A 144,179-nucleotide genomic window follows, 5' to 3' on the forward strand; every position below is an offset into this window, starting at 1 on the left:
CGTTCCCCTTACAATAGAAGCACTTAGTCTCGGGTTTGGGTTCAACCTTGGGTTCCTTCACTGGAGCGGCAACTGGTTTGCCATCCATGAAGTTTCCCTTCTAGCCCTTGCCCTTCTTGAAACCAGTGGTCTTGTTAAACCATCAACACTTGATGCTCCTTCTTGATTTCTACCTTTTGCGGTCTTAAGCACCGCGAACAGCTCCGGGATCAACTCCATCCCTTGCATGTCATAGTTCATCACGAAGATCTAGTAGCTTAGTGATAGTGGCTAGAGAACTCTATCAATCACTATCTTATCTGGAAGTTTAACTCCCACTTGATTTAAGTGATTGTAGCACCCAGACATTCTGAGCACATGCTCACTAGCTGAGCTATTCTCCTCCATCTTGTTGGCAAAAGAACTTGTCAGAGGTCTCACACCTCTCAACACGGGCATGAGCCTGAAATCCCAATTTCAGCTCTTGGAACATCTCATATGTTCTATGGCGTTCAAAACGTCATTGGAATCCCGATTCTAAGCCGTAAAGTATGGTGCACTAAACTATCAAGTAGTCATCAGGATGTGTCTGTCAGGTGTTCACAACATCCACAGACGACGTTGTAGGGGTTTGCACATCGAGCGGTGCATCAAAGACGTAAGCCTTCTATGTAGCAGTGAGGACACTCCTCGGACTACGGACCTAGTCCGCATTAGTGCTTACAATATCTTTCAACTTGGTCTTTCTCTAGGAACGCATTGAAACAGGGAGCTACAACATGAGATATTTATCTACAACATATTTGCAAAGACAATTTAGACTATGTTCATGATAATTGAGTTCATCTAATGAACTCCCACTCAGATAGACATCCCTCTAGTCATCTAAGTGAAACATGATCCGAATCTACTAGGCCGTGTCCGATCATCACGTGAGACGGACTAGTCAACATCGGTGAACATCTTCATGTTGATCGTATCTTCTATACGACTCATGCTCGACCTTTCGGTCTTCCGTGTTCCGAGGCCATGTCTGTACATGCTAGGATCGTCAAGTAAACCTAAGTGTTTTTGCTATGTAAATCTGGCTTACACCCGTTGTATTCGAATGTTAGAATCTATCACACCCGATCATCACGTGGTGCTTCGAAACAACGAACCTTCACAATGGTGCACAGTTAGGGGGAACACTTTTCTTGAAATTTTAGTGAGGGATCATCTTATTTAAGCTACCGTCGTTCTAAGCAAATAAGATGTAAAACATGATAAACATCACATGCAATCAAATAGTGACATGATATGGCCAATATCATTTTGCTCCTTATGATCTCCATCTTCGGGGCTCCATGATCATCGTTGTCACCGGCGTGACACCATGATCTCCATCATCGTGTCTTCTTGAAGTTGTCTCGTCATCTATTACTTCTACTACTATGGCTAACGCTTTAGCAATAAAGTAAAGTAATTACATGACGTTTATGTTGACACACAGGTCATAAATAAATAAAGACAACTCCTATGGCTCCTGCCGGTTGTCATACTCATCGACATGCAAGTCGTGATTCCTATTACAAGAACATGATCAATCTCATACATCACATATATCATTCATCACATCCTTTTGGCCATATCACATCACAAGGCATATGCTGCAAAAACAAGTTAGACGTCCTCTAATTGTTGTTGCAAGTTTTTACGTGGCTGCTATAGGTTTCTAGCAAGGACGTTTCTTACCTATGCGAAAACCACAACGTGATATGCCAATTTCTATTTACCCTTCATAAGGACCCTTTTCATCGAATCCGATCCGACTAAAGTGGGGGAGACAGACACCCGCTAGCCACCTTATGCAACTAGTGCATGTCAGTCGGTGGAACCAGTCTCACGTAAGAGTACGTGTAAGGTCGGTCCGGGCCGCTTCATCCCACGATGCCGCCGAATCAAGATAAGATTAGTAACGGCAAGTAAATTGACAAAATCAACGCCCACAACTGCTTTGTGTTCTACTCGTGCATAGAAACTACGTGTAGACCTAGCTCATGATGCCACTATTGGGGAACGTAGCAGAAATTCAAAATTTTCTACGCGTCACCAAGATCAATCTATGGAGTAATCTAGCAACGAGCGGAAGGAGAGTGCATCTACATACCCTTGTAGATTGCTAAGCGGAAGCGTTCAAGTGAACGGGGTTGATGGAGTCGTACTCGTCATCATCCAAATCACGGATGATCCTAGTGCCGAACGGACGGCACCTCCGTGTTCAACACACGTACAGCCCGGTGACGTCTCCTACACCTTGATCCAGCAAGGGGAGAAGGAGAGGTTGGGGAAGACTCCATCCAACAGCAGCACGACCGCGTGGTGGTGGTGGAGGAGCGCGGGACTCCAACAGGGCTTCGCCAAGCACTACGAGAGACGAGGAGGAAGAGGGGTAGGGCTGCGCCAACAGGAGATTGAATCGCGTGTCTTGGGCAGCCCCAAACCTCAAGTATATATAGTGGGAGGGGAGGGGCTGCGCCCCCACCTAGGGTTCCCTCCCTAGGGGTGGCGGCAGCCCCCAGATCCCATCTGGGTGGCGGCCACAAGGGGGAGAGGGGGAGGCGCACCTGGGGTGGGCCTTAGGGCCCATCTGCCCTAGGGTTTGCCCCCTTCCCCTCTTGGAGGCGCCTTGGGCCTTGGTGGGAGGTGCCCCAGCCCACCTAGGGGCTGGTCCCTTCCCACTATTGGCCCATGTAGGCCTTCGGGGCTGGTGGCCCCACCTGGTGGACCCCCGGACCCCTCCGGTGGTCCCGGTACACTACCGGTGATGCCCGGAACACTTCCGGTGGCCAAAACCATACTTCCTATATATCAATCTTTACCTCCGGACCATTCCGGAACTCCTCGTGACGTCCGGGATCTCATCCGGGACTCCGAACAACATTCGGTAACCGCGTACATACTTTCCCTATAACCCTAGCGTCATCGAACCTTAAGTGTGTAGACCCTACGGGTTCGGGAACCATGCAGACATGACCGAGATAACTCTCCGGTCAATAACCAACAGCGGGATCTGGATACCCATGTTGGCTCCCACATGCTCCACGATGATCTCATCGGATGAACCACGATGTCAAGGACTTAATCAATCCCGTATACAATTCCCTTTGTCTAGCGGTACGATACTTGCCCGAGATTCGATCGTCGGTATCCCGATACCTTGTTCAATCTCGTTACCGGCAAGTCTCTTTACTCGTTCCGTAACACATCATCCCATGATCAACTCCTTGGTCACATTGTGCACATTATGATGATGTCCTACCGAGTGGGCCCAGAGATACCTCTCCGTTTACACGGAGTGACAAATCCCAGTCTCGATTCGTGCCAACCCAACAGACACTTTCGGAGATACCTGTAGTGTACCTTTATAGCCACCCAGTTACGTTGTGACGTTTGGCACACCCAAAGCACTCCTACGGTATCCGGGAGTTGCACAATCTCATGGTCTAAGGAAATGATACTTGACATTAGAAAAGCTTTAGCATACGAACTACACGATCTTTGTGCTAGGCTTAGGATTGGGTCTTGTCCATCACATCATTCTCCTAATGATGTGATCCCATTATCAACGACATCCAATGTCCATGGTCAGGAAACCGTAACCATCTTATTGATCAACGAGCTAGTCAACTAGAGGCTTACTAGGGACATGGTGTTGTCTATGTATCCACACATGTATCTGAGTTTCCTATCAATACAATTCTAGCATGGATAATAAAGGATTATCGTGAACAAGGAAATATAATAATAACCAATTTATTATTGCATCTAGGGCATATTTCCAACAGTTGGATAGGTTCACAAGATAATAAAGATTACGTAAATAAAAAGTAGGGGTTGTTTAGATAAAGACACAACTAAGTTATGTTTAGTAGAGAGCTTGTCGTTACGAGAAAGTTATTTGTCCCTAGGCAATCGATAACTAGACTGGTAATCATTATTGCAATTTTATTTGAGGGAGAGGCATAAGCTAACATACTTTCTCTACTTGGATCATATGCACTTATGATTGGAACTCTAGCAAGCATCCGCAACTACTAAAGATCATTAAGGTAAAACCCAACCATAGCATTAAAGCATCAAGTCTTTTTTATCCCATACGCAACAACCCCCTTACTCGGGTTTGTGTTTCAGTCACTCACGCAACCCACTATAAGCGAATCATGAACGTATTGCAACACCCTACAGCAGGGATCCCTCACACTTGCCCGACACGGAGAGCACCATAGGACAGCAACAATAATAAAACATGCAACTCAAACCAATCTTGATCATCAAATAGCCCATAGGACAAAACGGGTCTACTCAAATATCATAAGATAGACATACATCATTGGGAAATAATATATAGCGTTGAGCACCATGTTTAAGTAGAGATTACAACGGGTAAAAGAGGGGTTACACCGCTGCATAGAGGGTAGAAGAGTTGGTGATGATGGCGGTGAAGTTGTTGGTGAAGATTGCGGTGATGATGATGGCCACAGCAGCGTTCCTGTGCCACCGGAAGAGAAGGGGAGAGGGGGGACCTTCGCCTTCTTCTTCCTTGACCTCCTCTGTAACGCCCTCGATGCGGCTATATCTCCCACGTGTCGAAGCATGACTTAGAGGCATAACCGCATTGAAAGCAATGTCGCAAGTGAGGTAATCTTCACACAACCCATGTAATACATAAGGGAAAGAGATACATAGTTGGCTTACAATCGCCACTTCACACAATTACATGAATAAAGCATTACATCAACCAGATACAATCAAGGTCCGACTACGGAACCAAAATAAAAGAAGAACCCCAAAAGCGACAAGGTCCCCGATCGACCCCAACTGGGCTCCACTACTGATCAACTAGAACGAAACGACATAAAGGACAAGATCTTCATCGAGTTCCTCCTGAGCTTGGTTGCGTCATCTGCACGGACTCATCGGCACCTGCAAGCTGGTTTGGAAGTATCTGTGAGTCACGGGGACTCAGCAATCTCGCACCCTCGCGATCAAGACTATTTAAGCTTATAGGTAAGGTAAAGGTATGAGGTGGAACTGCAGCAAGCGACTATCATATATGGTGGCTAACCTATTCGCAAAAGAGAGCGAGAAGAGAAAGCAAAAGCACGGCCGAACAACTATGATCAAGAAGTGATCCTAGAACAACCTACGTCAAGCATAACTCCAACAACCGTGTTCCCTTCTCGGACTCCCCCGGAAAGAGACCATCACGGTTACACACGCGGTTGATGCATTTTAATTAAGTTAAGGTTCAAGTTATCTACAACCGGACATTAACAAATTCCCATCTTCCCATAACCGCGGGCACGGCTTTCGAAAGTTCAAATCCCTGCAGGGGTGTCCCAACTTAGCCCATCACAAGCTCTCACGGTCAATGAAGGAATAGACCTTCTAGCGGGAAGACCCGATCAGACTCGGAATCCCGGTTACAAGACATTTCGACAAGTTAAAACAAATCCAGCAACACCGCCCGAATGTGCCGACAAATCCCAATAGGAGCTGCACATATCTCGTTCTCAGGGCACACTCAGATGAGACATCCTACGAGTAAAACCAACCCTCAAGTTGCCCCGAGGTGGCCCCGCAGTCTGCTCGGTCGGACCAACACTCAAAGGAGCACTGGCCCGGGGGGGTTAGAATAAAGATGACCCTTGAGTCTGTAGAACCCAAGGGAAGGTGGTAGGTTGTTAGTGCAAATGGTAAAACCAAGGTTGGGCATTGCTGGAGGAGTTTTATTCAAGGCGAATTGTCAAGGGGTTCCCATTATTACCCAACCGCGTAAGGAACGCAAAATCTGGGAACATAAAACCGATATGATGGAAACTAGGGTGGAAAGAGTGGAACAAAACACCAGGCATAAGGCCGAGCCTTCCACCCTTTACCAAGTATATAGATGCATTAATTAAATAAGATATATCGTGATATCCCAACAAGTAACCATGTTCCAACAAGGAACAACATCTCCATGTTCCAACAAGGAACGAACTTCAATCTTCACCTGCAACTAACAACGCTATAAGAGGGGCTAAGCAAAGCGGTAACATAGCCAAACAACGGTTTGCTAGGACAAGGTGGGTTAGAGGCTTGGTTCAACAATATAGGAGGCATGAAAGCAAGTGGTAGATATCGCAGCATAGGCATAGCAAAAGAGCGAGCATCTAGCAAGCAAAGATAGTAGTGATTTCAAGGGTATGATCATCTTGCCTGAAATCCCACAAGGAAGAAGAACGAGTCCATGAAGAAGACAAACGGACGTAGTCGAACGGATCCTCACAAACGCAACGTTATCGGAACCAACCCGAAGAAGCAACACCGAAAAGAAAGCAAACAAAATAGTAAAACAACCATCACGTAATCATGGCACAATGCACAATCAAGTATGATGCATGTCCGGTTTAAAGAGGCATGGCATGGCAAAATGCACAAACAACACTACAACTTAAGTGGAGCTCGTTGCATATTGACGAAACACCACGTGACTTATTTACTTCGATCTTGTTTATGTACCCAACAATATTAAATGTTGTTAAACATGGCAAGAGGGTGAAGCAAATGAAAACTACCGATCTAGTCAAGGTTAAATGATGCCGGAAACAACGAACAACAAATTCCGGTAACTCTATGCATATATTAGGTTTGGTACTGTTCTGCCCTAAACATAATTTTAGAGTTATTAAACATGAAAAACAAGTGCACCATGTTAAACTAGGCATTTTTCTACCCCATTTACATATAAAGTTTATTAAGTTCGGAGCTACGGTTAATTAGTTATGAATTAAAGCATTTTAACATGGCATAGGAGCAAATTTAATCAAACAACATTTTAAACATTTCAAACATAGATGAAAGTTGGATATTATGAATCTAGACAAAATTCTAAGCAAGTTTCATATATAAAACATTTTAATCCGATGCACAGTTGTGAAGTTATTAAATGCATGAAGCATGAGGGTTGTTCTGTAAAACTGTAAACCTCTGGATAAATGGCAAAATTCACAGGACCAGGAAAAAACAATATGGGCCGAAACTTGTTGGACCCAACAGGAGGATAAAAAAAGGAGGGGCGCTGCTCACTTCGCTCCAGGGAGCTGGGCCTTGGCGCCTGTGCTGGGCCGGCCTTGGTGGATCGAAAGAGGGGATGGAGGGGGCGTGGTCAACGCAGGCGCTGGGCTTGACTGCTGGTCGTCTCCTCGTATGGATGCAGATCAACGGCGACAGAGGGGGTTCAGGGAACGGCGGCATGAAGCAGAGGAGCGGCGGGGATGGCGGGGCTCGGCGCGGATCCATGGCGTCGAGGCGCGGGCAAACTCTTCGCTGCGGTCACCGTCCTCGCGTGCATGTTGTGGGACTTGGCGAACGGGGCGCGGCGACCTGAAGAGGCGGCGCCGATGGCAGGGAACTTTGGGGCGCCAGCGGCGTTGGTTGAAGGCTCCGGCGACAGGGACGAAGGGAGGCGTCAGATCCGGGGTTTGGGAATCCATTCCCGGTGACAAGATGACCTGGTGCAGCGCGGGCTTGGAGATCCGGGCGGCGACGATGAGGTCCAAGGCGGCAGGGGCCTCCTGCTGGTCTTCGAAAGGAGCTTGTCTCCCTGCATCGACGAAGAGAACGGGGAGGCTGCAGAAAACGAAGGACGATGGCGCGAGGTGGTGCGGCAGCGAGGCTGATCCGGCGCGGATCCGAAGGGTGGCGACGAGGACAATCGGCAGCCATGGCAGGCGGGTTCCCTGTGAAGAAGAAGAGAGCAAGGGGAGAGCTGCGTGAGAGAGAGAGAAAGAAGGAAGGGAAAAGAGCAGGGGGAGGAAGGGCGCAGGGCACGGCCTGGTTCGGTGGTGGTAGTCGCCGTTTGCCTCTGGTACTCGGGCAAGGCGGCGCTGGTGGATCGAGGTGCTCGGGGACGAGCGAGTAGAGGAGGGGATCGATGGATCTGATAGGCTTGGCACGGAATGCAAGGAGGAGGAGGGCATCAGGTGGCGGCGCGGATGGACTGATGGGATAAACGGGCTAAACTCTAGGGATTAGTCTAGGGTTGCCACTATATATAGCAAGCCAGATAGGTTTAGGGGGGTTACTCGTCCCCCCGATCGTAATCGGACGGTCAGGAAAAATAGGCTAGGGAGTCCAAATGAGAAAACGGAGACGTCTTGTAGACGTTTGGGGATGATCCGGATCCAACGGTGACGACAGTCCGGGTCGGGTCCGGGACAGATTTCGGACGCGCACGCGAGGGGTCGGTGCACTGTGACGAGAGAGGTTAGGTTGGACCTGGCGGTAGGTCGTGGGCTGTGTAGACGGTCTCGAGCTGAGAGGAGAGAAGAGAGGGAGGCCCGGCGACTGTTTCCAGAGACCGAAAACGTCCGACGTTAGACCGGCTACTATTGCCGCTATATTTATCCGTTGGGGCATCAAACGGACTCCGAATGCGATGAAACTTGGCAGGCGGTCTACTGACAACAAAACAACACCGCATGCCAACTTTCAACCCATTCTGAGAACATTTTCCGGCCACTTATAAAATAATATTTTGGACATGTCGCGGGCGCGTGCAAGTGTGTCTGGGCTTAGAACGGATAACGGAAGGAACTGGGAGAACCCGGACGGATGCAAGTTTTAAAACATGATGATGCAATGCACATGATGACATGACAAGATGCAACATGCAAGCGAATGACAAGGCAACAACAGCGAATAACTGGAAGACACCTGGCACCTCGGCCTCGGGGCGTTACATCCTCCCTAGATGGGAGAAGGGTTTCCCCTCTGGTCCTTGGCCTCCATGGCTTGGGAGGGGCGAGAGCCCCTCCGAGATTGGATCTGTCTCTCTGTCTCTCTCTGTTTCTGCGTTCTCAGATTCTACCCTTTCACCGTTTTATATATTCCCGGACATCCGTAACTCCGATTGGGCTGAATTTTTGACACGATCTCTACCCGGAAATTAGCTTTCTTGCGGAGAAAGAAGGGCTCCAACCACCTTACAGGGTGGCCACGGGGGTCAGGGGTGTGCCGCCCTGCCTCCTGGGCCCCTCGAGCATCGTCTTGCGTTTATTTCACTTCCCAAAAATCACATATATTCCAAAAAAATTCCCTGTCCGTTTTTATCCCGTTTGGACTCCGTTTGATATGGATTTTCTGCGAAACAAAAAACATGCAACAAACAGGAACTGACACTGGGCACTGGATCAATATGTTAGTCCCAAAAATAGTATAAAAAGTTGTCAAAAGTATATGAAAGTTGTAGAATATTGGCATGGAACAATCAAAAATTATAGATACGACGGAGACGTATCACCTGCCTGCTCCTTCCTTGTTTGATTTATCTGCAGGTAAGTACCTTGTTCCGTTAGAGGCTATTCACGCCTACCGGAACCCTACATCAGCCCCAGAGCCAGAGTCGGAACCACAAGTTGATCCTCCATGACAGTCTAATTATCTATGGGATCCGGAGATGATTGCCAACCAGTGGCAATCAGAGTCTTCTTCATCTCAGTACGACCCCAACTATTATTATGGATATCTGCCAGGCCAGCCGTGGCCACAGACCAACTTAGGCCAAAATCCTAAGCTTGGGGGAGTATGTATTTCTCGCCGACATTATATTCATGTTCACACACTCATTGCTAGATGTCGGTGCTCATACTTTTTCATTGTATCATCCATGCTAGTTTATTTTCCTTTTTATGCTTTCTTCTTGTGTGTTTAATAAACCTTAAGAAAAAACACAAAAAAATAGTTTTAGCTTTTAGCTGGTTTTAATTTCCATGCTTGTAGTAGTAATTAAAAAAGAAAACCCAAAAAGATCTCTTGTTCTTCTTTTGCTTGTTGGGAGCTTTCCCGTGTAAATAGTATTATTTGTTTTCTTTTCTTTGGGGGCTGATTGGAGAAGTCCATGATTAAATTGTTGAAGTGGCTCTTATATGCATTATTGTTGATCTGACAAAAGAGCCCATATTGCCTTGTCTTCTCCTGTTTATTGAATGCTTGCAGATTCCAGCTTAGTCCAATGCACGTGCACTATTATTATTATTCACACTATTCGGTCATGCAAGTGAAAGGCAATTATGACGATATATGATGGACTGACTGAGATGAGAAAAGCTGGTATGAACTCGACCTCACTTGTTTTTGTAAATATGATTAGTTCATCGTTCCTGATTCAGCCTATTATGAATAAACATGTTTGCAATGACAACTAGAGATCATTGTTTCTTGTGCCATGCTTGATTAGCTAGGAGCTTATAATGGTTTACCTTGCGTGCCAACATGATATTAAAATGGTTGTGATGTGGTATGATAGGGTGGTATCCTCCTCGGAATGATTTAAGTGACTTGACTTGGCACATGGTCCCGTATGTAGTTGAAACAAAATCAACATAGCCTTCACGATATTTATGTTCATGGTGGATTATATCCTACTCATGCTTACATTCGGTGTTGATTAATTTTAATGCATGTTCATGACTGTTGTCGCTCTCTAGCTGGTCGCTTCCCAGTCTCTTGCTAACCTTCACCTATACTAAGCGGGAATGCTGCTTGTGCATCCAACTCCATAACCCCCAAAGTTATTCCATATGAGTCCACCATACCTACCTATATATGGTATCTACCTACCGTTCCAAGTAAATTTGTATGTGCCAAACTCTAAACCTTCAAATAAATATCTTGTTTTGTATGCTCGAATAGCTCATGTATCAACTAGGGCTTTCCGTACCTTCCATGTTAGGCGGGTTATTCTCAAGAGGAGTGGACTCCGCTCCTCACTCACGAGAAAAATGGCTGGTCACCGGGATGCCCAGTCCCATGTTTTATGCAAACTAAATCAAAATAATTGCAAACAAAAATCCCCCTGGGACTCTTGTTAGTTGGAGGCACTCGTTGTTTCGAGCAAGCCATGATTGATGCTTGTTGGTGGAGAGGGAGTATAAACTTTACCATTCTATTTGGGAACCGCCTATAATGTGTTTAGCATGGAAGATATACCCATCTCTTGGTTGTTATGTTGATAATGAAAGTATACCGCTCAAAATATTATTCACCTCTATTTCAAAACCGAGCTCTGGCACCTCTACAAATCCCTGCTTCCCTCTGCGAAGGGCCTATCTATTTACTTTCATGTTGAGTCATCACCCTCTTATTAAAAAGCACCAGTTGGAGAGCACCGCTGTCATTTGCATTCATTACTGTTAGTTTACACTGAGTATGACTTGACTGGATCTCTTTTACCATGAATTACAATGTCTAGTCAGTCCTTGATCTTTAAAGGTGCTCTGCATTTATGTTTTGCGGTCTCAGAAAGGGCTAGCGAGATACCATCTTGTTATATCATATTATGATTTTTTCAGAAAGTGTTGTCATCCGAGATTTATTATTATTGCTCGCTAGTTGATTATGTCATTGATATGAGTAAACTTGAGACCTAAGCGTTATTGTGAATGTGGTTAGTCATAATCTTTGCTGAAAACTTGAATGCTGGCTTTACATATTTACAACAACAAGAGCAAACAGACTTTGTAAAAGTTTTTCTTTATCACTTTTGGTTTGTCAACTGAATTGCTTGAGGACAAGCAAAGGTTTAAGCTTGGGGGAGTTGATACGTCTCTGTCGTATCTACTTTTCCAAACACTTTTGCCCATGTTTTGGACTCTAACTTGCATGATTTGAATGGAACTTATCCGGACTGACACTGTTTTCACCAGAATTGCTAAGGTGTTATTTATGTGCAGAAACAAAAGTTTTCGGAATGACTTGAAACTTCATGGAACATCTATTCAGAAATAATAATAAAATCCTTGCAAAAGATGAAGACCAGGGGGGCCACCACCTGTCCACGAGGGTGGGGGGCGCGCATGCCCCCCTAGGGCGCGCCCCCTACCTCGTGGGCACCCTGGAGCTCCTCCGACCTCAACTCCAACTCTATATATTTGGTTTCGAGGAGAAAAAAATCAGAGAGAAGGATTCATCGCGTTTTACGATACGGAGCCGCCGCCAAGCCCTAAAACCTCTCGGGAGGACTGATCTGGAGTCCGTTCGGGGCTCCGGAGAGGGGAATCCGTCGCCATCGTCATCATCAACCATCCTCCATCACCAATTTCATGATGCTCACCGCCGTGCGTGATAATTCCATCGTAGGCTTGCTGGACGGTGATGGGTTGGATGAGATTTATCATGTAATCGAGTTAGTTTTGTTAGGGTTTGATCCCTAGTATTCACTATGTTCTGAGATTGATGTTGCTATGACTTTGCTATGCTTAATGCTTGTCACTAGGGCCCGAGTGCCATGATCTCAGATCTAAACCTATTATGTTTTCATCAATATATGAGAGTTCTTGATCCTATCTTGCAATTCTATAGTCACCTATTATGTGTTATGATCCGTTAACCCCGAAGTGACAATAATCGGGATACTTACCAGTGATGACCATAGTTTGAGGAGTTCATGTATTCACTATGTGCTAATGCTTTGTTTCGGTACTCTATTAAAAGGAGGCCTTAATATCCCTTAGTTTCCATTAGGACCCCGCTGCCACGGGAGGGTAGGACAAAAGATGCCATGCAAGTTCTTTTCCATAAGCACGTCTGACTATATTCAGAATACATGCCTATATTACATTGATGAATTGGAGCTAGTTCTGTGTCACCCTAGGTTATGACTGTTACATGATGAACCGCATTCGGCATAATTCTCCATCACCGATCCATTGCTTACGAGCTTTCCATATATTGTTCTTCGCTTATTTACTTTTCCGTTGCTATTTCTATCATCATTACAAAATACCAAAAACACTACTTTTACTACTGTTACCTTTTGCTACCGTTACCACTACTATCATATTACTTTGCTACTAAATACTTTGTTGCAGATATTAAGTTTCCAGGTGTGGTTGAATTGACAACTCAGCTGCTAATACTTGAGAATATTCTTTGGCTCCCCTTGTGTCGAATCAATAAATTTTGGTTGAATACTCTACCCTCAAAAACTGTTGCGATCCCCTATACTCGTGGGTTATCAGGGCTAAGGGTACGTACCAGTAGCTATGTGTTTGATCTCTCTCTCGTGTTCTTGATTTGGCACGATCTTGATGTACCGCAAGCTTTGCTATTATAGTTGGATCTTATGATGTTTCTCTCCCTATACCTTCTTGTAATGGATTGCGTTTTCCCTTTGAAGTTATCTTATCAGATTGAGTCTTTAAGGATTTGAGAACACTTGATGTATGTCTTGCATGTGCTTATCTATGGTGACAATGGGATATTCACGTGATCTACATGATGTATGTTTTGATGATCAACTTGCGGGTTCTGTGACCTTGTGAACTTATGCATAGGGGTTGGCACATGTTTTCTTCTAGACTCTCCGATAGAAACTTTGGGGCACTCTTTGAAGTTCTTTGTGTTGGTTTGAATAGATGAATCTGAGATTGTGTGATGCATATCATATAATCAAACCCGTGGATACTTGTGGTGACATTGGAGTATCTAGGTGACATTACGTTTTTGGTTGATGTGTGTCTTAAGGTGTTATTTTAGTACAACTCTAGGGCTGTTTGTGACACTTATAGGAATAGCCCAATAGATCGATCAGAAATAATAACTTTGAGGTGGTTTCGTACCCTACAATAATCTCTTCGTTTGTTCTCCGCCATTAATGACTTTGAAGTGAATCTTTGTTGCATGTTGAGGGATTGTTATATGATCTAATTATGTTATCATTGATGAGAGAACTTGCACTAGTGAAAGTATGAACCCTAGGCCTTGTTTCGAAGCATTGCACACTAGTAGAAAGGGTCAAATGTGAAGCACATTAGTGCCGGTTTGAATTTGAGCCATCACTAATGTGACCATTAGTGCCTGTTCGAACGGCTAGGCGGGCGGGCATCACTAGTACCGGTTCGTGGGAAACCTTTAGTACCAGTTCATGCCACGAACCGGTACTAATGAGGCCAGTGCGGCTGTGGTCAGGCTGGGGCCCCCACGAAGACCTTTAGTAACGGTTCATGGCATGAACCGGTACTAGAGTTTCTTAGTAAGCTGATTTTTAGTCCCACCTTGCCAAGAGAGAGGCAGTATGAGCGGTTTATAAGCCCTGAGTGCAGAGACAATGACAAAGAGGCGCAATGCTCACATGCACGTTGATTAGCTTCAAGCCTTTCGGAATAGCATAGATTGCACTGAGCTATGTGCAGTGCAGTCTACACTATTCCAAAAGTCTTGAAGCAAATTAACCAGCATTGCACCTCTTTTTTATTTTTAATAACTTATTTGAACTCCGGACTTCTTTTGTGTTCAGTATGCAGCATTCAAAGCGACGTCATCAATTTCCAACATGTTCTGACAACATTTGTTGTTTTTCGGTCATTTACCTAATTGTTTAGAGAGCTAAATGACCGTGAAATTGAAAATCACTACAAAATGGATTCTGAAAATGTTGAAAATTAGCATGGTATCGTCATTTCACCCGCATAGCATGTGTGAAAGAGTAGAGAGGGTCACGGAAAAAACTGGACGCACTTCGTGTACAAACTGGACAAACTCTTTCGGAGTATCAGGGTTTCGGACGAGAACTCATCTGTTACACGGGCACTTCAATGTTTTTTAAACTTATTTGAACTCCGGACTTCTTTTGTGTTCGGTATGCAGCATTCAAAGCGACGTCATCAATTTCCAACATGTTCTGACATCATTTGTTGTTTTTCGGTCATTTACCTAATTGTTTAGAGAGCTAAATGACCGTGAAATTGAAAATCACTACAAAATGAACTCTGAAAATATTGAAACTTGGCATGGTATCATCATTTCACCCGCATAGCATGTGCAAAAGAGTAGAGAGGGTCACGGCAAAAACTGGACGCACTTCGTGTACAAACTGGACAAACTCTTTCGGAGTATCAGGGTTTCGGACGAGAACTCATCTGTTACACGGGCACTTCAATGTTTTTCAAACTTATTTGAACTCCGGACTTCTTTTGTGTTCAGTATGCAGCATTCAAAGCAACGTCATCAATTTCCAACATGTTCTGACATCATTTGTTGTTTTTCGGTCATTTACCTAATTGTTTAGAGAGCTAAATGACCATGAAATTGAAAATCACTACAAAATGAATTCTGAAAATGTTGAAACTTGCAATGGTATTATCATTTCGGAGTATCAGAGTAGAGAGGGTCACAAAAAAACTACTCAGAAATAAATAGAAAAAAATAAATAAAGCAGAAAAGAATAAAACTATATAAAAAATTACTCAAAAATAAATAGAAGAAAATAAATAATGCAGAAAAGAAAAAAACTATATAAAAATTACTCAAATATAAATAGAAGAAAATAAATAATGCAGAAAAGAAAAAACTATATAAAAAATTTGTTGGGGCGCTGCCCAGTGGGCCTGCTAGACCTAGGGTGTGCAAATGCAGGCCCAGAAGGGCCAGCAGACTCACATGGCAGCGCGCCCTAGTTAGGCACAGAAGACAGATATATAGAGAAACTCGGAGGAGCAGCCGCGGCTGGGTTTATAAACAAGTGCGGCTGCCCTTCGCTCGGCGAGGTGGGACTAAACATTGTGCACCGCCGGTGGCAGCGCACAACCATTAGTATCGGTTGGTAGCTCCAACCGGTACTAATGATTGGTCCTTTAGTACCGGTTCATGGCACGAACCAGTACTAAATGGGCCGTTTCCCGCTGTCGTGGTTCTAAGTCTGACAGTAATGTAGGGGGGTAGGTATGGAGAGGCAAGATCTTAGCTATGGAATAGTTGTAAGCACACGAGGTTTACGAGTTCAGGCCCTTCTCGGAGGAAGTAATATCCCTACGTCTCGGAGCCCGGAGGCGGTTGACAGGATTATGTGTGTGTGAATTACAGGGGTGTGAACCCTTTACACCGAGGGGGAGGGTGGCTTATATAGAGTTCGCCAGACCCCTCCGGCCCTCAGTTATGCAGCGTTTCAAATACATTAAGGTCGGGCGTTACTGGTAACTCCCTTAATAAAGTGCTATGATGACCATAAAAGCTACTTAATGACCGACCGTTAGAGTGCGGATGACTTTAGGTCTCCTGGCCGTCGAGTGGTTGGATCTTGGTCGAGTGATTGCTTCTTGATCGAGTGTCTTTGAGTCTGTCGAGTGGAACACCTCCAAGTCGATTGAAAGGTGATTTCTTCTAGAGATGTCCTTGGGTAGGGCAGTTAGGACAGGTCCATGACCCTACCCTAGGTACATAGCTTCATCATTAGCCCCCGAATGGACCGAGGTTTGAGTGGGGAAGGAGTTGAGAACTTCTCCGACTCGTTTTTCATGCCATGAGCATATCTTGTTTCGGATCAATGAACCTGAGTGATGACAGCAACTTCCTTTTCAGTCGCCTTGATCCATTCTTAGTTTTTTGTCGAGTGAGTTTCTTTACTTGAAAAGCTCCGAGTGACGGTGTGGAGGAGATCTTTCGTCTGACAAGTTGTTCTGCTGCCCGCAAATTTCGTGGGATTTGAATTTTGGGAAGCGCGCGGGACGGGGGAGGCTGCAGTAATCGAATGGCATAAGGCGGAGCCGCCTCGATCTCCGCGCCACCTTTTTCGCCACGTATCGCGCACGCGATTGTTACGGGATTTGACAGGATCGTCCGGGCCTACCAGTCAGCCACTCGGAAGCGACCTCATATAAGGCGTTGGACCGGGGTTTCTTGAACAGTGCGTTCTCATTTCCTCTTCTCTTCTTTAGGCTTCTTCGTCGCGCTCGCTCTCGCCACAGTGTCGCCGCTCCATACACGTCTCACCGGCGACGATGGGGAAGGAGAAGACGGCGGCTCTGGAGCGGGCGAAGAAGGCGACGGCAAAGGCGAAGGGGAAGGCGACCAGTCGGGGTGGATCTTCCTCACGAGCCGGCCTACCAAAGGGCTGGATCCAGGGCGACTGGATCTGCTCGGTGATCCGCCAAGAAGACCTCGATGACCTAGCCGATGGAGGACTGATCCCCCATGGATCGGTGCGGCTTCCGGGGAAGGAATCCGAGCCGCAACCTCGGGAGGGTGAGCGCGTTCTCCTTGCCACCCACGTCGACCGTGGATTTTCCTTGCCTCCTCACCCTTTCTTTCGGGGATTTCTGAATTTCTTTGGGGCACAACTCCACCACTTCACTCCCAACACAATCGTGTATCTCGCTGCTTTCGTGTCTTTGTGCGAGAATTTCTTGGGTTGTCGGCCTCACTGGGGTCTTTTTAAGCACATTTTCACCTGTCGTTCTCAGACGGTGAAAAAGGCCAATCCGAGTGACGAGAGAACACAAGTGATTCAGATGTGTGGGGGTCTTGGTGTTCAGATGAGAGGGAAAAGTTCCTTTCCGGCCATGATTCTTCCCGACTCGGTCCACGGATGGCAGTCGACCTGGTTTTACTGCAAAGACCAGTCGACGCCAGGGCAGTCGACTGGCCTCCCTCCTTTTACCATGGACCGAGTGAGGAAACCCTCCTCTTTGAAGGTGCTCCCGGAGGAGAAGGCGCAAGTTAGGGTGCTGGTCGAATGAGTGGTCCAGCTTATTCGTGACGGGGTCACTGGAATGGATCTCTTGGAGGTTTTCCTTCGGCGGCGCATCCAGCCTCTTCAAGCTCGAGACCATCCGATGTGGATGTATTCGGGTCTTGACGACACCACTCGGATTCACCCGGAGGAGGTCGATGACAACACACTGGAGGGGTGGCTGTCGGGCATCACTGGAAACAAGGACAACCCCAGGGGAGCCAGGAGAGTTCCTCCATTCGACCAGTCCCACGAACCAGAAAAGGTCTGATTCTGAGCTTTTGATTACAATCTGAATTCACTCGCGCAGCTGTCTATACTGCGTCAACTGACTTTATTCTTCCTGCTTTCTTTCAGGCCCTTATCGAAATGTACTCAGTGCCCAACGGAGAGCAAGAGCAAGATCTGGAAGGAGAGGCGAGCGGCGGTGACAGTGGAAAATGGCATTCTGACGAAGAAGAGGACGAAGAAAGCGACGACTCAAGTGACGAAGAAGAAGTCGAGTTGCCTCCTCGCAGGGAGAGGCGATCCAAGCTTGACCAAGAATGACCGAGCGCCCGTGAAAAGGCGATTGCTCAGACCGGTCAGTCTTCAAAGCATCCTCGGACATATTCGCCAACCCCGACTGAAAAAGTGTCAAATTATCTCAAAATTGTAGAGCAGAAGCCTCGGAAGGCGTTGCCGAAGATTAAGATTGAAATCCCCGTCACTTCTGCGTGAGTGTCTCCCTTTGTATTCACTCGACGCTCCATGCTGTTTACTTTTCTTGATTTAACCAGACGAACTTTGGAACTGGCATTGCTGCTACTTTCGGGACCTCAGCTTATAGAGATGAGGATGAGGTAATGGAGGATGCAGTCACTTCCAATCTGGGTATGATTTCTGTCATTCTGTCTTTATTTGGTCGACTCAATTGCAATGTGTACCATTGGGTGATGAGATTTTGGCGATTGATCTTTGAACAGCTCCTAACATTATTGACCTCCTCGATGATGATGATGAAGAGCCTGAGAGGCCTTTGACGAGGAAAAATAGGAAAGCTCCTGCAAGCAAGGTGCCACAGTCGACGCTGATGGCGGAACCAGTCGTTCAGGACGCTGGTGATGCCAATCGGGGTTCTGTTACCTTCGCCGTACCATTGTCGAGTGCCCTGCCTTCTTCGTCAACTGCTCAGGCTCCTGCCGACCCACCTTCCGTTTTTGCGATCCATCATGTCCCAGAGGACGAAGTGAATGCTGCCAAGGAAGCCATACGCCAGGCGGGCATTATGATGGAGAAGGTGAAGATGGTGCGGGACGCCAGTCAGGCCGCCTATGACGCTAGCTCGGCTCTCCAAAGCAATGTTTAGGTTAGTTGGTCACCGCTTGTTCTGTTAGGATATGCTATCTGGAGACTCTCTTTCCGAAAATCTTTGCATCTGTACACCCAGTGGGTGTGTTGATTGAATTTTTGGACTAGTGGGGGCACGCTGAGTGCACCCACTGGGTGTAGTCCCCGAGACTATGGTGGACTGCTGGCAGTCGACTGTAGTCTTTGTATTTTGATTCTTTCGCTCGATCTGGTCTGGCCATATCGAGTGTAAACTGGTAGCTTCGCTCTTCCACTCGGTCTGGGCGAGTGGGATCAGAACCGGTGGGGGCACGCCAAGTGCACCCACTGGGTGTAGTCCCCGAGACCGCGGTCGACTGTTGGCAGTCGACTGGGGTCTGAACGGCTTGTTGTCCACTTCTTTCTCTCTTTTTTTTACTCCCTGCACTCGACTCTGGCGGGCCGGTCAAGTGGGATCAGAACCGGTGGGGGCACGCAAAGTGCACCCACTGGGTGTAGTCCCCGAGACTATGGTGGACTGCGGGCAGTCGACCGTAGTCTTAGTATTGATTGTCTTTGTCGTTTTTCGCTGTAAAATAACTTCCCCTCCCTGTTTGCAGAAATCATGTGATCTTGGAGCTCGCTTTGCTGACTTGGAGAAACAGCAGATCCAGCTAAACCTTGACTTGGAATTGGCCAAGACAGAGCTGCAAAAGGCCAAGGACGACGCCAATGGTAAGACGAGCTTGTTGACTGGTTTGTCTTAGGCTTGAGTACCCCTCTGCTCTTTCTGAATCAAGCACCATTTCTTTGCAGAAAAACTGAATGAAGCTCTGGCGAAGAAGGATCAGGATTTGGCTGCTGCTCAAAAGAAAGCTGACGACAGAACCGCTATGGCTGAACAGAAACTGGCTTCAGTCGGCCAATTGGAAGAAGAGAACGCCAAGATGAAATCTACCCTGAACGAAGCCAACAAGGAGTGCACGCGCTTGAAGAAGGACAATCTCAACCTGTACGAGAAGATGGAAGGCATCGCTCGCAGGAGGGATGATCTGGAGAGCTATCTGAGGAGCCTTGCTAAGAAGTTGTTCATCAAGCTTGAAGGTATACATTTTGTTCCGACTGATGTTTTTTTTTGTCGACTCAGCATATGAAAATTGACTTATCCTTGGATCGTGAATGCAGAGTTTTGCCAGAACTTCGAGGACGAGACTGGGCGGATCGAGCCAGGTTTGGACCCCATCAACTCTCCCATGAAAGATGAAACTGCCATGAATCTGCTCCGACTGGAATCCCGCATCGACGGTGTTGTGGACTACTTGGCTCGACTGAAGGTCGCCACGTCACGGATCGACACAGCACTTTGGCCAGGGGCCACGCTCCAGAATGATCTCGAGTCCCTGATGACTCGACTTAACGAGATCCCTGATCGAGTGTAGGAGTGGAAGAAATCTTCCGCCCGGTGTGGTGCTGATGTGGCTCTGTCTTTGGTTTGTTTCCACTACAAGGAGGTGCGACAAGATAAGCTGGCAACAATCTAGGTCGCCAACACCCAGAGGCATGACTTCCAATCTTTTATGGAGACTTTTATTGCTGCAGCCACTCAGATCGGTGGCGGCGTCGACCTGGACGAGTTCGTCGAGCCTGCCAGTCCTCCTCCCGCGGAGTGAACAAACTTTTATGTCCCACCTTAAATTTGCCTCGGAATGCCGAGTGGCTTTTGTAACCGTTAAACTCTTTCGGGCTGAATGCCCGAGCACTTCGATCTGCGGTCTGGAACCTTTAGGATTTATCTGAACTTGGTTTATCATTGAATATCTTCATGAATTCTCCGTCGAGTGGAACTCATTATTCACTCGAGACAACTTTTGTATTTGTGGCGCAGCTCCGAAGGAGAAGGTAGCAGTCGACCTGCACCTCGTCGTCCTTGCGGGTCGGGATGGAGCGCACGTTGTATTTGTGGCGAAGCTTCGAAGGAGAAGGTGGCAGTCGACCTGCACCTCATCGTCCTTGCGGAGTGGGATGGAGTGCATGTTGTATTTGTGGCGAGGCTCCCAAGGAGAAGGTGGCAGTCGACCTGCACCTTGTCGTCCTTGCGGATTGAGACGGAGCGCATGTTTTATTTGTGGCAAAGCTCCGAAGGAGAAGGTGGCAGTCGACTTGCACCTCGTCATCCTTGCGGATTGGGATGTGTTTCATACTTAGGCGAGTACTGGACTGCAGCTAAGCCCCCGAGTGGGAGGGTGGCTCTCCACTCGGTAAGATTTTTCAAACTTAGGCGAGTACTGGACTGCAGCTAAGCCCCCCAGTGGGAGGCTGGCTCACCACTCGGTAGGATTTTCAAATACTTAGACGAGTACTGGACTGCAGCTAAGCCTCCGAGTGGGAGGGTCGCTCTCCACTCGGTAGGATTTTTCAAATACTTAGGCGAGTACTAGACTGCAGCTAAGCCCCCGAGTGGGAGGGTCGCTCTCCACTCAGTAGGATTTTTCAAACTTAGGCGAGTACTGGACTGCAGCTAAGCCCCCGAGTGGGAGGGTCGCTCTCCACTCGGTAGGATTTTTCAAACTTAGGCGAGTAATGGACTGCAGCTAAGCCCCCGAGTGGAGGCTGGCTCTCAACTCGGTAGGATTTTCAAATACTTAGGCGAAATGGGTTCGCAGCTAAGCCCCCCGAGTGGGAGGCTGGCTCACCACTCGGTAGGAAATTATTTTTACAAATTTGGCGAAATGGATTCACAGCTAAGCCACCCACTGGGGGATTTCTCACGCAACCAAAAACAATAACAATCACTGGGAAAATTATAACGCTCTTGTCTTTGATAAATAAACTACAGAAGTTTTTCTTATTACATCTCATCCGAGTGAGAATTCAAGTATAAAAGGGGCGGAGCAACTCCGCATTCCAGGCTCGTGGCTCATCAATCTGGCGATCGACATTATAATGGTGGTACGCTCCATTGTGGAGGACTCTGGTGACTATGAAGGGACCTTCCCAAGTAGGGGCGAGTTTGTGTGGTTTCTGTTGATCCACTTGGAGGAGCAAGTCCCCTTCTTGGAAGGCTCGACTCTTCACATTCCTGGCATGGAATCGACGCAAGTCTTGCTGATAGATGGTCGATCGGATCATGGCCATTTCTCTTTCTTCTTCCAGGAGGTCGACTGCGTCCTGCCGGGCTTGTTCTGCTTCATCTTCAGAGTAGAGCTCGACTCGGGGTGCATTGTGAAGCAGGTCACTCGGCAAAACTGCTTTGGCTCCGTAGACCAGAAAGAATGGGGTTCTTCAAGTCGATCGGTTCGGGGTTGTCCTTAATCCCCAAAGAACTGATGGAAGCTCATCGACCCATGCGCCTGCTGCGTGCTTGAGATCGCACATCAGTCGGGGTTTCAGTCCTTTGAGAATTAAGCCATTTGCTCTTTCCGCTTGTCCATTAGACTGGGGGTGAGCGACCGAAGCGTAGTCAACTCGTGTGCCCTGAGAGGCGCAAAAGGCTCTGAATTTATCGGAATCGAAGTTTGACCCATTATCAGTGATGATGTTGTGTGGAACTCCATATCTGAATATCAACTCTCTGATGAAATTGATAGCAGTGCAAGCATCAAGATTCTTGATAAGCTTAGCTTCAATCCATTTTGTGAACTAGTCGACTGCTACTAGCACATGAGTGAAGCCGCTCCTGCCCGTTCTCAGTGGTCCAACCATGTCCAGTCCCCAAACAGCGAAGGGCTAGACAAGTGGAATGGTTTTTAGGGCTAACGTGGGCTTGTGCGACATATTGGAGTAAAACTGGCATCCTTCACATTTGTCGACTATCTCTTTCGCCATTTCATTCGCTCTTGGCCAGTAGAATCCCGCTCGGTATGCTTTAGCCACAATGGTCCGAGAGGACGCATGATGACCATAGGTCCCCAAGTGGATATCATCAAGGATTATCTGACCTTCTTCTGGTGTTATACACTTCTGACTGACTCCAATCGCACTTTCTCTATACAACTGTCCCTTTATGACTATAAAGGCCTTGGATCGACGGATGATCTATCGAGATTCTTCTTCGTCCTCTGGGAGTTCTTTCCTTAGGATGTACGCGATGTACGGTACCGTCCAGTCGGGAGTGATGACCAAAACTTCCATGATCAGGTCGACCACAGCTGGGATTTTAACTTCAGTCAGATCCGTGGCACTTTTTGGCTGCGGGGCTTCTTCGGTGAAGGGATCCTCCTAAACTGATGATGTGTGGATGTGTTCCAAAAACACGTTGCTGGGAATGGCTTCTCTTTTGGAGCCTATTTTCGCCAAATCATCAGCTGCTTGATTTTTTAGTCGGGGTATGTGATGAAGTTCTAACCCCTCGAATTTCTTCTCCAGCTTTCTCACTGCATTGCAATAACCAGTCATGGCCGGACTTCTGACGTCCCACTCCTTCATCACTTGATTAACCACCAAATCTGAGTCGCCATAGACCATGAGGTGACGGACGCCGAGTGAAATGGCCATGCCCAACCCATATAAAAGTGCTTCATATTCTGCTTCGTTATTGGAGGAATCAAAGTGGATTTGAAGAACATATCTGAGCTTATCTCCTCGGGGGGAGACCGATACTACCCCGGCACCGGAACCATTCAGCATTTTGGAACCGTCGAAGAACATGGTCCAATGCTCCGAGTGAACCTGAGTCGGCAGTTGTTGCTCAATCCACTCGGCGACGAAATCTGCTATTGCTTGGGACTTGATAGCTTTCTTTGCCTCAAACTTGATATCTAGAGGGAGTTCAATCGCCCATTTTGCCAGTTGACCAGTTGCATCTCTATTGTGCAGGATCTCTGACAATGGAGCATCGCTGACGACTGTAATGGAATGATCAGAGAAGTAGTGAGCAACCTTCTTTGTGGTCATATAAATCCCATATACAAGCTTCTGATAATGAGGATAGCTTTGCTTCGACGGGGTCAAAACTTCAGAAATATAATATACTGGGCACTAAACTTTGAAGGCTTTTCCTTCTTCTTCCCGCTCGACCGTAAGTACCATACTGACAACTTGTCCTGTGGCTGGGATGTAAAGCAGCAAAGGCTCTTTGCTGATTGGGGAAGCAAGCACCGGCTGGGTGGAGAGCAGAGCTTTGAGATCTGCAAATGCTACCTCAGCTTCAGGAGTCCACTCGAACTTGTCCGACTTCTTCATCAATTGGTAAAGAGGCAATGCCTTCTCACCGAGATGAGAGATGAATCGACTTAAAGTGGCCAAGCAAACAGTAAGCTTCTGGACGTCGTGCACTCACACATGACTTCTCATTTGGAGTATAGTACCGACTTTTTCTGGATTGGCGTCGATTCCCCATTCGGAAACGAGAAAACCGAGTAACTTTTCGCCAGGAACTCCGAATGTGCACTTTGATGGGTTAAGCTTGATATCATACCTCCTGAGGTTGGCAAAGGTTTCAGCAAGGTCAGTCAGTAGGTCGGAACCCTTCCGTGACTTGACCACAATATCATCCATGTATGCTTCCACATTCCGACTGATTTGAGTGAGCAAACACTTCTGAATCATCCTCATGAATGTGGCTCCGGCATTCTTGAGGCCGAATGGCATGGTAACATAACAGAAGCACCCGAATGGAGTGATGGAAGCTGTTTTGATCTCGTCAGGCCCATACAGACGGATCTGATGGTACCCGAAATAGGCGTCTAGAAAAGACAGTCGCTCACATCCCGCAGTCAAGTCGACTATCTGGTCGATGCGGGGGAGAGGAAAATGATCTTTCGGGCAGGCCCGATTGATATGTTTAAAGTCAATGCACATGCGAAGTGACTTGTCCTTCTTGGGACCATGACAACATTGGCGAGCCACTCGGAGTGGTAAATCTCTCGGATGAACTCCGCTGCTAAGAGCCGAGCCACCTCCTCACGAATAGCCTTTCTCTTCTGGACAGCGGACCGTCGGAGATGTTCTTTGACAGGTTTCACTTTCGAGTCGACTCGTAGGCGGTGCTCAGCCAACCCCCTGGGAACACCCGGCATGTCAGAAGGCTTCCATGCGAAAATGTCCCAGTTCTCACGGAGGAACTGGATGAGCGCTTCTTCCTATTTGGATTCGAGTGTCATTGAGATATGAGTCGGAGTGGCACTGGGATCGGTCGGGTGAATGTGAACCGGCTTCGTTTCACCAGACGACTGAAAAGCTGATTCTGTAGCGGGCTTCTTGGCTCGCAACAAATCACTCGGGTCTACAGTCTTCTGGTATTCCTGCAGCTCCACCACTGCCATCTGAGCATCAGCGATCTTTGAGCCTTTCTGAAAACACTCTTCTGCTTTCTTCCGATTGCCCATAACAGTGATCACACCTTTGGGACCAGGCATCTTCAATTTGAGATACACATAACATGGTCGAGCCATGAAGCGTGCATAAGCTAGCCTGCCCAAAATAGCGTGATAAGCACTCTGGAAATCCACAACTTCGAACGTCAACTTTTCTTTGCGGTAATTCTTGGAATCACCGAAAACCACATCAAGAGCAATCTGGCCGAGTGACTCAGCCTTCTTCCCAGGAATGACTCCATGGAAACTCATGTTGCTGGTATTGAGTCTGGACATCGAAATGCCCATCCCTTTCAACGTCTCAGCATACAGTATGTTCAAACCACTGCCACCATCCATCAAGACTTTGGTCAGTTGAGTGCCTTCAACAACTGGGTCGACCACCAAAGCTTGCCTCCCAGGGGTGGCAATGTGCGTTGGGTGATCGGACTGGTCGAATGTGATGGCAGTCTGAGACCACTTCAGATAACTGGGTGTCACTGGAGCAACCATATTCACCTCATGGTTGATAACTTTTAGTCGACTTTTGCTTTCAACATCAGCAAAAATCATCAGGGTGGAATTGACCTGGGGGTATCCATCATCACTTTCTTCCTTGTCCTCAACTTTGTCCGACTCCTTTTCCTTATCTTTGGGCTGTTTGCCCTGGAACTGCTGGATCAAGAGCCGACACTGTCGAGTGGTATGTTTCGGGTAAATGAACTTACCCTCTTCATCTTTCTTGGTGTGGATGTGACATGGCAAATCCAACACATCATTTCCGTCTTGGTCTTTAACTTTCTTGGGGTTCCAAGGCCCTTTGGGTTTCCCCTTAAACTTTCCTTGAGTTACAGCCAAGGCTTCCCCAGGAGCAGCTGGCTCGGCTTTCCGCTTCTGTTTCCGATTGGAATTTCCTCCTCTGGTTTCTTGGGCGACTGACTTGTGCTTGCCACTCCGGAGTCGATCCTCATCTTCACCATTAGCGTACTTGGTGGCAATCTCCATCATCCGATTCAGAGACATATCTCCGGTTCGACCGAATTTCAGATTCAGTTCTCTGTACTTGACGCCTTCTTTGAAGGCACAAACTGCTTGGTGGTCAGGCACATTCTCTACCGTGTGATGTAACGTGATCCATCTCTGGATGTAATCCCTCAAAGTTTCATTCGGCTTCTGCACGCAAGACCGCAGTTCCATCAGCCCTGCCGGTCGCTTGCATGTTCCTTCAAATGTGGTGACAAACACTCGGGCGAGATCTTCTCAAGTGTAAATGCTGCTGGGTGCTAGCTGATTCAGCCACGCTCTGGCCGAGCCCTCCAACATGAGAGGTAGGTGCTTCATGGCCACTTCATCATTGCCACCGCCAATCTGGACGGCCACTCGGTAGTCTTAAAGCCAAGTATCAGGCTTGGACTCACTAGTGAACTTACTGACTCCAATTGCCAACCTGAAGTTGGGAGGAATCACAGCGACCCTGATGGCTCTACTGAAGCACTCTGGCCCCGAAACATGTACTCTGCTGCTGGTAGGTGCATCTCTGTCGTGACCTTCTCGGTGAGCTCTGTTCCTGTCGACCAAACCTTGAACGAGAATGGATCTCGCATCAAAGCCTGGTTCCCTGGGGTTGACTGGAATCCTTCTCCAACACTATGAGGGCGCCTGTCATCCTGCTGTCGAGGCACATACGATCCACTCCTCGGGGGAGGGGTGGGCACTCGACGTCGATCATCACGATTGAATCGGTGATCATACTGCTCACGGTTCCCGTACTGATTACGCCAGTCCCCACGTCCCTCATGCCTCGGGGCGATCTTGGGCTATGAGCCGACTGGACTGTGTCTGCAGCAACGGATCTACTATGAATCATGTTCCGCGACTGAGAAACAGCAGAATTCTGGTCTCCTGCTGCCCGGAGTAACGCTCTGATCTGTAGCAAGCCTCTGCCAGCCTCTGACTGGGAAGGCTGAATCGACTCTGCTATACGGGCTGCAGCTGCTAAATTCTGAATCGGAGTTTGATATACCTGCGGGGGCGGAAAGAGCTGAGGTCGACTGGATTCTGGAACCCGTTGTCGCGCACGCTCGTCGAGTGCTCGCTGGAGGTTCTCCAGTCGAGTGCGCTCAGCCAAGTTTGCCAGGCGCGCGTCCTCCAAGGCACGAGCCTCGGGAGTATCTCCAATGATAGGAGCGTGCAGTGCATCCATGTTCCGGCGACGAAGTTCTTCTCTCTGCAGCGACGTGAGAGGCTCGGGGAGATATTCCTCATGGGGACGCGACAGGTCGCCTCCACCTGCGCCTCCGTCGGTGCGGGGAAACCCGGAAGGACTGGGCGGTCCATCGACCATCAGAACCTCCGCCGCCGGATCACTGCTGTCGCACTCGGATGCGGTCTTTGGAGAGCCAGTCGATAGGTCGAACAGGCCGTAGAGGGATTCGTCGAGCTCGATCGCCGCGACTTGAGGGGTGGCCGACTAGCGTGCCACCACATGTCTCACCCACCGCTGAAGTCTCGACCGACCGGAGCGCTTGCGCCAGCGGGAAACAGGAAGGGAGGACAACACAGGGGCCGACCGATAATGGGTCGACGGTTGCCGCAAGAGGACGCCGCGGACGCACGTGCGAAAGTGCGTTGCTCCGCGGACAGGGAGTGCGTCCACGTCGAGCGGAGCCTCCTGGAGCCAAGCGGAGTCATCGGCGATGAATGTGTGCGCGCCGAGACGGATCTCGCGGCCCTCCACCAAAACTCTGCCAGAAACCATGATGATTTGGATCGGAAAAGATCGCAACTCCTCCAACAAATCGCTAAAACACCTGCCCCACGGTGGGCGCCAACTTTCGTGGTTCTAAGTCTGACAGTAATGTAGGGGGGTAGGTATGGAGAGGCAAGATCTTAGCTATGGAGTAGTTGTAAGCACACGAGGTTTACGAGTTCAGGCCCTTCTCAGAGGAAGTAATAGCCCTACGTCTCGGAGCCCGGAGGCGGTTGACTGGATTATGTGTGTGTGAATTACAGGGGTGCGAACCCTTTACACCGAGGGGGAGGGTGGCTTATATAGAGTTCGCCAGACCCCTCCGGCCCTCAGTTATGCAGGGTTTCAAATACATTAAGGTCGGGCGTTACTGGTAATGCCCTTAATAAAGTGTTATGATGACCATAAAAGCTACTTAATGACCGACCGTTAGCGTGCGGAGTGACTTTAGGTCTCCTGGCCGTCGAGTGGTTGGATCTTGGTCGAGTGATTGCTTCTTGGTCGAGTGTCTTCGAGTCTGTCGAGTGGAACACCTCCAAGTCGATTGAAAGGTGATTTCTTCTAGAGATGTCCTTGGGTAGGGCAGTTAGGACAGGTCCATGACCCTACCCTAGGTACATAGCTTCATCACCCGCCCCTTGGCCTGACAAAAATTGGCCTTTAGTACCGGTTGGTGGCTCCAACCGGTACTAAAGACCCCTCCTATATATATGGCACTTACAAAAAAATCAATTTCATCGACCACCACTTCTTCTTGATCCAACTTCTTCGCCGCGCCCGTCGCCCATCGTCGCCATCACCGCCATCGCCCCCGCCACCCGTCGTCGCCGTCACTGTCGTCGCCCGTATGCCGCCGCCCCCCGCTCATACACACACACACACATTGTTTTTACTTATTTTCTATTTTCCGTTGTTTAAATTAATGTTAGATATATTACATAGATAATAATATTAGAATGTTAATGTTAGATGAATTATATGGAAAAGATGTTAAATATTAATGTCAATTTTACATGAATTAGAACAAGTTGAACTAGTTGAATTAGTATAGCTAGATATTAATTAGGTATATATATGAGATTTGAACTAGTTGAATTAATATAACTAGTTTATTTTTAGTATGAAAATTAATAGAACAAGTTTATTTTTAGTAAGAAAATTTAGGTATATGAGATTTGATGATCTAATCAAAATATTACTATATAGAACTACCTACTTTATTTTAGTAAGAAATTAATAGAACTAGTTTATTTTTAGTAAATGCTTAGTTAAATTGATAGAACTAGTTTATTTAGTTGAATTAATAGAACTAGTAAGTGTTTATTGTTTCACCTATATATGAACATATGTTAGATATTAATGTCAAATGTTAGATGAATTAGATATAAATTATATGTTAGATATATATTTAATTTAGTTATATGAGATTTCATTATCTAATTGACATTTTATTATATAGAACTAGCTACCTTATTTTTAGTAAGAAAATTAATAGAACTAGTTTAGTTGAATTAGTTGAATTAATTAGTTGAACTAGTTAGTTGAATTAGTTCAATTAATTAGGTATATTTTTCGTAAGTGCTTAGTTGAATTAGTTCAATTAATTAGTTGAACTAGTTGAATTAATAGAATTAGTTGAATTAATAGAACTAATATGTATTTAACGTTTCACCTATGAACATAGGAATGTCGTCTGACGACGAACACGATTTCATTATGTGTGAATACTGCGAAGACCAGCACGGCCTGTGCGGCAGAAATTTTCTAGTTGATGATAGACGCTTCAGCATCAAGCTGGATGAGAACTTCGAAGTGGATACAGTAAGTCACAACAACAAGTCTTTTTTCGTAATTAAGCATGACTTATGCTTCATTTGCTTCAACTTTTAATTTTAATTTTTCACTATTCTACTAGCGTATCCCCTGCCATGCAAGAATTTTTGTCTTGGATAAGATAGGTTTCAGTCCTAACGAAACTATGGAGGTAAAAAGAGTTTACTTGAAGACCGAGCATGGTTATACCTTCAATGTCAAATTATACAATGCAGACACATACACCTATTTTGAATGCAAAACTTGGCAAGCACTATGCAAAGCTTATGCATTTGAGCCTGATATGGTTATCACCTTTGATATTTGTCCGGAAGATGATATTGAAGGTAATAGAGACATCTGGGTCGATGTGCAGACGCCTCTAGTTCTACCATTATGTGAGTTTCTCAACCATATTTATGTCTTCGATATGAGATTATTTGAACCAGTTGAATAATTAATATATCTCAATTTATATTGACAGCTTACTTCCAATCAAGCAAACATGTCCGGCACTTGGTAGACAGGACCGTCCACTGTCCCGGGGCTGAGCTAAACTGCGAGGAGACAAGTCATTATGTTTCATGGCTTGAGGATCTTGATGCTGTCAAGACAAATTTCTTTCCTGCACTTAGAAATGTTAGTACTCAAAACATGCGACCAATAACGTTCGTACTGAACTACGGTCACATATATTTAGGAAAGATGGTAAGATTTCTACTATTTCTCCTCAGTGCATCTTTTGCATACATTATTTTTTTAAGCTAAACTTCATTGCTAAGTATGTTACTATACGATGTTCTTCAACAGGGACTCCCGATGAATGTTGTGCCTGATTGGATCGAGACTAAAGGTACCATAAATATTGTTAGCTTATGGCCAAGATATCCTACAATGCACTTTAGTGCACTCAGGATTTCTAATAGCGAGGAATGCTTAATAGTAAAAGACTGGAGCAAAATTGTGAATGATCACAGAGAAGTACTAGGGAGCAGCAATCAGAAGCGCAACCCACGATTAGGAGATAGGTTCATCTGCATGCTCCAATATGATGAATCAGCAAAGCTATACATGTTCTATGCTATTTTACCTGAGAGAGAGCAGCAGGAGTGATTAATTAGCTAGTTCATGCTCTTAGTACTTGTCCTCTCATGTCCGTGTTCTTCATCCTGAACTTAATCTCAAAGAGTGATTTGCTTTTGTGGTGTTATGAACGCTATAATATCATTACCATGTTGAACTCGACGATATCTTTGCTATGAAAACCGTTGGTGATGATATATATGATGCAAGAGTTTTTAATGATGATGATGATGATGATGATGATGAGTTATTATATCATTTATGAAAGAAACTGCATATTAGTTTCAACTGGATGGATTCTAGCTAAGTGATCAAGTATATTCCATATCCATATTACCTCGATCATTTAAGTAGGTGATCAAGTATATATAATATGGATATGATATATACTTGATGACTTAGCTAGGATCCACACATCCAGTCAAACTAATCTGTGGTACATTCACCTAATGATTTAACAACTCATTATAATGTAAAACAATCACTAAATTAAATTGAAAACACAAAATTAAAGTAAAAATAAAAAATAAAACCAAAACACACCCAAACATTTAGTACCGGTTGGTGTTACCAACCGATACTAATGTCCTACGCGCCCACGGAGCTGGCTCGTGCCACGTGGTTGCCCTTTAGCATCGGTTCGTGCTGAACCGGTACTAAAGGGGGGGCCTTTAGTGCCCACAATTTAGTGCCGGTTACCGAACCGCCACTAAAGGGCCTTACGAACCGGTGCTATTGCCCGGTTCTGCACTAGTGGCAATACCGTTTTTGCTCACTTTTACCATTTGCTACCTTACTGTTTTTATATTTTCAGATTATAAAAACCTATATCTACTATCCATATTACACTTGTATCACCATCCCTTCGCAGAACTAGTGCACCTATACAACTTACCATTGTATTGGGTGTGTTGGGGACACAAGAGACTCTTTGTTATTTGGTTGCAGAGTTGTTTGAGAGAGACTATCTTCATCCTACGCCTCCCACGGATTGATAAATCTTAGGTCATCCATTTGAGGAAAATTTGATGTTGTCCTACAAAACTCTGCACTTTGAGGTTCAACAACGTCTACAAGGATAAAGTTGCGTAGTAGACATCAGAAAGCGAGAGTAACCGGTGGCGGTGGTGGTTGCATATATATGTGTGTACCTATTCATTAATAAAGGGAGAAGTGTTTCTGCCGGTCCCTTGCGTTTTTATAGAAAAGCCTCTCTTGTTTTATGAAATCAATTCGTGGTCCTACTTTGAGTGAGAAAAAATGGTTAGCTCTTTTTTGTAGAGAAATCCCTGATTTTTGGTTAATCAACCCGTGATCATGTTTGAAATGAGTCCATAAAATGTTTTTCCTTTTCCAGAAACCCCCCTAATATATATTTAATCAAATGGCGGTCCTATTTTAAGTGAGTTGAAATGATTTTTAAAAATATCCATATCTTTTAAGTTCTAACTCCAATTTTTACATTTTATATATGAAAATTGATTAGAAAAATATATAGAATATGAATATGATGTTGTTTTACCTGTTAAACATTTTTTAAATGCTATTTAGGGTGCAACCTTAATCAACAGAGCATGATTCGTCTTTCTCTCGTACCGGTGTAGATCCAGATTAGAAATCAACACCTTAGTAAAAATCGGTTTGAAGATGAAAGAAACCATCTATAGCCACACATCATGTTGCCAAAAACCTCTAGCCTCCAGGTGAGAAAAGAAAGAAGATTTCTCATCTTATGTGGAGAGAGAGACACATTGACGTTGACCACATTCAAACGGATTGTGATTATGTGAGCACTAAGGCCACCATCGACGAGGGTGGGAAAGAGGATAAGAGGCAACACAGATGAGATGCACGTGGACCCGTTGGATCTTCAATCATTGTTATTGTATTAGGGCCATGTAGTATTTTTTTCTTCCATTGCAACACACGAACTCTTTTGCTACTTAAAGGGTAATTAGGGAATTAGTGATGACAAGGACCTAAGTCCAATGTAATCTCTTCTCTCCTACTTAAAAAAGTGTAATACTACAAGACATACAAAGAGTCTACGGGAGTTGTACAGGCTGATTAGGAATTAATGGCAAGAATTTAACTAAAGGAAACTAGCCCAGCTCTGGAATTCAGAGGACAAAGGGGTGGCAACTAAAACAGGGCAGGGTTATCTCCAAGTTGAGTTAGAGGCTGCCCATAAATTTGGAATTATTATCGCTTAAAAATCATAACATACGTTGTCCCTCCTCATTCTCCTTCCCCTTTTGAATTTTTCCATCCATCTCTGATTTTTTAACAGTTTACTCTGAAAAAGCCCACCTCTTATTTATTTTTATGAAATAAAGTTATGTCCTCTTTGGTAATTGGTAAGTACCCTCTCTGGTCCTTTTTACTCTGCATATACGAATTGTCTGAAGTCAAACTTCATAAAGTTTGACCATATTTATATGAAAAAATATCAACATCTACCATGGTAAAGTTATACAATATGAAATTTTAAGTCATGACACATCTACTAATATTGATTTCATATTGTGAATGTTGGTATTTTTTTCTACAAAGTTGGCCAAACTTTACAAGACTTGACTTTAGACAAATCTCATATGCGAACTAAAAAGGACCGAATGGAGTAAAAAAGTACGTAGTACCAACCAGGTGTTTATTAAGCAGGTAAATTAATCTATTAGAATATTTTGTGTCCCCGTTGTGTGTGTGTAGAGAGAGACAATACATTAACAAGCTGCGGTAGCAGTCTAGCAGTTAGTACATGATTTAGGTTGTAGTGGTCGCCATGGTCGGTAGGTTTGATTTGCCCGGCTTTAGGCATGAACGCATCAATCTGCTCCCAACAACGGCGCAACTAGAGATTGAAGCGGGCATGATCTGTGGCCAGAGGACGAGTGGACTACCGCCCCATCAGTCTCACCATACTGCTGCCAGGTTAGGGCATGTACAATGATTTTATCTTAGCAATGCTACGTAGAATAAATGATGAGATGGATGAGAGAGAAATCATAAAAAAAGGCTTGTCTTCTCTTATTTAAGAGAAGACAAAAGATGATCTCTTAGCACAATTTGTCTCACCATATTTTTAGGAATAGCTAGTTATTTAAGATAAGGCTAAGATATGATCCATTGTAAACATATTTTTTTGTCTTCTCTAAATTACATGCAAGACTTAAGATAAGCCTATCTTATCAATCATTGTACATGCTCTTATACATTGGTATTACACTTTACATATCGGTTATTTTGGAAACTGATTGTACGTTTGTTGCTAATAGGGTGATGCATGAGATTGCTAAATTTTGTTTTAATAGCAGGTCTGATGGTGTTTTATATAATAGTGTTTCGCCCTGTGTGGCTATTTTTATAATGAATGAATGTAATAATTAAAAAGCGCTTTTCTGTAAAGGAGATGTATTGAGGACAACTTTTTTATACGTGCAAAACACCATGCAGAGCATGCACCATGATAGAAAGCAAGTCATATTTCCGAAGCTTGATGTTGCCAAAGTTTTTAATTTTCTCAACCGGGATTACCTATTGGATGTTCTCAAGCATTTGGGTTTTAGTCGGCGTTACGAGACCTAATTGCCCTTGCCCTTACAACTACTTCCTCTAGAATCCTGCTCAATGGCTCTCCGGGAGAGCCATTCAACCACCATCACGGCCTAGGGCAGGGTGACCCCTGTTTCCTGTTCTGTTCCAGTCTACGGTAACTTTTTGGCAGATAACACTAATTTATGGATTAGACTCGTTTGAGCGTGTTTACGACAGATGGGCCTCGCTCGTCAGGAGCTTATTTAGCAAGAAGTGCCACATGTACGCATTGACAAGTGGGTCTTGCCCGCCATGAGCTTATTCGGTAAAAAACATGCCACATAGACGCGTCGACTATTTCTACTTTCTTCCCCTCTCAGGTGCACTACGTCGAACTCATTGTGTGCGCTGGTAGCGACAGTTGGGGACGACGACGTCAGCCTGCATGTGTCCTTGCAAGTAGCTGGTTGTAGTCGGCTTGATGAAGCTGCCGTCGGACGAACGTGCGACTACAGAGCTGGTGAAGGTTGTTGGTCATGATGCTCGGGCAAGGGAGGCATCGGGGTCGGGGTTGGCCGCAGGTGATGGAGGAAAGGTGCGGCGGTAGTCCAAGGAGGAGTAGGGAAGCACAAAAGGTCGCGGAAGAGAGGCCAAGAAGCGAGGGCTCATGACCGGTCATGCCGAGCGGCGCCATGGCCTTGCACGTGGGTGCAAGGAGGAGGCTGCGCGAGGAAGAGAAAAGAAGGGAGGGACAAGAACGAGGGAGCAGAGCTGGCCACGCTGACAACCATCTCAGATCTCGGTGCCCCCCCCCCCTTTGCCAGTGATGAGACCCATGTCGAGATGCAGACAATCTCCTCGAGCTCATAAGGTGCCAGTCTCGCTCCCATGCAGTGGCACTCCTCTCCCTCATTGTGCTCTCCGGCGACCTCCTTCGGCACCACGACACCCGCATGCTACATCGGGCTCTCCTCCCCGCCGGTCTGCTGTCCAGGAGCCCGTCAACCGTCGGCCTAAGCCTTTTGTTTTTTAGAAAAGAGGGGGAGAATGAGAGAGATAGGAGAAGAAAGAGTAGAACGGTCAAACACATCCATGTGGCATTTGATTTGCCAAATCAACTCCTGACGGGCGGGACCCACCTGCCATAAACGTGCTCAAACGAGTCTAATCCGTCATGCGGTGCTATCTGCCAAAACATTACCAGTCAAAAATTTGTACTCCCTCCTTTCATCTATATAGGGCCTAATATGTTTTTCGAGATTAACTTTGACCAAATATTAGATCAATAATATACGACATGCAACTTATCCTATATACATAAGAAGTTCATCCCCACTACCATATTTATCTCAACATGCAAGCTGTCCACATCAGCAGCCATCCCATCTAAGCAAAAACTGATTTTAATTTGCAGCCACATAATCAATAATCCCTACAGCTAGCGCCCACACAATTCCATCACCAAATCACTGAAGCGACCGGACGTCACTGAACCAATCCACCGTTTCCTTGGGATTTACTACTTGATGCGTTGCAGTACTGGTCACCGAATAAATCCATCGTTTCCTATTCCTAACAAATGGCACATCCCTTTTATAACTGGCGGCACTTTCCGACGCATCGTCTCTCACTTCCCGGCGCATCACATCTTCCCAGTTGCCGTTGTGGGCACCGATCTCCGGCGCGAGCAACCTCGATGCCAAGATGGGGTTGGATGTTGTGCCCTCGCACCGTGTCTGGACGAACCGTTGCATGCCCATAGTGCATCGCTGGCTCCCGCATGGGCTTCGCTTGGCACGGCAGACCACCAACGATCGTCCACACACCCTCGTCGCGGTGCCACCAAGAATCTTGGCCCCTGCCCGCCGTACAGCCCTCAGTACCTCTTCCTTTTCCTCCACCCTGGAGCACGGCAAGCCGTTCAGCATGGTGTGCGGTGGCAGAGGAAGAAGAGGGCCTATTTGCAACTGGGATCTGCTCGCATGTACACATCAAACTACTTTCCTTACTCATGGCTTTTATCTTTTCACAACATCGCTAGCACCACCTTAAGTCCGTGAGATTTTGTTGCACTGTGCAAATTGAACTCCTCCCTATCCACATCAATGTGTTCTGTGTGCATGTTAGATGGGTAAGGCATGACTCTTTTCCTAATTATTTTTTCATTATCGAATCTAAAGGTCAATAATGCTATTGTTGCACTTGATCTTGAATTAGTAACCAATTAACCATGACATATTAGGATTGAATGATCTGTTTTGCTCCATTTTATACATATATGTGAATTGGGTTTTGTTTAGAAAAGTTTGGATCTGTACTTCTAGCAACAGTAAGCACTCCACTGGCCGATCTCTTCATATCTATTATTTGTCGATCTCCCAACAGTTTGTTAATTAAACAGGGGAGAATGGATGATGAAGAAGATTAATTAAGTTCAGCAAAGGCATCCAAGACTACTCTCTTGACGGTCAGAATCATTGCCACATGAAAATACTTCTATTGGTTTGCATGATTTAGTCTGTTCTTCTCATGAATATTCTGTAGAGACAATTCTACTATGCTATCTGCCCTTGCTTCAAAATAAAATCAGCCGCTTAAGTGTGTACAAATAATACATCTTCTATGATTATTGGTTAGGTGCTTGCATGTGATTGTCATTTTTAACTACATGGATAATTTGGATATCAACATTTATCTATGTATAACTTCTCATTGCTCTGTTTCATAGCTCTCATCGTTGTTAGTTGTAAAAAGATGAAACTCAAACGGGCTTTACCAGCAACTATGAACTGGTCGATGCTACATGTCGGAGCTTATTTTCAAACATATGGATAGTGAAATTTTCATACCCAGGCTTTGCAATGTCATACTGATTTGTCTGATTTTGACCAAGGTTGTGAGTTAAGGTGTCTAAGGGCATCTCCAGCCGTTGCCCCCCCCCCCCCCCCAGGACGCATAAAAATCGCCCCCTGGGGGCGAGCCGGCGATACACTCGACGCTGGGGGCGGTTTTGCGCCCAGTCATCGCCCCCAGGCGCCGAAATTGGCCCACTTTGCATCCCAATTTCGGCGAATAAAGGGCCCATATGGGCGAGAATAGGCCCATATTCGGCGTGGTTTCGCCGTGTCTCGGCATTTAATTATCAACACAATTATTTCTTATTACATATTTCATCACAGAAAAATCAAATACTTCAACAAAATAGTACAACAACAAATAGTTCAATACAAATTATATAGTTCAACAAATAAAAACTCGTATTTCATCACACGGCGTCCCCCTTGAGCCTCCATAGGTGCTCAATCAGATCTTTCTGCAGTTGATGATGCACCTGTGGGTCTCGGATCTCCTGACGCATACTGAAATAGGCAGTCCAAGTTGCCGGTAGCTGGTGATCAACTTCGGCTAGAGGACCCTGCCTGTAGTATGGTTCAGTGTCAAACACTGGGTCTTCTTGCTCGCTCTCGATGATCATGTTGTGCAAGATGACACAGCAAGTCATAATCTCCCACATTTGATCTTTGGACCAGGTCTGAGCGGGGTACCGAACAACAGCAAATCGAGATTGGAGCACACCAAATGCCCGCTCGACATCCTTCCTGCAAGCCTCCTGAAGCTTCGCAAACCAGGCGTTCTTGCCTCCTGCCACAGGGTTTGAGATCGTCTTCACAAATGTCGACCATCTCGGATAAATGCCGTCAGCTAGATAGTACCCCTTGTTGTATTGGTGCCCATTGATCTCGAAGTTCACCGGAGGAGAATGGCCCTCAACGAGCTTGGCAAAAGCAGGAGAGCACTGCAGCACGTTGATGTCATTGTGAGTTCCTAGCATACCAAAGGAGTGCCAAATCCAGAGGTCCTGTGTGGCTACCGCCTCAAGCACCACACTGCAACCGCCTTTGGCACCTTTGTACATCCCCTGCCAACCAAATGGGCAGTTCTTCCATTTCCAATGCATGCAGTCAATGCTTCCAAGCATCCCAGAAAATCCTCTTGCTGCATTCTGGGCTAGGATCCGAGCAGTGTCTTCCGTATTGGGTGTTCTCAAGTATTGTGGCCCAAACACTGCCACCACTGCCCGACAGAACTTGTAGAAACACCCTATGCTGGTGGACTCGGCCATGCGCCCATAGTCGTCGAGTGAATCACTGGGAGCTCCATATGCAAGCATCCTCATCGCTGTCGTGCACTTCTGGATGGAGGTGAATCCAAGAGCGCCAGTGCAATCCATCTTGCACTTGAAGTAGTTGTCGAACTCCCGGATGGAATTCACAATCCTGAGGAAGAGCTTTCGGCTCATCCGATAACGGCGCCGAAATGTTCTCTCGCCATGAAGTGGAGCATCGGCGAAGTAGTCGGAGTAGAGCATGCAGTAGCCTTGGAGACGATGCCGGTTCTTTGCTTTCACCCGCACCGGCGCCGAGCCACCTCGCCGCGGCTTTTCATTGCTCGCCAGCAGCTGGGCAAGGGCGGCGAGCACCATGAGATGCTCTTCTTCCTAGATGTCGGCCGCGGCTTCCTCCTCCAGCAGCGCGGCGAGCTCTTCCTCCTCATCCGAGTCCATCGCCAAGAAAGTCAAAACGCCGAACACCTTGCGCTCGGTGGGCGTGTACCCGCCGTTAAACCGCGCCTCCGCGGCCGGAAACGCCCAGCTGCTGTGGGAGGGGCTGACGCGGCAAAGCGCTGCTATTTTCCAGCGGGGAATGGCTATCTACCGGAGTAGGGCGGCGGCCGTCGCTGGGATATAGCTAGTGGTGGCCGAGGGCGCGGGGGGTGCGAGGCGAGTCGGGGGAAGAAAACCTTGACTTTTCCCCTATCGGTGTGGGCCAGGTGTGCTTTTCCCTAGCGCCGGAATCCCCAACTGCTCCCCAGCGCGCCGGGTTCGGCCTGTGACCGCCGGGCGGAAAAAAGGTCCGAACCGGCGATTTTCGGCGTCCTGGGGACGCGACTGGGCCATTTTTTCAGCGCCGGCGCCAAAAAAATGGCCTGGGGGGGGCCTGTTGGGGGCGCGGCTGGAGATGCCCTAAGCTACATTTTGTCAGGGCCATGCGGTGACATTAAGCAATGCAATGGGAAAAATGCTTGACCATGTATTTTTTTAGTTTTGAGCTTTATAAATGTCCTATGCTAATATCTACTTGCGAGTTGCAAATATGATGAGACACTATCCTCAACATCCTCCTTTTCTCCTCAAACCTACTCAGTGCATTTTCTCACGGTTGACACTCTTAGATAACCAAGATAACCTGTGGGCAATCAAGCATTGATAATCCAATAAAATTGAAGGTTGATATATACTCTGTCCATGCATGTCACACCGTTGTTCTTGGAATTGTTAGTGCCAGATTGGTCTTATATTCCTTTTTCAAAATATGACCCTTAATGTCAGCTAAGAATACCACAACAACACACGGTGCACCATCATATCCTATATAACCAAATGGATTATTTCACTAATATATTTGTCTCAACATGTCCACATATAATCTCAATAATTAAATAAAATAAGTCATATGTATCTTTAGTTTTTACTTCTCATATTACCAATCAAATTTCCATAGTCCAAAAAAAAATCAAATCTCACCAAATATATTATAACCAGTTCCCGCAGCAATGCGCGGGGTATTATCTAGTACAAACTAGTAAAACGCCCGTGTGTTGCTATGGGCTATACTGTATATAAATGAATCAGACAAATTATTGATATTGAAGCTTATTTCTCTCTCATACACCAACCTCAAGGTCGACGGTAGGTTCCCGCGATCTAGTGTAACATAAACATGGCCATATTGGAGGGCTATACTGTATATAATAAAGGGGATTTGTTTTCACTATATGTATGATACACTTTATGATACACTGTATGAAAAATGTAACAATGCGACAATCCAGGCTCCCACAAATCCAGACCATATTGGAGAGAAAAATGTCTAAACTATGAACCCTGTTATCTCCAACATGCATACCCAACATAAAAACTCCACCCCATGACACACCCTTATATTTTCCTGTCGGACCCTCCCCTTCCGCTTGGTTTTCGCCGTAGTGAGACATTTCTCGCTGGAGCCCTCTCCTTTAAAACGGGATGACGCCCACCTCACCTTCGTCATCGCGGCCTCTCTCCTTCACACCATACTTCCCCACGGAGGGATTGCATTTAGACGTCGAAAAAAATCGATGGCGAGGGAGTCATGGAGGAGGGGTAGAGAACGAACCGATGAAAGCCAAAAAAACCTGCGTACAATGTTCGCTCCGCCTGGGTCATAGAGGAGTCCCCCTGGTAGAGGAGTTTGGGGAGAAGAGAACGGCGACGCAAGGACACGTCGGGAGGATCGCAAGGAAGGCACGCTGGTAGAGGAGATCAGGGAGAAGAGGACGGCATCGCGAGGATGTCGGGATTATCGCGAGGAGGGCAGGCGATGGATTGCGTTCACATACACGTTAATGGGCTAGCCCAATACTGTGATGTGATGATGTCAAAGGTGGGCGAAAGATAGGAGTGGTGGGATGAGGTGGAGTGAGGCGAGACTACCAACTAAGACATTAGTAGTAGAGATTACTGAGAGTTGGTATAACATACATAATCCTTATGGAAAATGTTAGGCTGAATCTTTGAGTAAGTGAATCTATCTTGTAAACTCCATTGTAGACCATGCATACACATTATTCTCCAGAAGAACTGGTGCAGATTATTTGAAGGAGCTTGATATCCCATAGACCACAGTCCTCGTGTAGTCTTGCATTGAAAGATATAGGTATGTAGACAGTTAGCTTGGAATGAAATAGATAATTAAATGGAAAAGAGAAGAACTGAAATGAGGTAGAACTTCCAGTAGGGTCACATTTCATTACTCAGACTAACCAAAAGTTTCAGAACCGAGTTCTTGGAGCTCTTTGTCTTTGAGGTCATCATTCTTTATAATCTAAAACGTGAACATTTGGTTGGTAAAGAACATTACGTGTTAAATATGACATGTTATAGCAAGCCTAATATCAGGACCACCTCTCATGGGCACAATCAACTCCCTAAAGCCTCTTTTTTTATCAGATGCATAATGCACATCACTTACCGAGGAAGATTTTAGCCTCTTCAACATAACAATCGGCATCCCTTGTCAAAGCTCACACCAAAATAACTGCACGTGTAATCATTCTACCCTTTGATTGATAGACTGAAAATAAGTACACAAAAGATAGGAGCTACTCACATTCAAACTTCTGCCACAAGCTCGTTGATGGTCATGCCCCTTCAACATGTTCACACATAGTGCGTCAAAAAATAATATTCCTCCAACCAGCCCATACAGAATGCCTCAAATCGGCATGATAAAACAAATCCAGATTGCATTATTCATTGAAATGATAAAAAATGAAAACATCTCAAACCAATATGTATGTAGAACCTGAAATTATATCTTATGTATCAAAACACTATACAACCTTCCAAAAAGCGAAGGAGGACCATACATAATACAATACTCTTTTCCAGCGCTTTACGTCGCCCGCCTCCCAATGCATCCCTGGTCATCTCCATGGCCTACAGGAGGCGCTTCACCTACAGCAGAATTTCGAGATAGGAATCCCTTCTTCACCTACAACAAAATTTCGAGATCCCAACACTATCAGGCTAATACAAAGATCCATGAGAAGTGTGAACGCACCAACGTCTCCGGGTATGCATGGACCATACGGGTAACTGATTTGGGAAACGTAGGCGGCGATGCTGGCATGGCTGACGGCACATGATGCATCTATAGTGAGACCGGCGGCGGCCAGTAGCACCGTGGCGGCCCAATTCGATAAGCCCGACGGTCGAGTACCTGGAAGGCCAGTAGCCCATGCCCATGACGTTGGCAAAGTAGCTCGGGATGGCAGCGGCGGATCGCTGGTTCACCCGTGTCAGTGACCTCGAGGCGCCGTTGGCGCAAAGGGGAACATGTTTCCACTGTCGCAGATCTCCCATGCGACATCAATGGTCGATAGCACCGGTCTCTCTCGATGGACCAGATCTTCCCTGTCGCGGTATTCGGGGGAGACGGCGTAGGCAGTGCCCAACAGTGGAGGGAGAGGCTTGACCTGGCAGGTTCTTGAGCAGTTTGATAGTTCTTTTTTTTCAAGGATAGCTGAATGCCCTTGCGTTGCTATGGGACATCCAAGATATATATATTGATCAATAACCAGAAGGTTATTAATTCTACTTCACAAACTTCGACAATGCATGCACATTTTAATTTTCGATCAAAAAACAAAGGTAACAAACTCCTATAACAGTGGATAAAATACAAGAAATCAGTCTAACTGAAAATACCATGTCTACCTTAGAACGTCTATAATATCAATTAAGAAGTCTGCTACAAAACTTACTAACAAGTGGAAAAGGGGCAGCTAGTATCTCTCCAACAAACAAAATCATACCATACAAAATAGATTGCCTGCAGTCAATAAAACAGTAGTAGGGCATCTGAACAAAAAAATACATAGGGAAAATGGAACATGTTGTTTTGAAGATTACATTAATCATGTCAATGTTAACCACAATACTGAAGGTAGGCCATAATGGCCACATGACCATCTGCACTATACTGATAACGGAACTACGTGTCTTCATTGCTATCATTATAGATTAACATATTTAATTGTTTCAGCACAAAGGTTCCATAATGTCAGGGTAAATTCAAGAATCTTCACATGCACTTAATAGACCGTGTAATAGCATGTTGAAAACTACACAGGAAAAACATGGTTTCGAGATACTTAAGTCTTGAGGTCAGTCCAGTCTTACCACGAAAATGAAAAGACCATATGATGTCTGGTGCAGCTCCCTATTCATCAGTAGAGAATCCTTAGATTTATTTACATGAAGATTCTTATTGGGCATGGCTGCATCAATCCGAGTATATATATATCTGGATGATTGATTCCACACATGTGGAGCAGATATTGGAGATTATTAAGATTCTAGCTTATTCCAAACTTTATTTATTTTTATCCCAGTTCTAGACTTCTAATGTCTGTGAAATAAGAAAATCTTGACTGGAACACAAAATGGCAACAATAAGAAAAAGTTATCACCGGAGCAATGCAGTTAAGAGTTCCAGATACCTTTCAGAAAGAAGTGACATATATTAGCATATTTTATCAGAACAATTCAATCTGCAAATTAGCAAACATGGACATTCCAGTGCATAGTAGTACGAAAAAGGTGAAAAACAAGTGAACTGTGACACAATATAACAGTTGAATCAACAAGGACATGTTAGAATGCGAACATATTGGAGATGAGAATTCCATTGACCTCTTGTTGGACTCTTCAAATCAGATCACTGATGGCGCTTCCAGCAGCGAGGCTTCCCCATGGCAAGGCATCTTTCTGGCTATTGTAGCTCTAGAGGATTATGCCATCAATAGATAATCTACCATGACCTAAGGCTTCTCCATCCGGCCACGGCTGCAGCCGCGTCCACATCGCCGTGGATGCTCCGCCATATCCGCCTGGACGAGCGCAGGCTCTTCATCACCAACCTCTTGTTAGCCACGATGCCACGGTGGCCACCAGGCGGCTTGAAGCCACAAACGACATGCTTGAGCACACATCGCGATGTTGGGGGGCACAGCCGACAGCGACACCATGCAACGCGTCATGGCGGCGTTCATGGAGGCGTTGGCGCGGTGCTAGCTCCCGGCATGGGCTGGCCTGTGCAGGGCACTGCTCCTACCCCGTGCGGCGCCCACGCCACCATCGCACCCTATACCATGCAATCAAATTGGCAGACAGAGTGCAAAAATAATGGAACAAAATTTACAGAAAGATGAACAATATGCAAGTGGCGACCTCAAAATACGAGGACTACTCGTTTTGAAGTTTCAAAAGAGTTGATCTCAGAAAACTTCAATTGAACACAAGGCCGAGTAGCAATGTACCCGGATCAGCAGCCAGATTTTTAGATGGTGTAGCTCGCTAATCTTCAAATCTAGTACCCAAGAAGGAAATCAAGAGCAGATCATAAAGTTAATATACAGAGCTTTTAGAAATCACACATTCACCTACATCCAAAATGAATCCTCCACCTGCCAAAATCACATGCCTAGTTCTTATAGTGTCCCAAAGGCAGTATGTAAGGAAGTGGAATGGATGATCAAATCATAAAACACAATCTAGTATTTACCAGCGATTCAGTATCCTGCACGTCGGACTGGATCTCAGAGAGCCTCTGCTTCATCTTGTCTGCTTAGATCTCACCATGTAAGACGAAACCAACAACAACGAATAGAAATAGGCACGGGAAGAGAGGATGGCGATCTTGGCGAAGACCTCAGAGACGCAGAGTCGCAGTACTGGCGCTCGTAGCCCTGGAACACCTCGCTGCTTATGATTGCTCCTCTTGATCACCTTTCATGGCATGTATCAAAGATAAATGGTAGCTAACCAGACCTGGCCGCTGCCACCGCCGAGAGGAGGTTGAGTAGTCAGCCGTTTGCGTAGGTGAAAGCTGCTATGTACGTCCTTGATCCATCGCCCGCTGTCCAAGATCGACCCATGCACTTGAGACAATACTGGGCGCGCATCGAAGCAAACTTCATGGCTATGTCCCGGATCCACCGCCCCCTGTCCTGCTTGACCCATCCACATGAATAAACACCGGACGCACCGGCTCGTCGTCGATGCCGACGAGCTGTTTCATTGCGAGGTCAAGCGGGACCGCGGAAGGGCCGCACTGGTGCATGTGCTATGCGCTACTCGCTAGCGGCGTCAACTGGGAAGGGGCGGCTAGGGTTTGAACAGGGAGGAGAAGACACGGCTTGCGTGGATTTTTCGTTGCTTGCGTGCATGGGTATGACGGTTTTGCTGGTTCTTTTGCCGGATCACATGGGGGTGGGACCACGTAATTAAGAAGGACGAATCACGTTTGGGGTGGAACGTACGCAGGGAAAACCAACAGCGCACGGGAGGGAGGCTCGACGAAGTAAGACGGGAAACGGAACACTGCGTTTCTTTTAGGTATTATTATTATTATTATTATTATTATTATTATTATTATTATTATTATTATTATTATTATTATTATTATTATTATTATTATTAGAGAATTAGAGATTAGAGATAGAGATTAGAGATTATTTGTTTTCTGAAAATCTATTATTTGTTTCCTAAAGCAAATTGCATTAATGAGAGAGATCCGTTGATTTGGCTAAGGTAGGAAAGAATCTATTATTTGTTTGCTAAAGCAAATTGCATTAATGAGAGAGATCCGTTGATTTGGCTAAGGTAGGAAAGAATCTATTATTTGTTTCCTAAAGAAAATTGCATTAATGAGAGAGATCCGTTGATTTGGCTAAGGTAGGAAAGAATCTATTATTTGTTTCCTAAAGAAAATTGCATTAATGAGAGAGATCCGTTGATTTGGCTAAGGTAGGAAAGAATCTATTATTTGTTTCCTAAAACAAATTGCATTAATGATCCGTTGATTTGGCTAAGGTAGGAAAGAATCTATTACTTGTTTCCTAAAGCAAATTGCATTAATGAGAGAGATTCGTTGATTTGGCTAAGGTAGGAAAGTTAGATCCGTGATCCTTTGTCATTAGGAAAGTGCTGAAAATAAACCGTACCAGACTACCAACTCCTCCATTAGGGTTTTTTTCGCTGGTTAATTTTCGTAGGTTTTTCTTTGTTGTATTGTCTTGGGTGCGATCGGAGGTTAGGCCCTGGAGTGCGTGTGGCGGGTGGGGGCTTCGGTATACGGTTTTTTCGGTTCGTGACGGCTCGGTGTGAGGTGGGACGAGGTACAAAAAAAAAACCATGGGAGGTGGGACGAAAAAAAACCTGGAAGCGAGACTACCAACTGCTCCATTAGGAGTAGAGATCATACCGTTAAATTCGTATATAAAAGGAGGTTTCAATGATATAATTTTCACACTATACATCTCATGTAGTATTAATTTTGTGAATAGTCAAAGATGGTCTTGAAAAATGGATTGGACCTTATATAGATGGAAGGAGGGAGTAGTAGATCCGTGTTTTTAGATAACCTTGCCTTTTAGTATGGTGGGTTGTTCCCCTCGAAAAAAAGTATGGTGGGTTGTTGCACTTAACTCAGTGTGGTTGGACGAGCGAAACGCATGGCAACGGAAGAGCAAACCTCACCAAACCTGCGGCCCGGAAAGCCCCCTAGACCGATCTTTCTTCCTCGCGTAGGCACGCGCGCGGACTTGTCGTTCCTTCTCCCTGAAGGACTCGAGGCGTCGGAGATCCATCACATCACACCTGTCTGTCTCTTGCCCGCTCACCTCTCGATCGGGACGGAGAAAGATCGACGCCGCGCGCGATGGATGAGGAGTACGACGTGATCGTGCTGGGGACGGGGCTCAAGGAGTGCATCCTCAGCGGCCTCCTCTCCGTCGACCGCCTCAAGGTGAGGCAGTATCATCCTCTTCCCCTGATCTCTTCTCATCTCTGTTGATCGGAGATCTCGCGTCCAGATTCTCAGTTCTTGCATGCCGTTCCGATCCAACTTCGTTTATTCGAACTGGATCCACCCATGCCGCCGATCCGAGAATGACTGGCGCCGTACCTTCCCCTCACAGCAGACATGCGGCGGCAGCACCTCAAGCCATGGGGTGCGCGGGGCCTTGGGTTGTTCTTGCACATTTTCTTTTGAGAATTGGCAATCGTGTAGCCATCCGATAGAATGATCATGTAGCTGTAGTAGCAGGCAAAACTGTATCAGAAAAGGGCTTTACATTGGCTGAGAGAGATCTCGAATTTGCGTTAATTTTAACGAATAATAGACGGTTTTCTGGAAAAATGCTAAAAGAATGCCTTAATTTTGTGTGTCATCAGGTGCTTCACATGGACAGGAATGACTATTATGGTGGAGACTCCACATCGCTCAATCTCAACCAGGTGACAGGTCTTCACTCTCTTTGTTCAGTATAGTTTGTCACGCTTTGTGACCACAGAAATTTTGCTAGAGTTGGCGGTATATTTTAGCAGAGACGGTAAACCAGGAATTACCTACCTGTGTCTTGTGATCCAATGGGATTCTCTGAAACAATTTTCCATTATGCTCTCGTTCACAGCTATGGAAGAGGTTCAAGGGCGACGAGACACCCCCTGCAAGTATAGGAGCCAGCAGAGACTACAATGTAGACATGGTTCCAAAGGTCTGTTCCTATTCCACTCTACGTAGCTCCTTTCGGAAACTCCAGGAACAGTAGGGATGCAACGCGAAGGCCCGCAAAATTGATAAGCCAACACTCTCCCTCCGCTCCAAAATTATTGTCGCGGTTTTAGTTCAATGAAATTTGAACTAAAACCAAGAAAATAATTATGGAACGGCGAACAGTGTGTTTCGGCATGTCTGGTAGAGATATCCAGTATGTACTGGACATCATTTGGCTGGCAATTGCTTGTTGAAACGAAAGATAATACAGTACAGTTCACTTATATCAGTATCAGTAGACAACTTGAATAACAAATATTAATATTGCTCTTTTGAACCAATAAACGATGACTGTGACCTCACCTCCTTACTAACATAACAGTGTCATTTTGGCTAGTTTATGATGGCAAATGGTGCTTTGGTCCGTGTACTCATTCATACTGGTGTTACCAAGTATTTATCCTTTAAAGCTGTGGATGGAAGCTACGTTTTCAACAAGGGAAAGGTTCAGTGCTCTTTCTTATGCACGCACACTCCATCATATATATAATCAAGACATTGCCATCTAAAACATTTCTTCTATACCCACTATCTTGTTCCCAGATCCACAAAGTTCCCTCAACTGATATGGAAGCTCTCAAGTCTCCATTGATGGGATTGTTTGAGAAGCGAAGAGCAGGGAAATTCTTCCTTTATGTTCAAGATTACAAGGAAAATGACCCAAGTACTCACAAGGGGCTGGACCTTACAAAGATGACCAGTAAACAACTTATCTCGTGTGTACCTATCTTTACTGCTGCCATTTATATTTTCTTTTTAATCGAATAAAAGTATAGTAGATGGTATGACTCGATTGTTGCCTTGGTTATCAATGCCATAGGAAAAAACATCCCTGAAAACATCATGTTTTGAAAATAAATTTTGTTTCAAGTTCTGATATCTTCTATATTTTATATTAGGTCATTTTTTTTTCTGCAGATCTCTATGTAGAGAGGGATAAAATTAGGACAACTTTGTTTAGAACTTATAAATTGACACATTATTGTTCGCATATCATAATCTAATTTCCGTTGCCCATGTTTAAAGGTACTGTTCTGATATTCTATTCATAACCATTTTATATGTTTTTGGAATCTCAAGTGCTAGCCGTTGATTATGATTCAATTTAACGTGATTCATCTGTTGCAATTTCGTGTTTCAGAAAATACGGTTTGGATGATAATACAATAGACTTCATTGGTCACGCGGTCGCTCTTCATAAGGACGATATTTATCTTTCAGAACCTGCAATTGAAATTGTGAAGCGGATGAAGGCAAGTTTTTCTGACAGCAAAAGCATTCATTGATATCTTAGATACCTTCTAAAATTAATATCAATATCAGATACAAAGCTCATAATTTTCGTGTATTTTAACTGCTGATGAGAACTTTTAAACCAGCTTAGCTGGAAATTGGCCCTGATAGTATAACGAGCTTCCAAATTCCTGCCCAGATAAGTGAACACTTTAGTGTGTACTCCCTCCGCTCCATAATTCTTGTCGTGGTTTTAGTTGAACTAAAACCACAACAAGAATTATGGGACATATAGATAGTACAAACTTGAAAGAATGCCAAACTGGGATGCCTACATGCAAGGAATCACCATGCTAGTCACGTAGTCGTAGGGAATCACCACTATGGAACATATGTCAGTCACCTAAGTCACTTCTAGCCTAACAATAATTTTGAGAACTCTAGACTTGATGTTAGTTCAAAATACTCCATGTTAATGCTTCATTGTATATATTAGTTCATGGTGTTAGGTCATCTCTTTGTTTCTCACAGTATATTAATTGTTACCTAAACTTACTTTATCTTTGCAGCTTTATGCAGAATCAGTGGCTCGTTTTCAAGGAGGCTCGCCATATATTTATCCTCTTTATGGTTTAGGGGAGCTGCCACAGGTCAATGCTTTTATTTACTCTCTTTTCTTGTCTGATTCCAGCAATTATATATGTCCGATGTATTTGATTTTGTAATTTCTTTTGTTTGCTACAGGGGTTCGCACGGCTTAGTGCTGTATATGGTGGGACATACATGTTGAATAAGCCAGAGTGCAAGGTACAAAAATATGTTAGAAAAGTAGCATTTCACATATTATTTCTCTGGTGATTTGGGCATGGTGATGGTTACACCAAATGTTGCATGAATATGGTACAACATAAAACTAAATTTTAGGGTTTTAAGGTGCACAACACAGGAATAATGATGTTTATTATAGCTTCAGAATGGAAATGTTGTAACCGACCACATGGCACTGTCAAGGGTGTAAGATACCATCTTGTTGGTAGAACCAAACAAAGTTCTAGTCCGTTCAAGCACTTATACAGTACTCCCTCTGCCTCAAATTAATTGAAGTTCTAGCTTTGTCCTAAGTCAAACCTATGTAGTGCCAAAGTAGAACATACAAAACGAGGCCGTCGAGCTTGGAGGGGTCCGGGCATAGCCCCCGAATACGCACTGGACCCTCCCTCGGCATACACCACTCACTGATAGCCACCATCTTACCCACTGATTCCGAGATTGGCAGCCAGCAAGGTCTCCTGCCTACACCCTGCCATCGTTGAGCTCCCTTGTAGTGGGTGACACTAAGTAGGCAGCTCCGTCCGCCCCTCTTGGACTGGGGGAAGAGGGCAATATACACCTTGATGAGGGGAGAATTTTGAACTTTGGGAGAGGGCGGTGTGGAGGTGATAGGGGCTCCGGCTCCATGGCCACCTCAGGCGTCACCTCGATAGTCGGGCTATTTTCCCCATTCGCCCATGTGTCCACGCCGCCGTCCTGGCACCCAGGACACACCCCTTTTCTGGTGGGATGACGTTGCTAAGGACGAGGACACAGTTGGGTCAGACATGTAGATCCATGCATCCCTCACTCCGATGACGCTCGACAACTTCCTTGCAATGGTCAAGAAGGTTCCTAGGCACAAGTCATGCCGACACTACAACCAATCGCCGTACCCCAGTCCTAACCTCGACTCGTCACGCTTGGGATCCTCTCTAGCCAAAATGTCACATCTTCGCTTCCACCCCTCCTGTGGGGTGCGAGAGGGTCGCCGATGTCTGCGGTGGTGCCGACGGGCCTTGTCTACTTCCTGTGTCGCTCAGGGCTCCTCTGCCCACCGGACAGTGCACGCCCCACCAGGCTGGTACACCCGTGTGTGGCGCTGCCGCCGCCATTGCAGATGTCTGTGAGGGACGCGGTGCACATCGGGGCTACCCTTGGCCATCTTGGGTCAACTGTGGCATGCGTAGCAGGTCAGCCCATATCGGACTAGCGCACCTAGGACGTCTCGTCCTTCCGGCTGTTGGCACGTGTAGTTCGTTGATCCAGCCCTCCCTAGGCCCTTCTCCATTTGTACGTCGCCGCCATGATGGTTCGGGAGGCCGACGACATAGGATTTCGGCCAAAGCGCTCGCTTGATGGCGCAGACCCTTCTCGCTCGCTCGCCCGCCCCTTCAAGTGGACCTCCCCTTGGCTTGGATGGTGGCCATATGGGTGAATATGACAGGCACCTTGCCCCGCTGGGTGGAGACGACCGCTGGCCGCCTACCACTTGCCATTGCGCCATGCTCCTTCGACCTCGCTCTTCCCCGTCCTACCTATAACCAGCCTGCATGGCCGGACCTTGCCCCCTCTCCCCGGAGCTTGCCATTGTGCAATGCTCCATCGACCTCACTCCTCCCCGTCCTACCTATAACTAGCCTGTGTGGCCGGACCTTACTCCCCTCTCCCCGGATCCCCAGGCATGCTTCATTGGGAAGGCGAGCTCACCCAACATGAGGGTGTGTCTCCGGTCATGAGCAGGGCTCCCTTGCTCGGGAGGGAAGCAATTTCGAGCGCTCAAACAAAGCGGTGGCTCCCTTTTGGTCCCGAAGACTGGACCGGTCGGGATGAGTTCCACTCGTGCCATGTGGCGCGTTCGCCTCAGGAGGTTCATTGGGGTTCCATTGACCAACATGCTTCCTGTAGCGATGCCCTTGACTGGCAACGGGGGTAACCCGCGGTCTCCTGGTACTCAGCCGCATGCCGGCCCGTATGCGCCATCCAAGAAGTCGGGCGGTGGTTTGGGGGAAGCCCACAAGTTGTCCTGCCTACACCCCCGCCACCGGTGAGCTCCCTTGTGGCAAGTGGCACAGAGCAGGTGACTCCAGTCCGCTCCTCTTGCTTGGGAGGCGCAGTTGTGCTTGAATCGCGACATTGCGGGCCGCAGTGCTCCACGGTCTAGGAGTTTCTAGGCTATGGGGTGGATGGCGGGTTTTATTACTTCGACATTGTGTCGGAGGTGATACCCCTCGTATGCACCTGGCTGCTATCTCGGTGGTGCCGGACTAGTAGGACCCACCCCCGTCGGTGGAGGTCACTGCCGACGTCATCAGGGCCGAGCTCTGCGACTACATTACAGACACCTTTGCAAGACCTCCCCGTCGGTGTTCACCATGGCCTTCCCCTTAACAAGACCAAGGTCACTGTTAGCTCCTCCACTGTTGATCTCGAGGCGACCTCCTCCCTCTTCCAAGTGTGGATCTTCACCCGTGAGATTCCAGAGGAGGCCAAGCAGGACCAAGTCATGTCCCCCATTGTTCACTAGAGCGGTACTTTTCTTCTCTGCTTCTTGGTGCAATCACATGTTGTGTTTCTTTCCTGGACACCTTTCCTCTGCTTCCATGCACAACAAGCAGCAAGCACCCTTTTTCTTCTAGTATACAGCAAGCAGCTCCACACCTATCCACCCAAACAGGCAGCACATCAACAAACAGCCGGACATCCTCCTTCTATTGATGCCACTAGCGCCATTGGTGGAGGCAGAAATTTTGTTTTGGGTGTACATTTTTTAAAGCTAGTGTTTTAACTAATTAAGTATAGGATTAATTTAGATCATGAGCTCTTCTTCACCAAATAATGGGTGTACATCTGTATACCCATGTCCTTAACCCGCTCCGCACATGACTAGGGCACTCACAGCTCGCAGCACCTGCCTGAGCTTCCGTTCCTTTGCTACAGCAGCGGCCAACTGCTCTGCTGTCATCGCCTCCGGGCGTCGGCTCCAAACCACCACCAGCTAGGGTCCGTCCATCATTATTACCAGTGCTCTGGTGCCATGAAGAGCGCATGGAATTCTCTTGATTCTATTTTCTTCAATTGCTAGTTACAGATATGAATACATATGTACACTAGAATGGGCTTTTGGGCCACACACTCATACAGCCCAACACCGATTAAGATGAATTTCTGTAACAATCAACCATTGCACGGAAAAGTAGATTTTTTTTCTACGTGAATTTGTGTAAACTTCAAGCAAAGCATTGAAGCACCACAATGAATATTTATGTCGTATGTTCACTCATGTCATTTCAATCGTAAATATGTAACTGGTCAAACAATATGTATTTTCAGGTCGAATTTGATGATGAAGGGAAAGTTCGTGGAGTTACATCTGAAGGGGAGACAGCAAAAGGCAAGAAAGTTGTTTGTGATCCGTCTTACGTACCTGAGAAGGTAAAAGCCACTCGTCTTCATTATTTGAACAAACAGATATGGAGTATTGTCCCGAAGATAATCTCCAATGTCACTAACATTATGCTATACTTTCCGTCGTACTGTTTCAACAACGGTACAAATTATTTATGACAGAAATTTTATACCAATCAAAGTCACTGTGCATAAACATGTACAGTAAAGTTAAACAAAGGAAACATGGGGCATATGAAGAAATTTTGCAACTGATGAGAATTATCTGCTCTAATAACAGGTTAAAAAGGTTGGAAAGGTTTTTCGTGCAATTGCTATCATGAGCCACCCGATCCCAAATACTGCTGAATCTCACTCAGTACAGATCATAATACCACAAAAGCAACTTGGCCGCAGATCAGACATGCAAGTATTCCATGCATTATTGCCCTTTTTATCTATTATTACTTCGTCATGTCACCTAACTTTTAATTTTTGAATCATCACTAGGTATGTTTTCTGCTGTTCCTACTCTCACAATGTTGCGTCGAAGGGAAAATTCATAGCGTTTGTGTCAGCACAAGCAGAGAGTGACAATCCAGAGGCAGAACTGAAGCCAGGAATCGATCTTCTTGGGCCAGTTGACGAGTTGTTTTTCGACACATACGACAGATATGAACCTACTAATGACCCTTCTTCGGACAATTGTTTTATATCAACGGTAAGTTATAGATGAAGTAACAATGTTCTGGTTTTCAATATTTAGCAAATGAAAAGGCATCTTCAAGAATATTTCAATCTATCTCAATTTAATTTTGTTCAGAGTTATGATGCCACAACACACTTTGAGTCTACCGTGATGGATGTTCTTTCGCTGTATACAAAGATCACCGGAAAGGTACGTTTTTAAATGGAAACCTTGACGCAATTTCTGCATTAGAGCAGCGTATGAAATTGTATTACTCCAATCCAAATTAATTGGCGCGCACCTAGTACAACTTTACTAAAAAGTTGTACTAAGTGTGCGTCAATTAATTTGGATTGAAGGGAGTACTAAATTTTTTTTATCGCATTACATAAAAATAATATCACTGTATTATATTAAAAAATGTGTTTTGTCTAAACTTCTATCATGATTCCTTGCTGTGCTATACAAATCTAAGGTTTCTTTTGCACTACATTTCTTAGGAGCGAGTTCTTTGTTTTAGCGGTCGTGGGAACTAGTTTTTTTTTAGGGCAGGTCATAGGAACTAGTAATTGCTACTTTTGGGGAGAGGGCTCAAGTAGGCCTAAACAGCCCTAAATGATTTCCACTACTACTACTAAGGGCTCATTTGATTTGGAAGACCCAATCCGCAACATTTGGTCCAATTGGAGGCAGACTATAAGGGGTTTTGATTGGTCCAATCCACATCATTTACCGGGGAAGATTTTTATGTGTCGGTAACTCGGTGGAAAATTCCTCATCTTTGGCTCTCGAGCCGTGACCCATCAATTTTACATTCCAGTCGAATCTGCTTTGCCTCCCTCTTTTTTGCTGGCACCGTTGATGTCTACACGTGCAATGTCTTCCTGGAGCGGATGAATTGCAGAAAACGTCGACATTAAAGAACCACAGTTCTACAGTTTTATGCCAAAAGACACTAATTCCGAGCCTTTTTTTTTGCAAAAAACACTAGTTCTCGGTTTTGGCCCATTTGATGATGATTATGACAGATGGAGCCCACAAAAGCTGACGTGGCATAACTATTCACGGGCTAGACGTCGTTACATGTCCTTTTTGCCAAAATCTCCTACCTAAAACAAACTCTACAAAACAGCACCCCTCACCCCCTGCACGCTTGCAGGCCCGCTCCAACACTGACCCCGCCGCCGGCAGGCGCCCATGCACTCACGTCGCTGGCCCTTCCTCCCCGAGCCATTGTTGTCGTGTCCAGAGCCGGATCCAGCCACATCAGGCCTCCAACACTCCCACCGGCACTGGATCCGCTGAACGCACCGGCCAGCTCCCGTGGCAGTTGTTGCTTCAACTCCGGCGAACAAGCTGCTGTTCCGGGCGGCGGGGCGACATGGCAACCCGCGCCAATGTGCCACCAGACTCCTCCTCCACTCCTTCCTCTCCCATCTCTCTTCTTCCCTCCCTGAGCTCCCTCTCTTCTTCCACGTGTGCCGCCGCCATGGACACCCCCGAGATCCAGGAGCAGGCGCCGCCAACCCAGCCCCCTTCACACCTACAGCACCCGCCGAGGAGGCAACGGAGTGATGCATGCAGGGCCTCGGCGGCCATGGCGACCTGCAACACTGCCTTGACATGCGGCCGGCCTCGCAGAGGGCGCCACCTCCAGGCCGAGCGCCGAGGTCGGGGTGTGCGCCTCGCTGTGAGGGGTCGTCCCTCAGAGCCTCTGCCGCCCTTGCTCGGCGTCCGTGACAGCGCCTTGAGGATGCCCTTGGGCTGCGGCGACCGGCGACGAGACCCATTGTCGGCGTGCTGCTGCTCTTGGCTGCTGGAGTGGATTGCTTTTTTGCTCTTTGATTGAAGGGTGTCCCTATAAAACCACAGGGCCCCTTTTGTAAATCTAGAAAATCCATATGCTTAACGCTGTCCTCATGAACAGTTATGCCACATCACCTTTTGTGGGCTTCATCTGTCGTAATTGTCATCAAATAGCCCAAAACCGATAACTAATGTTTTTTGCAAAAAAAAAACTCATAATTTGTGTTTTTTGGCACAAAATGTAGAATTGTGGTTCCTGCAACCCTAGCCTTCAATGTCGATGTTTTCTGCAATTCACTCTCCTGAAGCATATTATCTGTCGGCGGCTACCAGCGGCATCAGCCTATGTTCCAGGGGAAGGCTCCTCCTCTGGTGTCTTCCCCGACTGTTTTTCCATGATGTCATGTCCAGATCGGGGTGGTTAGTAAGATTCCGGAGGATGTGAGGAAAGTTTCTTTGGATCAGCTCCAACGCAGGAGACTCCGGCGAGCTTGGTCATGGCGACGGTGAACTGCACCATCAGGTTGGAGATGCCCACGCTTCGCCAATTGTTGAGGACAAGCTGTCCCAGCTGGTGGTCGTCTTCTCTCTTTTGTGCGAAATGATGACATGGAATGGGTCTTTGACGTGGTTTTCTCCCCCCGGGTTCTTGAGTGACCATCCGAAAAAAGAAAAGGAAAATGGTTCTTGAGTGACCAAAACAATTTTCACCCTTGGTTTGTTTGTCCTGCGTGTTATTTCCCTCGCAACCAAATGAGCCTAAGTGGTGCAAAAATCAGACATACCAGAATCACAACAATGAGGAATCTTATCTTATATATACCTTAGTAGTTGATCCCCACTACTTCTATTTATCTTAACATGCATGTATGCCACCTTGCCGAACATGCCACATCATCAAAGACTCACCTCAACATGCATGGAATTTTTGTCCAGTATTAGTTGATCTAGACTGCTTATATTTATCTATACATGCAAGCATCCCACATCACCTCACATGCTACATCATCACTGGGACACCATAACATGCATGGAACAAGTTCTTCATTATATTATGCTTCTTATATTTAATAAGTATTTTTCAGTTATACAATAATCAGATACAATTAGTCCATATGTTATTAATCAAAATTCATTTATTTAATAAAACAAAATCTCATCAAAATATATTGCAACCGATCCCACAGCAGTGGGCGGGTATAATCTAGTTTAGGAAACAATTTAGTGCTAGGTAGGGTAACCTTACATTTGTTTATCTCGTTCTTGATATTATATCTATACTTGCTTATTCTAATTAATATGCCATTTTTATCAGACGGTTGATCTCAGTGTGGATCTAAGCGCTGCAAGTGCCCCCGAAGATGATTGACAATTCTAGGGCAGCTATACCTTGCAATTTGGAAACGATTTATGCTTTGTTTTGCAGTTCATTGTAGGTCCGCCTTTGCCCTCGTTATTTTGAAATGTGATAGCTGAGCTATAGTCAGATAAAGTTGTATGATGTATATTCTAATTTCCTAAATTTTCTATTGGGAGGTCGATAGTATGTTTAGGCTTCGAAGACAGCTTCGCCTCGGCCGCTACTTTTACCTTAAATTCTGATAAGACACAACAAGACAATAGATGATATTTTTTTGTTTGTTGATTTCAATTTGTCATCTCCTTTGTCTTTTTTTCTAGGAAACCAAAGCTTGCTCCTTGCTGCACTGCTAGATAAAGATTTACCTGTACAACCGTAAGAAGCAATCAAGCACTCAACACAAGACGACTACAAACATCCTCTAGATAAACGTTATAATTGGTGTCACTAAAAAATTCGACTATATGCAATCCACACAAACAAACACTATGCAACCACCACCGAAGAGATAATCCAATTTTTTAACTTCTAAAATAAGGTGAAGTTTTTTTTTTGAGGAATATCGCGCTTTATTGATCAAGTATAATCAAGAGAGAGTGTCTCCCGGATACAATCCAGGGTTACATGAAAAATAGAGTCACTAGAGGACTCACAAGATTTAGCTAGAATATGTGCCGCACTTTGTGATGAGCTAATGTTCAGGTCAGTGTTCACCGCGTCCTCCCATACCACGCCCACCCAAGCGCAGCCACTGACATGGGCCCCGAGAAGAGAGCACACAAGCCGTCAGGCTAGTCATAGTGGGAGTAACTTAACTATTGGAGCTCGATAACGTCCGAACGTCAGATTCTGGGGCATATGGAACGACCACTTCTTTTGCTAGGAGGGATCCCTCCCCACAAATGAAAACATTTGATGGGAAACATTCCCAGCCCGAACTGGGCTACCTGGCCCGAGCAACAACATTAGTTGCATGTTGATCTGATTAAATTAGTGGGGCATGCATCGTGGCATGGTGAGTTGGCATAGTTACATGTTAAGATAAATGAGTTAGTGTGAATCAATTATTTGTGGACCTACTTGATGATGTGGATATGTTGCATGTAAAGATAAATAAGATGGTGGAGATAAATCTTTCAGTTATATAGGATTTGTTTTTTGATGCAACTTCATTTGGATTTATGTGAATATAAGTCTAGTAGAAATGCTACAAAATCATTCTAGACGTGAGTATCCAGATCACACTATTGTCGACCATCTCTTGCGATTACTTACAACGGACTTCTGATAGACCCAAACCATGGACTCGTGAGGCCCTTTCTTAAGACAAACTGAAGCACCTCACGTTAGCTTGTATTCACTATTCACTTTTAGATCAACTATAATGCATAATACATCGTAATGTTATAGCATAAGCACATATTATTGTATAAAAATCCCATGGATAATTTTAATTTGCACCTGCCATGGCAACTTTGGCCATTTTTTTGTGTTATTTCACATTCATGGAAAATTTCTTACACAAAAGATGGCAATTCAAATTAAAATACCATGCCAAATTTTAATGTGCATCTGACATGGCAATTTTTTTCATAACTTGTGTCATTTTTCATAGATGGCAAATTTTATAACAAACATGGCAATTTTAATATGCATATATCATGGCAATTTTGTTCATAATTTTTTATTAATTTTCATCTTATTTTTTACATGGAAATTTCCGAATATGAGTTTTTGCCAAGACAATTCTTGAAAATCACCATGTGAGCATTATCAGAAATGTTGTTAGAATATTTTTTGACATGTTTTTTTAGAAATTAAAAATTAAAAAGAATCTGAAGTTTTCCATGAGGGAAACAAAAATTCTAGACTTGTCATGACATAATTTTTTCTACATTTTCCCTTGAACTAGAGATTTTTTTCTTTTCATATACCGTGCCAATTTCTCATTGCTAGAGCATGACAATTTTACTTTCAAATACATGCCACCCATGGCATCTTAGTTTCTTACTGGACCATGTTAAAGTTATTTCCTAGACTATGGTAATTTTATTTTTCAAATACATGGCAACTTTATTTTCATAGCATGGCATCTTAATTTCTTACCAGACCATGTTAAATTTATTTCCTAGACCATGAATTTTTTTATTTTCAAAGACATGCCAACTTTATTTTCATAGCATGGAAACTTTAGTTTTTACCTGGACCCACAGGAAATTCTCGTAGACCATGGCAAATCTATTAATTAGACCATGGACTTTTATTATTTAGACCATGTAGTTTATAAATCTGCCATGTGCACATGGAAAAAATATTAATTTATTTAAATGGTACCATATTTTTTGAGAAAACAACTTTCCCATTTTTGTCATGTTCCTGTCGAAAAATACAAAATTTCCATCTAGTTATCAAAGAACAATGACCTTTTTTGTAATTTTGCAATCCTTTTTTTGAATGAGCATAATCCTTTTTAAAAAAGTAAATTTGCCAATGCATAAAAAGCATAACAGAAAAAATATGGATTTGCCTTGGTCCACTACCTGGTTTTGCCAGCAAAATCATGCACACAGAAAAATACATTGTCACAAATATTAGGCCCGTTTTCAAAGATATTCCATGCGTGTTAGAAGAAAGAAACACGACTTTTCTTTGCTTTTTAGCCATGATGAAGTTTTTCATGTAGCCATGTGGCATTTTCTTGTATGTAGCATGTCAATTTTGTGCTCGATTTGTCCCCTCACGTTTTCTACTTTCTGAAATTAATAGTCTTTTTTCACTGCAAAAAAACATATGAATAGACTTTTTTTGAGTAATTCTAAAAGGGAAACGTTTGTGGCCGGTGCGCCGGCTGAAACATTCCGCCGGTCGCACGCATGCCCGCCACGCACCCGGGCCCCACTTCTTTCTCCACCGTCTGCATCCCATCTCTGTTCTCTTTTCTACGCTCGCGCCATGCTTCTTCCTCCTCCCCGCAGCAAACCACGGCGAGGACCGCCCAAAATAGAGCACCATGCGGCGCTGCCTTGCTGCTGCAAGCTCCATGGCCGGATTCATCTGATGGGCGCAGGCCATGGCCGGATTCGAGCCATCTAGGAAGGGGATTTTTTTGTGCCATGGACGAGCTGCGACGGCGTCAATGGGGAGGTTTTGCTGGGAGCGCCTCCTGCAGAAGCTACATCCGGCCATGGAGGTGCTGGAACGCCCACCGTTAGTGCTACCTTCCCGCCCCGTCGATGCTGGAACTGTCAAACACCGGTGCTGGAGCCGGCCCCTATGGCTGCTACAACCCGCCGTCACAAAATGTTGGAACCGGCCACCGTGGGTGCTACAAGCTGCCGGCGTCGTTGCTGGAACCTGTAGCAGGTGGAGCTACAACCGGCAATCTCCTTTGCTGCAACCAGCAAACTAGAAGATGGAACTATGAATTTTTTTGCTACATCAGTGGAGTGGTGTTGGGGCGACGACATGGGATGGCGCCGCGATTGCTACAGCCAGCATAGAAAAAGGTTCAACCGGCATAGAAAAAAGCTTTAACCATGGAAAAAAAGCTACAACCAGCGTAGAGGAAAAGCTTCAAATGTGGAGAAAAGCTTCAACCTGTGTGAAGAAAAGCTTCATTCCTTGTGAAGAAAAGCTTTGCTCGGAATCGGTAAAAGCTTCAACCATACAACAAAAAGCTTCAACCGGTGTAGAAAAAGCTTCCACCGTGAATCTTCAAAAACTGGTGCCGTCTGCTAACGATATATGAGCGGCAATGCCGGGAGCTATGGCCGATGGCATGGTGGTGCTGCGACGGACGACGGTGACTAGTTGCTGCAAGGGTGGAAGCATCAGGCGTTCTACAAATGGCAGACTTTGCTACGAGGACGACGATCGACTGGATGCTGCGACGGTCCCCTGCCGGAACCGATGAGAAAGGCGAGTGGCAGCGAGGAGGACGGCCGGCGAGGGTGCGGACCAGCAAAGAGGACGGCCGGCGAGGATGGGGACAGGCAACGCGGACGGCCACCAGAGAGCGTGTGCGGCCGTGAGAGAAGAAGATGACTTGAGTGGATAAGGATCCAACGACTCAGGACGAGCCGATCCGATGGCTAGCGTGCGATCGGCTGAAATGGTTCAGCCGGCACGCTGGCGCCTAGTGGTCATCATGTAAAAAAAACACCCTCTACATGATATTTGCAGCAACAACAAGAAAAGCCTGCTACGTGTGTGCTCCAATCTGGGCTTTTTTTGGCCCAATGACTTTTTCTTATATAGGCTAGCGACCGAATTCTTGGAGACACTCATTGTTATAGTGTACCTCAGCGAGATGTGTCTGGGCCTTATCAGAGGAAGAGATAGTTGAAAACCTAAGTGCTTCGACTGAGCCTAACGGCAAACTTTAGCTTTTTACCATGATGGAGCTATTATCGCATGTATCCTTTGTCAAGCTGTCAGTAACACTATGGGCAATTTGGTGGGCTAGACGTCAAGCTATCCATGAGGGAATTTTCCAAAGCCCTTACTCCACACATGACTTCGTTCTGAGATTTATAAGCGAGCTTCAGTGCCTGGAAGTCCGCAAGCCGATAGACAACACAGGGGTTACAAGTCAACCAAACGCTGCGCCTAGAGCACGGCCGAAGGCGCCGCCGGCAGGCTTTGCCAAGATTCATGTTGACGCTGGTGTGGCGCGGTTCAACAGGGGTGGGTCAGCAGCAGCTATATGTAGAGATGGTGAAGGAAACTACTTGGGCAGCTCTGCCTTGGTGATTCCAGGGGTCGCGGATGCGGCAATATTGGAAGCTATTGTTGGAAATATGCCCTAGAGGCAATAATAAAAGTATTATTATTATATTTCCTTGTTCATGATAATTGTCTTTTATTCATGCTATAACTGTATTATCCGGAAATCGTAATACACGTGTGAATACATAGACCACAATATGTCCCTAGTGAGCCTCTAGTTGACTAGCTCGTTGTGATCAACAGATAGTCATGGTTTCCTGGCTATGGACATTGGATGTCGTTGATAACGGGATCACATCATTAGGAGAATGATGTGATGGACAAGACCCAATCCTAAGCATAGCACAAAGATCGTGTAGTTCGTATGCTAAAGCTTTTCTAATGTCAAGTATCTTTTCCTTAGACCATGAGATTGTGCAACTCCCGGATACCGTAGGAATGCTTTGGGTGTACCAAACGTCACAACGTAACTGGGTGGCTATAAAGGTGCATTACAGGTATCTCCGAAAGTGTCTGTTGGGTTGGCACGAATCGAGACTGGGATTTGTCACTCCGTGTAAACGGAGAGGTATCTCTGGGCCCACTCGGTAGGACATCATCATTATGTGCACAATGTGACCAAGGGGTTGATCACGGGATGATGTGTTACGGAACGAGTAAAGAGACTTGCCGGTAACGAGATTGAACAAGGTATCGGTATACCGACGATCGAATCTCGGGCAAGTAAAATACCGCTAGACAAAGGGAATTGAATACGGGATTGATTGAGTCCTTGACATCGTGGTTCATCCGATGAGATCATCGTGGAACATGTGGGAGCCAACATGGGTATCCAGATCCCGCTGTTGGTTATTGACCGGAGAACGTCTCGGTCATGTCTGCATGTCTCCCGAACCCGTAGGGTCTACACACTTAAGGTTCGATGACGCTAGGGTTATAAAGGAAGCTTGTATGTGGTTACCGAATGTTGTTCGGAGTTCCGGATGAGATCCCGGACGTCACGAGGAGTTCCGGAATGGTCCGGAGGTAAAGATTTATATATAGGAAGTCCTGTTTCGGCCATCGGGACAAGTTTCGGGGTTATCGGTATTGTACCGGGACCACCGGAAGGGTCCCGGGGGCCCACCGGGTGGGGCCACCTGCCCCGGGGGGCCACATGGGCTGTAGGGGGTGCGCCTTGGCCTACATGGGCCAAGGGCACCAGCCCCTAGAGTCCCATGCGCCAAGATAAAGGAAAAAGGGAAGAGTCCTAAAGGGGGAAGGCACCTCCGAGGTGCCTTGGGGAGGATGGACTCCTCCCCATCCTTAGCCGCACCCCTTCCTTGGAGGAGGGGGCAAGGCTGCGCCTCCCCCCTCTCCCTTGGCCCTATATATAGTGGGGAAAAGGAGGAGCAATGAACCCCAAGGCCTTTGGTTGCCTCCCTCTCCCTCCCGTGACACATCTCCTCTCCCGTAGGTGCTTGGCGAAGCCCTGCAGGATTGCCACGCTCCTCCACCACCACCACGCCGTTGTGTTGCTGTTGGATGGAGTCTTCCTCAACCTCTCCCTCTCTCCTTGCTGGATCAAGGCGTGGGAGACGTCACCGGGCTGTACGTGTGTTGAACGCGGAGGTGCCGTCCGTTCGGCACTTGATCATCGGTGATTTGAATCACGACGAGTACGACTCCATCAACCCCGTTCACTTGAACGCTTCCGCTTAGCGATCTACAAGGGTATGTAGATGCACTCTCCTCTCTCTTTCTACTCGTTGCTGGTCTCTCCATAGATAGATCTTGGTGTTACGTAGGAAATTTTTTGAATTTCTGCTACGTTCCCCAACAGTGGCATCATGAGCTAGGTCTATTGCGTAGATTCTTTGCACGAGTAGAACACAAAGTAGTTGTGGGCGTTGATGTTGTTCAATATGCTTACCGTTACTAGTCCAATCTTGTTTCGACGGTATTGTGGGATGAAGCGGCCCGGACCGACCTTACACGTACTCTTACGTGAGACAGGTTCCACCGATTGACATGCACTTGGTGCATAAGGTGGCTAGCGGGTGCCAGTCTCTCCCACTTTAGTCGGAACGGATTCGATGAAAAGGGTCCTTATGAAGGGTAAATAGCAATTGGTATATCACGTTGTGGTCTTGCGTAGGTAAGAAACGTTCTTGCTAGAAACCCATAACAGCCACGTAAAACATGCAACAACAATTAGAGGACGTCTAACTTGTTTTTGCAGGGTATGCTATGTGATGTGATATGGCCAAAAGGATGTGATGAATGATATGTGATGTATGAGATTGATCATGTTCTTGTAATAGGATTCACGACTTGCATGTCGATGAGTATGACAACCGGCAGGAGCCATAGGAGTTGTCTTTATTTATTGTATGACCTGCGTGTCATTGAAGAACGCCATGTAAACTACTTTACTTTATTGCTAAACGCGTTAGTCATAGAAGTAGAAGTAGTCATTGGCGTGACAACTTCATGAAGACACAATGATGGAGATCATGATGATGGAGATCATGGTGTCGTGCCGGTGACGATGATGATCATGGAGCCCCGAAGATGAAGATCAAAAGGAGCAAAATGATATTGGCCATATCATGTCACTATTTGATTGCATGTGATGTTTATCATGTTTATGCATCTTGTTTACTTAGGACGACGGTAGTAAATAAGATGATCCCTTACAAAATTTCAAGAAGTGTTCTCCCCTAACTGTGCACCGTTGCTACAGTTCGTCGCTTCTAAGCACCACGTGATGATCGGGTGTGATGGATTCTTACGTTCACATACAACGGGTGTAAGACAGTTTTACACAGCGAAAACACTTAGGGTTAACTTGACGAGCCTAGCATGTGCAGACATGGCCTCGGAACATGGAGACCGAAAGGTCGAGCATGAGTCGTATAGTAGATACGATCAACATGAAGATGTTCACCGATGATAACTAGTCCGTCTCACGTGATGATCGGACACGGCCTAGTTGACTCGGATCATGTAATCACTTAGATGACCAGAGGGATGTCTATCTGAGTGGGAGTTCATAAGATGAACTTAATTATCCTGAACATAGTCAAAAGACCTTTTACAAATTATGTCGTAGCTCGCGCTATAGTTCTACTGTCTAGATATGTTCCTAGAGAAAATTATAGTTGAAAGTTGACAGTAGCGATTATGCGGACACTAGAACGCTTATGTCCTTAATGCACTGCTTAGTGTGCTGAACCCCAACGTCGTTTGTTGATGTTGCAAACATCGGACATACACGTTTTGATAACTACATGATAGTTCAATTAAATGGTTTAAGTAGAGGCACCAAAGACGTTTTCGAAACGTCGCGGAACATATGAGATGTTTCGAGGGCTGAAATTGGGATTTCAGGCTCGTGCCCACGTCAAGAGGTATAAGACCTCCGACGATTTTCTTAGCCTGCAAACTAAGGGAGAAAAGCTCAATCGTTGAGCTTGTGCTCAGATTGTCTGAGCACAACAATCACTTGAATCGAGTGGGAGTTGATCTTCCAGATGAGATAGTGATGTTTCCCCAAAGTCATTGCCACCGAGCTGCTAGAGCTTCGTGATGAACTATACCATATCAGGGATAAATAAGATGATCCTTGAGGTATTCACGATGTTTGACACCGCGAAAGTAGAAATCAAGAAGGAGCATCAATTGTTGATGGTTGGTGAAACCACTAGTTTCAGGAAGGGCAAGGGCAAGAAGGGATACTTCATGAAACGGCAAATCAGTTGCTGCTCCAGTGAAGAAACCCAAGGTTGAACCCAAACCCGAGACTAAGTGCTTCTATGATAAGGGGAATAGTCACTAGAGCGGAATTACCCTAGATACTTGGTAGATGAGAAGGCTGGCAAGGTCGATAGAAGTATATTGGATATACATTATGTTAATGTGTACTTTACTAGTACTCCTAGTAGCACCAGGGTATTAGATACCGGTTCGGTTGCTAAGTGTTAGTAACTCGAAATAAAAGGCTACAGAATAAACGGAGACTAGCTAAAGGAGAGCTGACGATATGTGTTGGAAGTGTTTCCAAGTTTGATATAATCAAACATCGCACGCTCCCTCTACCATCAAGATTAGTATTAAACCTGAATGATTTATTGAATCTCGATCGTAGTGATACACATTTTCATGCCAAAAGATATAAGATAGTAATGATAGTACCACTTACTTGTGGCACTGCCATGTAAGTCATAATGGTATAAAACGCATGAAGAAGCTCCATGTTGATGGATCTTTGGACTCAGTCGTTTTTGAAAAGTTTGAGACATGCGAACCATGTCTATTGGTGTATATGCATGAAGAAACTCCATGCAAATGGATCGTTCGGACTCACTTGATTTTGAATCACTTGAGATATGCAAATCATACCACATGGGCAAGATGACTGAAAAGCCTCATTTTCAGTAAGATGGAACAAGATAGCAACTTGTTGGAAGTAACACATTTTGATGTGTGCAGTCGAATGAGTGCTGAGGCATGCAGTGAATATCATTATGTTCTTACTTCACAGATGATTCGAGTAAATGTTGAGTATATTTACTTGATGAAACACAAGTCTGAATTATTGAATGGTTCAAGTAATTTCAGAGTGAAGTAGCAGATCATTGTGACAAGAGGATAACATGTCTATGATATGATCATAGAGATGAATATCTGAGTTACGAGTTTTGGCACACAATTAAGACATTGTGGAAATTGTTTCGCAATTAATACCGCCTGGAACACCATAGTGTGATGGTGTGTCCGAACATCATAGTTGCACCCTATTGGATATGGTGCGTACCATGATGTCTCTTATCGAATTACCACTATCGTTCATGGGTTAGGCATTAGAGACAACCAAATTCACTTTAAATAGGGCACCACGTAATTCCGTTGAGATGACACCGTATGAATTATGGTTTAGAGAAACCTAAGTTGTCGTTTCTTAAAGGTTTGGGGCTGCGACGCTTATGTGAAAAAGTTTCAGGAATGATAAGCTCGAACCCAAAGCGGATAAAATGCATCTTCATAGGAAACCCAAAACAGTTGGGTATATCTCCTAATTCAGATCCGAAAGCAATAAAGGATTGTTTCTTGAATCGGGTCCTTTCTCGAGGAAAGGTTTCTGTCGAAAGAGTTGAGTGGGAGGATGGTGGAGACTTGATGAGGTTATTGAACCGTCTCTTCAACTAGTGTGTGGCAGGGCACAGGAAGTTGTTCCTGTGGCACCTACACCAATTGAGTGGAAGCTTATGATATTGATCATGAAACTTCGGATCAAGTCACTACCAAACCTCGTAGGACGACAAGGACACGTACTACTTCGGAGTGGTAAGGTGATCCTGTCTTGAAGATCATGTTGCTAGACAACAATGAACCTACGAGCTATGGAGAAGCGATGGTGGGCCCAAATTCCGACAAATGGTTAGATCCGAGAACGGATCCATGGACTTTGATGGACTTGCCCGATGATCGGCAAGCCATTAAGATAAATGGATCTTTAAGAAGAAGACGAACGTGGATGGTAATGTCACCATCTATGAAGCTCGACTTGTGGCGAAGTGTTTTCCGACAAGTTCAAGGAGTTGACTACGATGAGATTTTCTCACTCATAGCGATGCTTAAAGTCCGTCGGAATCATGTTAGCATTGGCTGCATTTATGAAATCTGGCAGATGGATGTCAAGACAAGTTTCCTTACTAGTTTTCGTAAGGAAAGGTTGTATGCAATACAATCAGAAAAGTTTTGTCGATCCTAAGGATGCTAAAAGGTATGCTAGCTCCAGCGATCCTTCTAAGGACTGGAGTGAGCATCTCGGAGTTGGAATGTATGCTTTGATGATGATCAAAGATTTTGGGTTTGTACAAAGTTTATGAGAAACTTGTATTTCCAAAGAAGTGAGTGGGAGCACTATAGAATTTCTGATGAGTATATGTTGTTGACATATTGATGATCAGAAATGACGTAGAATTTCTGGAAAGCATATAGGGTTATTTTGAAAGTGTTTTTCAATGGAAAGCCTGGATTAAGCTACTTGAACATTGAGCATCAAGATCTATAAGGATAGAACAAAATGCTTAATAATACTTTCAAATGAGCACATACCTTGACATGATCTTGAAGGTGTTCAAGATGGACCAGTCAAAGAAGGAGTTCTTGCCTGAGTTGTAAGGTACGAAGTTAAGACTTAAAGCTCGACCACGGCAGAATAGAGAGAAAGGACGAAGGTCGTCCCCTATGCTTAAGACGTAGGCTCTTCAGTATGCTATGCTATGTATCGCACCTGAAGTGTGCCTTGCCATGAGTCAGTCAAGGGGTACAAGAGTTATCCAAGAATGGATCACAGGACAGCGGTCAAAGTTATCCTTAGAAATTAGTGGACTAAGAAATTTTTCTCGATTATGGAGGTGGTAAAAGAGTTCGTCGTAAAGGGTTACGTCGATGCAAGCTTGACACCTATCCGGATAGCTCTGAGTAGAGATACCGGATACATATAATGGAGCAACAATTTAGAATAGCTCCAAGTAGAACAGTTATTTGGATTAGCTCCAAATAGAGCGTGGTAGCTGCATCTAGGAGATGACATAGAGATTTGTAAAACACACACGGATCTGAAAGGTTCAGACCCGTTGACTAAAACCTCTCTCACAAGCAACATGATCAAACATAAAACTCATTGAGTGTTAATCACATAGTGATGTGAACTAGACTACTGACTCTAGTAAACTCTTGGGTATTAGTCACATGGCGATGTGACCTGTGAGTGTTAATCACATGGCGATGTGAACTAGATTATTGACTCTAGTGCAAGTGGGAGACTGTTGGAAATATGCCCTAGAGGCAATAATAAAAGTATTATTATTATATTTCCTTGTTCATGATAATTGTCTTTTATTCATGCTATAACTATATTATCCGGAAATCGTAATACACGTGTGAATACATAGACCACAATATGTCCCTAGTGAGCCTCTAGTTGACTAGCTCGTTGTGATCAACAGATAGTCATGGTTTCCTGGCTATGGACATTGGATGTCGTTGATAACGGGATCACATCATTAGGAGAATGATGTGATGGACAAGACCCAATCCTAAGCATAGCACAAAGATCGTGTAGTTCGTATGCTAAAGCTTTTCTAATGTCAAGTATCTTTTCCTTAGACCATGAGATTGTGCAACTCCCGGATACCGTAGGAATGCTTTGGGTGTACCAAACGTCACAACGTAACTGGGTGGCTATAAAGGTGCATTACAGGTATCTCCGAAAGTGTCTGTTGGGTTGGCACGAATCGAGACTGGGATTTGTCACTCCGTGTAAACGGAGAGGTATCTCTGGGCCCACTCGGTAGGACATCATCATTATGTGCACAATGTGACCAAGGGGTTGATCACGGGATGATGTGTTACGGAACGAGTAAAGAGACTTGCCGGTAACGAGATTGAACAAGGTATCGGTATACCGACGATCGAATCTCGGGCAAGTAAAATACCGCTAGACAAAGGGAATTGAATACGGGATTGATTGAGTCCTTGACATCGTGGTTCATCCGATGAGATCATCGTGGAACATGTGGGAGCCAACATGGGTATCCAGATCCCGCTGTTGGTTATTGACCGGAGAACGTCTCGGTCATGTCTGCATGTCTCCCGAACCCGTAGGGTCTACACACTTAAGGTTCGATGACGCTAGGGTTATAAAGGAAGCTTGTATGTGGTTACCGAATGTTGTTCGGAGTTCCGGATGAGATCCCGGACGTCACGAGGAGTTCCGGAATGGTCCGGAGGTAAAGATTTATATATAGGAAGTCCTGTTTCGGCCATCGGGACAAGTTTCGGGGTTATCGGTATTGTACCGGGACCACCGGAAGGGTCCCGAGGGCCCACCGGGTGGGGCCACCTGCCCCGGGGGGCCACATGGGCTGTAGGGGGTGCGCCTTGGCCTACATGGGCCAAGGGCACCAGCCCCTAGAGGCCCATGCGCCAAGATAAAGGAAAAAGGGAAGAGTCCTAAAGGGGGAAGGCACCTCCGAGGTGCCTTGGGGAGGATGGACTCCTCCCCATCCTTAGCCGCACCCCTTCCTTGGAGGAGGGGGCAAGGCTGCGCCTCCCCCCTCTCCCTTGGCCCTATATATAGTGGGGAAAAGGAGGAGCAATGAACCCCAAGGCCTTTGGTTGCCTCCCTCTCCCTCCCGTGACACATCTCCTCTCCCGTAGGTGCTTGGCGAAGCCCTGCAGGATTGCCACGCTCCTCCACCACCACCACGCCGTTGTGTTGCTGTTGGATGGAGTCTTCCTCAACCTCTCCCTCTCTCCTTGCTGGATCAAGGCGTGGGAGACGTCACCGGGCTGTACGTGTGTTGAACGCGGAGGTGCCGTCCGTTCGGCACTTGATCATCGGTGATTTGAATCACGACGAGTACGACTCCATCAACCCCGTTCACTTGAACGCTTCCGCTTAGCGATCTACAAGGGTATGTAGATGCACTCTCCTCTCTCTTTCTACTCGTTGCTGGTCTCTCCATAGATAGATCTTGGTGTTACGTAGGAAAATTTTTGAATTTCTGCTACGTTCCCCAACAGCTATTGCCTGTCGGGAGGCGCTGTCTTTGGCCGAAGACCTGCAGATTCGAGATTTTGTCATAGCGTCAGACTCCAAGCAGGTGATTAACGATATCAACAAGGGTTATAAGGGCAAGTATGGAGCAATCATATCAGAAATAAGCTCACGAGCTTCTGTTTTTAATTGTATCTTTGTTTTCGAAGGCCGAGCGTCGAATAGCGATGCTCATAATATAGCTAGATCTTCTCTTACTCTTCAGCAGGGGCGCCATATTTGGCTTGTTCACCCCCATGCAAATTGTATCCCACAAACTGTGGTTTATGATCAATAAAGTGTGCTTTACCCCTCAAAAAAAAAAGCTAGCGACCGAAAATCGTTCTTCGTCCCCGCTGCCCATGGGAACGATTCGTCCGATCCCGGGTCTCCACAGGGCGAAGGTCAGCGCGATATCCGCGTCAGCAGAGGTAGATAGAGAGATCGACGGGGAGAAAGAGGAAGAATAATAAGAGGAAAAACAGCGGAGCTCGACTCCTTTTGGTGCCCTTGATTGCTCATAGCAGTGGTGCCATGGGGCAGCTGGATCTCATGCAGCCGGAACGCCAAATCCAGATCCGTGGTAAACCGACTCTTATCCTATATATAGTTGTTGAGCCGGTAAATTGGTGCCCTTTTAGATCGATGTATGTATGTATAAGCTGGAATAAAAGGCTCACTTCAATGGCCATAAGAACCGGGCCACCTTGCCAAGAAGATGATGATCATTATCACGATGGCAAGTAAGGGCGTATTCAGGGACCGTACTTCCAGAGGTACATCATGGATTCCGTTGGATAATAAACATATGCTGCACAAATTGGGTTACAACCTATTGGTAGCTAACTGAAATTAAACTTCTTTTTCTGCTGCAATCTCCTGCAGCCCTGCTGCATTACTAGTTCTGTTCTATCCCAACTAAAACTGTTCCAGTATTATCTCTGCAGACTAAAACTGTCTGTCAGTACTCACTAGCCTACCCCCTTGTTATTCTATCTTGTTAACTTACCAGCAGTCGCAAGTCGCATCTGTATTTTCTTAAGGTTCTTCCTCGATACTTTTCAAATCAACAAGCATTCCAATTTTCTAAATATCTCCATAGCAAGAAGGGAACCTATGCATAATTTGTATGTTTTGATGCGTTTGTTTGTTACATTGACGCATGATGGCATGCTGTTCTGCAATAAAATATCTCCCCTGCATCTTCATTTACATAAATGCATATCGACCGATATTATCGACTTATAACACTCCTGGGGAGAAAGTTTTGTAGAACGCTACAGTACTACACACTGCCCTTCGCACCGATGAGGGTAAGCGTTTGATTTTACGATTCTAATGTGTTAACTCTTCTCCCATTCTTGTGCGTGCAGGACATTTGGTGTCATATACATTCACTAATGACGCTGCGAGATGCTGCCCGTGCTGCCTGTGTGTCTCTTGCCTTTCGACCTTCGTGGAGATGCTACTATCCCAACCTCACATTTAATAGTCAAACAATAGGCTTATCACGGGATGACATGCATTTCACCCACAAAGTTGATCAGGTTTTGGAACAACACTCAGGCATTGGCGTGAAGACATTTGAGATTGATTGCTCCTGCGGCAAGCTCAAGGCTTATGAAGCCTATGAATATCTCCATAGGTGGCTTCAGAAAGTGGTTACACCGGGCATTGAAAAACTCACCCTTGTGATGCGTGAGAATGAGCCAGTCTACTTCCCATGCCCCGTTCTATCCAATGGGAATGGAAGCTCGATCTGGTATCTTCAGCTTGTTAACTGTGTCTTCCGTCCTACAGTTATTGGTTGCTTGGGAAACCTGACAGTGTTGCATCTTGACTGTGTGCGAATTACGGGGCTCCATTTAGGGTGCCTTCTTCCCAGCTGTGTTGCTTTGGAGCAGTTGAAACTCAGGAGATGCTACCAGATAACTTACCTAAAGATACCTTCCCGGCTGCAGCGACTCAGCTACCTGCAGGTGTTAGAATGCCACAGATTGCAGACGATAGAGAACAAAGCTCCAAATATTAATAGTTTTCACTTTATAGGTGACCGAGTTGAGTTCTTACTTGGGGAGTCACTGCGATTGAAGAAATTAGACGTGCTATGTTACCTCTTCCTCAGATATGCACTTGATGAGCTTCCGTCCATTGCACCGAATCTTGAAACTCTTAGCATATATTCATGGTGTGAGGTATATTCCAAAACCTCTTGTGACTGATTACTATGCATAGAGCAGTAGTGATACTTCGGAATGTTATTAACATGTGTTATCTTTATGCAGGTGGTCAATACAACGCTGATGCTCTCGCCTTCCAAGTTCCTCTATCTGAAATACTTGAGCATTTATGTTAATGGGTTTTGCGATTGTCTTTCTCTGGTTTATTTTCTTGGTGCTGCTCCGTCCTTGGAGACATTCAAACTGCGTGTAAGTCACTGTTCACCATGCAAATATATTTTTGGATGCACTCATTCTACAAATATAACAAGTTTCGGTGGCCAAATCATTAATTCAAGTATTTAAACCAATATTTCTATCTCCAGGTACCAATACAGCTACTACAATCCATAGATGAATTGCTTTCTGAAGACCCCTCGCATCTAAGGCAGATTCCAGGATACCGCCATGACAAGCTCCGGAGAGTGAGCATCTGTAGGTTCCCCTGTTCAAAGAGCGTGGTTGAGTTGACGTCCCATATTCTGGAAAATTCAGCATCGCTCGAGTGCCTTACATTGAGCACCACCAACGATAGTTTCAGGTGTTCAGATGATCAATCTGCTAAATGCTCCTGCTCGATCGGACCCATGGAAGCCCATAAAGCAGCCTTGGTAATCGAAAGATACATTAAGGGGAAAGTTCCCTCTACAGTTCAGCTAGATGTGGTGGAGCCTTGCATGCAGCCTTTGCCATGATGTCCAACTCTGCAATGTTTATCATTGATTTATCATGTGTTTGAACAGTCTAAGTTCTGTAATCTGTATATACTGCTGGGATGTGCCTTGTTTCTTGGTGCATCATTATGTGCAGAGTTTAGCTAGCTCTGCAATATTTCAATGCTATCGCTTAAAGATTGATGACCTCTCATATAACTCTACACATCTTCGTAATTGTTTGCTTGGTCCAAGGTGTCTGAATCGAACTGGTTCAGCTAGCGACCGCAGGTTGGCAGCCGCCATGTCCATTTTCACTGGACCGTCCAAGTTGTTCAGGTTGGCGAACGCCACAGGATTATCAGCCAGGAGCTCCTTTCTTAGAACCTCGTTTTTCCTTTGCTTGTTAAGTTCGGAAAAAGTGATCTCTGACTGAAATCTTTGAGTGCTCCGTGCCCGTGGACCGTGGGTAAGTGAAACTAATTAAATCAATTGCTTCAGCTGTCTAATTAAAGTGATCTCTGACTGAAATCTTTGAGTGCGCCGTGTCCATGGACTGTGGCTAAGTGAATTTCCTTGATTCTATAAATGTACTGTTAGATTGAAATGCTGTTCATGTCTTATTTTTGTTTTTATTCTCTGGGGTTTCTAGATGGAATGGAAGAATGTGGTTTTGGGAGGGTTTTGCAGAGAGATTCAGTGCTGGTGAAACTTGAGAGTTATACGTTGGGTATGCAATTATAGACATTTTCTGTTGCTTCACAGCGGACTAAGACGATTAGTTCGCCAATTTCTTTGATAAATCAGGATGATATTGATCCTGTTGTTTAGGCATCATGCTTTTGGAAAAGGTTGCATCATGCTTGCTACTGCATTTTGTTAGCCCCATGGTTATCGATCTGTTTGTTAGTATTTTGTACCAAGTGAATATATATCGTTTGACTGTAGCAAGTATATTTATATGGTTAAGTGAATCTTTAGTTTATCAACAAGTGTGCCTGAATCCATACTTGGGCATGTTTTTTCTCTTCATGGAGCACTGTTGTGGGTTTTTTGAGCACTTTGAAGCTCTTGTCAAAGACCGTGGAAACGAATCGGCCGTGCACTATTTTCTTCAGCAGAAGAAAATAAATAAATGCAAATGTCCTTTTGGGTTCAATCAAACTTTGTACTACTGATAACATCTTTCAAAAGCATTGCAGCCATATATTCCTATCAGAAAGTAATCGCCCCCTTCTTCTCCTTCAAATTTTTGATGAGTAAGGAGCAACTTTCAACTTTCCAAAACTTGAATGGCAACTTTCAACAACAACAAAAACAAAAAAAACCGAGATGGAGTAGATCTTTGGCCCGACAGACTGCATAGCATTGGCTCTCCGTGGTTGCAGCACTCACGAAGGAAATATACTTAAACAAACAATCATTGTTCAAAACTATACTATAATCAGGTACCAAAATTTCCATGTTCATTACCAGGGAAAGAATTAAATGTCTACATAGGGTAGCTAGATGATTCGCTATCTGTAGGATGCATAGAAAGACTCGTATATTTCTCAAGAGGCACAGTAAAAACAAGTTCCTCTACGTGGTCACAGTCAACAAATGAAACCACTACCAAAATGTAAGCAAACAGCAGTAAAAAGCTGTCTGGAACACATACACAAACAACTATACAGAAAAACAGTGCAAGACTTGTCTATTCATGTGGCCGGAGACGGCTTCCACTGGATTACTACTGGTTCTGTAACTGCGTCACTGGAGCTGGAAACATCTCTGACAGAATCTTGGTTATTTCTTCCACATGAAACATAGTCTGCATCGGTATTCTCTTCGACGAAAGCTCCCACAGCCGCTCCTTGAAATCCTCCACATTCTTCACCTTCAGCTTACCCACATCCTTCTCAGTAATGATGAAGATCAAGGAGATGGCAAAGTGGATGCCCTGAGAGGTCACCATTCCACCCTCATCTTCCTCCGTGACGATATTAACTAATTCCACAGCCTTGTCACAGATCATGTCCAGCGCCTCTGGAGATTTTGGTAGATGGTCGAGCAGGAGCCATGAAGCATTCCAGCAGCTTATCAGGCACGTCATTAACAGCGGCTGATAATTTGGCTTCCTCATGAGCACATTGTGCAAGGATTGACCAGTAACAGGGCAGGTATTTTTCTGTGCAGCGGACCACTGTTGGCATGATTGGTCAACAGTCTCCAATCAAGCAAAGCAAAACGTGGTTACTGGGTCAATCTAAACCATGCCACAGTTTCAGAAGATAATCACCAAAGCGAAAAACACTTTGAATAACAATTCAATCAGTTCTTTCAACCGAAAAAAGCTTTCACCCCGCTTTATAAATAAAGCAAACCGCCAAGAGCACGCATACAAGGACTAGTTCAGTACACACACATCCAGGTCACACAACAAGGAGTACAAAGGTTCTGCTGAGGGCACAACTCAACAAGCACAAAAAAACCGACAAAACAAAGGCGGCCGCAGCCGGCGACGACGACGAACACGCCAGGCGTCTAATTAGGCTTTGGGGGTGGCGGAGGGAGCGGCGGCGATAGACGGACGGCCATCGAGCGGAGGGCGGCGATGAAGGTGGAGATGGCGTCCCGATCCTGAGGGCGGCTATGTGGCCGCCAGAGCTACAAGAAACCAGACAATTTGAATAGAGCGTCATTAGCCCGTCGGAGAGGGACGTGCTGAATCACAAGCTTATTGTGGATCGTCCAGAGGGTCCACGCGAGTGCCCCAATCTCGAGCCACCTAATGTGGCGAGAGGGCAGGGGGAGTTCTGGAGTTCGGCGAAGAGGTCGGGGAAGTTGGTGTGGCACCAATCACCACCCACCACCTCTCTAAAGCAGCTCCAAATGAATTGAGCGGACACACAAGAGAAGAAGATGTGATTGGAATCTTCGGGGGTACCACACAGCGGGCAGAGGCCAGATCCAGGGCCGTTGCGCTTGCGTACCTCTACCCCAGACGGGAGCCGTCCGTGGATCCATTGCCACATGATATCCGTATTTTCATTGGCAAGCGGATGGACCACACCGCCGAAAGGGGGCGGGGTGGACGAGGGGGCGATGGCTAGATAGAGGGACTTGGTGGAGAATTGGCCCGAAGGCTCAAGACGCCACCGGACCTCATCCGGGCCAGCATCCACAACCGGCTCGTGGAGGGCGATGCAGTCAAGCAGCTCCTGCCAAGCGGCGGCCTCCGAAAGGCGAGGCGCCCTAAGTCAATAAGGGCCCTCTCAATAGAGATCGTGGGGGCGATAGCGATGAAGAAGAAGTCGGGGAAGAGAGCCACGAAGGGGGAGTCACCCGCCCAACGGTCGAACCAGAACATAGTCGCCGTCTCCGATCCAACCGAGATGGACATTCCGATGCGGAGGACGGGTAGCAGTTGGATGACCGACTGCCAAAAATGGGAGCCGCCGGACCTTTGACAGAAGTCCAGTGGTTGCCCAAGTAGGTACTTGTTCCGGATGATGTCCAACCATAGGCCACCATGCCCTTGCGAAATGCGCCAAAGCCAGCGGGAAAAGAGGGAAATATTCATGCGCTTAGAGCACATGATACCGAGGCCTCTGTCGGTGTCAAAACCGGCGGATCTCGGGTAGGGGGTCCCGAACTATGCGTCTAAGGCTGATGGTAACAGGAGGCAGGGGACACAATCTTTACCTAGGTTCGGGCCCTCTCGATGGAGGTAATACCCTACTTCCTGCTTGATTGATCTTGATGATATGAGTATTACAAGAGTTGATCTACCACGAGATCGTAGAGGCTAAACCCTAGAAGCTAGCCTATGATTATGATTGCTGTTGTCCTACGGACTAAACCCTCTGGTTTATATAGACACCGGAGGGGGCTAGGGTTACATAGAGTCGGTTACAAGGGAGGAGATCTACATATCCGAATTGCCAAGCTTGCTTTCCACGCAAAGGAGAGTCCCACCCGGACACGGGACGAAGTCTTCAATCTTGTATCTTCATAGTCCAACAGTCCGACCAAAGTATATAGTCCAGTTGTCCGAGGACCCCGTAATCCAGGACTCCCTCAGTAGCACCTGAACCAGGCTTCAATGTCGATGAGTCCGGCGCGCAGATTGTCTTCGACATTGCAAGGCGGGTTCCTTCTCCGAATACTCCATAGAAGATTTTGAACACAAGGATTGTGTCCGGCTCTGCAAAATAAATTCCACATACCACCGTAGAGAGTATATTATTCCACCAATCCAATCTGCTGACAACTTTTTATAACGTGACGTCCTGCCGTGGCCAAGTCATTACGAACCGTTTTTCCCTGCCTGCCACTGCACGTGTTGCGAGGCGGTTTTATTTGCACATCTTGTTGAAGCAGAGATCGTGTTCCCCTTATCACGAGATTCTCATCAATACGGATATGGGTAACCCAACCGCGCCATCAATCGTGGCGCTTGGGGAATAAGCAATTTTATGGGGCAAGTAGGGAGGCGCACAGTTTCTATTGCCTTTATAAAGGGACAAGGACTCCTCTTTTTCACCCACGCCTTCTTCTTCCCCTGCCCATCCATTATGGGGAGGCCGAAGGGTCCAAGAAGGGAAGGACCCTCCTTCCGGACTGCTCCACAACAGCCGCTTACAACGACGAGGAGTGGTTTCCCAGGGACAAGCCCCTAGCGAAGTCGTAAGTATCCGGATACTATAATAGTTCTAGTATGTTTTGTTTTATTACTTCTTATCATGTCAAACATGATCATGCAGCCCATCCAAAGCCCATATCGATGTATCCTCTTCGGATGAGTCTTTGGGCCAGTCGGCGATGAACAGTGATTCACTCCCAACAGCCACCTCCCCCGGCCTACGGACGACATCGAGGTGTTGTCTCAAAGGGCTCCGACTGGGCGCATGGGGGGCAAGACTCCCGTGGGCTCTAATGTCGGGGGCCGCAGCAAGTTTGGCCCCCAGCCGGATACTGCGCCGGAACCTCTAGTGGTTCCGGATTTTGTTAGGCGACCCCTCGCTACGGGGGGCGAGCCATCTGTGCCGATGGCCTTTGTCCATCCAGAGGCATCAGACAACTTGTTGGAAGCGCTTCGCAGCGCTTCCATTGACGAAGAGCACCACACTATCATGAGTGCGGTGGTTGAGAAGGTTCGGTCCGTCAAAAGCGGACTGACCGAAGCCTGTGCCAGCCTCCTAACAGGTTTTGAGGTAAGTAATCAAATTATGAGAAAATATCACAGTATAGAAAGTAGCCCCTGATACTCTGTTTGGTGTTCGCAAAGTAAGGCCGAACAGAGGATCAAATAATAATCATAGGAGTCTAATCAGAATATGTCTATGTGAATAAGCAGGCTTCGCTGCTGGCCGCTGCCGCTCGTAGTGTGGAGGTCTCCGGACTGAAGCGGGACCTTGAGCGGTCTGAGGAAGAGCTCGGCCTTACCAAGAGGCAGCTCGAAGAGAACAAAGGTAAGTGATACCCCGTCTGTATATTGATAAAGAAAAAAAGGGTGGTTACTAGATCATGGGATCATCATGAATTTTTCTAGGGGCCATGACCGAAGTGGCGGCCCTGAAGAAGGCGTTGTCCGAGGCCGAAGATAGAGTGGCCCAGGAGCGCATCGAGTGCGAGAAGCAAGAGGCCCGAGTCGGCGAGGCTCAGCAAGAGCTCCAGGATTTCGTCAAAAAATACGAGTCCTTGGAGCGTGACTCTAAGACGCAGGGGTCCGAGCTTGCGAAGGCCCTCGAGAACGCACAAAATGCCAAGGTCGAAGCTCAAAAGGCCCTCCAGGAGATTTCGGCGGTCAAGAAGATAGCGGCGGGTAAGCCATTCATTATGCAAAGCAAGCATGTGAAGGAAACTTTCCTTTTACTTACCCGAATTCGGAGCTCTCCGGGAGCGTTCGCAGATCTACCCAGCAGCGTATCGGATGCGGCGGAGTTCTACCGGGCCGAGGAAGGGAGCTCGACGGAAAAGGTGTTCTGGTCTCAATATACTGGGACCAAACATCCGATGCCCTTGAGCGACCAGCTGAAGCAACTGGTCGAGCTTCACAAGGCGGCCGAACTGGCCATGAAGGATCTCATAGTCCGGATGTGGCCTGGCGAGCCCCTGCCTGGCAGCTACTTTGGCCTGGTAAAGCGGCTTGTGAATGCCTGCCCACGGCTTGAAGTCATAAAGCAGTCCGTCTGCATTGAAGGTGCCCGTAGGGACTTTGCCCGTGCGAAAGTGCATTGGGCAAAGATGGACGCCGAAAAGCTGGTGAAGGAGGGGCCACCGGAGGGCAAGGAGCATCGCCACCCCAAAAAGTATTATGATAGTGTCCTGAAGGGTGACCGCCTTGTGGCGGAGGAATCTGCTAAGGATGTAATATTTGAATGAATGTACTCATGTGATCCTGTAATATGAAAACGAGTTCATGTGCGCTATATAACGCTTGTCGATTTAAAATATTACCTTATGTGCGGCTGTTTATAAAATCTGAGAGTTGGCCAGTCATCGGCTTCTGCCCCCATGTAACTAGTACTGAGGTGTTCGGGATAAATCTTAAACACTCTTTATCCAAAAAAATTGGTCCTTTTAAGAAGGTGTTTAGCGCAGCGAACAAGGCAATCGGACTATATAGTTTTATCACTCTCACTTAGCCATAGAAGTCTACAATTTTAAATTTTGGCAAAGCCCCTAGTATTCAGAAGGCCGAACTTGTGGCGCTATATACGCCTAAATCGGACAAGGCCGATTCCTCGCCCGAAGCGGAAAAAATCTTTAAGGATTTGAGACCTTTCGAACAGCGACCAGCTCTCGCCGCATCATGACAGTCAATTTTCGGCTTTCTCTACTGAGGTGTTCGTCCGAAAGAAGCGGGACACAATCACAGTAGTTCTCCCAGTGCTACCTTAGCCGATATAGCGGAACGTAAGGTACCAAAACATGGGAGCCGGGCAAACCCAACTATTGATCCAAGACATGATTCGGAGCTGATGCATATAATGCCATAAGTTCGGGATGCCGCACTGTCGAAAGTGTTCGGACTTTTTCTTGCCGTGTTATGGGGTACACTGAAGCCCTGGACGTACCAGAATGTACGGTTGCAATTTGTCGTAAATGAGCCGACGGGAAAGAAGAAAAAAAGCAATAATAAGCTAATGCTATTTATTTAAATGATACGTCGAAGCGTATGTATACAAGTAGTGCAATAAGCAAAAATAGGACTATTTGACATGTCCGATACAAGGGCAGTCTGCGTGTGGGTATGCAGGTATAGCGATCGTTATCAGAGACCACCTGGGGATTCCCTTGTATGTCAGAGCTTCTTGCTTCCTTGGCGTTTCCTTCCCGTGATGGGTCCGATAATCAGGGTATCGGAGAGGGCCTTCAGAGAATAGGGTCCTGAAAGGAAGAAAATGGTAAAGGTATACTTGTCCTGAGGCGGTTGAGACGCATTGTGGACCGTGCCATAGCCATGCCTCCGCCTATGCCCATGGTATTTTGAGTGTGTAATTATGGACGCACGGCGCAAATTCGCCGCTTGACTGGGACTGGGACGAAGGCCGGATTGCTAGGCGAGCTCAGAACGTGCCGGGCGATCCTGTTGCAGGGTACTCTGGACTCGCTTGAAGGTGTCCGGGGGCTTTATCGCCCAATTGGCGGTTTGCCTCAGAAGGCTGCTTTGTACTTCTGCTGCGAGGGCCGCAGTGTGCTCCTCCGTACGGAGCGAGCATTCTGTGTTTCCATTAACTTTTATAACCCCGCGAGGTCCTGACATTTTGAGCTTGAGGTATGCATAATGCGGTACCGCATTGAATCTAGCGAATGCGGTTCGTCCGAGCAGTGCGTGATAGCCACTGCAGAAGGGGACGATATCGAAGATCAACTCCTCGCTTCGGAAGTTGTCCGGGGACCGAAGACCACTTCCAATGTGATTGAGCCCGTGCAACAGGCCTCTACACCTGGTATGACACCTTTAAAGGTGGTTTTTGTGGGTTTGATCCTTGAGGGGTCGATACCCATTTTGCGCACTGTATCCTGATAGAGCAGGTTCAGGCTACTGCCACCGTCCATAAGGACTCGAGTGAGGTGAAATCCGTCGATAATGGGGTCAAGGACCAATGCGGCAGAACCGCCATGACGGATATTGGTAGGGTGGTCCCTGCGATCAAAAGTGATCGGACAAGAAGACCATGGGTTGAACTTTGGGGGACTGGCTCCATCGCATAGACGTCCCTTAGTGCACGCTTCCGTTCCCGCTTGGGAATATGGGTTGCGTATATCATGTTCACTGTTTTCACTTGCGGAGGAAATTTCTTCTGTCCTCCTGTGTTTGGTGGCCGGGGCTCCTCCTCCACATCGCAACCCCTTTTTCCTTGTTTTTGGCATTCAAGTTGCCGGCCTGTTTGAACACCCAACATTCTCTGTTGGTGTGGTTGGCTAGTTTATCGGGGGTACCGTGAATTTGGCACGAACGATCGAGTATGCGGTCCAAACTGGACGGGCCCGGACTGCATCTTTTGAACGACTTTTTCCGCTGATCGGATTTAGAGCCACTGAATCTGGCATTGACTGCCGTGCCTTCGGCGTTGTCACCGTTGTTGCGGCTCTTGTGTCTGTTACGACGTGGCTTGCCGTTGCTATCTCTGGCATCTGAATTGCCAAGATTTTTAGATGTGTTATTGCTGCAAGCCAGCTAGCTATCCTCGCCCGCACAAAAGTGGGTCATGAGTGTCGTGAGGACCGCCATGGACTTCGGCTTTTCTTGGCCGAGGTGTCGGGCGAGCCACTCGTCACGGATGTTATGTTTAAATGCCGCTAAGGCCTCGGCATCCGGACAGTCGATGATTTGGTTCTTTTTAGTTAGAAACCGAGTCCAGAATTTCCTGGCTGACTCCCCAGGCTGTTGGGTTATGTGACTGAAGTCATAAGCATCCGGTGGTCGCACATAAGTGCCCTGGAAGTTGTCAAGGAATGCGTCTTCCAAGTTCTCCCAACTGCCAATGGAGTTTGCCGGCAGGCTATTCAGCTAATGCCGAGCCGGTCCTTTGAGTTTAAGTGGGAGGTACTTGATGGCATGTAGATCGTCACCGTAGGCCATGTGGATGTGGAGGAGGAAATCTTCAATCCATACCGCGGGGTCTGTTGTACCATCATATGATTCAATGTTTACGGGTTTAAACCCTTATGGGAATTCCTGATCCATTACTTCGTCGGTGAAGCATAAGGGGTGTGTGGCGCCTCTATGCCGGGCTATATCACGACGCAGTTCGTACGAGTCTTGTCTGCCGTATTCGGCCCGGCCGGATTTTCTTTTAGTATACCCGGCGTGATGGTCATCGTCACGCGTTGGGGCACGCCCCCGTGAACTGTAGATCGATCTTGTATGTCCTGCTTTGTTTTCCAATACGTCTCGCAGGTCCTGCATGTAGCCCCGTGCCTTGGTGTTTTTGTTTGATTGGCGACAGGGTGCGGGCTGGACTTTGGGCTGATATGCCGCTTTGTCTCGGCCACGAGGTGGCCGGTCAGCCGCATCATACGCTGGTAGTGTAGACTTTAATGCTTCCTCCTCAAGTTGGGGTAGCAACCTGCGCTTTGGGTAACTTTTATTTGGGCGCTCGGGTTCGTGTTCCTCGGCTGCCAGGACCTCGGTCCATCTATCCGCTAGCAGATCTTGATCAGCTTGAAGCTGCTGCTGCTTTTTCTTTAGGCTTTTTGCTATGGCTATAAGCCGGCGCTTGAAGCGCTCCTGCTCAACGGGATCCTCGGGCATGATGAATTCTTCGTCGCCGAGGCTCGCTTCTCTTCGGCGAGGGGCATGTAGTTGTCATCCCCTGATTCTCTGTCTGTCACATGTTCCTTAGGGCTCGTATGCCCATCCTCCCGCTCGAAGCCTGGCTGGAGGGGATTGTCTTTGTCTTCGGCACTGTCCGCGGTGTTATTGTCTCTTGTGCTGGTATCGCTGCTTTTGCTATGGCGGGGCTTAGAGCGGCGTCGATGACGCCGGTGCTTAGATTGCTTCTCGAGGGGATTATCCTTGTTGCCTTATTGCCATTGCTTTCTGTGGGGGTGTCCACCATGTATATATATCATATGATGAGGTGGCTGTCCAGCGCCCTATGGGCGGTGGTTCCTGTTCTTCTCCTGCATCATCGTCCATACCGTCGATGTCCTCGGAGTCGAAATCAAGCATGCCGGTTAAGTCATTGACAGTGGCTATTAAGTGGGTGGTGGGTGGGGAATGAATTTCGTCGTCTGCTTCCCACTCAAGCCGGACATAGTTCCGCCAAGGGTCTCCTGACAAGGAGAGAGACCTCAATGAATTTAGCACGTCGCCCAAGGGCGAGTGCTGAAAGATATCCGCGGAGGTAAACTCCATAATCGGTGCCCAGTCAGATTCGATAGGCACGGAGGCAAGCAGTTCTGAGCCTGTGGCCGGGGATGAATCCAAGGGTCCGGTAACACAGGTCTCATAGGAGGTGAAGTCAGTATTGAAGGAAATATGCCCTAGAGGCAATAATAAAGTTATTATTTATTTCCTTATTTCATTATAAATGTTTATTATTCATGCTAGAATTGTATTAACCGGAAACATAATACATGTGTGAATACGTAGACAAACATAGTGTCACTAGTATGCCTCTACTTGACTAGCTCATTGATCAAAGATGGTTAAGTTTCCTAACCATAGACATGAGTTGTTACTTGGTCAATGGGATCACATCATTAGGAGAATGATGTGATTGACTTGACCCATTCCATTAGCTTAGCACTTGATTGTTTGTTTACTGCTATTGCTTTCTTCATGACTTATACATGTTCTTATGACTATGAGATTATGCAACTCCCGAATACCGGAGGAACACTTTGTGTGCTACCAAACGTCACAACGTAACTGGGTGATTATAAAGGTGATCTACAAGTGTCTACGATGGTACTTGTTGAGTTGGCATAGATCAAGATTAGGATTTGTCACTCCGATTGTCGGAGAGGTATCTCTGGGCCCTCTCGGTAATACACATCACTATAAGCCATGCAAGCATGATAACTAATGAGTTAGTTACGGGATGATGTATTACGGAATGGGTAAAGAGACCTGCTGGTAACGAGATTTAACTAGGTATTGGATACCGATGATCGAATCTCAGGCAAGTAACATACCGATGACAAAGAGAACAATGTATAGTGTTGTGCGGTTTGACCGATAAAAATCTTGGTAGAATATGTAGGAACCAATATGAGCATCCATGTTCCGCTATTGCTTATTGACTGGAGACGTGTCTCGGTCATGTCTACATAGTTCTGGAACCCGTAGGATCCGAACGCTTAATGTTCTGTGACGATCGGTTTTATGAGTTTATATGTTTTGATGTACCGAGGGTAGTTCGGAGTCCCGGATGAGATCACGGAAATGACGAGGAGTCTTGAAATGGTCGAGACATAAAGATTGATATATTGGAAGCCTACATTTGTGAAGGAAATATGCCCTAGAGGCAATAATAAAGTTATTATTTATTTCCTTATATCATGATAAATGTTTATTATTCATGCTAGAATTGTATTAACCGGAAACATAATACATGTGTGAATACATAGACAAACATAGTGTCACTAGTATGCCTCTACTTGACTAGCTCGTTGATCGAAGATGGTTATGTTTCCTAACCATAGACATGAGTTGTCATTTGATTAATGGGATCACATCATTAGGAGAATGATGTGATTGACTTGACCTATTTTGTTAGCTTAGCACTTGATCGTTTAGTATGTTGCTATTGCTTTCTTCATGACTTAAACATGTTCCTATGACTATGAGATTATGCAACTCCCGTTTACCGGAGGAACACTTTGTGTCCTACCAAACGTCACAACGTAACTGGGTGATTATAAAGGTGCTCTACAGGTGTCTCCGAAGGTACTTGTTGGGTTGGCGTATTTCGAGATTAGGATTTGTCACTCCGATTGTCGGAGAGGTATCTCTGGGCCCTCTCGGTAATGCACATCACATAAGCCTTGCAAGCATTGCAACTAATAAGTTAGTTGCGGGATGCTGTATTACGAAACGAGTAAAGAGACTTGCCGGTAATGAGATTGAACTAGGTATTGAGATACCGACGATCAAATCTCGGGCAAGTAACATACCGATGAAAAGGGAACAACGTATGTTCTTATGCGGTCTGACCGATAAAAGTTCTTCGTAGAATATGTAGGAGCCAATATGAGCATCCAGGTTCTGCTATTGGTTATTGACAGGAGACGTGTCTCGGTCATGTCTACATTGTTCTCGAACCCGTAGGGTCCGCACGCTTAATGTTACGATGACAGTTTCATTATGGGTTTATATATTTTGATGTACCGAAGGTTGTTCAGAGTCCCGGATATGACCGCAGACATAAGAAGGAGTCTCGAAATAGTCGAGACATAAAGATTGATATATTGGACGACTATATTCGGACACAGGATGGTTCCGGGAGTTATCCGATATAAAACGGAGTACCGGGGGTTACCGGAACCCCCCCGGGGGTTAATGGGCCTCATGCGCCCAAAGTGGAGCAGAGGAGGGGCGGCCAGGGCAGGCTGCGTGCCCCCTCCCCCTCTAGTCCGAATTGGACAAGGAGGGAGGGGCGGTGCCCCCCCTTTTCCTTTCTCTCCTCTCTCCCTTCCTTCCCCCTCCCCTAGTTGGACAAGGAAAGGAGGGAGTCCTACTCCCGGTAGGAGTAGGACTCCTCCCTGGCACGCCTCCTCCTGGCCAGCCGCCCCTCCCCCTTGCTCCTTTATATACGGGGCAGGGGGGCACCTCTAGACACAACAATTGATCCTTGAGATCTATTAGCCATGTGCGGTGCCCTCCTCCACCATGATCCTCGATAATATTGTAGCGGTGCTTAGGTGAAGCCCTGCGACGGTAGAATATCAAGATCGTCACCATGCCGTTGTGCTGATGGAACTCTTCCCCGACATTCTGCTGGATCAGAGTCCGGGGATCGTCATTGAGCTGAACGTGTGCTAGAACTCGGAGGTGTCGTAGTTTCGGTGCTTGATCGGTCGGGCCGTGAAGACGTACGACTACATCAACCGCATTGTGACAACGCTTCCGCTTCCGGTCTATGAGGGTACGAAGAGAACACTCTTCCCTCTCGTTGCTATGCATCACCATGATCTTGCGTGTGCGTAGGATTTTTTTTTGAAATTACCACGTTCCCCAACAGTGGTATCAGAGCCTAGGTTTTATGCGTTGATGTTGTGCACGAGTAGAACACAAGTGAGTTGTGGGTGATATAAGTCATACTGTTTACCAGCATGTCATACTTTGGTTCGGTGGTATTGTTGGATGAAGTGGCCCGGACCGACATTACGCGTATGCTTATGCGAGACTGGTTCTACCGACGTGCTTTGCACACAGGTGGCTGGCGGGTGTCAGTTTCTCCAACTTTAGTTGAACCAAGTGTGGCTACGCCCGGTCCTTGCGAAGGTTAAAATAGCACCAACTTGACAAACTATCATTGTGGTTTTGACGCGTAGGTAAGAACGGTTCTTGCTAAGCCCGTAGCAGCCACGTAAAACTTGCAACAACAAAGTAGAGGACGTCTAACTTGTTTTTGCAGGGCATGTTGTGATGTGATGTGGTCAACACATGATGCTAAATTTTATTGTATGAGATGATCATATTTTGTAACCGAGTTATCGGCAACTGGCGGGAGCCATATGGTTGTCGATTTATTGTATGCAATGCAATTGCGCTGTAATGCTTTACTTCATCACTAAGCGATAGCGATAGTCGTGGAGGCATAAGATTGGCGAGATGACAACGATGCTACGATGGTGATCAAGGTGTCGCGCCGGTGACGATGGTGATCATGACGGTGCTTCGAAGATGGAGATCACAAGCACAAGATGATGATGGCCATATCATATCACTTATATTGATTGCATGTGATGTTTATCTTTTATGCATCTTATCTTGCTTTGATTGACGGTAGCATTATAAGATGATCCCTCACTAAATTATCAAAGTATAAGTGTTCTCCCTGAGTATGCACCGTTGCGAAAGTTCTTCGTGCCGAGACACCACGTGATGATCGGGTGTGATAGGCTCTACCTTCAAATACAACGGGTGCAAAACAGTTGCACACGCGGAATACTTAGGTTTAACTTGACGAGCCTAGCAGATAACAGATATGGCCTCGGAACACGAAGACCGAAAGGTCGAGCGTGAATCATATAGTAGATATGATCAACATATTGATGTTCACCATTGATACTACTCCATCTCACGTGATGATCAGACATGGTTTAGTTGATTTGGATCACGTGATCACTTAGAGGATTAGAGGGATATCTTTCTAACTAGGAGTTCTTAAGTAATATGATTAATTGAATTTAAATTTATCATGAACTTAGTACCTGATAGTATCTTGCTTGTCTATGTTTGATTGTAGATAGATGGCTCGTGCTGTTGTTCCGTTGAATTTTAATGCGTTCCTTGAGAAAGCAAAGTTGAAAGATGATGGTAGCAATTACACGGACTGGGTCCGTAACTTGAGGATTATCCTCATTGCTGCACAGAACAATTATGTCCTGGAAGCACCGCTAAGTGCCAAGCCTCCTGCAGGAGCAACACCAGATGTTATGAACGTCTGGCAGAGCAAAGCTGATGACTACTCGATAGTTCAGTGTGCCATGCTTTACGGCTTAGAACCGGGTCTTCAACGACGTTTTGAACGTCATGGAGCATATGAGATGTTCCAGGAGTTGAAGTTAATATTTCAAGCAAATGCCCGGATTGAGAGATATGAAGTCTCCAATAAGTTCTATAGCTGCAAGATGGAGGAGAATAGTTCTGTCAGTGAACATATACTCAAAATGTCTGGGTATCATAATCACTTGACTCAACTGGGGGTTAATCTTCCTGTTGATAGTGTCATTGACAGAGTTCTTCAATCACTGCCACCAAGCTACAAAAGCTTCGTGATGAACTATAATATGCAAGGGATGAATAAGACTATTCCTGAGCTCTTCGCAATGCTAAAAGCCGCGGAGGTAGAAATCAAGAAGGAGCATCAAGTGTTGATGGTCAATAAGACCACCAGTTTCAAGAAAAAGGGCAAAGGGAAGAAGAAAGGGAACTTCAAGAAGAACAGCAAACAAGTTGCTGCTCAGGAGAAGAAACCCAAGTCTGGACCTAAGCCTGAGACTGAGTGCTTCTACTGCAAGCAGACTGGTCACTGGAAGCAGAACTGCCCCAAGTATTTGGCGGATAAGAAGGATGGCAAAGTGAACAAAGGTATATGTGATATACATGTTATTGATGTGTACCTTACTAATGCTCGCAGTAGCACCTGGGTATTTGATACTGGTTCTGTTGCTAACATTTGCAACTCGAAACAGGGGCTACAGATTAAGCGAAGATTGGCTAAGGACGAGGTGACGATGCACGTGGGAAATGGTTCCAAAGTCGATGTGATCGCAGTCGGCACGCTACCTCTACATCTACCTTCGGGATTAGTATTAGACCTAAATAATTGTTATTTGGTGCCAGCGTTGAGCATGAACATTATATATGGATCTTGTTTGATGCGATACGGTTATTCATTTAAATCACAGAATAATGGTTGTTATATTTATATGAGTAATATCTTTTATGGTCATGCACCCTTGAAGAGTGGTCTATTTTTGATGAATCTCGACAGTAGTGATACACATATTCATAATGTTGAAATCAAAAGATGCAGAGTTGATAATGGTAGTGCAACTTATTTGTGGCATTGCCGTTTAGGTCATATCGGTGTAAAGCGCATGAAGAAACTCCATACTGATGGACTTTTGGAACCACTTGATTATGAATCACTTGGTACTTGCGAACCGTGCCTCATGGGTAAGATGACTAAAACGCCGTTCTCCGGTACTATGGAGAGAGCAACGGATTTGTTGGAAATCATACATACAGATGTATGTGGTCCAATGAATGTTGAGGCTCGTGGCGGATATCGTTATTTTCTCACCTTCACAGATGATTTAAGCAGATATGGGTATATCTACTTAATGAAACATAAGTCTGAAACATTTGAAAAGTTCAAAGAATTTCAGAGTGAAGTTGAAAATCATCGTAACAAGAAAATAAAGTTTCTACGATCTGATCGTGGAGGAGAATATTTGAGTTACGAGTTTGGTCTACATTTGAAACAATGCGGAATAGTTTCGCAACTCACGCCACCCGGAACACCACAGCGTAATGGTGTGTCCGAACGTCGTAATCGTACTTTATTAGATATGGTGCGATCTATGATGTCTCTTACTGATTTACCATTATCGTTTTGGGGTTATGCTTTAGAGACGGCTGCATTCACGTTAAATAGGACACCATCGAAATCCGTTGAGACGACGCCTTATGAACTATGGTTTGGCAAGAAACCAAAGTTGTCGTTTCTGAAAGTTTGGGGCTGCGATGCTTATGTGAAAAAGCTTCAACCTGATAAGCTCGAACCCAAATCGGAGAAATGTGTCTTCATAGGATACCCAAAGGAGACTGTTGGGTACACCTTCTATCACAGATCCGAAGGCAAGACTTTTGTTGCTAAATTCGGAGTTTTTCTAGAGAAGGAGTTTCTCTTGAAAGAAGTGAGTGGGATAAAAGTAGAACTTGATGAGGTAACTGTACCTGCTCCCTTATTGGAAAGTAGTACATCACAGAAACCGGTTTCTGTGACACCTACACCAATTAGTGAGGAAGCTAATGATAATGATCATGAAACTTCAGATCAAGTTACTACCGAACCTCGTAGATCAACCAGAGTAAGATCCGCACCAGAGTGGTACGGTAATCCTGTTCTGGAAGTCATGCTACTAGATCATGATGAACCTACGAACTATGAAGAAGCGATGGTGAGCCCAGATTCCGCAAAATGGCTAGAAGCCATGAAATCTGAGATGGGATCCATGTATGAGAACAAAGTGTGGACTTTGGTTGACTTGCCCGTTGATCGGCAAGCAATTGAGAATAAATGGATCTTCAAGAAGAAGACTGACGCTGACGGTAATGTTACTGTCTATAAAGCTCGACTTGTTGCAAAAGGTTTTCGACAAGTTCAAGGGATTGACTACGATGAGACCTTCTCACCCGTAGCGATGCTTAAGTCTGTCCGAATCATGTTAGCAATTGCCGCATTTTATGATTATGAAATTTGGCAAATGGATGTCAAAACTGCATTCCTGAATGGATTTCTGGAAGAAGAGTTGTATATGATGCAACCAGAAGGTTTTGTCGATCCAAAGGGAGCTAACAAAGTGTGCAAGCTCCAGCGATCCATTTATGGACTGGTGCAAGCCTCTCGGAGTTGGAATAAACGCTTTGATAGTGTGATCAAAGCATTTGGTTTTGTACAGACTTTTGGAGAAGCCTGTATTTACAAGAAAGTGAGTGGGAGCTCTGTAGCATTTCTGATATTATATGTGGATGACATATTATTGATTGGAAATGATATAGAATTTCTGGATAGCATAAAGGGATACTTGAATAAGAGTTTTTCAATGAAAGACCTCGGTGAAGCTGCTTACATATTGGGCATTAAGATCTATAGAGATAGATCAAGACGCTTAATTGGACTTTCACAAAGCACATACCTTGACAAGGTTTTGAAGAAGTTCAAAATGGATCAAGCAAAGAAAGGGTTCTTGCCTGTGTTACAAGGTGTGAAGTTGAGTAAGACTCAATGTCCGACCACCGCAGAAGATAGAGAGAAAATGAAAGATGTTCCCTATGCTTCAGCCATAGGCTCTATCATGTATGCAATGTTGTGTACCAGACCTGATGTGTGCCTTGCTATAAGTCTAGCAGGGAGGTACCAAAGTAATCCAGGAGTGGATCACTGGACAGCGGTCAAGAACATCCTGAAATACCTGAAAAGGACTAAGGATATGTTTCTCGTATATGGAGGTGACAAAGAGCTCATCGTAAATGGTTACGTTGATGCAAGCTTTGACACTGATCCGGACGATTCTAAATCGCAAACCGGATACGTGTTTTTACTGAACGGTGGAGCTGTCAGTTGGTGCAGTTCTAAACAAAGCGTCGTGGCGGGATCTACATGTGAAGCAGAGTACATAGCTGCTTCGGAAGCAGCAAATGAAGGAGTCTGGATGAAGGAGTTCATATCCGATCTAGGTGTCATACCTAGTGCATCGGGTCCAATGAAAATCTTTTGTGACAATACTGGTGCAATTGCCTTGGCAAAGGAATCCAGATTTCACAAGAGAACCAAGCACATCAAGAGACGCTTCAATTCCATTCGGGATTTAGTCCAAGTGGGAGACATAGAAATTTGCAAGATACATACGGATCTGAATGTTGCAGACCCGCTGACTAAGCCTCTTCCACGAGCAAAACATGATCAGCACCAAGGCTCCATGGGTGTTAGAATCATTACTGTGTAATCTAGATTATTGACTCTAGTGCAAGTGGGAGACTGAAGGAAATATGCCCTAGAGGCAATAATAAAGTTATTATTTATTTCCTTATATCATGATAAATGTTTATTATTCATGCTAGAATTGTATTAACCGGAAACATAATACATGTGTGAATACATAGACAAACATAGTGTCACTAGTATGCCTCTACTTGACTAGCTCGTTGATCGAAGATGGTTATGTTTCCTAACCATAGACATGAGTTGTCATTTGATTAACGGGATCACATCATTAGGAGAATGATGTGATTGACTTGACCCATTTCGTTAGCTTAGCACTTGATCGTTTAGTTTGTTGCTATTGCTTTCTTCATGACTTATACATGTTCCTATGACTATGAGATTATGCAACTCCCGTTTACCGGAGGAACACTTTGTGTGCTACCAAACGTCACAACGTAACTGGGTGATTATAAAGGTGCTCTACAGGTGTCTCCGAAGGTACTTGTTGGGTTGGCGTATTTCGAGATTAGGATTTGTCACTCCGATTGTCGGAGAGGTATCTCTGGGCCCTCTCGGTAATGCACATCACATAAGCCTTGCAAGCATTGCAACTAATAAGTTAGTTGCGGGATGATGTATTACGGAACGAGTAAAGAGACTTGCCGGTAACGAGATTGAACTAGGTATTGAGATACCGACGATCAAATCTCGGGCAAGTAACATACCGATGACAAAGGGAACAACGTATGTTGTTATGCGGTCTGACCGATAAAAGATCTTCGTAGAATATGTAGGAGCCAATATGAGCATCCAGGTTCCGCTATTGGTTATTGACCGGAGACGTGTCTCGGTCATGTCTACATTGTTCTCGAACCCGTAGGGTCCGCACGCTTAACGTTACGATGACAGTTTCATTATGAGTTTATATATTTTGATGTACCGAAGGTTGTTCGGAGTCCCGGATGTGATCACGGACATAACGAGGAGTCTCGAAATAGTCGAGACATAAAGATTGATATATTGGACGACTATATTCGGACACAGGAATGGTTCCGGGAGTTATCGGATATAAAACGGAGTACCGGGGGTTACCGGAACCCCCCCGGGGGTTAATGGGCCTCATGGGCCCAAAGTGGAGCAGAGGAGGGGCGGCCAGGGCAGGCTGCGCGCCCCCTCCTCCTCTAGTCCGAATTGGACAAGGAGGGAGGGGCGGCGCCCCCCCTTTCCTTTCTCTCCTCTCTCCCTTCCTTCCCCCTCTCCTAGTTGGACAAGGAAAGGAGGGAGTCCTACTCCCGGTAGGAGTAGGACTCCTCCCTGGCGCGCCTCCTCCTGGCCGGCCGCCCCTCCCCCTTGCTCCTTTATATACGGGGGCAGGGGGGCACCTCTAGACACAACAATTGATCCTTGAGATCTATTAGCCGTGTGCGGTGCCCTCCTCCACCATAATCCTCCATAATATTGTAGCGTTGCTTAGGCGAAGCCCTGCGACGGTAGAACATCAAGATCGTCACCATGTCGTCGTGCTGACGGAACTCTTCCCTGACATTCTGCTGGATCGGAGTCCGGGGATCATCATCGAGCTGAACGTGTGCTAGAACTCGGAGGTGCCGTAGTTTCGGTGCTTGATCGGTCGGGCCGTGAAGACGTACAACTACATCAACTGCGTTGTGCTAACGCTTCCGCTTCCGGTCTACGAGGGTACGTAGACAACACTCTCCCCTCTTGTTGCTATGCATCACCATGATCTTGCGTGTGCGTAGGAATTTTTTTGAAATTACTACGTTCCCCAACAATTTGGACATCGGAATAGTTTCGGGTGAAATCGGGATTTTACCGGAGTACTGGAGGGGTTACCGGAACCTCCTGGGGGCTAATGGGCCTTGTTGGGCCATAAGGGAAAGAGAGAGGGGCCGACCTAGGGCAGGCAGCATGCCCCCTTCCCCCTACCGAATTGGACTAGGAGAAGGGGGGCGGCGCCCCCCTTTCCTTCTCTTTCTCTCCCTGCATTTCCCCCTCCTAGTAGGAGTAGGAAAGGCCTACTCCTACTTGGAGGAGGATTCCTCCTCCTTGGCGCGCCAACAAGGGCCGGCCGCCTCCCCCTTGATCCTTTATATACAGGGGCAGGGAGCACCTCTAAACACACAAGTTGATCACAAAGATCTCTCCCAGCCATGTGTGTGTTGGGGAACGTAGCAAAAATTCAAAATTTTCTACGCATCACCAAGATCAATCAATGGAGTAATCTAGCAACGAGGGGAAGGAGAGTGCATCTACAAACCCTTGTAGATCGCTAAGCGGAAGCGTTCAAGTGAACGGGGTTGATGGAGTCGTACTCGTTGTGATTCAAATCATCGATGATCCTAATGCCGAACGGACGGCACCTCCGTGTTCAACACACGTACAGCCCGATGACGTCTCCTACGCCTTGATTCAGCAAGGGGAGAAGGAGAGGTTGGGGAAGACTCCGTCCAGCAGCAGCACGACGGCGTGGTGGTGGTGGAGGAGCGCGGGACTCCAGCAGGGCTTCGCCAAGCACTACGAGAGACGAGGAGGAAGAGGGGTAGGGCTGCGCCAACAGGGAGATTGAATCGCGTGTTGGGCTGCCCCTTTGCTCAAGTATATATAGGGGGAGGGGAGGGGCTGCGCCCCCACCTAGGGTTCCCTCCCTAGGGGTGGCGGCAGCCCCCAGATCCCATCTGGGAGGCGGCCAAGGGGGAGAGAGAGGGGGGCGCACCTAGGGTGGGCCTTAGGGCCCATCTGCGCCTAGGGTTTGCCCCCTCTCCTCTTGAGGACGCCTTGGGCCTTGGTGGGAGGCGTCCCAGCCCACCTAGGGGCTGGTCCCTTCCCACTATTGGCCCATGTAAGCCTCCGGGGCTGGTGGCCCTTCCCGGTGGACCCCCGGACCCCTCCGGTGGTCTCGGTACACTACTGGTGATGCCCGGAACACTTCCGGTGGCCAAAACCATACTTCCTATATATCAATCTTTACCTCCAGACCATTCCGGAACTCCTTGTGACGTCCAGGATCTCATCCGGGACTCCGAACAACATTCAGTAACCGCGTACATACTTTCCCTATAACACTAGCGTCATCGAACCTTAAGTGTGTAGACCCTACGGGTTCGTGAGTCATGCAGACATGGCCGAGACAACTCTCCGGTCAATAACCAACAGCGGGATGTGGATACCCATGTTGGCTCCCACATGCTCCACGATGATCTCATTGGATGAACCACGATGTCAAGGACTTAATCAATCCCGTATACAATTCCGTTTGTCTAGCGGTCCGATACTTGCCCGAGATTCGATCGTCGGTATCCCGATACCTTGTTCAATCTCGTTACCGGCAAGTCTCTTTACTCGTTCCGTAACACATCATCCCGTGATCAACTCCTTGGTCACATTGTGCACATTATGATGATGTCCTACCAAGTGGGCCCAAAGATACCTCTCCGTTTACACGGAGTGACAAATCCCAGTCTCGATTCGTGCCAACCCAACAGACACTTTCGGAGATACCTGTAGTGTACCTTTATAGCCACCCAGTTACGTTGTGACGTTTGGCACACCCAAAGCACTCCTACGGTATCCGCGAGTTGCACAATCTCATGGTCTAAGGAAATGATACTTGACACTAGAAAAGCTTTAGCATACGAACTACACGATCTTTGTGCTAGGCTTAGGATTGGGTCTTGTCCATCACATCATTCTCCTAATGATGTGATCCCGTTATCAATGACATCCAATGTCCATGGTCAGGAAACCGTAGCCATCTATTGATCAACGAGCTAGTCAACTAGAGGCTTACTAGGGACATGGTGTTGTCTATGTATCCACACATGTATCTGAGTTTCCTATCAATACAATTCTAGCATGGATAATAAACGATTATCATGAACAATGAAATATAATAATAACTAATTTATTATTGCCTCTAGGGCATATTTCCAACAGTCTCCCACTTGCACTAGAGTCAATAATCTAGTTCGCATCACCATGTGATTAACACTCACAGGGTTCTGGGTTTGATCATGTTATGCTTGTGAGAGAGGTTGTAGTCAACGGGTCTTGCCATATTCAGATCCCTATGTATTTCGCAAAACTTTATGTCATATCGTAGATGCCGCTACCACATTCCACTTGGAGCTATTCCAAATTGTTGCTCCATTATACGTATCCGGTATCTCTACTCAGAGCTATCCGGATAGGTGTTAAGCTTGCATCGACGTAACTCTTTACGTCGAACTCTTTATCACCTCCATAACCGAGAAACATTTCCTTATTCCTCTAAGGATAATTTTGACCTCTATCTGGTGATCTACTCCTAGATCACCTTTGTACCCTCTTGCCAGACATGTGGCAAGGCACACATCAGGTGCGGTACTCAGCATGGCATACCGTATAGAGCCTATGACAAGAGCATAGGGGACGACCTTCGTCCTTCCTCTTTCTTCTGCCGTGGTCAATCTTTGAGTCTTACTCAACTTCACACCTTACAACTCAGGTGAGAACCCCTTCTTTGACTGGTCTATTTTGAACTCTTTCAAAAGCATGTCAAGGTGTGCGTTCTTTGAAAGTACCATTAGGCGTCTTGATCTATCTCTATAGATCTTGATGCCCAATATGTAAGCAGCTTTATCCAGGTCTTCTTTTGAAAAATACTCTTCAAACAACCATTTATGCTTTCCAGAAATTCTACATTATTTTGGATCAACAATATGTCATCCACATATACTTATCAGAAATGTTGTAGTGCTCCCACTCACTTTCTTGTAAATACAAGTTTCTAACAAACATTGTATAAACCTAAAAGCTTTGGTCACTCCATCAAAACATATATTCCGATTCCGAGATGCTTGCTCTAGTCCATAGAAGGATTGCTGGAGCCAGCATACCTTTTAGCATCCTTAGGATCGACAAAACTTTGATTGTATCACATACAACTTTTCTTACGAAAACTGGTAAGAAAACTTGTTTTGACATCCATCTGTAAGATTTCATAATCGAAAAATACAGCTAATGCTATCATGATTCCAACGGACTTAAGCATCGCTACGGGTGAGAAATTCTCATCGTAGTCAACTCCTTGAACTTGTGAAAAGACTCTTTCCCACAAGTCGAGCTTCATAGATGGTAACATTACCACCCACGCCCGTCTTCTTCTTAAAGATCCATTTATCTCAATGGCTTGCCGATCATCGGGCAAGTCCACCAAAGTCCATACTTTGTTCTGATATATGGATCCTATCTCGGATTTCATGGCTTCTAACCATTTGTCGGAATACGGGCCCACCATCGCTTCTCCATAGATCGTAGGTTCATTGTTGTCTAACAACATGATATCCAAGACAGGATTACCATACCACTCAGGAGTAGTACATATCCTTGTCGACCTACGGGGTTCGATAGCAACTTGATCCGAAGCTTCATGATCACTATCATTAACTTCCTATTCAATAGACGTAGGTGCCACAGAAAACATCTTTCTGTGTTGCATCATTCTCTGGTTGAAATAAAGGTTCGACAACCTCATCAAGTTCTATCTTCCTCCCACTCAATTATTTTGAGAGAAACTCCTTCTCGAGAAAGGACCCGTTCTTAGCGACAAACAATTTGCCCTCGGATCTGAGATAGAAGGTATACCCTACTGTCACCTTTGGGTATCCTATGAAGATGTGTTTGTCCGCTTTGGGTTCGAGCTTCTCCGGCTGAAGCCTTAAGCATCGCATCCCCAAACGTTAAGAAACGACAACTTTGGTTTCTTGCCAAACCAATGTTCTTATGACGTTGTCTCATCGGACTTAGATGGTGTCCTATCTAAAGTGAATGCAGCTGTCTCTAATGCATAACCTCAAAATGAAAACGGTAGATCGGTAAGAGACATCATAGATCGCACCATATCTCATAAGGTTCGTCTATGATGTCCGGACACACCATTACCCTGTGGTGTTCCAGGTGGCTTCAACTGTGAAACAATTCCACAATGTCTTATGTGTTTGCCAAACTCATAACTCAGAAATTCTCATTGATCAGATCGTAGGAATTTGATCTTCTTGTTATGATGATTCTTAACTTCACTCTGAAATCGCTTGAACTTTTCAAACGTTTCAGACTTGTGCCTTTTTTAGGTAAATATACCTATATCTACTCAAATCGCCAGTGAAGATGGGAAAATAGCGATATCCACCGCACGCTTCAATTCTCATTGGATCACACGCATCAGCATGCATGATTTCCCACAAGTCACTTGCCCGTTTCATTGTACCTGAAAACGGGGTCTTAGTCATCCTGCCCATGAGGCATGGCTCGCATGTGTCAAGAGATTCAAAATCAAGTGACTCCAAACATCCATCGACTTGGAGTTTCTTCATGCATCTTATGCCAATATGACCTAAGCGGCAGTGCCACAAGAAAGTGGTACTATCATTATTAACTCTACATCTTTTGGCATGAACATGTGTATTACCACGACCGAGATTCAATGAACCATTCACATAGGGTGCATGACCATGAAAGGTATCATTCATGTAAACAGAATAACCATTATTCTCTAACTTAAATGAATGACCGTATTGCAATGAACATGATCTAATCATATTCATGCTCAACATAGACACCTGATAACATTTATCTAGGTTCAATACTAATCCCGAAGGCAGATGGAGCGTGCGATGGTGATCTCATCAACTTTGGAAACACTTCCAACACACATCGTCACCTCGCCCTTAGCCAGTCTCCGTTTAGTCCATAGCTTTTGCTTCAAGTCACCAGTAATAGTAACTGAACTGGTATCCAATACCCAGGTGCTACCAGGAGTACTAGCGAGGTACACATTAATAACACGTATATACTTTGTTGAAGTTGCCAGCCTTCTTATCTACCATGCATTTGGGGTAATTCCGCTACCAGTGACCGTCCCCTTTACAATAGAAGCACTTAGTCTCGGGTTTGGGTTCAACCTTGGGTTCCTTTACTGGAGCGACAACTGGTTTGCCATCCATGAAGTTTCCCTTCTAGCCCTTGCCCTTCTTGAAACCAGTGGTCTTGTTAAACCATCAACACTTGATGCTCCTTCTTGATTTCTACCTTTTGTGGTCTTAAGCACCGCGAACAGCTCCGGGATCAACTCCATCCCTTGCATGTCATAGTTCATCACGAAGATCTAGTAGCTTAGTGATAGTGGCTAGATAACTCTATCAATCACTACCTTATCTGGAAGTTTAACTCCCACTTGATTTAAGTGATTGTAGCACCCAGACATTCTGAGCACATGCTCACTAGCTGAGCTATTCTCCTCCATCTTGTTGGCAAAAGAACTTGTCAGAGGTCTCACACCTCTCAACACGGGCATGAGCCTGAAATCCCAATTTCAGCTCTTGGAACATCTCATATGTTCTATGGCGTTCAAAACGTCATTGGAATCCCGATTCTAAGCCGTAAAGTATGGTGCACTAAACTATCAAGTAGTCATCAGGATGTGTCTGTCAGGTGTTCACAACATCCACAGACGATGTTGTAGGGGTTTGCACATCGAGCGGTGCATCAAAGATGTAAGCCTTCTATGTAGCAGTGAGGACACTCCTCGGACTACGGACCTAGTCCGCATCAGTGCTTACACTATCTTTCAACTTGGTCTTTCTCTAGGAACGTATTGAAACAGAGAGCTACAACGTGAGCTATTTATCTACAACATATTTGCAAAGACAATTTAGACTATGTTCATGATAATTGAGTTCATTTAATGAACTCCCACTCAGATAGACAACCCTCTAGTCATCTAAGTGAAACATGATCCGAGTCAACTAGGCCGTGTCCGATCATCACGTGAGACGGACTAGTCAACATCGGTGAACATCTTCATGTTGATCGTATCTTCTATACGACTCATGCTCGACCTTTCGGTCTTCCGTGTTCCGAGGCCATGTCTGTACATGCTAGGCTCGTCAAGTCAACCTAAGTGTTTTTGCTGTTTAAATCTGGCTTACACCTAAATCTGGGAGTGGTTTTAGAAAAACTGGTTTAAATGGGTTGGTTTTTATTATGGGCTTGATTGGTTTAGGTCTTATTGGGCTGAGCCTTTCTTAAGTTTGGTTTGGTTTCAGTTTTGAGAGGAACCAGTTTGGGTATAGTTGGTTATGGGCTGAAACCATTTGATGCATTATGGGCTACAAACCGTGGGTACAACCCGGTTCGCTGCGTCCAGTTACCCACATGCTACCCTGATGCAGTGTTGCCCCTGTCTAGCTGTTTCTTCCCCCGCGCCGCCCCTGCTCCCCTGCCTCTTCCTTGTGCCGCCGCCTCGCCGTCACCCTCCGCCGCCGCCCCCTCCTTGCACTGCCGCCTTGCCGTCACCCTCGGGCGCCACCCCCTCCTTGCGCCGCCGCCTCGCCGTCTCTTCATTGTGCCACCGCCTCGCCGTCACCCTCCGGCGCCGCCCCCTCCTCCGTCGCGCCACCTTCCCTTCGCCGGCAGGTACCCCCATCCCCCGCCTCTCTCTCTCTCCCTCCCTCTCTCTCTTTTCTCTCTCTCTCTCTCTCTATCTCTCTCTCTCTCTCTGACCGGCTCCTCCTGTTGACCAGGTCCTGCTCCCCCCACAACAAGGTGCTCCGGCGGCAACGCCGACAAGGTGCTCCTGCTGGTCCCCTCCTCGTCTGCAACAACAATAATAGCAACCAGGTTGATTCCACAGCTTGGGCATTAGTTGGATTCATGATGCAGGATATACAGATCCAGAGTATTCCATTTGTTACACTTTGCAGTCACAACTTATGTAGGAATGATGGCTTTCTAGCTTTAGGTAGCCCCCTTTTTTTTGAGGAAAACATAGATAGCCCCTAAATGATCTGTATATATAGCATTGTTAACACACTTTAGCTGCTTCAATATTATTTCTGTACTTCTATAACCAAGACCTACCAAGTAAAATTACTATGTTTCACAAGTAGTACTGGTTCAAAATTTGACCTGTAGAGCAGGCACTGTGGCCTCAGATCTCGGCTACCATGCGTCTAGTGCAATCGATTTGGCAAACTCATTAGACTAGTGAAGTAAGGCAATTCCAGATCATGTTGATCATGGCAGCAGCAAATTGTATGATGATTTGCTGTGTAATTCATATTGATCATGGTTATTTTGCCATAATAAGATTGGGATGATTGTTGAGATATGAGGCGTGAACTTCTTTATGTACACTATACTCTAGCATTTTAATGTCGGCATACATACGTTGTACTAAACCCAACATCTTTTTACCCTGTCGGTAGAGGAACTAAAATAACTGTCTGGTTCTCTCTTCTTTCACTACCTTCTTGCTCTATATTCTACCATTTTCTAACAGTAAGTTTCCACATATTTTCCCCCTGCAGTGTGCTATAAAATTTGAGGCATGTCTACATCAGAGGGTTCGGAGACTGCTGATTCCATGGATGAGGATACGAGTCAAATACCACATGTTAGAAGGTCCAAGGTATGGGAGCATTATGAAGTAGATTTGGTTCTCGTAGATGGTGATTTCAAGGCTGTGTGCAAATACTATGGAGTGCAACTTCACACCAAGTTTGGGACTAGCAGTTTGAGGACCCATATTGCAGAGGCTTGCCGATCAATCCAAGATGCTTGCAGATAGAGGTTTTTGTTGACCATGAAAAAAAAACAGCTGAGGGACTGTTTGTGTTTGATGAAAAAGTTTGTCGTGAACGCATGGTCAAGTATTGCGTCCATGCTGAGATCCCCTTTCTTAAGTTTGAAGATCCCCACCTTCAGCCATGGATTGACTCAATGTAGCCAGCGTTTCAAATCAAGGGTCATCACACAATTCGTGATGATGCAGTGAAGATGTATAAGGGAATGAAGAAAGATATCGAAATAGAGCTACAAAATTTGGATTCTCGCATTTGCTTAACATCTGACATGTGGACATCATCACAGGACTTGGGCTACATGTGCATCACCGCCCATTATATCAATGCAGAATTCAACTACAAGAAGAAGACCATAAGTTTCACAGAAGTGAAGTATCCCCACACACGCTATGCGATAGAGGAAGAAATAGTTCGTTGCTTAACAGAATGGGGAATAAGAGGCAAATTATTCACTTTGACACTAGATAATGCCAGCAATAATACTAATGCATGTGAGGAGTTAATAAAATATCACAAACATGAGCTGCTCCTTGAAGGTCAACATTTGCATGTCAGGTGTTGTGCGCACATTCTTAATATCTTGGTTCAGGATGGAATGAAAATAATCCATGAAGCTATTGACATGATACCTGAGCTGATGAAGTATATTGACTCTTCTCCTTCAAGACTTCAAGATTTCAATACAATTGCAAGTGGGATGGGTCTACGTGCAAAGAAAGGCATCTCTGTTGATACACCAACCAGATGGAACTCAACCTAGAAAATGCTTGTAGAAGCATTGACGTACAAATCTGTTCTCACTAGTTATGCCAACAGAAAGATGATAGATTCTCCAAGTGAGGAGGAATGGGAGAAGGCAAAATCTATTTGTGAGTTTCTAAAAGCTTTTGAAGAGCTTACTTTGATTGTTTCAGCTCATAGGAAGCCAACTTCACATAAGTTTCTGCCAGTTGTGCTTTCTATTCGCCATGCATTGAAAGATCCAGGTTGGCAGACCTCTGATGTGTTGAAGGAATTGGCGGCAGTGATGCAAACGAAGCTTGATAAATATTGGGATCCCGAGGAGAAGGAGAATGCAGATCCTAACCGTCATAGAAAAAGCAAGGGCATTGAGTTTAACCATGCACTTGTCATTGCTACATTCCTGGATCCAAGGAGGAAAGAAGATTACTTGGATTTCTTCTATTGCAAGTTGTCTACCGATGGGGAGCAAATTACAAAACAAGTGGAGATTTCTTTAGAATGGGTGAGAAAGTATGTCAAGGAATATGAGCTACTTGCAGCGACAAGCACTGCACACTCGACACCTTCTAGTCAAGGCAATACCATTATTGGATCACCTGTTGCAGGGAAAAGGAAGTTGGAAGAAGAGTTTGCCCAACACAAGTCTCGTCGGAGGTCACGTGTACACAAATCCGAGCTTGATGCATACTTGGAAGAAGCATCCGAGAAGGTCGGTGATGACTTTGATGTCTTGGGTTGGTGGAAGAGGCATGGCGAAAAGTTTCCTATATTGGCATCTATGGCCCGTGACTTTCTTGTAATTCCTTTAAGCACAGTGGCATCTGAATCAGCCTTCAGTTGTGGAAAGAGGATACTAGGCGACAAGAGAAGCTCTTTGAACCCTGATATGCTGGAAGTTCTTGTTTGTGCTAAAGATTGGTTGTTCAAACCAAAGGAGGGTGAGTTAACTGCTTACATTTTGGTTCTACTACTTGTGTAGAATGGGATATATAAAACTTGCAGTATAGAAGTGTTCATATGCCTTTAAATTAATCCTTTGTTTCATTTGCAGGAGATGGACAGTAAGCACACGGCTAAAAACATGAAACCAAGAAAAGGTAAAAATATGATCCTGATCATCGATTTGCCTTTGCCTTGCTCCTTTTTCCGTTATAGTGATTGGACAAGCAAAACCACTGTTGCTAAGTGAGTAAACATTGCCAAGACTAGTCTGTAGAACTATTGGACTTTGGTTTGATATGACACTCTTGACAAGAAGTGAGTGATGAATAAAGGAGTGATGAATCAGCTAGTCCATAGGCATGTCATAAGTTCATTGAATTTGTTGGCTGGAACACAGCCGGGTCTTGTTGCCCTATTTCTTCCTCTATTCTTGGAATGAGTGTTCATTTCGTCTAGCACGTAATAAATCCACCAAAACCTGTAATAGGAGTTGCCAGCACTATTTTTCGTTGATATATATATATATATATATATATATATATATATATATATATATATATATATTCTAGGCTTCCAGTGATAAGCAAGTGTTTTCAAAGTGAAATGATGCCCATGTTATTTTGCAGGTCATGGCCATTCTCATGTTCTCGGGTGCTTGTGTCGGGGCCAGCGTGATGATCTTTTTCATAAAGGATGTGAACTTCTGCGCCGAGTACTAGCGGCTGCCGTAGCCATGGCCAAGCTTGTTACATAGATTGCCTATTTGATAGCCCATCTTTGTTTAGATGATGTGGACTCCTGATGCTCTGGTTACTTGTGTTGTTTCTTTGTTAATTTCATTTCTTTAGAGGTCCGAGGAGTACAACTAGAACCCCGTCTCCGGATGCCCGGTCTGCCTGCATGTCTGGTTTAAACCACACACTAACTGAAATCCACTACCCCCTAGAGTTGAACTGTCAGTCTTAAGTGCAGGACACAGTTATTGTTGGCCACCCTATCATTGCGCTATGTTATGTGAACATTCTGAATTTCTGCTCACTCTTTTATAATCTGCAACTCATTTTTCTCTTCCTTTTTCCTGCTAGTTCTGTTACAATCTGTATTTCTCTTTGCCTTTCAGGATGTCTGTCTGTCTATAAACATTCTGAATTTCTGCTCATTCTTTCTATGATCTGTGGCCCATGCTTTTCTTCTTCTGCTCATTCTGCTATAATCTGAATTTCCTTTGGTCGGTCTCTCTTAGTCTGTACTCCCTCCGTTCCATAATCTGTGTTTGTTGTTTTTTGGTTGACTGTTAATATAGTGCTTAACCCATTTACAAACGGTTCTGAACCCATTTATGATAACAGTTTCAACCCATGGTTGAAGGCTTGGTTCAGTTTGGTTTGGTTAAAATTCCCAGCAAGTTTGGTTTTGGTTGGGTGGCAAGAGAGCTATCGTGGGTTTAGTTTAGGTTCAAGTGTCAAGCTAGCTCACGTGAGTTTGGTTGAGTTATGGTACAGGTATCAAACTTTTCTCAGATTTACTTACACCCGTTGTATTCGAACGTTAGAATCTATCACATCCGATCATCACGTGGTGCTTCGAAACAACGAACCTTCGCAACGGTGCACAGTTAGGGGGAACACCTTTCTTGAAATTTTAGTGAGGGATCATATTATTTAAGCTACCATCGTTCTAAGCAAATAAGATGTAAAACATGATAAACATCACATGCAATCAAATAGTGACATGATATGGCCAATATCATTTTGCTCCTTTTGATCTCCATCTTCGGGGCTCCATGATCATCGTTGTCACCGGCATGACACCATGATCTCCATCATCATGATCTCCATCATCGTGTCTTCTTGAAGTTGTCTCGTCATCTATTACTTCTACTACTATGGCTAACGCTTTAGCAATAAAGTAAAGTAATTACATGACGTTTATGTTGACACGCAGGTCATAAATAAATTACTCCTATGGCTCCTGCCGGTTGTCCTACTCATCGACATGCAAGTCGTGATTCCTATTACAAGATCATGATCAATCTCATACATCACATATATCATTCATCACATCCTTTTGGCCATATCACATCACAAGGCATATGCTGAAAAACAAGTTAGACGTCCTCTAATTGTTGTTGCATGTTTTTACGTGGCTACTATAGGTTTCTAGCAAGAACGTTTCTTACCTACGCGAAAACCACAACGTGATATGCCAATTTCTATTTACCCTTCATAAGGACCCTTTTCATTGAATCCGATCCGACTAAAGTGGGAGAGACAGACACCCGCTAGCCACCTTATGCAACTAGTGCATGTCAGTCGGTGGAACCAGTCTCACGTAAGAGTACGTGTAAGGTCGGTCCGGGCCACTTCATCCCACGATGCTGCCGAATCAAGATAAGACTAGTAACGGCAAGTAAATTGACAAAATCAACGCCCACAACTGCTTTGTGTTCTACTCGTGCATAGAAACTACGCATAGACCTAGCTCATGATGCCACTGTTGGGGAACGTAGCAGAAATTCAAAATTTTCTACGCATCACCAAGATCAATCTATGGACTAATCTAGTAACAAGGGGAAGGAGAGTGCATCTACATACCCTTGTAGATCGCTAAGCGGAAGCGTTCAAGTGAACGGGGTTGATGGAGTCGTACTCGTCGTGATTCAAATCACCGATGATCCTAATGCCGAACGGGCAGCACCTCCGTGTTCAACACATGTATAGCCCGGTGACGTCTCCTATGCCTTGATCCAGCAAGGGGAGAAGGAGAGGTTGGGGAAGACTCCATCCAGCAGCAGCACGACGGCATGGTGGTGGTGGAGGAGCGCGGGACTCCAGCAGGGCTTCGCCAAGCACTACGAGAGATGAGGAGGAAGAGGGGTAGGGCTGCGCCAACAGGGAGATTGAATCGCGTGTTGGGCTGCCCCTTTGCTCAAGTATATATAGGGGGAGGGGAGGGGCTGCGCCCCCACCTAGGGTTCCCTCCCTAGGGGTGGCGGCAGCCTCCAGATCCCATCTGGGAGGCGGCCAAGGGGGAGAGAGAGGGGGGCGCACCTAGGGTGGGCCTTAGGGCCCATCTGCGCCTAGGGTTTGCCCCCTCTCCTCTTGAGGACGCCATGGGCCTTGGTGGGAGGCGCCCCAGCCCACCTAGGGGCTGGTCCCTTCCCACTATTGGCCCATGTAAGCCTCCGGGGCTGGTGGCCCTCCCGGTGGACCCCGGACCCCTCCGGTGGTCCCGGTACACTACCGGTGATGCCCGGAACACTTCCGGTGGCCAAAACCATACTTCCTATATATCAATCTTTACCTCCGGACCATTTTGGAACTCCTCGTGATGTCCGGGATCTCATCCAGGACTCCGAACAACATTTGGTAACCGCATACATACTTTCCCTATAACCCTAGCGTCATCGAACCTTAAGTGTGTAGACCCTACGGGTTCGTGAGTCATGCAGACATGGCCGAGACAACTCTCCGGTCAGTAACCAACAGCGGGATCTGGATACCCATGTTGGCTCCCACATGCTCCACGATGATCTCATCGGATGAACCATGATGTCGCGGACTTAATCAATCCCGTATACAATTCCCTTTGTCTAGCGGTACGATACTTGCCCGAGATTCGATCGACGGTATCTCGATACCTTGTTCAATCTCCTTACCGGCAAGTCTCTTTACTCGTTCCGTAACACATCATCCCGTGATCAACTCCTTGGTCACATTGTGCACATTATGATGATGTCCTACCGAGTGGGCCCAGAGATACCTCTCCGTTTACACGGAGTGACAAATCCCAGTCTCGATTCGTGCCAACCCAACAGACACTTTCGGAGATGCCTGTAGTGTACCTTTATAGCCACCCAGTTTCGTTGTGACGTTTGGCACACCCAAAGCACTCCTACGGTATCCGGGAGTTGCACAATCTCATGGTCTAAGGAAATGATACTTGACATTAGAAAAGCTTTAGCATACGAACTACACGATCTTTGTGCTAGGCTTAGGATTGGGTCTTGTCCATCACATCATTCTCCTAATGATGTGATCCCGTTATCAATGACATCCAATGTCCATGGTCAGGAAACCGTAACCATCTATTGATCAACGAGCTAGTCAACTAGAGGCTTACTAGGGACATGGTGTTGTCTATGTATCCACACATGTATCTGTTTTTCCTATCAATACAATTCTAGCATGGATAATAAACGATTATCATGAACAATGAAATATAATAATAACTAATTTATTGTTGCCTCTAGGGCATATTTCCAACAGTGTGGTGCCCCCCTCCACCATAATCCACCTCGGTCATAGTGTTGTGACGCGCCAAGTCCGATGCGCCAGATGTCTTCCAGTTATTCGCCGGCGTTGCCATGTCATTCGCTTGCGTATTGCATCTTGTCATGTCATCATGTGCATTGCATCATCATGTTTTCAAAACTTGCATCCGTCCCGGCCTCCCCGTTCCTTCCGTTGTCCGTTCTGAGTCCAAACACCCTTGCACACGCCCGCGGCACGTCCGAAATATTATTTTATAAGTGGCCGAAAAATGTTCTCGGAATGGGATGAAATTTGGCGTGAGGTCTTATTTTAGTGTAGGTAGACCGCCTATCAAATTTTATCGCGTTCGGAGTCCGTTTGATGCCCCAACGTATAACTATAGCGGCACCGCTGCTGGTCTAACGTCGGACGTTTTCGGTCTCCGAAAACTGCTGCTGGGCCCTCTCTCTCTCTTCTCAGCCTGGGACCTCTCCTACATAGCCTAGGTCCAGCCTACCCCTCTTTGCACAGTGCATCGACCCCTCGCGCGTGTCCGAGACTCCCCCGGACCCGACCCGGACAGTCGTTACCATTGTGTCTGGATCATCCGCAAACATCTACAAAACATCTTCGTTTTGTTCATTTAACTCCCTAGTCTATTTTTCCGGAACTTCCGATTTTGATCGGAGGGACCAAATCGCCAGCATCTAGTTCCCCTACCTATTTATAACCAGACCAAACCCTAATTTTTAAGAGCTGTCCCATGCTCCTCATTCCGCCGCCGCCACCCACTCAAAATCTCTCGGGATCCATTCCCCAATCCCTTTGTCCCACCGATCCACCAGTCAGCGTGCCTCTCCTGTCACCCGCTCTCCATCACCGCAGGCCACCTAGTGCGTGAGCGCCACCTCCTCTACTCCCGCACCCGAGTCCCCGACCTCGCTTGTCGGCGGCCAGCCCGGCTAGCATCCGGCCACCTGCAGGAAGACCCCGTCGCCCCTCTCCTTCCCTTCCTTGCCTCGTTTCTCCCTCACCCTGCTGCTGTGGCTACTTCACAGATCCCAGCCATCGCCATCGGCTTGCCGCCACCCGAAGCAATTCGTCCCCGATTTCCCATGCCTGGATCCATCCGTCGTCCATCACCTCGTCCGCAGACGCAGCCCGAGCGCCTCCTCTTCCTCAACGTCGAGCACGAGCTCGACCACTCCCCGTCTTCCTCCTCGTCGCGCGGATCCAGGAGGCTCGACGCCCAGCCGCTCGCCTGCATCGCCCTGTTGCTGCGCCTGCATCGCCTCGTTGCCGCGTCTGCACCGCCCAGAGCCGTCGCCTTCCACCGTCGCCCTTGCCTCGGATCCGGCCGGTTCCTGTGGCCCCTCGCCCCGCCAAGTTCCTCTGCTGCTTCTCTGCTTCGTGCCGCTGCCTCCCCTGCGTCCAGAGGAGGACGAACACCTCCAGGCCCCGCTTCTCGTTCTGTCCAGGAACGAGGACGAACACGCGCCCGCTCCTGTTGACCGCGACGCACAGGCCCAGCGCTCCGCTACTTCGATCGGCCTGCGAGGCCCGACCCGCTGCCCCAAGCCGGCTCCTCTGCAGATGGGCCAAAGCCCAGGGTGAGACAGCCCAGCGCCCTACAGATTCAGCCCAGTAGTGTTTTTTCAGTCTGTGTGATTTTAGCTATTATCCGCAGGGTTGCAGTTTTACAAAAAAGCCCTCATACTTCATTCATTTAATAACTCACAAACCGTGCATCATATGTAAAAGCTCCAAATATGAAAAATGCTTAGAATTTTTTCTAGTTTCATAATATATCACTTTCATCCATGTTTAAAATGTTTAATGTGTTGTTTGTGTTTATTTTGCCTAATGCCATGTTAAAATGATTTATTTCTTAACTAAATAACCGTAGCTCCAAACTTAATAAACTTTATATGTAAATGAGGTAGAAAAATTCCTAGTTTAACATGGTGACCTTACTTTGCATGTTTAACAACTATAAAATATGCTTTAGGGCAGAACCGTACCAAACCTTAAAATATGCACATGAGGAGTTTCCGGACTTGTTGTTTGTTGTTACGGCCTCATTTAAACTTGCCTAGATAGGTAGTTTTCATATGCTTCACCTCTTGCCATGTTAATCAACATTTAATATTGTTGGGTACATAAACGAGATCGAACTAAATAACTTGAATGTGGTGTTCCATCAATATGCAACTCGTTGCATATTGAGCTCCACTTAATTTGTAGTATTGTTTGTGCACTTTGCCATGCCATGCCATGTATCATTAAACCGGACATGCATCATACTTGGTTGTGCATCATGCCATGATTATGTGGTGGTTGTTTACTATGTTGTTTGATTCTTTTCGGTGTTGCTTCTTCGGGTTAGTCCCAATAACGTCACGTTTGTGAGGATTTGTTCGACTTCGTCTGTTTGTCTTCTTCATGGACACGTTCTTCTTCCTTGCGGGATCTCGGGCAAGATGACCATACCCTCGAAATCACTTATATCTTTGCTTGCTAGTTGCTCGCTCTATTGCTATGCCGCGATACCTACCACTTGCTTTATCATGCCTCCCATATTGCCATGTCAAGCCTCTAACCCACCTTTTCCTAGCAAACCGTTGTTTGGCTATGTTACCGCTTTGCTCATCCCCTCTTATAGCGTTGCTAGTTGCAGGTGAAGATGGAGTTTGTTCCATGTTGGAACATGGATATGTTGGGATATCACAATATCTCTTATTTAATTTAATGTATCTATATACTTGGTAAAGGGTGGAAGGCTCGACCTTATGCCTGGTGTTTTGTTCCACTCTTGCCGCCCTAGTTTCCATCATACCGGTGTTATGTTCCTTGATTTTGCGTTCCTTACATGGTTGGGTGTTATGGGGACCCCTTGACAGTTCGCTTTGAATAAAACTCCTCCAGCAAGGCCCAACCTTGGTTTTACCATTTGCCTCACCACCACCTACCCTTCCCTCAGGTCGGCCAACCCGAGGGTCATCTTCATTTTAACCCCCCCGGGCCAGTGCTTGTCTAAGTGTTGGTCCAAACCGGGCAGCCTGTGGGGCCACCTCGAGGAAACTCGAGGGCTGGCTTTACTCGTAGCTTGACCTATCCGGTGTTGCCCTGAGAACGAGATATGTGCAGCTCCTATCGGGATGTCGGCGCATCGGGCGGCTTTGCTGGTCTTGTTTTATCATTGTCGAAATGTCTTGTAACCGGGATTCTGAGACTGATCGGGTCTTCTCGGGAGATGGAATATCCTTCGTTGACCGTGAGAGCTTGTGATGGGCTAAGTTGGGACACCCCTGCAGGGTTTTGAACTTTCGAAAGCCGTGCCCGTGGTTATGGGCAGATGGGAATTTGTTAATATCCGGTTGTAGAAAACTTGACACTTAACTTAATTTAAAATGTATCAACCGCGTGTGTAGCCGTGATGGTCTCTTCTCGGCGGAGTCCGGGAAGTGAACACGGTTCTTGTGTTATGCTTGAACGTAAGTAGTTTCAGGATCACTTCTTGATCACTTCTAGTTTACGACCGTTCTTTGCTTCTCTTCTCGCTCTCATTTGCGTAAGTTAGCCACCATACATGCTAGTGCTTGCTGCAGCTCCACCTCACTACCTTTTCCTACCCATAAGCTTAAATAGTCTTGATCTCGCGGGTGTGAGATTGCTGAGTCCCCGTGACTCACATATTACATCAAACAGTTGCAGGTGCCGATGAGATCCGTGCAGGTGACGCAATCGAGCTCAATGAGGAGCTCGATGAAGATCATGTTCGTTGTGTTGGTTCATTTCCAGTTGGTCAGTAGTGGAGCCCAGTCGGGGCGACCGGGGATCTTTTGCATTAGGGGTTATTTTTCTTTATTTGGTTCCGTAGTCGGACCTTGATTATATCTAGATGATGTAATGCTATATTCATGTATTGTGTGAAGTGGCGATTGCAAGCCAACTCCTTATCCCTTTCTTATTCAGTACATGGGATGTGTAAAGATTACCCCTCTTGCGACATGCCTATTATGCGGTTATGCCTCTAAGTCGTGCTCTGATACGTCTCCAACGTATCTATAATTTTTGATTGCTCCATGCTATATTATCTATTGTTTTGGACTATATTGGGCTTTATTTTCCACTTTTTTATTATTTTTGGGACTAACCTATTAACCGGTGGCCCAGCCCAGAATTGCTGTTTTTTTTGCCTATTTTAGTGTTTCAGAGAAACAAGATATCAAACAAAGTCCAAAGGGAATAAAATCTTCGGGAACGTGATTTTCTCACCGAACATGATCCAGGAGACTTGGACCCTACTCCAGGGATTCAAAGAGGAGGTCACGAGGGTGGGGGGCGCCCCCCTAGGGCGCGCCCCCTGCCTCGTGGGCCCCTCGATGCTCCACCGATGTACTTCTTCCTCCTATATATACACATGTACCCCCAAACGATCAGAACATGAGCCAAAAACCTAATTCCACCGCCGCAACTTTCTGTATCCATGAGATCCCATCTTGGGGCCCGTTCTGGAGCTCCGCCGGAAGAGGGCCGTCATCACGGAGGGCTTCTACATCATCCTAGCCCCTCCGATGAAGTGTGAGTAGTTTACCTCAGACCTTCGGGTCCATAGTTAGTAGCTAGATGGTTTCTTCTCTCTTTTTGGATCTCAATACAAAGTTCTCCCCCTCTCTTTTGGAGATCTATTCGATGTAATCTTCTTCTTTTTGCGGTGTGTTTGTTGAGACCGATGAATTGTGGGTTTATGATCAAGTCTATCTATGAATAATATTTGAATCTTCTCTGAATTCTTTTATGTATGATTGGTTATCTTTGCAAGTCTCTTTGAATTATCCATTTGGTTTGGCCAACTAAATTGGTAGTTCTTGCCATGGGAAAAGTGCTTAGCTTTGGGTTCGATCTTGCGGTGTCCTTACCCAGTGACAGAAGGGGCAGCAAGGCACGTTTTGTATCGTTGCCATCGAGGATAACAAGATGGGGTTTATTTCATATTGCATGAATTTATCTCTCTACATCATGTCATCTTGCTTAAGGCGTTACTCTGTTTTTAACTTAATACTTTAGATGCATGCTGGATAGCGATCGATGAGTGGAGTAATAGTAGTAGATGCAGAATCGTTTCGGTCTACTTATCGCGGACGTGATGCCTATATACATGATCATGCCTAGATATTCTCATAACTATGCTCAATTATGTCAATTGCTCAACAGTAATTTGTTCATCTACCGTAGAATACTTATGCTCTTGAGAGAAGCCACTAGTGAAACCTATGGCCCCCGGGTCTATTCTCATCATATCAATCTCCATCACTTTAATCTTGCTTTGATTTTTTACTTTGCTTTTACTTTTTACTTTGCATATTTATACCAAAAATACCAAAAATATTATATCTATCAGATATCACTCTCGTAAGTGACCGTGAAGGGATTGACAACCCCTAATCGCGTTGTTTGCGAGTAGCTATTGTTTTGTGTAGGTACGAGGGACTTGAGTCTGGCCTCCTACTGGATTGATACCTAGGTTCTCAAAAATTGAGGGAAATACTTACGCTACTCTGCTGCATCATCCCTTCCTCTTCGGGGAAAACCAGCGCAAGCACAAGACGTAGCAAGAAGGATTTCTGGCGCCGTTGCTGGGGAGGTTCGCACAAGTCAATATTTGACTCCTGACAACGAGCCATTTTTGGCACCGTTGCCGGGGAGTCTACGCAAAAAGTCAACATACCAAGTACCCATCACAATCCCTATCTCTCGCATTACATTATTTGCCATTTGCCTCTTGTTTTTCTCTCCCCCACTTCACCCTTGCCGTTTTATTCGCCCTCTCTCTCTATCCTCCCTCTCTATTTGCCTCTTTTGCCCGTTTGCTCTTGTTTGCTCGTGTGTTAGTTTGCTTGTTTGTCGCGATGGCTCAAGATAATACTAAATTGTGTGACTTCACTAATACCAATAATAATGATTTCCTTAGCACTCCGATTGCTCCTCTTACCGATGCTGAATCTTGTGAAATTAATACTGCTTTGTTGAATCTTGTTATGAAAGATCAATTTGCCGGCCTTCCTAGTGAAGATGCCGCTACTCATCTGAATAGCTTCGTTGATTTATGTGATATGCAAAATAAAAAAGATGTCGATAATGATGTCATTAAATTGAAGCTATTTCCTTTTTCGCTTAGATATCGTGCTAAAGCTTGGTTTTCGTCTTTGCCTAAGAATAGTATTGATTCATGGAACAAGTGCGAAGATGCTTTTATCTCTAAGTATTTTCCTCCCGCTAAGATCATCTCTCTTAGAAACAATATTATGAACTTTAAACAACTTGATCATGAACATGTTGCACAAGCTTGGGAGAGAATGAAATTAATGATACGTAATTGCCCTACTCATGGTTTGAATTTGTGGATGATCATACAAAAATTTTATGCCGTATTGAATTTTGCTTCTAGAAATCTTTTAGATTCAGCCGCGGGAGGCACTTTTATGGAAATCACTTTAGGAGATGCTACTAAACTCCTAGATAATATTATGGTTAATTATTCTCAATGGCATACTGAAAGATCTTCTAATAAAAAGGTGTATGCGATAGAAGAAATTAATGTGTTGAGTAGAAAGATGGATGAACTTATGAAATTATTTGCTACTAAGAGTGTTTCTTCTGATCCTAATGATATTCCTTTGTCTACTTTGATTGATAATAACAATGAATCTATGGATGTGAATTTTGTTGGTAGGAATAATTTTGGTAACAACGCTTATAGAGGGAATTTTAATCCTGGGCCATATCTTAGTAACCCTTCTAATAATTATGGGAATTCCTACAACAACTCTTATGGAAATTATAATAAGATTCCCTCTAAATTTGAGAATAGTGTTAAAGAATTTATGAATTCAGAAAAGAATTTTAATGCTTTGCTTGAGGAGAAATTGCTTAAAGTTGATGATCTGGCTAGGAACGTTGATAGAATTTCTCTTGAGATTGATTCTTTAAATCTTAGATCTATTCCTCCTAAGCATAATATCAATGAGTCTCTCAAATCCATGAGAATTTCCATTGATGAGTGCAAGGAAAGAACCGCTAGGATGCGTGCTTCCAAAGATGCCTATGAAAATCGTGTTCTTCCAATTCCTATGAAAATCAAGATGAAGATCTAAAAGTTATTGATGTGTCCCCTATTAAATCTTTGTTTTGCAATATGAATCTTGATAAAACTTAATACGATATTCCTTTACCTAGAAGGCGTTCTAAAAATTCAGAGTATTTAGATCTTAATGATGAAATTGATGAAAGTGGGATTGAAAGAAATAAAAATCTAGATGTTGCTAAACCCACTATATTGGATTTCAAGGAATTTAATTATGAAAGTTGCTCTTTAATTGATTGTATTTCCTTGTTGCAATCCGTGCTAAATTCTCCACATGCTTATAGTCAAAATAAAGCCTTCACCGAACATATTGTTGATGCCTTGATGCAATCTTATGAACAAAAACTTGAGTTGAAAGTTTCTATCCCTAGAAAACTCTATGATGAGTGGGAACCAACTATTAAAATTAAAATTAAAGATCATGAGTTTTATGCTTTGTGTGATTTGGGTGCTAGTGTCTCTACTATTCCCAAGACTTTGTGTGATTTGCTAGATTTCCGTAATTTTGATGATTGCTCTCTAAACTTGCATCTTGCGAATTCCACTATTAAGAAACCTATGGGAAGGATTAATGATGTTCTTATTGTTGCAAATAGGAATTATGTGCCTGTAGATTTCATTGTTCTTGATATAGATTGCAATCCTTCTTGCCCTATTATTCTTGGTAGACCTTTCCTTAGAACGGTTGGTGCGATTATTGATATGAAGGAAGGGAATATTAGATTTCAATTTCCATTAAAAAGGGCACGGAACACTTTCCAAGAAAGAAAATAAAATTACCATATGAAACTATCATAAGAGCCACTTATGGATTGCCTACCAAAGATGGCAATACCTAGATCTATCCTCGCTTTTATGCCAAGCTAGGGGCGTTAAACGATAGCGCTTGTTGGGAGGCAACCCAATTTTATTTTTATTCCTTGATTTTTGCTCCTGTTTAGTAATAAATAAATTATTTAGCCTCTGTTTTGGTTGTGTTTTTTGTGTTTAATTAGTGTTTGTGCCAAGTAGAACCGTTGGGAAGACTTGGGGAAAGTCTTGTTGAACTTGCTGTAAAAAACAGAAACTTTAGCGCTCACGAGAACTGCTGTCATTTTTATTTGAAGAGTGATATTTAGTTAATTATTTTTGAATATTATTAATAGATAAATTCCTCACGTCCAGCAATTTATTTTAGAATTTTTGGGGTTCCAGATCTTGCGCTAGCTACAGATTACTACAGACTGTTCTGTTTTTGACAGATTCTGTTTTCGTGTGTTGTTTGCTTATTTTGATGAATCTATGGCTAGTAAAATAGTTTATAATCCATAGAGAAGTTGGAATACATTAGGTTTAACACCAGTATAAATAAAGAATGAGTTCATTACAGTACCTTGAAGTGGTCTTTTGTTTTCTTTCGCTAACGGAGCTCACGAGCTTTCTATTTTGAGTTTTGTGTTGTGAAGTTTTCAAGTTTTGGGTGAATACTTTTGATGGATCATGGAACAAGGAGTGGCAAGAGCCTAAGCTTGGGGATGCCCATGTCACCCCCAATATAATCCAAGGACACCAAAAAGTCAAAGCTTGGGGATGCCCCGGAAGGCATCCCCTCTTTCGTCCACTTCCATCGGTAATTTACTTGGAGCTATATTTTTATTCACCAACATGATATGTGTTTTGCTTGGAGCGTCTTGTATTATTTGTGTCTTTGTGTCTTAGTATGCCACAATCATCCTTGCTATACACACCTTTTGAGAGAGCCATACATGAATTAAAATCTGATAGAATACTCTATGTGCTTCACTTATATCTTTTGAGCTAAGTAGTTTTGCTCTATGTGCTTCACTTATATCTTTTGAGCTAAGTAGTTTTGCTCTATGTTCTTCACTTATATCTTTTGAGCTAGATAATTTTGCTCTATGTGCTTCACTTATATCTTTTGAGCGTTATAATTTTGCTGTATGTGCTTCACTTAGATCTTTTAGAGCATGGTGGTGGATTTGTTTTAAAGAAACTATTGATCTCTCATGCTTCACTTAAATTATTTTGTGAGTCTCTTAATAGCATGGTAATTTGCTTAATAATAATATGCTTGGTATTCAAGATTTGTGAAACTTTCTTTTAAGTGTGTTGAATACTAAGAAAAGATTGAAGCATGATAATTGTTTTGAGATATGGAGGTGATAATATTAAAGTCACGCTAGTTGAGTAGTTGTGAATTTAAAGAATACTTGTGTTAAAGTTTGTGATTCCCGTAGCATGCACGTATGGTGAACCATTATGTGAGGAAGTCGGATCATGATTTATTTATTGATTGTCTTCCTTATGAGTGGCGGTCGGGGACAAGCGATGGTCTTTTCCTACCAATCTATCCCCCTAGGAGCATGCGCGTAATACTTTGCTTTGATATCTTCTAGATTTTTGCAATAAGTATATGAGTTCTTTATGACTAATGTTGAGTCCATGGATTACACGCACTCTCACCCTTCCACCTTTGCCAGCCTCTCTAATATCGTGCACCTTTCGCCGGTATCATACACCTACCATATACCTTCCTCAAAACAGCCACCATACCTACCTATTATGGCATTTCCATAGCCATTCTGAGATATATTGCCATGCAACTTTCCACCATCTAGTTCATCATGACACATTCATCATTGTCATATTGCTTAGCGTGATCATGTAGTTGACATAGTATTTGTGGCAAAGCCACCGTTCATAATTTTTTCATACTTGTCACTCTTGATTCATTGCATATCCCGGTACACCGCCAGAGGCATCCATATAGAGTCATACTTTGTTTTAGAATCGAGTTGTACTCATTGAGTTGTAAATAAATAAAAGTGTGATGATCATCCTTCAATAGAGCATTGTCCCAAAAAAAGAGAAAGGCCAAAGAAAAAAAGAAGGCCCCCCCAAAAAAGAAAATAAATAAAAAGGGGCAATGCTACTATCTTTTTTTCCACACTTGTGCTTCAAAGTAGCACCATGATATAGCGAGTCTCATATATTGTGCTTCAAAGTAGCACCATGTTCTTCATATAGAGAGTCTCATATGTTGTCACTTTCATATACTAGTGGGAATTTTACATTATAGAACTTGGCTTGTATATTCCAATGATGGGCTTCCTCAAAATTGCCCTAGGTCTTCGTGAGCAAGCAAGTTGGATGCACACCCACTAGTTTCTTTTGTTGAGCTTTCATACATTATAGCTCTAGTGCATCCGTTGCATGGCAATCCCTACTCACTCACATTGATATCTATTGATGGGCATCTCCATAGCCCGTTGATACGCCTAGTTGATGTGAGACTATCTTCTCCTTTTTGTCTTCTCCACAACCACCATTCTATTCCACCTATAGTGCTATATCCATGGCTCACGCTCATGTATTGCGTGAAGATTGAAAAAGTTTTGAAAAAGTTAGAGTATGAAACAATTGCTTGGCTTGTCATCGGGGTTGTGCATGATTTAAATACTTTGTGTGGGGAAGATGGAGCATAGTCAGACTATATGATTTTGTAGGGATAACTTTCTTTGGCCATGTTATTTTGAGAAGACATAATTGCTTTGTTAGTATGCTTGAAGTATTATTATTTTTATGTCAATATAAACTTTTGTCTTGATTCTTTCTAATCTGAATATTCATACCACAATTAAGAAGATTTGCATTGAAATTATGCCAAGTAGCACTCCACATCAAAAATTCTCTTTTTATCACTTACCTACTCGAGGACGAGCAGGAATTAAGCTTGGGGATGCCTGATACGTCTCCAACGTATCTATAATTTTTGATTGCTCCATGCTATATTATCTATTGTTTTGGACTATATTGGGCTTTATTTTTCCACTTTTATATTAATTTTGGGACTAATCTATTAACCGGAGGCCCAACCCAGAATTGCTGTTTTTGCCTATTTCAGTGTTTCGAAGAAACATAATATCAAATGGAGTCCAAAAGAAATAAAATCTTCGGGAACATGATTTTCTCACCGAACGTGATCCAAGAGACTTGGACCCTACTCCAGGGAGTCAAAGAGGAGGTCATGAGGGTGGGGGGCGCCCCCCTAGGGCGCGCCCCCTGCCTCGTGGGCCCGTCGGTGCTCCACCGACGTACTTCTTCCTCCTATATATACACACGTACCCCCAAACGATCAGAACAGGAGCCAAAAACCTAATTCCACCGCCGCAAATTTCTGTATCCACGAGACCCCATCTTGGGGCCTATTCCGGAGCTCCGCCAGAAGAGGGTCGTCATCGCGGAGGGTTTCTACATCATCCTAGCCTCTCCGATGAAGTGTGAGTAGTTTACCTCAGACCTTCGGGTCCATAGTTAGTAGCTAGATGGCTTCTTCTCTCTTTTTGGATCTTAATACAAAGTTCTCCCCCTCTCTTGTGGAGATATATTCGATGTAATCTTCTTCTTTTTGCGGTGTGTTTGTTGAGACCGATGAATTGTGGGTTTATGATCAAGTCTATCTATGAATAATATTTGAATCTTCTCTGAATTCTTTTATATATGATTAGTTATTTTTGCAAGTCTCTTCGAATTATCAGTTTGGTTTGGCCTACTAGATTGGTTTTTCTTACCATGGGATAAGTGCTTAGCTTTGGGTTCGATCTTGCGGTGCCCTTTCCCAGTGACAGAAGGGGCAGCAAGGCATGTATTGCATCGTTGCCATCAAGGATAACAAGATGGGGTTTATTTCATATTGCATGAATTTATCTCTCTACATCATGTCATCTTGCTTAAAGCGTTACTCTGTTTTTAACTTAATACTCTAGATGCATGCTGGATAGCGGTCGATGAGTGGAGTAATAGTAGTAGATGCAGAATCGTTTCGGTCTGCTTGTCACGGACGTGATGCCTATATACATGATCATGCCTAGATATTCTCATAACTATGCTCAATTCTGTCAATTGCTCAACAGTAATTTGTTCACCCACCGTAGAATACTTATGCTCTTGAGAGAAGCCACTAGTGAAACCTATGGCCCCCGGGTCTATTCTCATCATATCAATCTCCATCACTTTAATCTTGCTTTGCTTTTTTACTTTGCCTTTTACTTTTCACTTTGCATCTCTATACCAAAAATACCAAAAATATTATATCTATCGGATCTCACTCTCGTAAGTGACCGTGAAGGGATTGACAACCCCTAATCGTGTTGGTTGCGAGTAGCTATCGTTTTGTGCAGGTATGAGGGACTTGAGCGTGGGCTCCTACTGGATTGATACCTTGGTTCTCAAAAACTAAGGGAAATACTTACGCTACTCTACTGCATGATCCCTTCCTCTTCGGGGAAAACCAACGCAAGCTCAAGACGTAGCATGCTCCGACACGTGGGAGATATAGCCACATCGTGGGTGTTATAAGTTGGTAATCAGAGCCTTCCCCGACTTAGGAGCCCACCTGCTTGATCGAATCGCTGGCGTTGTTGAGTCTAGAAAAATGTTTTCAGTCTTATAGGATTATATATATCGGAGAGTAGGATACTTTTTACTCCTCAGTCCCTTCGTCGCTCTGGTGAGGACTCTTGACGTAGAGTTTTGACTCTTCTCTTCTCAAATTTCATGAAATTCTTTTTAGGATCACGCAGGTATCTTGGAATCATTCCGATGGTTTTGTGATGAGAACATTGTTCTTGGTGCCTCCTGACATTTAGGGGTTGTGGCAGTGTACCGGGCAGTTGAGCTCCGAGGTGTTGTTGTCACAATTTTATCGTTGCAGTTCTGGGATACCTGAGTTTCGCCAACATCGAAAATCTCTTTTATGCAGTTGTTGGTGAGATAACCTTGACACCACCCAGTACTGGGGCGGGAGTTCGGGAGTATTGCCATAACTCGTATAACGAATGCTTTTCGAAGGTTGAGGTAAACGATTTCGGTAGGTTTCTGGGTTATGTGTTGAAGGATGGATACAGCTGGATGTAGGATTTGTTAGTTTTGGGTGAGATATTATGCTTCCCTTGTATCCCCAACACCTGATTGCATAACCGGAAAGTTTCGGGAGTTTATAAGTGGGAATTCAAGTAGCTCCTAGGATATCTTTCCAACATATGCATGATATGAGATTGGGGTTTGACGTCTAGTGGTCCGCCTATCCACGGTTGGTTTTACAGTGGTCTCGTTTTGTCTTAAAGAGTCCTTGGCTATGCTAACTCGGGGACACTTTGTATGTCATGTGCACTGCCTTGTACATGATGGTGATGTACGATCGAGCCCATGTGGGCCCCACCACGAAAACTTCGGACGAAATCTCTATCATATGTTTGTTCCGGCTTATTTTGCAAGTCAATCCTTTGTTTGTTTTGAGTTGTGGTATTCGAGTTGCTTCAATGTCAAGTGTTGATTCCATACCTTTCTAAGCGGTATTCTCATATTTCTATATGAGTACTGATCCTTCATGATAATCGAGATTGGCATGTCGATTCTCTCCAACCGGGGTGGTTCTCTTCGAGATGATTCCATCATTCTTCCCATCCCTAAGATCTATTATCAGTTCTTCTCAACAGTGTTGTTCCATCTGCCCAAGTTGTCTTTGTTTTTCCTGCCCTCCCACCCTTCTTCTTCAAGGACTCGGATTTCTTAATCAAGTATCCATCTTATGGATGCGAGATCTCTCCATTCTTTTCCGTCAATGTTCTTATCCGGTGATTCTCAGGAAGATACTAACGGAGCCTCAAGTTTATCATTATTCATTCCTTTTCTTTTCTGGTGGATTCAATTCAAGCTTCGGTGTTAAGCATATTTCTTTCATTTGTCCAATGCTTTTCTCATGCCGGTGCAACCCTGAATCATTCACTTCTCGCTATTCAATTGTTCCGGAGTGCTGAAGATATCTCAGACGATTAATGTTTCCATTCTCGATCCGTTCAAGTTATTACGAGGTTGTTATCTCTTTCAAGCCATTTAATTCAACCGGCGCAATCGCTCTTTTAAATCGTTCAACGGTGTTTCTCTTAAGTGGGCCCTAACCCATAGGTCTTTTCCCAGGATCTTACCTGACTCTTCTAATTTTCCCGGAGCTTTTCAAATTCATTTTAAAGTTTGACGTAAGAATGATTTGTCATCAGTCATATGTATTTCTCCATGATATTTCAACTTCTTTTCATCGTTGGATCAACCTTTCCATTCTTCATTCTGGAGTGCCTCAAAAAATTCATGGTGGTGTTTCCCATCGCCATTCATTGCTTTTGAAGGCTGAAGAAGAGTTTCTCTCAAATCTTGCCCCATTCTTGTGAAGATTCATGATTCTAGCTTGATGCCATCCTCTCATAATTGTTTTCGATTATGAGAATTCTTTTCACCCATCCAGAGCAATTCAAGAGTATTTTTTCATTTTGATTCTCTGGAGCCCATCATCTCAGAATTATTCATTCTCAGCTTTCAGCTATTGTTGTCCTAATCATACCGGTGCATCGCTCAAGTATTCTCTAATCAGCTCGTGATCTCTTCGTTCTCATGTATATGAATCCTAGCAAGTATCTTCATTCATTTTTCCAATTCTTCCCGGTGATTTGTGCCCTTACTACTTTCATTTTCAAGTCTTACGGTGGTTTGTTCAAGATTTCTCCTCCTTCATTATCATATCAACTTATTCGTTGTTTTCAATCCTACCGGGGGATCGTTGAAGACCTTCTCAAGTTTGCGCCATATCTATCTTAATCCTTTCTATGAGAATAAGTGGTATGCCAAATCCGTTGCTTGTCATCAATTTAATTGGTGAATGATACGCATGACGTAATTCTTATTATTGTTTCATCCAAGTGATCTAATTCCTTCTTCCGTAGTTCGTTCATGATATTTTTTTTCTTGGTTCGAGATGTTTTATCTTTCTTCCGGAGTTCCAAGTTTTTCGCTTTATCTCATCACGAAGCTCCATCTAATCATTGCAAGGCTTCTCCCGGAGTTCTTTTTAACTGCATCTTTTTCGTTTGATCATTCTTTTATTACCGGAGTTCTTCTTGGACACTCTACATGATGGTTCGCGAAGGATTAAATTCCTTCTCGAAGTGTTCATCGAGATTCTTTTCAGAGGAGATCAAGTATTCTTCATCTTGCATTTCGATGTGCAATTATTTCTACCTTATCTTTCGAGGTGGTGTTATGTCATTCTTCACAATTTGAGCTCGTGTTTCATGATTCACATGTTGTCAAGAATGAGATATTTTAAATCCACCAATCTCTTTGTTGGAGTATCTTGGTTTAGATTTCACCGAAAGCCTTCCATTGGGAAGTTTGCTATTTATGGTGCTTATAAATGACCCAAGTTCTTCATTTATCCTCCCGGTGTAATAAGTTTCTCGTCTCCTTATTGATATCAATCCAATCTATTGTTTCCGTTAGTTATAGAATTTCACGGATTTTGAGATGTATTCCATAAGCCCACTAAAAGCTTATTCGTTTCGTTGTTGGCTTTCCAACAACTCCGTTATAACCTTCTTGGAAGGGTGTTTTCCAAGCTCATTTGTGGCAGAAGTTGTCATTTTCTCCTCAATTCTTTCCTTTCCAACGGTCCAACTTCTATTCTTTCATTCTGGAGGCTTTTTGATGTTGCTTTCTTCACCCATCATCCCATTTTTGTCAAAGATCATGTTCTTTCCTTTTGCTTATCCATTCAATCGGAGTGTCATGTCCTCCATTCAAGTTCTCTCATCTTATCAAGTTTTTGACTCCATTCTCAATCGGAGTGCTGTTCACATTATATCATTCTTATTACTTCTCCATCTTGTTTCAACCGGAGTGCTTGCATGTACTTCTTGTCCATTGCAACCCTTTTCTTATGCCTTTCAACCTACAAGGTTTACATAATGTTCCTAGTTCCTCTTTTCTAACGGAGTGTTTTCAACTTTGTTCATCTTCGTTGTATTCTTTTCTCGAAGATGGTTTAACCTCTCAAGGTTCTTGGTTTCACTCGTTTGTCAAAGAAGCAACTTAGTTTTACCTCTCCTCTTCCTCTTCCGTTTTCCCTCCGGTGCCATCCTAGATCTCGGGACGAGATCCGCTTGTAGTGATGGAGTGTTGTGACGCCCTGAGTCCGATGCGCCAGATGTCTTCCAGTTATCCGCCGGCGTTGTAATGTCATTCGCTTGTGTGTTGCATCTTGTCATGTCATCATGTGCATTGCATCATCATGTTTTCAAAACTTGCATCCGTCTCGGCCTCCCCGTTCCTTCCGTTGTCCGTTCTGAGTCCAGACACCCTTGCACACGCCCGCAGCACGTCCGAAATATTATTTTCTAAGTGGCCGAAAAATGTTCTCGGAATGGGATGAAAGTTGGTGTGCGGTCTTATTTTAGTGTAGGTAGACCGCCTGTCAAATTTCATCGCGTTCGGAGTCCATTTGATGCCCCAACATATAACTATAGCGGCACCGCTGCCGGTTTAACGTTGGATTTTTTGGTCTCCGAAAACTGCTGCCGGGCCCTCTCTCTCTCTTCTCAGCGTGAGACCTCTCCTACACAGCCTAGTACCAGCCTACCCCTCTTTGCACAGTGCATCGACCCCTCGCACGTCTCCGAGACTCCCCCGGACCCGACCCGGACAGTCGTTACCGTTGTGTCCGGATCATCCCCAAACATCTACAAAACATCTTCGTTTTGTTCATTGAACTCCCTAGTCTTTTTTTCCGGAAGATCCGATTTTGATTGGAGGGACCAAATCGCCAGCATCTAGTTCCCCTACCTATTTATAACCAGACCAAACCGTAATTTTTAGGAGCTGTCCCATCCTCCTCATTCCGCCGCCGCCACCCACTCAAAATCTCTCAGGATCCATTCCCCAATCCCTTTGTCCCACCGATCCACCAGTCAGCGCGCCTCTCCTGTCCCCCACTCTCCATCACCGCAGGCCACCCAGTGCCCGAGCGCCACCTCCTCCGCTCCCGCACCCGAGTCCCCGACCTCGCTTGTCGGCGGCCAGCCCGGCCAGCATCCGGCCATCTGCAGGAAGACCCTGTCGCCCCTCTCCTTCCCTTCCTTGCCTCGTTTCTCCCTCACCCCGCTGCCGTGGCTACTTCACAGATCCTAGCCATTGCCATCGGCTTGCCTCCGCCCGGAGCAATTCGTCCCCGATTTCCCTTACCCGGATCCAGCCGTCGTCCATCACCTCGTCCGCAGATGCAGCCCGAGCGCCTCCTCTTCCTCAACATCGAGCACGAGCTCGACCACGCCCCGTCTTCCTCCTCGTCGCGCGAATCCAGGAGGCTCGACGCCCAGCCGCTCGCCTGTATCGCCCTGTTGCTGCGCCTGCATCGCCCTACTGCTGCGCCTACATCGCCCTGTTGCTGCGTCTGCACCGCCCGGAGCCATCGCCTTCCACCACCGCTCTTGCCTCGGATCCGGCCGGTTCCCGTGGCCCCTCGCCCCGCCAAGTTCCTCTGCTGCTTCTCTGCTTCGCGCCGCTGCCTCCCCTGCGTCCAGAGGAGGACGAACACCTCCAGGCCCTGCTTCTCATTCTTTCCAGGAACGAGGATGAACACGCGCCTGCTCCCGTTGACCGCGATGCACAGGCCCAACGCTCCCCTGCTTCGATCGGCCTGCGAGGCCCAGCCCCGCTGCCCCAAGCCGGCTCCTCTGTAGATGGGCCAAAGCCCTGGGTGAGACAGCCCAGTGCCCTACAGATTCAGCCTAGTAGTGTTTTTTCCAGTCTGTGTGATTTTAGCTATTATCCACGGGATTGCAGTTTTACAGAAAAGCCCCCATACTTCATTCATTTAATAACTCACAAACCGTGCATCATATGTAAAAACTAAAAATATGAAAAATGCTGAGAATTTTGTCTAGTTTCATAATATATCACTTTCATCCATGTTTAAAATGTTTAATGTGTTGTTTGTGTTTATTTTGCCTAATGCCATGTTAAAATGATTTATTTCTTAACTAAATAACCGTAGCTCCAAACGTAAGAAACTTTATATGTAAATGGGGTAGAAAAATGCCTAGTTTAACATGGTGACCTTACTTTGCATGTTTAACAACTCTAAAATATGCTTTAGGGTAGAACGGTACCAAACCTTAAAATATGCACATGAGGAGTTTCCGGACTTGTTGTTTGTTGTTCCGGCCTCATTTAAACTTGCCTAGATAGGTAGTTTTCATATACTTCACCTCTTGCCATGTTAATCAACATTTAATATTGTTGGGTACATAAACCAGATCAAACTAAATAACTTGAATCTGGTGTTCCGTCAATATCCAACTCGTTGCATATTGAGCTCCACTTAATTTATAGTATTGTTTGTGCACTTTGCCATGCCATGCCATGTATCATTAAACTGGACATGCATCATACTTGGTTGTGCATCATGCCATGATTATGTGATGGTTGTTTACTATGTTGTTTGATTCTTTCTGGTGTTGCTTCTTCGGGTTAGTCCCGATAACATCGCGTTTGTGAGGATTCGTTCGACTATGTCCGTTTGTCTTCTTTATGGACTCGTTCTTCTTCCTTGTGGGATCTCAGGCAAGATGACCATACCCTCGAAATCACTTCTATCTTTGCTTGCTAGTTGCTTGCTCTATTGCTATGCCGCGATACCTACCACTTGCTTTATCATGCCTCCTGTATTGCCATGTCAAGCCTCTAACCCACCTTTTCCTAGCAAACCGTTGTTTGGCTATGTTACCGCTTTGCTCAGCCCCTCTTATAGCGTTGCTAGTTGCAGGTAAAGATGGAGTTTGTTCCATGTTGGAACATGGATATGTTGGGATATCACAATATCTCTTATTTAATTTAATGCATCTATATACTTGGTAAAGGGTGGAAGGCTCGGCCTTATGCTTGGTGTTTTGTTCCACTCTTGCCGCCCTAGTTTCTGTCATACCAGTGTTATGTTCCTTGATTTTGTGTTCCTTACACGGTTGGGTGTTATGGGGACCCCTTGACAGTTCGCTTTGAATAAAACTCCTCCAGCAAGGCCCAACCTTGGTTTTACCATTTGCCTCACCACCACCTACCATTCCCTCGGGTCGACCAACCCGAGGGTCATCTTCATTTTAACCCCCCCTCCCGGGCCAGTGCTTGTCTAAGTGTTGGTCCAAACCGGGCAGCCTGCGGGGCCACCTCGGGGAAACTCGAGGGCTGGTTTTACTCGTAGCTTGACCTATCCGGTGTTGCCCTGAGAACGAGATATGTGCAGCTCATATCGGTATGTCGGCGCATCGGGCGGCTTTGCTGGTCTTGTTTTACCATTGTCGAAATGTCTTGTAATCGGGATTCCGAGACTGATCGGGTCTTCTCGGGAGAAGGAATATCCTTCATTGACCATGAGAGCTTGTGATGGGCTAAGTTGGGACACCCCTGCAGGGTTTTGAACTTTCGAAAGCCATGCCCGCGGTTATGGGTAGATGGGAATTTGTTAATATCTGGTTGTAGAAAACTTGACACTTAACTTAATTTAAAATGTATCAACCGCGTGTGTAGCCGTGATGGTCTCTTCTCGGCGGAGTCCGGGAAGTGAACACGGTTCTTGTGTTATGCTTGAACGTAAGTAGTTTCAGGATCACGTCTTGATCACTTCTAGTTTACGACCGTGCTTTGCTTCTCTTCTCGCTCTCATTTGCATAAGTTAGCCACCATACATGCTAGTGCTTGCTGCAGCTCCACCTCACTACCTTTTCCTACCCATAAGCTTAAATAGTCTTGATCTCGCGGGTGTGAGATTGCTGAGTCCCCGTGACTCACAGATTACTTCAAACAGTTGCAGGTGCCGATGAGATCCGTGCAGGTGACGCAACTGAGCTCAATGAGGAGCTCGATGAAGATCGTGTTCGTTGTGTTGGTTCATTTCCAGTTGGTCAGTAGTGGAGCCCAGTCGGGGCGATTGGGGATCTTTTGCATTAGGGGTTGTCTTTCTTTATTTGGTTCCGTAGTCGGACCTTGATTGTATCTGGATGATGTAATGCTATATTCATGTATTGTGTGAAGTGGCGATTGCAAGCCAACTCCTTATCCCTTTCTTATTCAGTACATGGGATGTGTAAAGATTACCCCTCTTGCGACATGCCTACTATGCGGTTATGCCTCTAAGTCATGCTCCGACCCGTGGGAGATATAGCCGCATCGTGGGTGTTATAACTGTAGCGGTGTTTAGGCAAAGCCCTGCTGCGGTAGCTTCATCAACATCGTCACCACGCCGTCGTGCCGACGAAACTCTTTCCCGAGCTCTACTGGATCGTGAGTTCGCGAGACGTCACCGAGCTGAACGTGTGCTGAACGCGGAGGTGCCGTACGTTCGGTACTGAGGATTGGTCGATCGTGAAGACCTACGACTACATGAACCGCGTTGTCATAACGCTTCCGCTTAACGGTCTATGAGGGTACATGGACGACACTCTCCCCTCTCGTTGCTATGCATCACCATGATCCTGCGTGTGCGTAGGAAATTTTTGAAATTACTGCGTTCCCCTACAAGTATTCAGCTCTATCGCTGCTGAGTGTGCAACCTCCGTGGCGGCGTCTATCCTCCCGTCCTCGGACGACACGATCTACTTCGGATTGAGGGTCGGAGTAGCCACAGGTGTGATCTCCCGAACACCATCGGACGGCAGAACTAAGTCATGCTCGTCGTGACTGTGCGGCACACCTGACATGGGCTCGAATCCGTCGAAGATCAAGTCTCCGCGGATGTCGGCAGTATAGTTCAAGCTTCCAAACCTGACCTGATGGCTAGGGGCGTAGCTCTCGATCTTCTCCAGATGGCCAAGCGAGTTGGCCCGCAGTACGAAGCCACCGAATATGAAGATCTATCCGGGGAGAAAAACCTCACCCTGGATCGCATCGTTGTCGATGATCGAAGGAGCCATCAAGCCCTTATCATGACGGCATAGTGGAACTCTCAATGAAAGCACAAATGTCGGTGTCAAAACCGGCGGATCTCGAGTAGGGTGTCCCGAACTATGCGTCTAAGGCTGATGGTAATAGGAGGCGGGGGACACAATGTTTACCCAGGTTCGGGTACTCTCAATGAAGGTAATACCCTACTTCCTACTTGATTGATCTTGATGATATGAGTATTGCAAGAGTTGATCTACCACGAGAACGTAGAGGCTAAACCCTAGAAGCTAGCCTATGATTATGATTGTTGTTGTCCTACGGACTAAACCCTCCGGTTTATATAGACACAGGAGGGGGCTAGGGTTACACAGAGTCGGTTAAAAGGGAGGAGATCTACATATCCGAATTGCTAAGCTTGCTTTCCACAGAAAGAGAGTCCCACCCGGACACGGGACGAAGTCTTCAATCTTGTATCTTCATAGTCCAACAGTCCGGCCAAAGTATATAGTCCGGCTGTCCGAGGACCCCCTAATCCAGGACTCCCTCGGCCTCCTTGATCACGGGGCTTGCAGATGTCCGGCCAGCTAACCATATGGTACTTTTGCTTATTATTATCGCCAGCCCAATAGAATCGAGATTGGATTTTGGCGATCTCATGGTGAAGAGTCTCGTGAAGGCTGTAGAAGCTCATGAGGAACAAGAGGAGGGTAGAGAGGGAAGAGTTGATGAGAATCGTCCCAGCCGCCTTCGACAGCCATCTACCCTGCCAAGGCTCAATGCGAGTCTGTAACTTGGTCACAGACGGACGCAAGTCCACGACTATGAGCCGAGAGTCACTAATGGGCGTGCCCAAGTAGTTCGTGGGGAAGGAGCTCAGGCGGCAGTTAAGGCGGTTGGCAATGTCAAGGGAATGCGATGGGGGGTAGCCCAAGACCATGACATCACTCTTGTCGAAGTTGATCTTGAGGCCAAACATTTGTTGGAAACAGAGGAGGAAGAACTTCAGATTTGCGATATCCGCGTCCGAGCCTTCGACCATGATGATGGTGTCGTCAGCGTACTGGAGCAGGGAGATCCCGCTGCCATCGGCCAAATGGGGAGTGATCCCCTGAATATGGCCCGCGGCCTTAGCCTTATCTAGGATGGCAGCAAGCACGTCCACCACCATATTGAACAAGAACGGGGAGAATGGGTCGCCTTGTCTGACCCCAAACAGGGTGGGGAAGTACGGGCCAACCTCCCCATTGATGTTCACGGTCGTGCGACCGCAAGAGACCATCTGCATCACTCTGGTAATCCAACGTTCGTCGAAGCCTTTCTGGAGCAGGACTTCCCGAAGGAAGGGCCAACTAACAGTGTCGTAGGCCTTATGGAAATCAATCTTCAGGAAGACTGCCTTGAGGTGTTTGGATCGGACCTCGTGTAGGACTTCATGAAGGGCTAGCACCCCATCCAAGATATATCGGTCTTGGATGAAGGCGGATTTGTTGGGATAGGTAATGAAGTTGGCAAGAAGGGTCACCCTATTGGCGTACCCTTTTGCCAGAATCCGGAAGATCACATTAATCACCGTGATCGGATGAAACTGGCGGATGTCAGACGCCCCAGGCATCTTGGGGATGAGCGAGATGATCCCATAGTTGAGGCGCCCCAGGTCGATGGACCGCACGTAGAACTCGTCGAAGATGGCCATGATCTCAGGCTTGATCACATTCCAGAAGGTCTGGAAGAATTTAACCAGGAGGACATCCGGACCCGGGGCCGAGGTGGGATTCATGACTTTAATGGCAGCCTAGACCTCGCCCTCGGAGAAAGGGGCCGTAAGGGCCATGTTCTCCGCATTGGAGACTAACTGGTGGCCGGACCAGCAGTCAAGGGCCAGCGATAAGCCGCTCCGAGGAGCGGCTGAGAATAGGGTCCTATAGAAGCCAGCGACATGGGTCCTAATGTCACGAGGGGACTGAAGGAGGGTAGGGTCATCCCAAAGGATGGGGAAGGTGTTGCATCGACCGCGGCCATTCGCAATGGCCTGGAAATAGGCCGTGTTCGCATCACCCTTTAGCACCCATTTCTGGGCACCACACAAGCGCCAATAGGACTCCTCATTGGTGTAGATTACAAAGAGCTGGTCTTCCAAGTCATATCGAGCAATCCACTCCTCCGGAGAGAGGCCCGTCACGTCGGCATGGAGATCCATGGCCTGGATGGCGGTCAACAGAGCCTTCTTGCATTCGCGGAGGTCACGCCCCAGGTTGGCGCCCCACCCCTTCATGCGGGCTCGCTTGGCACAAAAGTGCCAAGAGTCAATGCCAGAGGGTGGACGAGGTTGAGGATGGGCTCGTGCCTCCACCCAACGGGCGCTGACCGCCTCCAAGAAGCCAGTTTGGGATAACCAGAATGTCTCAAACCGGAATCGGGATGGGATCGGGGGGCGCTCGTCAGCGGATGAGAGGAAACCGTCTTGGATGTGTATAGAAATGAGCTGAGACTACTGAGTAGAAATGCCCTAGCGTAGAACCAGCTGAGATATTGCTTATGCCAGGTAGGTTAGGTCTGCCACCTCCATAGACCATCTTCATTATATTTCTGCATATATCACACAAGATCATCACATTTTACACATACATGAGCAAAGCATTCACACTCACAATAAGATATAGACATAGTCAAAATCATCAACAAGTTAAAAATGGTTGAAAAGAGAATCTACAATGAACAAAGAGAGAAAACCCTTCTCGCTTGCTTGATTACGTTGTTGGCTTCTCGGGGTCTCTTTTATATACCACCACCGATCAGTGTCCTCCCACCTCCTAATCCTGGATCGTCGCCCACCGCACACCTCATCGCCGCAGCCCTCTCCTCTGTATATTCCTCTCCCCGTCACTGTGATATAGAAAGACGACGGTTAGGAACGGGAGGAGCTTCTCTGTTAGGAAAAATAAGTTTGGACAAAGGCCAAATAATCGTTCCTCATTGAAGGGCTCTTTGGTTTGCACAATCCTAGAAACCTCAGAAATAATGAGAATATAGTGCCATACTGAATTTTAGGGGATTTAAGAACATATGAATGAATTTCCCTATAATACTAGGTGCATGGCATACTTGTCACAGAAACGGAGGTACGGAAATTTCCTTTGAAATTGTGCATTCCACGTCAACTATAGAAAAACTCCTATATTACATCGTAAAATTCAAACAATCTCTACATCTTACTAGAACACACGGTTGTGCCACTGAATAGATCCCAGTAACCTCCTAGTCAGCACTAGAAGCATAATGAATTCTGAACCAAGAAACTTGCAATCTCTACTTCTAATGAAGCAGTTGGTACCCTGGTACTCCGGTTTTATTTTCGTCTGGTTTTATTTTCTCCCACCTCCCACCACCACCTCCCACGGGTTTTCTTATCCATTGGTTTATTTTTTTTACTCTACTATTTTATTTAAAAATCAGCACTTTCCAAACATACAAAAGATCATCGATCTAACTTTCCTAACTTATCCAAATCAACTAATCTCTCTCATTAATGCAATTTGCTTTAGGAAACAAATAATAGATTTCCAGGAAACAAATAAAGGATTTTAAGAAAATTAACAAGTAAACCATGACAAACAAATCTTATTAAGGAGTCCGTACTTGGTTTCGTTCGTTCGTACCCTTCGACCCCCCTCCCGCTGATCCCCTCGATCCCCCACCCACCGATTTTCTCTATACCTCCACCGGTTTTCATTAGAAAAAGATACGTCGCCAACCCCACCGGTTTTATTGAAAGAAGGAAGTCGCCAGGCAACCCAATTTTCTGAACGCTATCTCCCACGTCCCATAGACAAAAAAGGAAACCATCCCTGTCCAGATTTTCTTTTCCTTATGAACATAACATTTATTCCATATACAACAGTAATCATATCACCAATCAGACTACAATCTTTCCTCTACTTCTAATGAAGCAGTTGGTAGCCTGGTACTCCGGTTTTATTTTTGTCCGGTTTTATTTTCTCCCACCTCCCATGGGTTTTCTTATCCATTGGTTTATTTTTTTACTCTACTATTTTATTTAAAAAATCAGCACTTTACAAACATACAAAATATCACCGATCTAACTTTCCTAACTTATCCAAATTAACTGATCTCTCTCATTAATGCAATTTGATTTTGGAAACAAATAATAGATTTTCAGGAAACAAATAAAGGATTTTAAGAAAATTAACAAGTAAACCATGACAAACTAGTATAATGCCCGTGCGTTGCCACGGGCTTTTGAAATATTTCGCTGGAATTACGTAAACATAATGCATGTTAAATTTCATATATAAAGAAAGATAGCATGGGTACAATCAAGTAATAATTTAAATCCACTTCACTTGCAATGTAAATCGATAACAAAAAGTCAATTTGGCCATGCATACATATAAAACGATGATCTACCTAAAAATCGGTTACAAATTAAGATCTATTTAATGCGCTTAAGAAATTCTCACACAATATCATAAATGTTGTATTTATCTTCATTGACACAATATTTGAGCAAGTATAATAAAAACGTCTTCCTCAACTCGTACCCATCATGCACAAGCAATATATGCAATTAGCATGAATCCTTCAGGTTGAAGGTCTTAATATGTGTAACAGGGAATACTCACTGTACAAATCAGAAACTAATTCTTTACCATTCCACCAGATCATAACAAAAAAATAGCCAAAAAAATCTCTGCAATTTGCTAAATTAATATTATCTTGAATATATAGTGATAATGCAAATAAAATGTATTAGTATGGTCATGATGCATGTTAGTTCCAAGGGAGTGCCTTTGCGATTAACTAACAAGAAATTTATGTTTTAGTTGAACTCGCTTGTCGCTGGTCTTCCTCCAATTTTTTGTGTTCTCTCTTCACTCGTCGATCCAACCACTTCCACTACACCCCACTTGAGAGCATCGACATCCTGGCACCCCAAACCGTCCCTATACGCATGGTCGAATGGACCGGTCACTAACAGCTATGATGTCTGAACCTCCGCCTAGTTGTTAGTGCAATGTGCATATGCTTTAGAGATAGCAATTTCGAAGGCAACATGCATGTTCTTTCACCTCTGAAAGAGCTATAGAATATGCTGACTTACCTATGTGCACTTCCTAAATCAGGCGAAAAAAATTTATTTCTATCGGCAATATAAAAAACTTAATATTAGGTCAAATTGAATAATACAGCAGAATTGCCATTTCAGAATTTTCATCCATCACTGAATACAAAATGAAGGGACAATGTCCACTAACCATGCAAATATGTTGACCATGGGATATTTAGGCTGGCATATATGGGAAACCAAAGCTACAAAATGACTTAGTATGTTAGGGATAGATAAAAAATACTGTAAAAGGGATAAAAACAAATCCGCAGCAACTCACGACCCTATGAACTCGTATTCTCAGGGAGCAAGCGAGTGAAGCCGCCACGGCAGGCTAGCACCGAGGGACAAGGGTGACAACTGCCTCCCCATCCAGTGCCTAGTGATTTTGCCGGCGCCACTTTCATCATGAGCCCACCAATACCACTCGTGTGTTGTAGAGAAACTATGAATTGAAATTATCATCGAAAGCAAGAAAATGAAAATGTTCCTCTCCTCTCCCCTCCCTCATGTGAAATACCCAATTCATGGTTGCCTCACTACATTCAGCGTAGCTCGGATGTGCAATGTTCTCCTCCAACGCTTAACAAATTCATCATAGCTCACAACTGGACGGGCCTTGCGGGTTGAAGAAAAAAATCCAAACCTAAACAAAAACAACAAATTGAGGACAACTTACAAGGTAAAAGCGAGGAAGCACACACCTACATGCTCAAACAGAATAGAAGATGCAACTACACTATATAATTTGGGAAATGCTTACCATCACCCAGCGGATCGCAGTGGCCGCGTCCGCCACCTTCCCTGTGTGACACGTGTCCAATTGAGGGCGAGCATACCATCCTTCATCGAACACGCTTCTGCAACAAGTGCTATGTTTCTGAAATAGACGTGGTGTTGCAATGGACTATGACGGTTTATGTTTTGCAACAAAATCTCTGTTGCAGAAATTTTTCTGCAACAAGACCTTAGTTGCAAAAATTGCAAAACAAACTCAGGTAAAAAGAAAAAATTGCGACAAAACAGCTGCTGCAACAAGACTCGTGTTGCGAAAATAAAATAATTTTGCAACAAAGTCTATGTTGCAATGGTGAAGACGCATTCAGCCGCTCCATGCAACACATCATTTTGGCTAGCGACCCGGCTGATCTGTTAAAAAGATCAGCCGGCGGACGCGTAGCATGCCCCATATAATTCACTCATTAAAGGAGGCATCACTCACTGTTCAAGTCTTAGATGTAATTTAGATCGGACAATAATAATGCAACTTGCACATTGAATTTATGGAAATTGAGACAAAACAATATGCACTAAGAAGTTTCGAAAATTCAATATGGGTCATACTACTATATAGTCATATTATCTGCATCTTCGGTCCTCATAGGGATTTGCCATCAAAGGGTATAATGAGCCGTATTGACATAGGGTGGGCACTTTATGTACAGTGTTTCTGACATGGAACAGTCATCATTTATTGATGGACCCATCATGCTGGTACTCTATGGTCTCGCTGTTTACCACTTTTCATAGACCGACTTACACATGTTCTTGGTCTGGCTCCCAGGCGTACGATGGAAGCCAGGGCAGGTGGGACTGGGATCCAGTGACTGCATTCACAGCAACATGCGCCCAGTTCAGCCATCCAAACATTGGCGCAAGTGAAAACAACCCCCACTTTTCTTTTTGACATGAAAACTGCCCAACACTTGACGCTCAGGCATTCAGCGCAACAGAACATAAAGGAGAGACTCGGCCATTAGACATACAAACAACAATTTGTGTTCGATTCATTAAAGAGTACAAACAGCATTTATATATTCAGTACTACCGAATTTGATACATTAAAATTCAGACTTAGCAGTCCTTAACACATCAAAAAATAGCAGTCCTGTATGTTGTACCAAATCATCAATATTTAGGCCCCATTCGGCAATGCGCCGGCTCGTTGAAATCCGTGGATCTGCGGAGCATCGTTTCGCCCGCTCCAAGACTTTTCACTGCAGCTCCGTCCGCTCCCGGAGCGGAGCAGTGGAGCGGATGGACACCGAACGGGGCCTTACACTCAGAAAACCCATTCATCACAAGAAATTTCAGAAGCACTTAGTTAGAATTCAGTACCACTTGTCATTGACATATCAGAAGCACTTAGTTAAAATTCAGTACCGCTTGTCATTGAAATTCAGAAGCACTAAAAATTCATATTCTGGCCAAGTGCTACTATTGATCTCGTTGCTAAACAATACAAGAAGATAAGCACGGATGTGAAAAAAGGAAAGCATTGGAACCTCTCTAACTTGGAATGCATGCTGCCATCAGTACATATACATGATTGGGCTTTATGTGGAAACATGAGCAGAGAAGATACTTCAGTTATTTGAAATCGATGCGAGTCAAGGATATTTTTTAAAGTAGGATATGCCAAATAAATGAAAGGATGCTGCAGATATGCACTTTTATTAAGACTAAGACAAGCTGTCAGGCAGTACATTTAGAGCGTCGACCCTGCCCTGCCCGCCGGCATGGTTCGCCATCGCAGGCATCACTTTCCCGTCCAGCTCGCACTCACCGGCTGCCTCTCCCGCGACCCGCTACACAACTACGGGGCTCCTGCTTCCATGAAAACGCAATATAATTTATATTCACCAAGAAGCAACAGAAGTAAGATCACTACATTGCATCCTAGTATGATGAACCATTTATGCCGAGATACATACGGAGCAACACATAGGTTAAAGTTAAATCTAGCAATATAGTACACTTGGCACCGGGTAAACCACAGATTAAACAATGTGGTAGATAGTTGTTTACCTGAATGCTGACAGAAGTATACCAAGTAACAAAGCTAGTTACTGGCAAAGCTCAATGCCTCCAAACCAAAGTTTAACTCCTAATACGAAATGTCTCCGAATCAAGCTAGTTGTGGCCAAACTTTGGAACCTGAAAAAATGGAGTGGAAAACAAAATTAGGAAATGCAAGAGAAAGAAAGTAACATAGGATAAAATGACCTCATTGCTCCAAACATATACAGTACTGCTAAGAAATCTCCTTATTAGTTCTTTTTATAGAATTAGCCCATTGATGAGATAAAGATACTAAATATAGTTATTTCTTACAATAATCTCTGGAAGATTAGTATTACACCAAATGTTGCCAAGAAACATATACACCAGGAGAAATGGTTCTGTTTTAGAGAACTAACCGAACAAAGAGACTTCAACTAATAAAGTAGCACATAATCCGTGATGTAATCCGTAGCCACACACTTATGCCACCTTGGCTCTACCCTATTAGTGAAATAAAAGATGACATATTTTTAAACTTAATTATTATCACATCAACAAAGAAAAAAACAAAAGTAATTTACTACTCCCTCCATCCCAAAATAAGAGTCGCTGAAACTCATCATGCAACGGAGGGAGTACTATAGTTTAGCACGTTTCTCTTTCACAAGTATAGCAGTTGAATAATGCGCAGCAATCTGAAATCCTTCACTTACAAAGAAAGAGGGAAGACATAATACAGGCTTGTTAGCTCACCCATACACAGATGAGTCAGTGATGAAGTGGATTGCCAAAAAGAACATACGGGGAATAATCATATCCATGTGTGGCATACTCAGCTCCACCCTTTCTCATCACTATCTTTGGTCACTATATTTGCTAGCACCACACCAAAAGTATGAAATTCCTCACGTTGAATACCTATAAACAAAAGGAGAAATAGGAGGTTATGTCAGCGACCAATCGAAATCATCGAAACTTCAGCACATCAGTACAATGTGTTGTAGATATTTGATTAATGGATGCAATCAACTTACGCATATTTCTTCATCTTCGGATTCAGGGGTGCAGGTCCTGGATGGATTCTGTGGTGCGCCTCTATGGTCAATGCAAGCTGCGGGGAAAGAAAAGTTGAGATGTGATATCTTCAGACCAAGAACTACAGTTACAGGTTCAGATTTGCTTCAAATCATTTAGGCGCAACCAAGAATACCGAGATTAAACGTTCTCTTGTAGCCCTTGATGAATCTCAGGATCTTCTCGTTGAAATCGAAGTCGGGGTTCCAGATCAGGGACCCATACCCGAAGACCCGCACCACCATCTTGTTGTTTGTTTCCCCTGCAGACAACAACAAACTGAGCGCACAAGAAGCCATTCCCCTTCCTCGAACAATAATGTCAACATCGCCCCAAACCAAAAGCCCCAAAACAGTTCAACAAAATCCCCCCAAAAAGGTACGGGCAGGGGTAGGTGGATTCGGTTACCTAGCACACCAGAAAGAATGCCGCTGGTGGGTCGGCGGCGCGCGGGGAGGAGCATGATGGGGATTTGGCTCCTCTTACCTCACCCGTGTCTCCTCTCCTCCGCTTGCAGTCTTCTCTCGTCGAATGGATAGATAGGGGTTTCTGGTCGGAGAGGGGGGAGAAGAAGACAGTGGCCTTCTCTCATCTCCTCCGCCATGGTCTCCTCTCCCCGGTTCATGCCCACGCCCATTGGCTCCCTTGCGGCGCTCGTCCTTGCTGCCCGCGCCGCAGCCACGGCCACGCCCTGCCAAGATGATACAACAATAAGAAGCCAGGGGGTGAATCATTATCCTTTAGCATGGACAGCATGATGTTTCAGCGTCTTATCATTGCATTGAACAGGAAAGAACCTTCTTAGCAAAGGTGCATCGCTATTACCTTCGGCGGAGACAGGAAAGAAGCCAGGGGTGAAGCCAGGGGGTGAATCATTATCCTTTAGCATGGACAACAATATTGCCACTGAACAACACTCATGGTGCAAGATAGAAATATTATTAAACGGTAAGCTAGTTCAAGTGATCATGAATAGCAAGGGAAACGGCGTGTTTTATCACTGATATTATATAGTTGAAATCTCAGTGCACATCACATATATATTTTCTAGCAATACCAAGCTTGATCTCAAATAGAACATATCCACATTACCCTCAGGATAACTGAACAACAATACCTAACTGTGGGTCACCCAGTTGAATCCATCCATCTTGGCACCAAAATTGAAAGTTCCAGGTAGCTCCAGCTTGCCAAATAAAAACAGAATGATTATGATTTATGCACCTAGGTGATATCCCTATGCAGATCATGATTGTTATACTGTACCTGTTGCCAACTTTGCTAGCCACATCATAGAAATTAACACCTAAAGGGTTGAAGCACAAAATATTCAGTACTTACTATGAGTAAAGGAAAATCATAAGAAATTATATCTATGGACTTGCAAAGACAATCAAGAGCAACGGCTGATGTGAAAGCTTACACTGGGTGTATATACGACTCATCTTTTTCCACCAAATTGTCAGTGATAGCACAAACATTTGTAATTTGGAACTAACTGGACAGAAAAATAGGATGCAAATTTATGTCCTCTTGCATGAAACATATTGTTACAGCTGCAAAAATCATGTCATGGAATAGAAGCTACCATTAATCATGTTAGTGCAAGAGGCCACAAACATGCTACCTAGATACACCCTTTGGATCACCCTGGTAGCAGCCAAGCCCTCTGCCGTTCCGCCAGAAGGAGATGAGATTCTTATATCTTTTATGCTTCTGAAAAAAATATAAAAGGCCGACAGATCAAACCATCATATATATGACCATTTCAGTTTCAATAATTTATTGATTCTCTTAAAATTAAATGATGTCTCGTCATCTTGTGTTTGCTTAAATATATAATTAATAGCCAGGGATTAGAGGCCGGATGTATAAAAAAATTAAAGCTTGGCTCTTGCACAGTCATTACCAGTTGCATGGACACAAGTGGACAGAAAGCTAGATAAGCAGGATGCCGCTTTGCAAGCTTACTCGTGCATCAATGAACCGTTGAAGAAGTGAAATCTATCCACATACCCAGGTTGCAAGCTTACTCGTGCATCAATGAACCATTGAAGAAGTGAAATCTATCCACATACCTAGGTCGCAAGCTTACTCCTGCATCAATGAACCGTTGAAGAAGTGAAAACTATCCACATACCCAGGTCGCTTTGCAAGCTTACTCGTGCATCAATAAACCGTTGAAGAAATGAAATATATACACATACCAAGGTCTATGACAGGAGCCTAGAGAGGCCATCTAGTACTGTCACCAAGGGGAGATCACTTCTTGTCGAGATCGATTGAGCCTCTTCTCGAGCTCCCGGGTCCCGATGTGTCATGTCTTCCTCAATCTCACTGCACCATTCCTCTTCCCTTGCGGCATCCTCTCTGCTGCATAAATCATATATTGCATTTGCAGCAATATAAATGCCATTCTCAGTACTCCACAGCTTACAGTAGTAAAAATCAGCACTTTCCAAACATACAAAAGATCAACGATCTAACTTTCCTAACTTATCCAAATCAACTGATCTCTCTCATTAATGCAATTTGCTTTAGGAAACAAATAATAGATTTCCAAGAAACAAATAAAGGATTTTAAGAAAATTAACAAGTAAACCATGACAAACAAATCTTATTAAGGAGTCTGTACTTGGTTTCGTTCGTTCGTACCCTTCGACCCCCCTCCCGCTGATCCCCTTGATCCCCCACCCACCGATTTTCTCTCCACCGGTTTTCATTAGAAAAAGATACGTCGCCAACCCCACCGGTTTTATTGAAAGAAGGAAGCCGCCAGGCAACCCAATTTTCGGAATGCTATCTCCCACGTCCCATAGACAAAAAAGGAAACCATCCCTGTCCAGATTTTCTTTTCCTTATGAACATAACATTTATTCCATATACAACAGTAATCATATCACCAATCAGACTACAATCTTTCCTCTACTTCTAATGAAGCAGTTGGTAGCCTGGTACTCCGGTTTTATTTTTATCCGGTTTTATTTTCTCCCACCTCCCACGGGTTTTCTTATCCATTGGTTTATATTTTTACTCTACTATTTTATTTAAAAAAATCAGCACTTTCCAAACATACAAAATATCACCGATCTAACTTTCCTAACTTATCCAAATCAACTGATCTCTCTCATTAATGCAATTTCCTTTAGGAAACAAATAATAGATTTTCAGAAAACAAATAAAGGATTTTAAGAAAATTAACAAGTAAAGTATGACAAACAAATCTTATTAAGGAGTCTGTACTTGGTTTCGTTCGTTCGTACCCTTCGACCCCCCTCCCGCTGATCCCCTCGATCCCCCCACCCACCGATTTTCTCTATACCTCCCCCGGTTTTCATTAGAAAAAGATACGTCGCCAACCCCACCGGTTTTATTGAAAGAAGGAAGTCGCCAGGCAATCCCACATCCCATAGACAAAAAAAGGAACCATCCCTGTCCAGATTTTCTTTTCCTTATGAACATGACATTTATTCCATATACAACAGTAATCATATCACCAATCAGACTGCAATCTTTCCGTATATACAACTGATACCTCCATCTCCTCTCTGTTCAAATTGCCATGTTTGTCCGTGGTTCCCCATCTCGGCGAGGATCCCTGGAAGCGAGCAAATTTTGCCATCGGAACAGGAGATGACGGGGCACATGTCGACGACACGCCCGGCCGCTACGACCGAGGAGGAGGAGATGGTCATGGCCGCCTCTGGAGCGGTCAATGCCGCGCCACCGGACGCAGACGATCGGGAGCAGCAGAAGAAGGCGCATGCGAGGAACAAGAAGAAGCGGCGGAGGGTGTTGAGCGAGGAGGAGCTGGCTGTGCAAAGGTCCGTGCTCTGCTAGGCCCGCCGCGGCAGAGGCGGGCGACGAGGAGGAGGCGGACTGCGGGCACCTGTTGCCGGCTGGGAGGCGGCGGCGGCGCGTGGCGGTGGAGCTGCATGCGCACTCGGCGGCAGCGACGGCTCGCTCTTGCCCGCGGCACTCGTGGAGCACGCGCACCGCAATGGAGTAAGCCTTTCTTCCTGCCTGTCACCAACTACATAGACGTTCGCGACGTGCTCGACAAAACAACTGGCTCCAATGTTCTTCAGTTCCGTAATAGCCGATGCCATGTCCGAGCTCATCCTCCTGCACTCCTAAACACCTCCGCCGCCACTTCTTTTAGTCTTGCCGTGCTTTTTTCGGAAGGATAATGCCTAGCACATTCGCACTCTAACTCTGTTGCCTGGTGACCAGCATAGGTGAAGGTGCTCGCACTAACTGATCATGACACCATCGCCGGTGTCCCGGAGGCGATGGAGTCTGCAAAGGAATTTTCCATCAGGATCGTCCCAGGTGTTGAGATAAGTGCCCTTTATTCGCCTAGGTAACCCTCTTCTCACCACCCTAAAATTTGTAACATGCCTTGATGATCACACAGATGTGGTTAATTCTCAAAGTTGTTAATTGTTCCGAAAGCAATGGATCAGGAGCGGATGAACCTGTTCATATTCTCGCATACTACTGTTGGGGCCCTGGGAAATCTCAGGAACTAGAGAAGGTTCTATCTACCATCAGGGAGGGCCGCTATACACGTGCCAAGGAGATGCTATCGAAACTTAGGAACCTCGGCATGCCATTGAACTTTGAAGATGTGTCTAATATAGCAGGGAATGGAGTGGCTCCAGGGCGGGTGCACGTGGCGCGTGCCATGGTTGCAGCTGGATATGTTGATAATTTTTTTTTGAAGCCCAGAACCGTAGAACAATCGTTCTACGGTATATTTTCAGTAAAAGAAAAAAACAACGAAAAAAGAAAAGGAAAACAGTATCTACATAAATTGGTAACATAGGCAAGCTTTCAGCAGGTACTTTTACGATGGAGGGCCTGCTTATGCTATGTAAGTATACATTTTGAATCATGGTCATGCATGTTTTTGCTTCATTTCGCAGCAGCTGTAGAGTAGTTAGTTTGTACTGATGTGGATTTCTGCTGTTCATTTGTAGTGGCAGTGAGCCAGTTGGGAATCCGTTGTGCAGCTAATATGTAGAACTGGAGGCATAGCTATTTTGGCTCATCCATGGGCATTGAAAAATCATGTTGTTGTGATAAAGGATTTGAAAGCTGATGGTCTGCATGCTATTGAGGTCTATCGAAGCGATGGGAAACTATCTGGTATGAGCAGCATGATCATTTTTCAGTCATAACAAGTGATACTTTGTGTTACCAATTTATGCAGATACTAATGATGCATCTAACGTATATGTCTATTGTATCCCATTGTTGAGAAGAAAATGTCTAATGTATCTGAACTTCAATGGAATTAACTGCTGAATTTGTCTAAAACAGGTTTGAGTGATCTGGCTGATACTTATGAGCTTCTAAAGCTTGGTGGATCAGATTACATTGGACGAGATGACAAGGAAGAAGCTGATATAGGAATTGTTGATCTTCCGGTCTTGGCGTTTTTTAGATTTCTTGAGGTAGCTCAACCAATTTGGTGCAATGCTATCAAGGAAATATTTGCAAACGCCACTGAAAGATCATAAGTATATATGGCCCAAAAGGATGTCATCGGACTATCTCTAGATGATTTATGTAATATGTGTCTTTCTTATCCAGAACTGGAGGAAACAGATGATTCTGAGATTGAGGTCCTCCGGGCGAAACTTGCAGACAGACAGCAATTCTGTTCATAAAGGAACCATCGTTCTCATCGACAGCTGCAGGCTGTTGTGTGACACAGAGATCTCATTTTTCTAGCAACTACAGGCACTCAGTGAAGAAGTGGGAAGGAGGAAGTTGGTCAGATGATTATCTGATGACCTGAGATGCTACCTGGTGTCTTCTAGTAACAAATATAATTTCTTCTCCAGCAAAAAGATTAAAAGAACATTGAGAGGCATGCTACAAATAATTTTTCCATGAGAATTGCTCATAATTTTGTAATAAAGACAAACATGAGAGTAGACCTCTTACACTTGACTCCGACACCTCTTCCTAGAAATAGATCGAACTGAAGTTTGTTGTTCGATTTTTTTACATACCTTTTGTGTAGGCCAAAGGTGTGATTCTTCAGGGTTAATACTTCATATATTGTTAGCTCTTGATTCTTGTAGGACATTTATGAAATATTTAGCTTCAAATTTATTTGTATTTTTTCTGGGACATTTATAAGTGTGTGCCCAAGCTTCATGTATGTACAGTGCACACACTTTGTTCGACAAATTATAACCCCAATCAAGGTCAAAATCGACACATATATGACATCATAAATCTCCTCCAAGGAATGGTCATATAAAAAAGACACTTAAAAATAGAATTCGTTCGAAGTATGTTGTTTTCCTTTCTTGAACTTGTATTCCGTCATTTATTAATATTTATTTACCACGTCCATTAATGTATTATGAAGCTAATTTTACATAACATTACAGGGGCATGAACGAATAAGGAGTGAATTTAGATCATGGCCCTTCAGGTTTGAAGGTATTGTCCATGTAAATTTGTTATTCCTACTGAAATTGACATACTAATCCTACACACACCTGAATATTCTTGCAGGGATATATTATGATAACTCCCAAAACTCAATACTGTATAATGGCAGAAGTTGATAATCTATATCAGCAGGAGCAAGCTTTTTTTAGGGCCAATGACAGTGGGAAAGGCTCCCACTGACTTTCTTTTTCTTTATTAAAATATGTTAGGGGCCAACTATACAATTGTTTTCTTCCTCTGCTCCAAGAAAACCATAGAAACATGGTGGAAAGGACTAAAACGAAATAGTTGTGTGCACTCTTTATAGCGGAGAAGGTAAGAAAAAAAGAAAATTTCTTCTTCTGCTCCAAGTTTCACAACTCTAAATCTATCAGTTGTAGAAGAAGGCATAATGGAGATTAGACTAATTTTCCTTCTCATTTTGAAGATCACACCAACATTTACACCATCACAACGCACAGGAACCTTACTGGTAAGCGGTTACATCAAAAAGAATTTGGAAATCAGCAATCATCAGTTGTGAGATAACAAAATAATCACTTCTGACTTGATCACTCAAAAGAACTTATGCAGGAGAGAACCCTTACTGTGCCACTGCTCACGCCATAATTTATTTGATTCAAGTGGAGAGCTTTTCTATTCCCCCAAAGCCCAAGATATACATCATTGTTTCAGAGAAAGGTAATAGCCTGAGTAGATTCTAGATAATAAAAGGTCGAGGAAGATTATGTTCCTCAATTTTTAAAGTCACTGAAGTGCATAAAGCTAGATTTGAGAGTGAGACTGAGAAGAAAAGACCATGGGGTGATCAAAGTATAACAGGTGGTTCAAATAGAATGTTTAGAATACATATGTATTGTGGCACC

The 144,179-nt window shown here is 45.2% G+C and overlaps 2 protein-coding genes, 2 long non-coding RNA genes and 1 pseudogene across 5 annotated transcripts; 3 read left to right on the forward strand and 2 right to left on the reverse strand.

Annotated features, from left to right (window-relative positions):
* The first annotated feature begins 46,402 nt into the window (after nucleotides 1–46,402).
* On the forward strand, nucleotides 46,403–57,086 carry LOC123102173 (guanosine nucleotide diphosphate dissociation inhibitor 2). Its single transcript, XM_044523477.1, has 13 exons — nucleotides 46,403–46,701; nucleotides 47,130–47,192; nucleotides 47,369–47,452; nucleotides 47,849–47,956; nucleotides 48,055–48,227; nucleotides 48,653–48,764; nucleotides 49,314–49,394; nucleotides 49,489–49,551; nucleotides 52,888–52,989; nucleotides 53,243–53,367; nucleotides 53,452–53,662; nucleotides 53,765–53,839; nucleotides 56,751–57,086. Exons 1-13 carry the CDS (start codon nucleotides 46,615–46,617, stop codon nucleotides 56,802–56,804), a joined length of 1,338 nt encoding a protein of 445 aa, XP_044379412.1. The 5' UTR covers nucleotides 46,403–46,614; the 3' UTR covers nucleotides 56,805–57,086.
* Nucleotides 57,087–70,580: 13,494 nt separating this feature from the next.
* LOC123101183 (uncharacterized) lies at nucleotides 70,581–72,335 on the forward strand. Its single transcript, XM_044522754.1, has 2 exons — nucleotides 70,581–70,889; nucleotides 71,487–72,335. The coding sequence occupies exon 2, from the start codon at nucleotides 71,514–71,516 to the stop codon at nucleotides 72,333–72,335; it is 822 nt and encodes a 273-aa protein (XP_044378689.1). The 5' UTR covers nucleotides 70,581–70,889; nucleotides 71,487–71,513.
* Nucleotides 72,336–135,103: 62,768 nt separating this feature from the next.
* On the reverse strand, nucleotides 135,104–136,988 carry LOC123106480 (uncharacterized). 2 transcript variants are annotated; one of them, XR_006451357.1, is made up of 5 exons: nucleotides 136,800–136,988; nucleotides 136,519–136,683; nucleotides 136,182–136,266; nucleotides 135,790–135,918; nucleotides 135,104–135,588 (listed from the first exon to the last, which is right to left on the reverse strand). It is a non-coding gene; the product is annotated as an uncharacterized lncRNA (long non-coding RNA). The 2 variants fall into 2 exon arrangements; XR_006451358.1 differs by lacking the exon at nucleotides 136,182–136,266.
* Nucleotides 136,989–137,962: 974 nt separating this feature from the next.
* On the reverse strand, nucleotides 137,963–138,549 carry LOC123106481 (uncharacterized). Its single transcript, XR_006451359.1, has 3 exons — nucleotides 138,263–138,549; nucleotides 138,106–138,145; nucleotides 137,963–138,025 (listed from the first exon to the last, which is right to left on the reverse strand). It is a non-coding gene; the product is annotated as an uncharacterized lncRNA (long non-coding RNA).
* A 1,923-nt stretch (nucleotides 138,550–140,472) lies between these two features.
* On the forward strand, nucleotides 140,473–142,364 carry LOC123101184 (5'-3' exoribonuclease-like; annotated as a pseudogene).
* Nucleotides 142,365–144,179: the final 1,815 nt, after the last annotated feature.

This window comes from Triticum aestivum, chromosome 5A (genome assembly GCF_018294505.1).
Source record: "Triticum aestivum cultivar Chinese Spring chromosome 5A, IWGSC CS RefSeq v2.1, whole genome shotgun sequence".
In the NCBI taxonomy this organism is placed as follows: domain Eukaryota; kingdom Viridiplantae; phylum Streptophyta; class Magnoliopsida; order Poales; family Poaceae; genus Triticum; species Triticum aestivum.

Excerpts from the sequence above, each read along its gene's own strand:
- LOC123102173 (XM_044523477.1), top strand. The coding sequence starts at position 46,615 with ATGGATGAGGAGTACGACGTGATCGTGCTGGGGACGGGGCTCAAGGAG. Across the intron at positions 49,395-49,488 it reads GTTTAGGGGAGCTGCCACAG|GGGTTCGCACGGCTTAGTGC; the intron begins GTCAATGCTTTT and ends TGTTTGCTACAG. Across the intron at positions 52,990-53,242 it reads CGTCTTACGTACCTGAGAAG|GTTAAAAAGGTTGGAAAGGT; the intron begins GTAAAAGCCACT and ends CTCTAATAACAG.
- LOC123101183 (XM_044522754.1), top strand. The coding sequence starts at position 71,514 with ATGACGCTGCGAGATGCTGCCCGTGCTGCCTGTGTGTCTCTTGCCTTT.